Source organism: Juglans regia, chromosome 10 (assembly GCF_001411555.2).
Source record: "Juglans regia cultivar Chandler chromosome 10, Walnut 2.0, whole genome shotgun sequence".
NCBI classification, from domain to species: Eukaryota; Viridiplantae; Streptophyta; class Magnoliopsida; order Fagales; family Juglandaceae; genus Juglans; species Juglans regia.
The window spans coordinates 3,261,304-3,389,466 of NC_049910.1; the positions used below are offsets into that span (position 1 = coordinate 3,261,304).

At 36.7% G+C, this 128,163-nt stretch overlaps 8 protein-coding genes across 17 annotated transcripts; 4 read left to right on the forward strand and 4 right to left on the reverse strand.

The window, feature by feature from the left end:
• Positions 1–817: 817 nt before the first annotated feature.
• Positions 818–8,721, reverse strand: LOC108987069 (T-complex protein 1 subunit zeta 1). 2 transcript variants are annotated; one of them, XM_035694701.1, is made up of 16 exons: positions 8,472–8,720; positions 8,311–8,374; positions 7,616–7,681; positions 7,173–7,308; positions 6,246–6,397; positions 5,916–5,963; positions 5,638–5,730; positions 5,011–5,117; positions 4,416–4,530; positions 4,221–4,307; positions 3,795–3,999; positions 3,562–3,656; positions 1,938–2,006; positions 1,727–1,834; positions 1,500–1,618; positions 818–1,093 (listed from the first exon to the last, which is right to left on the reverse strand). In XM_035694701.1, exons 4-16 carry the CDS (start codon positions 7,282–7,284, stop codon positions 1,018–1,020), a joined length of 1,386 nt encoding a protein of 461 aa, XP_035550594.1. In that variant the 5' UTR covers positions 7,285–7,308; positions 7,616–7,681; positions 8,311–8,374; positions 8,472–8,720; the 3' UTR covers positions 818–1,017. The 2 variants fall into 2 exon arrangements, with proteins under 2 accessions (XP_035550594.1, XP_018815463.1); XM_018959918.2 differs by lacking the exon at positions 7,616–7,681 and having other exon boundaries at positions 8,472–8,721.
• A 9,167-nt stretch (positions 8,722–17,888) lies between these two features.
• On the forward strand, positions 17,889–19,383 carry LOC108987041 (probable carboxylesterase 17). Its single transcript, XM_018959881.2, has one exon. It carries the CDS (start codon positions 18,170–18,172, stop codon positions 19,220–19,222), a length of 1,053 nt encoding a protein of 350 aa, XP_018815426.1. The 5' UTR covers positions 17,889–18,169; the 3' UTR covers positions 19,223–19,383.
• A 7,568-nt stretch (positions 19,384–26,951) lies between these two features.
• On the forward strand, positions 26,952–80,926 carry LOC108987048 (protein SWEETIE). 3 transcript variants are annotated; one of them, XM_018959888.2, is made up of 48 exons: positions 26,952–27,261; positions 27,572–27,779; positions 30,037–30,143; positions 35,841–36,077; positions 36,193–36,282; positions 36,356–36,443; positions 37,655–37,719; positions 39,134–39,238; positions 40,767–40,856; positions 40,947–41,027; positions 41,787–41,855; positions 45,068–45,193; positions 47,658–47,761; positions 52,012–52,144; positions 52,220–52,326; positions 53,485–53,595; positions 53,687–53,854; positions 53,983–54,069; positions 54,284–54,377; positions 55,698–55,766; positions 55,868–55,990; positions 56,074–56,142; positions 56,265–56,369; positions 56,548–56,636; positions 57,026–57,182; positions 57,931–58,080; positions 58,321–58,370; positions 61,204–61,303; positions 61,391–61,447; positions 61,525–61,592; positions 62,388–62,481; positions 67,490–67,701; positions 71,452–71,596; positions 71,709–71,777; positions 72,761–72,817; positions 73,004–73,090; positions 73,183–73,311; positions 73,459–73,662; positions 73,779–74,237; positions 75,480–75,545; positions 76,093–76,190; positions 76,293–76,392; positions 76,549–76,693; positions 77,168–77,478; positions 77,618–77,752; positions 77,863–78,027; positions 78,112–78,237; positions 79,659–80,926. In XM_018959888.2, the coding sequence occupies exons 1-48, from the start codon at positions 27,097–27,099 to the stop codon at positions 80,433–80,435; spliced, it is 6,651 nt and encodes a 2,216-aa protein (XP_018815433.1). In that variant the 5' UTR covers positions 26,952–27,096; the 3' UTR covers positions 80,436–80,926. The 3 variants fall into 3 exon arrangements, with proteins under 3 accessions (XP_018815433.1, XP_018815434.1, XP_018815436.1); XM_018959889.2 differs by having other exon boundaries at positions 76,296–76,392; XM_018959891.2 differs by lacking the exon at positions 26,952–27,261 and having other exon boundaries at positions 27,743–27,805.
• A 7,706-nt stretch (positions 80,927–88,632) lies between these two features.
• On the forward strand, positions 88,633–103,885 carry LOC108987067 (NADPH-dependent diflavin oxidoreductase 1). Of its 6 annotated transcripts, none has more exons than XM_035694702.1 (13): positions 88,633–88,919; positions 90,979–91,056; positions 91,172–91,276; positions 91,615–91,706; positions 93,774–93,969; positions 95,257–95,441; positions 96,141–96,238; positions 97,646–97,720; positions 98,217–98,327; positions 100,260–100,391; positions 101,361–101,480; positions 102,654–102,870; positions 102,967–103,817. In XM_035694702.1, the coding sequence occupies exons 3-13, from the start codon at positions 91,233–91,235 to the stop codon at positions 103,494–103,496; spliced, it is 1,800 nt and encodes a 599-aa protein (XP_035550595.1). In that variant the 5' UTR covers positions 88,633–88,919; positions 90,979–91,056; positions 91,172–91,232; the 3' UTR covers positions 103,497–103,817. The 6 variants fall into 6 exon arrangements, with proteins under 6 accessions (XP_035550595.1, XP_018815456.1, XP_035550597.1 ...); XM_018959912.2 differs by lacking the exon at positions 93,774–93,969 and adding an exon at positions 89,902–90,260 and having other exon boundaries at positions 88,830–88,919; XM_018959911.2 differs by lacking the exon at positions 93,774–93,969 and having other exon boundaries at positions 102,967–103,885.
• A 3,575-nt stretch (positions 103,886–107,460) lies between these two features.
• LOC108987071 (ubiquitin receptor RAD23d-like) lies at positions 107,461–115,096 on the reverse strand. Its single transcript, XM_018959922.2, has 12 exons — positions 114,835–115,096; positions 113,346–113,507; positions 111,508–111,561; positions 111,314–111,390; positions 111,156–111,203; positions 110,820–110,997; positions 109,090–109,230; positions 108,951–109,016; positions 108,809–108,856; positions 108,603–108,709; positions 108,398–108,476; positions 107,461–107,868 (listed from the first exon to the last, which is right to left on the reverse strand). The coding sequence occupies exons 1-12, from the start codon at positions 115,081–115,083 to the stop codon at positions 107,752–107,754; spliced, it is 1,326 nt and encodes a 441-aa protein (XP_018815467.2). The 5' UTR covers positions 115,084–115,096; the 3' UTR covers positions 107,461–107,751.
• A 1,113-nt stretch (positions 115,097–116,209) lies between these two features.
• Positions 116,210–119,630, forward strand: LOC108987082 (30S ribosomal protein 3, chloroplastic-like). Of its 2 annotated transcripts, none has more exons than XM_018959938.2 (3): positions 116,210–116,566; positions 117,090–117,379; positions 119,518–119,630. In XM_018959938.2, exons 1-2 carry the CDS (start codon positions 116,282–116,284, stop codon positions 117,369–117,371), a joined length of 567 nt encoding a protein of 188 aa, XP_018815483.1. In that variant the 5' UTR covers positions 116,210–116,281; the 3' UTR covers positions 117,372–117,379; positions 119,518–119,630. The 2 variants fall into 2 exon arrangements, with proteins under 2 accessions (XP_018815483.1, XP_018815484.1); XM_018959939.2 differs by lacking the exon at positions 119,518–119,630 and adding an exon at positions 117,610–118,111.
• On the reverse strand, positions 119,301–120,700 carry LOC108987081 (IST1 homolog). The gene is made up of 5 exons (XM_018959935.2): positions 120,393–120,700; positions 120,192–120,295; positions 119,886–120,057; positions 119,682–119,804; positions 119,301–119,590 (listed from the first exon to the last, which is right to left on the reverse strand). The coding sequence occupies exons 1-5, from the start codon at positions 120,576–120,578 to the stop codon at positions 119,309–119,311; spliced, it is 867 nt and encodes a 288-aa protein (XP_018815480.2). The 5' UTR covers positions 120,579–120,700; the 3' UTR covers positions 119,301–119,308.
• Positions 120,701–122,486: 1,786 nt separating this feature from the next.
• LOC108987083 (ubiquitin receptor RAD23c-like) lies at positions 122,487–127,606 on the reverse strand. The gene is made up of 12 exons (XM_018959941.2): positions 127,418–127,606; positions 126,399–126,560; positions 126,204–126,257; positions 126,011–126,087; positions 125,849–125,896; positions 125,486–125,663; positions 124,018–124,158; positions 123,883–123,948; positions 123,742–123,789; positions 123,534–123,640; positions 123,372–123,450; positions 122,487–122,889 (listed from the first exon to the last, which is right to left on the reverse strand). The coding sequence occupies exons 1-12, from the start codon at positions 127,481–127,483 to the stop codon at positions 122,773–122,775; spliced, it is 1,143 nt and encodes a 380-aa protein (XP_018815486.1). The 5' UTR covers positions 127,484–127,606; the 3' UTR covers positions 122,487–122,772.
• Between the last annotated feature and the right edge of the window lie 557 nt (positions 127,607–128,163).

Below are 128,163 nucleotides of genomic sequence, written 5' to 3' on the forward strand. Positions count from 1 at the left end.
ATCGGAGTTCTGGGAGATCGGCATAGAGGCGTGTGTATGCGTAGGAGGCCAATAGGTGGCTGTAGTTCTAGCTCCCAAAGAATAGTCTCCCTCGCATTGGTGGTTTTTCTTTAGGACCAAGGCAATCAGATACACCAAATTAATTTTACGTCGGTAAAAACCCAGGGTTACAAACATGTCTAGAACCAACCAGAACCCTTTATGATTTATCTGCAAACATAAAGAGTGTACAACCGATTAACGTCGTATGGGGTAGCCTTTCAGAATTCCAAACGATGAGTCACACGTTCCTAGTTGCCATTTATATACCCTGAAGCATTGATTAGAGTAGAATCGGACGACAAGTTCATGCTCGGAAAGCTTAGACCGGGAAAGTGGGTCTTGCCTTGAACCAAAGACAGGTCGCTTTTCAAGGCAGAAGACCTCGTCTTTATACTCGAATGCACCAGAAACACTCCAAAGCCACAAACCCCAAGTCCTGAAATCTGCTTGTCACCGTCCTGGTAGATCCAGTGAGAGTGAACAGGAAAAAATCCGACAAAGAAAGATTTTCTGGGTACAGACATAATTAACACCTACAACATCACTTCCAGTGGCGTTGCACCTTGATTGGTGACGGGCAATCTCCCTTAACTGGCAGTTTCCCGACCATACGAAACCAGATAATACTCGTAAATTTTGAAGGGCTGCACAAGCATCCACATATATACAGATATTGGCACCATCAAATTTCCAAATGAAAGTCGAAATCAATAATGTCGGTTTGCTTTACTCGTGAGAGGGACCCATTATAACTACGAAACATGAGAAACAATGATTACAGCACAAAGTACACATTCAAGACAAAATCCCACGTCAAATGCAAATTGCAAATTGCAAATTGAGATTCGCTAACAAAGATCCCTCCCAAAAAAAAAAAAAAAAAAAAACCTCCATTCACATCAAGTAAGTTCATACAAATTCAGTTAAGAAAACCCTGCAGATGACAATAACGTGCATCCTCAAGCATATTGTGAGCTAAGTCGGCTTCCGCATATTACGACCAGCACGAATTACTTCATCCACCAATAGCAACTGAGATGCAATTACAGGCCTGCAAGCGACATCACAGTTGCTCATTTACGAAAAACCAGAAGACACAGGCAAATATTGAAAATTCACAACTTGAAAAATAAGAAAACTAAATTTTCCATATGCTTCCTTTGATATATGTAATGTTCACACTGGAGAACACTACCATTCTTAAATATCCACGTAATATACCTTGTGAGATCAAACGATGAACAAGATACTGATTAACATCCATGGAGGCAGTCATCATTTTCAGAAAACAAGACGTGGAGAGAGAGATAGCAAGATTCAGATTATCAAATTAAAGGATTGTAAGAACATTTCCTCAATCAAATTTACTGCCAAAAGCAAACTATATAATAAATAAGAAGGGGCATTGAAAGAGAATAACAACAGCTATTGAAATTCTAATAATAATTCCCACATACCCTGAATTTATGATCTGGCGCTTCACAGAGTAATTATCAAAAATACCCTCCATTTGGGGGTCAATAGGTTCTCCCGTGTGCTGGTTTAATCCCACGACATTTCCCCGGTCATGCTCTCCCTGAATATCCAATGGCGTGACAAAGCTCAAACATGCTTATTCTTCACTGTTTTTACCTTCTAATAAAAAATAAAAGAACATGGATAATAAGTTTCAAAGAAAGTATACCGTAAGAGCAATGATCACATCTTGAGTGTCAAGCCCGGAGTTCTCAGCCAATGTCTTGGGCACCACAAGAAGAGCATCAGCAAAAGCTTCAACACCAAGTTGAGCACGCTGATCCAAGTTTGTATAACCAGATAACCAGATGCGTTTAGAAAGACAAATAATGCTTCTAAATAATTTTGAGCATGGAAAATTTTGGTAGACAATTTGTTACCCCTTGAACAGTCTTCTTTACTTCGTTTACTAGGTATTGTCTGGCTGCGACTTCAAAAGCTCCAGCACCCTAAATAAAAGACAAAAAACTGCCTAATCATAAAAAATATAAATCAGCAGAATAAGAAAATCTGCTATTTCTGACAAGCACAGATGCAAGGATGGGTAAAGGTTACAAAATTGTAGACAATAAGTGATGTTCAGTGCAATCAATAGCGTGCAGCATGTCTAACCAAGCAAGACCCAACCTTGTTTTTTTTTTTTATAAGTGAGTAAGACCCAACCTTGTTATAACTCGCATAACCATACTTCTTGCAAACAAAGTGATAAGTAAAGATTCACAAGGCAAATAATCCCTTTAAACATCTGAAAGAACCTCTGCAACATGTCTATAAATCAAACCTTAGTTGAGCAAGCATAATCCCATAACTCCACGGTATTTTTCTAAATGAAAACACGCCAAATAAGTCCCATTTTTTTAGGCATTCTGATAAACCTCACTGCCCAAAGTCCTGTAGCAAGTGCTATTAAAAACATCTTCGGGCCAAATTATGTTTGACACAAAGTTGAATTAGTTAACACTAAACTGCATTCAAGCCTACACATGGGCTCATCCCGGTCGTGAAAAACTAATCTTTGTAGATCCGTAAGGTTTTAGTTATCATCTTCATTTTTGTATCAATTTCTTTTTCATTCTTAACCTATACAGTGCTATACTGGGGCACTTGTGACCATTTTCAACATTAACCTCAAGAAATATCAGGCCATTTCAAAATGTACAAAGAGGTATGTACATTTTTTTTTATTCGCTACACATGCTAGAGTTAATTCTAGGGGTGATAAACGGTCTGGTCGGACCGAACGGACCGGACCGGACCGAGACTTAGACCGGTCAGGTCCGGTCCATATTTTGGAGGACCGAAAACATTCGGTCCGGTGCACAGTCCACGGTTTTTTTGGACCGGACCGGACCAAATGAAAAATAAAAAATATATATTTTTTATATATATTTTATATATAATAATTGTACAATTAACAATATAAATTTTTAAATATATTATTAATACTTGTTAATATTCTATAAATTAACAATATTTTATATATATCTTCATCTAACCTATCACTATTAACAATATAAAATTTTAAATATGCTATTAACACTTGTTAATATTCTATGAATTAATAAATATATAATATCAATTAGTTAATTATATAGTAATTATATAAATTAATAATATAATTTTCATCTAATTTATTATCATTGACCATATAAAATATTTTTTTATTGAGTTTGTTACATAATCCACATTAATAAGTCACTTAATTTAATTTAGTATTTTAAAGAAATTTTTTTATTAATTATTTAAAATTAAAAAAAAAAAAAAGGCCGGACCGGACCGAGGTCCGGTCCCTTTAGGTGTTCGGTCCGGTCCGGTCCGGAAAAATGATGGACCGAAAATTTTCGGTCCATCGCCGGACCGGACCGTTTGCAGCCCTAGTTAATTCTAACAAGGAAATTATAATAAACATTGTTGAGGAAGTTAACAATTATTTATTAAATCAGTGTGACAGAAATTTAAAAATCTTCATGCAAGTTCTAAGAAGCTTCTACAGCGGAAACTCACTAAGACAACAGCTTCATCTTCAATAGTATTTTTGACTGCCCTCAAGCCATCACGAACAGCATCCTTTATTTGGGCTATTGTATGGTCGTTAGGCCCTGAATGTCAAAGGCGGTGATGAGGATTAAATCATGACTATTTACCAAAGGCTAAGAAATAATGCAAATCATACAAGCAGCACCAACAGATGTCACTGCAATAGCCTCTTGGCCAAGTAGCTACAAAACTAGTTTTACCTTTTATCAAGATTGTACAAGAATGAGGGTTCTTCACATTTTCGACAAAGGTATACTTTGCTTCCCCAAGGATATGCTCGTAGACCAGTCCAGCCCAGCCAAGGCAATCAGGAGTTAGATCATCAACAGAATTTACGGCCTCTCCTCCACAGGCCAAAACCAATCGTTCCATATTTCTCCTCTTTGCTCTCCGAAGTGCAATTATCTAGAAAATCAGTGGATTTAACAGATGGCAAAAATAAAATACTTTTTATTAACATAGTGGGGATTGAATATTACAACAAAAGGTAGCCATAATTAATACTAGCATTAAATCCATTTAGGCACTAACAGAGACCAATCAAAACACACTAAACAATAATACAAACATGTTATTAATGAATCGATAAATAGGAAACTAGACAACATCAATGGTCCATGACTTACCCCTGCCTTTGCAAGAAGGTCAAGTGATGGGGGATCAATTCCCTTTTGATTAATGACAACAAAGTCATTATCATTACCAGAACAAACCTGCATAGAACCATAAAAATTATAAGTATATCATACACCATAGATGCTACAAGCCTACACTTATATGCTGCATATGGTGGAAACAAAGACGCAGTCTGAAGCAACTACCTTATTTTTCAGGTCAATAATGTTTTGAACTCTTTCATCAACCTGGCGCCTTTCGGCTGAAACCATTGCCTCTCTCTGCTCTGCACTTGAGTAGAAAAAGCCTGCATTTATTTCACTGAGAGGAAACTATTATTTCAATGACGTCCACAAACAATATTGATAATGGCAGACAATATTAATGTACAAAAAAAGGTCTATAACTTTACTCGAATCACTAATTACTAAGTGATCAACAAGGAAATAAAAAGGATGAAAGCAGCTCCACACTTATAAATGTGTCAGGACAAAATATGAGATACTACAAAGATCTTTCTACTTCTCGATTATGTTATCTTATTTTTATCTTCTCCTTTTTTTGATAGGTAATCAAGAATTTTTATTCATATGAAGAGAAGGCATAGTCCAAGTACACAGTAAGTATACACGAGAAGTATACAAAGGAAGTTTATATCTTCTTGATAAACAATAGCTACATACATATTAATGTGTATAAATAATCAAGACAAATATCAATATTCAAAATATAAGAAATAGAATCCTCCATGACTTTCCACATGTTTTCTTCTTTAATTGATTTATGCTTCTCCATATTCACCTTTTCTCATACTCCAAAGAGACATTGCATGTCAAAATGTAACAATTCTCAGCTCGTCGCTTCATATCGGGATGTCTGGAGCCATGATCAAGGACAAGACCCTCAACCTACAAATTAACATAAGTTGAAACTGTATGGTAGTGAAAGGTAAACCATAGATATAAGCAAATCTATTGTTAAACTTACACCATATAAAGGAACCATTCAGAAATTAATGTGGTAAAAGTGCAATGGAATTGTTATCGTGAGTGGCAAGTATCTTTCTAAAAATACAATCAGATAAGAAGGCACCATTGAATGAAACATGCAATAACTGGCAAATAGTTCAACTGCCAAAAATAATAGATGCACTGTAACATTCTTCCCCAAGCTTTAATATTTATTTACAAAATTGGAACAACATTACCCAGAAAAAGTAAATACACAGGTAAATATGTTTTTGCACAAATTAGACAGCAGATGTATGAACAACCATCACACCCCCCCCCCAAGGGCCCCAACCCAAAAAAAATACAAAAATATAGAGTTTCAGAATAGCAGATAACCTCCAATTAATGCTGAAAACAATCACATAATGATGACTGTATTTACTAAACACTTATACACGACTGTAAAAGATGAGCATACCAAGCGTGTGTCAACATCAAATTTATGACGCATGTGCATTATCTCCACCATAAACAGATCGATGCCTTCCTCAGGCTTGCAAATGCATAGCACCTGTCACATAAAAATAGGTTACTAAACACCATATGCAAAGGTCTACCACAAACTTCTAACTGAATAATCCAGCTAACATAATAAAACATGGGAGCTGAAATAGCCTAATTTTTCTTTATGAGCTTAAATAGTCCAATTAGCAGTCTCATGAAGCCATAAATCAACTTCAACAGCATAAAACTCACCGCATTAACAACAATGTCAGTTAATTGATCTGCAAGTGTTTCGTACAACTGTAGACGGAACAAAGTGTGTCAGAATCAAATCCCGATAGGTTAATACAACTCAATAACTTGTATGGCACAATACCCATGGCCTTACCTTCCACCTTATTTGGGGAAGAGAAAGAGTGGAGGAGGTAGACACTATTTAATCAGAATACCATTTGAAAAGACAAAGGAAAATTATGTTGATAAAATTATTTCATCTAATTTTTTACTGAAAAAATTACCAAATCCCATTCCACCCCATCCTTTTAAAAGCAGAATTTAAAGAAAAGTGAAATTACATGTTACCTTAGTTCTGAGTGTTGTCCTTGCTACCATTTTCAGAACTTCTTTGTCAGGCTCATCGCCCATAATCACAGGAGTCTTGAATTTTTCAAGAAATTGAAGGGTTGCTCTTTTAGCAATCTCAAGACCATCAACCAATACACGGGGATGCATTCCTGGAACAAGCAGTCTCAAAAATATAAATTATAAAGGATAGACAAGAAAAAAATAACACGTTCCTAGCTTTTCTTTTATGAGAAAGCTCATAACCATTAGAAAAATGTTTTGATAGGACACATTTTTACAGAATGCATTCCTGGACAAAATGTTTTCATCTCTCAAGGTTATTTATTTATTTTCTGTCAGGAAAACTTGGCAACACAAACTTATTTTCCACCCTGGCTGCTAAAATACTGATTACATTTACAGAATGTGATACTAGCACAAGACAAGTTCAAAGTAAATATGGGGAGCTCAAGTAGATATTTCATCTTTTAACAAAATAGCAATTCTGGTTAGCCTTTTAAATATACTGTATAAGTTTATATTATTGATTCCTATTCATGGTATTTGTTGAATTTGGAGATTTTACACAGAGAAAGTACATTCTGGACAGCCTTCAGCGATTAAGTATGTTGATAATTCTTTTTCATAAGCATTCATTTTGTTGACAATGAAGTGAAAGGCCGTAATTCCCATGTAAGAAATGGAAAGGAAAAAAAGGTAACAGTTCCATCATGGTAAACCACAGATAGCCCCTTAGCAAAGGATTTTCACATTGCTCTATTCCTCCGATAATCCTTAACAATCAGAGCAATAAATAGAACATAAAAGAAAGCGTGAAGGAGCAGAATAAAGGGGAAAATAAGGGTGGATGAGAACCACAAATTATCTTTCACATTTTAGACGACTCAATACGACAGTGAGTTTACTCTGATTCGTATCACCGACCTTCATCAATGTAACGTTCTGATTGTTTCATAAGCTCGCCAATAAAGAGCACAGTAGAAGTTGTGCCATCTCCACTGATGTCATCTTGGGCAATAGCCGTTCTTGCAATCATAATTGCTGTAGGGTTTTGTATTTGCTGCAACCATTGATAAAACATAAGCAACGAAATACTATCTAGAAAGATACACACAGTAGCATGTTTATTACAACCACTAATTGTGCACAAATTTTAAACATGTGTTGAGCAGCTACATGCCCACGAGGAAGTTGTAATTGGCGATCACTGAGATTCAGGAAATATTTCTGTTTCTATAAAGTCCAATGTCCTCGATAAGAATTAAATAAACTAACCGTTAATCCTACTTAAATTGTGGCCAACACCAATTAATCAGAATCTGCCACGTGTACTCTGTTGTGTCCTTCTATGCAAACTAAAATCATACCTTTTATCCTCTCTCTATTTGACACATCCTTCACCGCTTCCATCCCGTGTATATAATTGTTTATACCTTTTAATAAGTTAAAAAACATATTAGTATCTATGATTGTTTGCTACGCTCGGAACTCAAAAGGAAACAAAGTGCAGAAGCCAAGCGAATCTTGGAAGTCGAGAAAACATAACCCCATCATTTTGAATCCTCTTCACATTTAGAATTTAAAATAGTTACAAATCCACTATATAAGCCAACACTTGAAACACACACAAGGCTCCAGATGCACTCCCAATCAACATTACAGGGAAAGCAAATTTGTCAGTGCAATCGCATGACACTGCAAACCCGTCGTGATTATGATACAGGTGTGATTCGAACATTTTTCAAAAATAAAACATAATATACTAATAAAAACATTTTCCTGAACAATCAACCAAGCCTTACTGGTTTAACATAAGGAATAAAGTTTGGAATTTACGTAAACGAATGAATAGAACTCTAAAATCTATATGCCAAAAAAAAAAACATAAGAACTCTAAGGAGACGTTTGGATTCGCATCTTCGAATCCAAACGTCTCCTAAAAATCCAAAAACGCGGCAGGGAAGTGTAGTACAACATGCTGAACTGATTGTACCATAACTTGAAGAATCATAAGGATCTAGGGTTTACGAGAGAGAGAGCAGAAAAGAAATAGGGAACTGACCATTTCTTTCAAGAGAGTGTTGCCGTCTTTAGTGAGCTTGATATCACCGGCCCCACCAACGAGCCTGGAAATAAAAAACCGCGAGAAAATCAGAGAAAAGATTAGGAAAAACATGTAGAGAGAAAGAGAGAGAGTGTAATATTAGAGAACAAAATACATACATCTTGATGGTGCCCTTGGGGCCGAGGTTGGTCTTGAGGACGTCCTGCAAGCCTTTAGCGGCATTGATGTTCATGTGCAGTGCCGCAGACTTGTTCAGCACCTCCGCGTTTGGATTCAGCACTCTCAGCGACATCTTCAGCGGCTTCAGTGAGATAGAGAGATGGGGAGGGAATCACAGATGCTACGCTCGTGTATGCAAAGAGAGGGAAATGTGTACAGGGACCGAGGAGGAGAAGGAAGTGAGGAGGGGTTTTGCGTTTCCTTCGTAATTGGACCTCATAGTTCATACACGTATCGGATTTGGATCATTTCAGGCCCTTATTCTAGGTCAACCCAATCCATGCATTAATTGAGCCTTGGGCCAGAAGAGCTTTTTTCTGGGCTTGGGCTTCCCAAGCCTCATTCTGTTGGGAGTCTTGGGCCCGAGCTTAGAGAGTAATAGGGGACCTAGCCTTTCGAAAACCGTAACAGCCCGATATTTATATCCAGGAGCCCTTCTGCAATATATGGGACACAAATTCTCCATCAAAGTGATGGTTGGTATAGTTGTAACTTGTAACACGATGGAAAATAAAATGGAAAAGGTGGTCAAGGATATATACTTCTGATTCTTCACATGATAGACCTCTGCTTTCTGGATATCCACGAGCAAAGTCGGCAAACCATGGCATTCGATTAATGAATAATTATATTTGAAGGTTTTTACATGTCCATCATTCACGTGTCATAATTTAATTTAAAAGATATATTTTAAAATTTAAAAATTAAATTATACTATATAGATGGTGTGTAATGTAATTCGTTATTGAAATCATGAAGACAAAATGCCATCTGGGCCATTAGGGCTTGTTTGGATTCGCAAGTCATCTCAGCTCATCTCAATTCATCTCAACTCATCTCACTACTATTCATTACTATTCAGCAACTTTAACTCACTATTATTCACAACTCGTCTCATTACTATTCACAATCCATTTCAACTCATCTCAAGTCATCTTCGAATCCAAACAATCTAATTAGTGAGAGCTAATCATCTAGAACTTAACTATCCAGAGCGCCCTCTAGCTGATCTCTCTCTCTCTCTCTCTTCTAGGGTTACTCTCCCTTCTATCTCAATGTATGGACAAAGGTGGTCAAAAAAGCATGGGAAGAAAGAAAGGGAATATTATAAAGATTGCAACATCGTGTGCAGGACCCTTGAAAGTCTGGACTCCTGGTGGGTTTGAGGGCTGGAAAGAATATATATATACTTTCACCGTCATTATGTATGTAAGTGGAATGTGCATGACACGCCGCCGGTGGTTCCCACTGAGAGATCTCTAGAATTTGAATCGTTTCGAGGTATTTGCAATCCTATCAGATTATGTCCAGGGTATAAAATCTTCAACATGGGACCTACCCAAGTAAAATTGCAATCTTTATAAAGATCAAGGTTTATCTCGACTCTTGGCTAGCTTATCTTTTAGCCACCCCAAACATATACAGTACTTATCAGCCGTACTTGCGAATATAGTTTACTGGTCATGAGCTGTATAACAATTAACAAAGACAAAAGAAAAGAAGAATTTATGCAACCCTCGTAATATGAAGGCTTGCAACTACGTGTAAGGTACATTAATTTATCCATAGTGACGAGTTTAATGACTTCAAGGAATTAAGTGGCTCCACCTGCAATTCACGTCTCGGGATACTTTATAAAGGACCCTTTTACAGGGATCGGGGATGTACGTGCACCGATGACGTCTGTTTTTTTTTTTTAATATTAAAAAAAAAAGGACACATAGACAAGATGACTTGAGATGAGTTGAGATGAGTTGAGATGGATTGTGAATAGTAATGAGATGAGTTGTGAATAGTAGTGAGATTTGTGAGTTAAAGTTGCTGAATAGTAATGAATAGTAGTGAGATGAGTTGAGATAAGTTGAGATGAGCTGAGATGACTTGCGAATCCAAACAAGCCCATAGGCATATGCCAAGATCGGCATATAGGGATCACTGCATTAGTCCCTTCCACATTTGGTAAACGTATGGCCAGATGTACGACATCAATTCTAATTAGGGCGAGTACGGTGGGAAATCTAATACCAAGAATTCAGTTCCCCATGCTCGATCATTTTCCATGACTAAATTGACTGGTTCAGTCGTTTGAAAACCTATAACTAATAATATATATATATATAAAATTAAGAGATAAGATAAATTAAAATAAATTAGTTCAGACTTCTAAAAAAAAAAATTTACAAGACAAGTTACACTCTATCACTATAAGGAAAAAAACATATCTCTATAAAATTAAGATATCTCTACAAATGAAAGATGAACTCTCGACAGGCTCGGGATGACTAGTTTTCTACGCCTAGACTAAATTTTTTCATTGTATTGAGCGATATGTGAGACTATGAGAGATTGTAAAATCATCTATCATAGTGAATTTTTCTCCAAACAACCTGTGGATATAGAATTTTATACCAAACTACGTAAATTTCTATGTCTCTCTTTATTTATTTTTATTCGCTTATTTATTATTTATTATATGGATGAACGCGAAGAGCATCGTATTGAAGCCTAAATCGCCATCGTGGGCCAGAGATAATTCTTTCATTCGTTCTGGTCTACTATGCGAATTTAGACATTAATAATTGGCGTCGTCCGTGAGATTCAACTTTTCATTATTTCCGATATCAGTAGGAGGGCAATTCTAAGGTTCACGAGATCTTCTCTGTAAAATATCAGATAAATTATCCAACTATGCACCTATTATTTTATTTCATTTAGAACATATAATATATATATACACACAGAGAAGGACACAGGAAAGAGGGGTGGTTTGTGAATGTGCACTAAGCATTGGGTACGTCTGCGACGTACGCCATGCACGAGCACATAACGTGCATGTCACAATGCACTTGCACAGCCCCCTACGAGGATCTAGATGTTGCTCGCCATCTCTATGTGTGGTGCGGAACAATACCGGCCACTAGGCAGACCATCGGGACAAAGTTGACGGGGGTTTCATAGCCAATATCTCACCATCAGGAACCTAATAACTAGCGGGAGATCACCCATCAGTCGCCCAGGGATTGTTAAGACCGTTGGTGCCCACGATTGTGGTTGTCGGCGTTGTCTGTTGCTGGAGAAGTGCTTCTCGCCTGGTGGCATGGTTGGATATGATGAACAAAGGGATGCAACACGTTGTGGCCAGCACCACCCAATGACAACTCGCTAGCAAGTGAGCCAGTCAGCAGCCACCACATGGCTTGCCCGCAGCCTCTGTCTCCAGCATAATGGTCCTCTACCTCCAACAATTCCTCACCCCCGCAGTGCGAAAGAAATCTATCAACAACCATTACTCACTGTGGACTTTACTAAGCACAGGAGCCCACCCACGACCGAGGGAAGTAGCGGGTGACCACCATCTTGCTCATCGGAGTTGTCTACAACCCACCGACGTAGCCAACGTACACCTTCACCAGTACTCCTCGTTGCCCTCGTGGCGAGCTACACCTCGCCAATCTCGTTCGAGCAGCTCACGTGACCTTTGGCAATCGACCATGGAGACTCCACCCGTTACAAACCTCCGCGCCATAGGTTGAGAAACTGAACGCCACGGGAGCTCTTCGCCACCGAAGTTCCAACACTTTCCACTAAAGTTCATCACCACCAGTGCTCGCCACTGAAATAGTTCCAGCTCCTAACTAGTGCTAGCCCATGGAAGCTCCCTCTCCCACCGAGACAATCCTGAGTAGTTCACACGGCGAGCAAAGTTGCATGACGGGCAACTACTTACGGCTCTACCCATGGCAAGCAACAACTCCAATGCAAGACCACGCAAATGGCGAGCAAAGGTGGCGAACAAAGATGGTGAGACCATGCAACTGAATATGGCGAGCAAATGTCGCAAGCAACAACACACGTATAAACACATACACTAGGGGTGAAAAACAAAACCGGTAAACTGGATCGGATTGGACCGAACCAGTGGGTTTGATCTGGTACCGAGTTTGGTCTGGTCCGGTATCGATTCCATTTTCTCAAATCTAGTCGAAATCGGTTCGGTTTTGGTTTTCTTTTTTCTAACAACGGATTGAACTAGTTCATATATATATTTTTTAATTCTTATTTATATATAATTATATATAAAATAATTTTGTATTATATGATAAATTACTAATTAATATAATTTTAAATTTTAAAATCTTATATAAATAACTATATATTATCACTGTAATATATTGTATTAGTAGTTATACTAATACTATATCACTATATATTATAATATACTATAATATATCAGTATAGTCTATAATACAATTATAATATATATTATAATATACTACAATATATTATCATTATATTATTATATACTATAATATATATACTATATAGTATACTAAAAAACTGGACCGAACTGGGCCGGAACTGAAAAAATCGAAAATACCAGTTTATAAGTGTAACCAGTGCGGTATCGATTTTTCAAATTTCAAAACGGTTCTAAAATATGTCAAAAATACGACCGAACTGAACCGGTTACACCCTTAACGTACACAGGCATATCATCACTAGCTCCGTGGCGAGCAACCAACCTTGGCGAGAAAGAGTTCAGATGCAGGATTTATTATCTGATTGAGCATGGCAAGAAATAAACGACGGACAACCATTCCATGACAAACAATTGATTATGGCGAGCAAAGATGGAGAGCAACCGACATGGTGATCAACCGATTGTGCATGGTGGAAAAAAAAAAAAAAGATCAATTAAAGTCAAGCAGTTTGATTTGGAGCTGAACTTGTTGCACCTCCAAGAGAGTGAACGAACAAAGTTATCCAAAGATGAATAATTTTCAGTACTACAAAAGTGCTCAAGAATGAACAACCCCCATTACGCAAAAATCACTCGACAACAAACAACCTCAGTTAATAAATAGGTGAACGCAACAACCAAATTATTCTAATTGGTCTTTTTCAAACTTGCTATTTTATTTTTACTAACGAAATTGATTTTTGGAAGATTTTTCTCACAAAGCTCCTTCAGGTTCTTTAGGAAACCTAGTGGTCGTATGCCCGAAGTATATACTTCGTTGGGAATCACTTGCGTGGCACGGGATACCGGTGTTCAATAACATGGGCATCCCGTGTCCTTTTTGTTGCCAACAAGCATCGCCTATGTCATCAGTCTTCACCACACTCAAGTGAGATGACTCAAGTTTGCAAATCTCAAACTTGTAATTTCGATTATTTAATCTAATATGTTTGATTTTTGTTTTGGTTCAAAGCAAGCTTTAGCTCCCGCAACAGAGTGTGGTCGTATTTTGTCTCCCACTACAACGAAGCAGTTGAGCTCAACTTTAACACCAACGCAGTCGAGGCATCCTCCCGCTACACCCATTGCCAGAGTTATGTGGTCGATGCATCATCCCGCTACACTTATATCGCCAAGGTTATGCAATCGAGGCATCCTCCTGCTACACCTATCGTCAAAGTTACCCGAACAAGACATCCTCCTGCTACACTTCTATCGCAGAGGTTACGTGATCGATGCATCCTCCCACTACACACATCGCCATAGTTACGCAATCGAAGCATTCTCTCGCTACACTCCTATTGCCTAGGTTATGCTGTTGAGACATCCTCCTGTTACACCCATCGTTAGAGTTATGCGGTCAAGAAATCCTCTTGCTACACTCATATCGCCGAGATACGCCATCCAAACATCCTCATGTTACACTCCCATCGCCGAGATTACTCGGTCGAGGCATCCTCCCACTACACTCATCGCTAGAGTTACACGGTCGATGCATCATCTTGCTACACTCTCATCACTAGAGTAATGCGGTCGAGGCATCATCTCGCTACACTCTTAACGCCAGTGTTACGTGGTCGAGACACCCTCTCACCAAACGCAAGCCGAGTATCTGGCCACAACCCTTGCTATCGGGTTACTTTTGGGAACGAGCTTATGAGTTCTACACTCACCTCACACGGGTGTCCTTCGGGAACGAGTCGACGGGCTCAACAACCGCCTAATATGGATCCAGCGGGTCGACGGGCTCCCTGACCACTTGTGGGTTACTACAAACAAACTCTTACATCTACATCAAAACGGAAACATTAAACACCAACAGAGAATCACAACATGAGGCAAAATCCACTAAAGCCACCAAAAACCAAAAACGGCCATCGAACACGAAAATATGCGCACTTTACCAACAGTCACATACAATCATCAGTATACTCAATTATCACGTAAATGTTATTACAAACAAATTTCACAGAAGCCCATCCTTGAAGGTCCTTACTACAAAGTTCATAAATTCGTCTTGAAAACCACTCATGGAGATCACCATTGCATTGCATAACAATGACAAACTATGAACCAATTCTTATGATTGCTTTTTCTGCAGTTTCTTACAAGTTGCCCCCATTATGATTGACTTAAGGTTTCTCAAGGCCTTCTTGATAAACAAATCGACCTTAAGAATCGTGAGTATATGTTAGAAACTAAATTGACTAGGTCCAGCCCTTTGAAAACCAATTACTAATAATAAGGGAAGAAACAAGACAAGGAAGAGATAAATTAAAAAAAGTTAGCTCAGACTCCTAAAAGGAAAAAGGCTTTATAAGGCAAGTTGAACTCTATCACTCTAAGAAAGAAAACAGATCTCTATAAAAGGAAGAGATCTTTACAAATGAAGGACGGACTCTTGGCAGGCTCGGGATGACTTCTTTGTGCCTAGACTAAATTCCTCCATTGTATTGAGCGATATGTGAAGCCATGAGATATTGTAAAATCACCTATCATAATGGATTGCGTCCCAAACAACCTGCGAACGTAGACTTTTATGTAAAACCACGTACATCCATATGTCTCTTTTTATTTATTTTTATTTGTTTATTTATTATTTATTATATGGATGAACATAAAGAGTATCACATCGAAATCTGAATCACCATCGTGGGTCGACCAGAATAATTCTTTCCTCTATTCCAATTTATTATGCGAATTTAGGCATTAACAATCTCCTTTCTTTGGTTCTTTGATTTTGGTCTTCAATTTACGTTTTGAAATTTTGTTTTCTTCCCCAAGGGGGCAACTAGTTATGACTTGTGCATATCCCATATTTGCTTTGGTTGATTCTTGAAGGTTGTCGGTGGCAGCCACCGTGTGTACGAGTGCTCAGTTTATATCTATTTATATATATATATATATATTTATATATCTGCCTATTACTTAAAAGCGTCTATACGTGTACTGTTCATCAACAGTAATAAATAGTAAATAGGATTTTTTTTTCTTCTTTTTCGCATGTTTTTTTTTTCCGCATATCCTATTACTATTCATCAACATTTATGAACAGTAAAAACATTTTTTATTTTTTTTCTCGCATATTTGTTTAGTTTTTCTGTTTTTTGTTTGTCCGTGTGAATGCCAATGTACGACGTAATACCATAATTGTGCGTGGGGAATAAGAGAGAGGAAGAAAGGAAAAATGGAGAAAATATTAGTTTTTGGATTTTAAATTTCAACCCTTCATCTTTAATTTTCAGATTTAATCTAACGGTAGAAGTTTAAATATTGATGTAAACTAACATAAAATAGATAATTAAAATATAAATATTCTATCATATACTTAAAATTAACTTTAATTTATATATATATCTGCCTATATCTTAAAAGAGGCTATCCTATTACTATTCATCAACAGTAATGAACAGTAAAGAGGCTGTGCGGTTTTTTTTTCGCATATCCCTATATTGTTCATGACTGTTCATCAACAGTAATGAACAGTAAATATGTTTCTTTTTTTCATGTTTGTTTGATTTTTCTGTTTCTTTTTAGGTTCGTCTGTGTGATTGCCAATGTGCGACGTAATACCACAATAGTGCGTGGGGAATGAGAGAGAGGGAGGAAAATATTGGTTTATATGTTTTAAATTACAACTCTTAATCTTTAATCTTCATATTTAATCTAACGATAGAAGTTTAAATATTGATTTAAACTAACATAAAATAGATAATTAAAATATAGATATTCTATTATACACTAAAAATTAACTTCAATTTATAAAATACTAATTTTTATCATTAAATAAAAGATAAAGTTTTACTGAATATTTTTAAGAGAATAATATTATATTATATACTAAAAATCAACTTTAATTTATAAAATATTAATTTTTCATCATTAAATAAATGATAAAATTTTACTATACATTTTTAAGAAAAAAAACTATCTAATTAATTTGAATTTTTAATATAATTTAAATTTTATAATAAATTATGAATATAAATAAATAATAATTTTATTTTTATACATTAGATTATTTTAATATTTGAAGTTACATTTTATTTTTTTCTTCGATTTAACAGATGTGGCAAACGGCTAGTATGTATATATATATATCATCGTAAACGCGGACATATGCATCCCTAAATTTGGTGAGAGCTATTGACTGTGTTGGCATCTTGTCCTCTGTTTACGAGTGTTTTGATATTGGACAATGAGTTGAGATAAAAGAAGATTAAATAAAATTTAAAAATTAAATAAAATATTATTATTATTATTTTAAAATTTTAAAAAAATAAAGTATTTAATATATTTTATATAAAAATTTAATAAAATTATAATAATCAGATAAAATTAGATATTTTTTATTCAAATCTCCCCTCAGTAGTAAAAATATTTCAAATCTCCCCTCAGTAGTAGTTCCATTTTCTGCAAGAAGAAAGAGAGAAAATCTAACTTAATCATGCAGAAACTGATCAAAATCCGTCCCCGCCCCCCAGAGGAATAATTAGAAGATGAGCAGTCAAAAAGCTATTCAAAGAAAGTGAGATATGTGCAGAATAAAGTTAACTGTGCGTTTGCATGTACGTACTTGGAATTTGAAGAATATCCTCCCCTTTTCTTTTTCTTTTTTCTTTTCAATCAGTTTCCACTCGGGATCCCCACGACCGACAAGAGTAGTCTTTGACTCTTCCATAACAAAGTTATCTTATAATAATTATTTGCATGCGTGGCTACAAAATTCCAATAAGTTGATCTTGCTATGATCGCATTTAGCTGATGAGATTTAATTATCACTATTCAGCAAAGTTGCTGTCAAAAGCCACTGATATATATACTTTGGGAAGAGGCGGTGGCGCCGCCGAGGGAAAGAGACCGTTTCTCCTCCACGAGAAACATGAAAGGAATATTCGAGAGGAAAAGCAGTCAGTCTATCATGAATTTCTTGTGTTCTCTCTGATTAATGTATATATTGCTCAACATCATTTCAGGGGAGAATTCTTACTCTAAACCCTTGCTTGAAAAAGGTAATTGGTTACCTCTTTTGCGTTCAGATGCATTGAGGGATAAGATCATTAGAACAAAATGAACTCAGGTTAATTAGTCTTGAGATGTGGATGTAATGGCCGGAAAGGTACAAAATATGCATGAAATATATTGCAAATATGAATTGCAACAGTACATGAAGGTTCCATAACTAAAGGATTGTGACCTTTTGCCTCAAATGAGAATCCTCTGGACGGCATATGGTCAGTGAAGAATCAGCTGAGGTCGACTGCGCGCCCACTTACGAGATGAATAGATTGGGAAACTTCTTTGGCCTAATCTTCTTAAATTTCTATATAAAGACCCCTCTAGGCATGCAGTAACATTCACACCACAAATTACCGATACCACTATTTGACTCATCTTATGAGAACCAGAAGAATGGCTGCCATTTCCCTTGATCCAAGGGTTAACCTCCAAGCTGGCAGGAATCCTCAACAACATGAAGGAGTTGTTGATGAGATTGAAGGTCTCATTCGAGTATACAGAGATGGACACGTCGAAAGGCCTCCGATTGTTCCTATTGTCCCTTGCACCATGGGACTAGAGCGTGGCGTGACAGCAAACGATGTTGTAGTCGACAGGTACACGAGTTTGTGGGCACGCGTGTATGTCCCGAGTTGTTCCGGAAAGCTTCCATTGCTTGTTTACTTTCATGGAGGTGGGTTTTGTGTCGGCTCCGCTTCTTGGAGCTGTTACAATGAGTTTCTGTCCAGCCTTGCTTCTAAAGCAAATTGCGTGATCATCTCTGTAAATTATCGTCTGGCCCCTGAAAATCGTCTTCCTGCTGCATATGAGGACGGTCTCACCACTCTTACGTGGGTGAAACAGCAAGCTATAAACGGTTCTAGCGAGCACAAATGGTGGTTGAAGCTTTGCAATCTTTCTAGCATCTACCTAGCTGGTGACAGTGCAGGGGCCAACATAGCTTACAATGTGGCCACACGGCTCGGTTCAAGTGGTTCATCCGAATCCACCATTTTAAGGCCGCTGTCTCTCAAAGGCACCATCTTGGTCCAACCTTTCTTTGGAGGAGAGGCACTCACTTGGTCTGAAAAGTATAGCAATCAACCACCTAATTCAGCGCTGACCCTGCCGGCGTCAGATGCATATTGGCGTTTATCCCTACCTCTAGGAGCAAACCGCGACCATCCATGGTGTAACCCTCTAGCAAATGGCGCCGCAGCCAGGTTGAGGGATTTAAGACTTCCAATCATAATGGTATGCGTATCAGAAATGGATATACTGAAGGATAGGAACTTGGAATTTTGCTCTGCTTTGATTAGCGCAGGGAAAAGGGTGGAAACAGTGATGCACAATGGCGTAGGACATGCATTTCAACTTCTGCATAACTCTCAGTTGTCTCAACCTCGAACCCGCGACATGATGTCTCGTATCAAGGCTTTCATCAAGGAGTGACTACCGAAATTAATGTCTTTCTTCCTTTTTATTCTTTTACTGCTTGTTTTGTGTCGATGTTGAAAATGTTGCCGGCTAAATTACGTCTGTTTGTTAAACAGCAAAGGTACCTGTGCTCTTGTTTTGTAGTTGTATGAATTAAAAGTTGCCTAACTAGTATCTCATCTTCTTCAAGAAAGTTGTTTACTCGTAAAATATAGAGACTTGTACGTGGAGGAACGAGGAAGATATTCTAATGGGGGCTGCTAATTATCACTGCTAATCGACCTCATGTAACTATTCTTCTAAAGGCACGTCGACATGAAAAACTACTTAAAATTGACATCTCCAAAAATGAATAATAATATATGATTTTGTTTAGAGAAAAGCTGGGGAGTGGTTGGGCTATTAATATTAGAAGAGCAGCCCTCCAAAAATATGGTGACATGTAGAAAATTAATAGTATTTACTCTGCACTAGCATATACCTAATCAACAACCCAAACCAAACACAAACGAAATTCTCACTCCTTCGTCTTCTAAGAGATCCCAACCCTAACGGAATCCCACCCCACACTCATCCCTGACGGCGCTCGACCCATATGGTGGCAAGGACGATGCTCGACCCAGACGGTGACGGATCTCGATCTAGACGGTGACGATGTCAATTCGGCAGTTCATGATGATTCGAGATACTTGAATTTTGGTGTGGACGGAGCTCGATTCGGCAGTTCATGACTGATATCGATTTATGTTTGGGGGATTTTTCTGTTAGCTTTTCATGAAAACAGAGTTAAAAAAAATATAAATTCTTATATAAAATGGAAGGTTTTACAACTAATATGCTTTTATGTTTGGAACGCTTTCATGTTTATTTTGAATGTATTGGGCAAATTATAGTTTTGCTTAAGTAAGTTGAAACTGTGGGCGTATTTTGCAACTACATTTAAGAGGAATGCATCGGTATTATTCTCTAAAAATCATAGTTAACTGGTTTTGAAAGTCCATCCTTTTTTACTGACCGAATAAACATGGGATTGTATTATTTATGAAGGTCTCTTGGCCTGTTTTTGTTTTAAGTATATATTAGATTTCTTCATTGTAACGTTGTTTGGGAAATTAGTTTAATTTTCAATTGTTCTGGAATCACGTATCTGGGTGATACACTTTGCCTCTTCTATGAAACCAAGAATTCCATCACTTTGCAAGGAGACATTGCAAAACCAAGCTAGGCAACGGAGTCGGCGTCTGACTAAGATGGTGGCGGTGGAGTTGAGCTTGGTCTTCGGCGGCGGGCTTGGTGGTGGTGCAAAGAGCCAGAAACGATGTCAACAACGTAAAAGAGTTTGGCTTGTTTGAAATAAGGAAGAGAAAACACGGGAATGAGGAAGCACTTGCATGCGGTGATTATGTGTGGTAAGGTTGCATTTCCGTATTTTTTTTTTTACCTACATGTCACCATTTCGTTGGAGGACAGCTCTTCTAATTTAAACAATCCAACCGCTCCCTAGCGCTTCTCTTTTGTTTATAAATGATTAAATATACTTATTACTGTCAACTTAAACTTCTATAATAAATTGTCATTTCTTATAGTATTAGAGCAAACATTTTAAGTTCGAATAATAACTCTAGACTCTTCCTATCAACTTAAGCAATTTTATATGCGTGTGTATATACACAAGAGCTTCACGAGAGACTTGCACAATACTCAGAACAGGCAATTCACAGAGGACATGATTGCATGATTAAGGCTTCAACATGACTTATTCTATCAATGGAAGTTGACACCGCACAAAATCTGCTAAGCATCTCATCATGATTCTGTTCAAGAAACTAATGCACATAAAATAGAGACTCACACGGCACGCACACGTGAAGTATGCCGCCGTAGATTCGATACACATATGGGATATCATTCAGCCCTTATTGTGCATGCATGGACCAGTAAAAGGATAAGGATTGTGATTGTCCAAGAGAGCTGATGCGCGAGACATCACTGCCAGTCCTAGGTAACCACTAACCAAGACGATGGAAGCTGCATGGTCCGAGTCTTGCTTTTGACCATAAAGGTCCAAATTTCTGAAGTCCCCCATTGGACCATTTGGCACCCACTGGCTAAAATGGCACACCGAAAGGGTGGTCCATCTCCTCCATAAAAAAGAAAAAAAACAAAAAAAACTCCTTTTCACACCCAATTAAGGTTTATTCATTTCCCAACCAGGAACGCCATGTACACGTTTTATTTGTTCAAATTTTGTGCATATTCTATTATTCATTGTAAAAGACTACGTGGACATGCTTGAAATTTGTACAACTCATTAATTCTTGATTATGCAGTTCAGATAAAATTAAATAAGATATTTTATTAAAAATTAAATAAAATATTATTATAATATAAATTTTTAATATTATTTTTGTTTTGAAATTTAAAAAAGTTGAATTATTTATTATATTTTGTGTGAAAATTTAAAAAAATTGTAACAATTATATGAGATGAAATGAAATGATTTGATTTTGTATAACCAAACTAGCCCTAATCTTTTTCAATGCAGAAGGACCTCACATCTAGGTTGTGATAACTTTGCCAGACCATTGTTTTTTTCTTAGGTTTTATTTGTTTTTACAAAACTTTTCAACTCATCTAATCTAATCATTATAATTTTTTCAAATTTTCACACAAAATTAAAATAAACAGTTTAATTTTTTCAAATATCAAAATAAAAATAATATTAAAATAATATATTCTAATATATTTTTTCAATTTTTAACTTTTATCTCAATTCTTGATCTCATATGTGAAAACAAACGAGACCTTAATTTTTTTTACGTTCTCTTAGCTAGGCCCCGTTTGGATTGAGAGTTGATATCAACTCATCTCATCTTATCTCATATAATCATTACAATTTTATCAAATTCTCATACAAAATATAATAAACAATTTAATTTTTTTAGATTTTAAAATAATAATAATATTAAAAAATAATATTCTAACAATATTTTATTAAACTCTCAACTTTCATCTCAATTCATTTATCTCAACACGCTATCCAAACCCCACCTTAATTTTTTTTCTCACTCTCAATCTAAATAACTTTTAAACACATTTTTTCCTTATAAAAGTAGAGCTTCGAATTATTTTTTCTCAAATCTTATAATAAACATCCACGAAAATTTAAAAAAAAAATTCAAACATATTTTCATGATCTCAACCGACTGATACAAATCTCAGAAGACATATATTTTAAAAAAATACTGATAATCCAAAATTGTTTTCTCAAAATTGGGTAATCTTACCACATTTCGGATAAAAACATGAATGATCTCAATAATTTCAAAAACTTACAATACAAATTAAGATGATCTATGTTGTGAGGTGGATTAATTAATGTGGATATTTTTGGTTATACTACTATATATCAGGATTATATATCAAAATAGTTTATGCGGTTTGGTTTTCGGATAGATTAATACTCCATAATTGTTTTTTCATCTTTGTACTATCAATTTTGATCATTTTGATTCTTCCTTATAAATTCGTTAGATCCACTAAAGGACACCTGCCACAAGAGGATTGAGACAATGAGATCTTTTATCTCTCTTCCTGTTCATTTTGGATAGTGATGTGTTATCTAGACTAATTCATAAGGAAGAAATGCAGAGTCATATAAAAGGAATTAAGCTATTCAGTAGATGTCCCTCTTTAACCCATTTGCTTTTTGTTGATGACATCATTATCTTTGGAACAATCACTACTCAAACATCAATGGCCTTTGGAAACTGCTTGGAGACCTACAATTCATGATCGGGTCAGAGAGTAAACATGGGAAAATCCTTCATACACTGCAGCAGAATACTCACACAAATTCAAGATAGGAGATGAAAGAGATCTTCAAAATGAAAGCCTCACCCCCTAATCTCAAATACCTTGGCCTTCCTTTGTTTATTGGTTCTAATAAAAAAATGTTCCTTGTTGAAATCCAAGAAAAAATTCAAACCAAACTCCAAGGTTGGAAATCAAAGCTTCTTCCCCAAGCTGTAAAAACAACACTCATTCGAGCAGTTGCAAGTGCAATCCCCTCATATGTGATAGCCTCAACTATGATCCCTATTTCCGTTTCTAATAATCTAGACTCAATATTTTAAAGATTCTGGTAGGGAATTGATAATCAAAACTCTCATAAATACATGCCCAAATCTTGGAAAAACATATGCACCCCAAAATCAATAGGAGGACTCGGGTTGAAACAAACTTCTCTTTTTAGTAGAGCCCTGGTTTCTAAACTGGCATGGGGTTTTATCAGAGATTCTAACAGTATTTGGAAACAAATACTAGCTGGAAAATACCTGAGAGATTATACTAACCCTTAAGTCTTATGATTCTTGGAATCGGAAATATTTGCTAAAGCAAAGGGATTTTTTAAAGTCATGCTCATACTTTCAAATCAACAATAGTGTGAAAGCTAGAGTTTGGATTGATCATTAGATTTCCACTCTTCCACATTTCAAACCTGTTGCAAATCAAAATAACATTCATAATGATCCAAACACCACTGTCTCATAGCTCACCCTTGAGGAACCTAGAAGACGGAATACCCTTCTCCTACAAGCTATGTTCAACTCAAAGACAGTAAAAGAGATTGAAAATATTCCACTCTCAAACTTTAGATCTCATAACACTGAGGATAAAATTGTTTGGAATCATCATACCTTTGGTATCTTTTCTGTGAAGTCTGTCTATTTAGCTCTTGTTTCCAATTAAGCACAAACTCAGATTGATGATGTCAATTGGAAGAAACTTTGGAAGATTAAAATTCAGGATAGATTATAACTTTTCCTTTTGAAGGTTGCTAATAATATTCTCCCAACTAGGTCCAACCGAAAGAGAATAATCAACTTGGAAGATGAGCAAACCCACTGTCCTTTCACCTTTGTGTGATCTAGAGGAAGAAAATCTTAGTCATCTCTTTTTAAAATGTACGTATTTTAGGATTTTATGGAAGAATTCTCCTTGGCCCTTGGATATCTTCTCATTATCTGATCTTTTAATACCAAATTGGATCCAAATCATAATAGACCCCTCACTGAGTCTTCGTCTACCTGCAAATGAACATTATTCTTTCCAAATCTATGCAACTCTTGCAATGGAAATACTTCGGTTTACTAGGAACAAAGTCATCCATAATCATGAAAAGCCTTCACCAACATATTTTCTCAATATCTTGACAAAAAGTTACACTGAGCATAAAAGTTTCTGGTCTCTAAAAAGTTAACAGATGGAAAATGAGAGTCATTTGCTCTTTAAGGATTTCTACCTCCTCTCCTTTGATGTGGCAATAAGGAACAATGGCAGTATCATTGCTGCTCTTGCCAGATCAGATTCAAGTTCTACCATTCTAGCTAAGACAAATTACATCCATAGCACCAATCCAAATGTAGGAGAAGCCTATGCAGCAAAAATGATCATACAGGAGGGAGCAACAATGAGATTCAAGAAAATAATAATAGCAGGAGACTCTAATTTGGTAGTACATGCCATCAACAATCCAAATCAATCAATGGACTGAAAAATGCAGCCGGTTATTAGTGATATCAAGCACTATCTTAGCAACTTTAAAGAATGGAAAGTTATTAAAATTCATCTATCTAAGAATCGATGCGCGCACAACTTGGCGCAATGGACAGCTTCAACACAAGCCCTTAGAAATATCCCTCTTAGTTTTATTCATCCTAATCTTCTGAACTTCTATAGTAGTAAAGACCCTCCTAATGTTTTGTAATATAAGTGAGATCTATTGTATTGCTTAAGTAAATTATATGATACGCTTGCTTTAAAAAAAAAAAGGACACCTACCACGTGGCTTGTACCAATGTTTTGAATACCGTACCGGATGGTGTACCGGTCAAGACACTAGAACGAAATATTTCGATACCGGTACCGTTTCGTGTACCGTTTCGTGTACCGTTTCGGGATAGTCGATATATGAATAAATTATATATATAAATATATATAACAATTATATTCTAAAATAATAGTTTATATATGAATAAATTATATATAAATACATACATACATATAAATTATAAATAGTCTAATCTAAATTGGAGGTTAAAAAATAAACTTGTAGTTTGAAAAAATGAAAAAAAAAAAAAAACAGGCCGAAATATCGGCCGGTACCGGTCGAAATATAGGCCGGTACAGGCCGAAATTTAGACCGAAACGGCCGGTATCGGCCGGTACGGTCGGTATTTTGGCCGGTACGGAATATATATAGTACCTGTACCGACCGGACGGCCGAAACGAAAAATTTCGACAGTACCGGCCGGTACGGTACGAAATTAAAAACATTGGCTTGTACTCCACCTCCTATAAAAATACGCCACGTGCTGCAACAAATAAAATCTAAATTTAAAGAATGCCTAGTTTGTTTTCATAACATATCTCATTTCATATGATTATTACAATTTTATTAAATTTTCATACAAAATAAAATAAACAATTCAATTTTTTTAAATCTTAAAATAATAATAATATTAAAAAAAATATTTTAAAAATATATTATTTAATTTTTAACTTTTATCTCAATTCATCTTATATATAAAAATAAACAAGACTAGGAGATGTTTAAAAATAAAAAGCAAAAAAAAAAAAAAAAAAAAAAAACAGGGGTAGCCTCCCTGCGTAACTAGTGGCATGGCCACCGGGCCGCCCCCTGATGGAGAGGGGACCTGATATGTGTTTCATTTTTTAAAATATTTTGTCTTTTTTTAAAAGCAATTTTTATTTTTTAAATTGTAAATTTTTATGTGTTGTGACACGTGGCACATTTTGATTGATGGTAATGTGGCTTATAAACGCAACGGAGGTTCTATTAGTGGGTCTAATAAATCTGTAATAAAAAGATCAAAATGACCAAAATTGAGAGTAAAACGAATATAATTTTTAAAAATTAAGAAGTTTATTTAAAGGCCAAAACATAGGAACTATTATCGTATTTAATTCATCATCTTATAGTCTCTTAAAAATAAGAAATAATTATTATAAAAAAAAGAAAGAAATAATTGATAAAAAAATGCCAGTAAATGTTTGTGCCATCATTGTCATGTGATTCTATTGCGCAATAGCAATGCGGCAAAAATTCTATACATTATACTGTTATTTTATTTTCATCTCATTATATAAGACGTAAATAATTTATTATAAAGATTATTTGACGATAATAAATATATCATATTTTATATAATAAAATAAAGAATTTGATTATATACAATCATTTTTATATATTTTTTATGTATTCCATTTAAGTGATTGGCTAAAATAATTATTTTATATTAAAAAATGATACAATCAATCAGATTAGTAGAGTGCACAAATAATACATAAAAGTGGTACACATAAATTTTTTGTAAAATAAAAGTAAAATGAGAGAGTGCACATAACAATAATATTTCTCAGTTAGTCTCATTTTTTTTCACAATTATTTTCATTTTATCTCATCTAGTTATTATAAATTTTCTAAATTTTTACACAAAATAAAATAAACAATTCAATTTTTTTAATTATAAAATAAAAATAATATTAAAAAATATATTCTAATAATAATAATATTATTATTATTTTAAAATTTAAAAAAATTAAATTATTATTATATTTTATATCAAAATTTAAAAAAATTATAATAATAAAATAAGATTTTTATGGATTAAGAGTATTTCTCTGTCCCCTAATTAATCCTTGGCAATTGTCTCGGCGGGCCTGTGCTCTCAGCTCTGTCTCACTGAGTTTCATTTTTGCTCTCACGGTTCAGTCTTCACTTATGCCAAAAAGCTCTTTCATATGATCGTGTTTTGCCTTTTGCATCTCTCTCTGAAACCTGTGTTGGCGGTTGTTGTCGTCGAATGGCGAAGAAGTACGTGAGGGAGACCATGCCGCTGTCGCGGTTCGGGGTGCTGGTGGCGCAGTTGGAGTCCATAGTGTCTTCCGCGGCCCAGCAGCCTCCGGAGCCCCTCCTCTGCTTTGATCTCCTCTCCGATCTCATATCCGCCATTGACGAAGAGCCCAAGGTCCATTTTTCTTATCTTTCTCGACCTCTCTTTATATTTTAGATCTGCGCAGTGCGCATCGCTCCGCAACGTGTTCTCTTCAAAATTTATTTCGACTTTCTCTCTTTCTGTTATCGATTTTCTCACAAATCTATAAGGGTTTCACATCTTTTTGGATTTGAACGATTTGAAATTGGAACCCAACTACATATCCTTTTGCTTTTTTTTTTTTTTTTTTTGTGAAATTTTGGTTGAGTTCTCTTGAGTTTTTGCTGCTGTGGCAAGTGAAATGTTTTTCTTCGCTCTTGAATGTTATTATTATAATTTCCAGGAGTCTATATTGTTGTGTCAAAGAAAATGTGAGGACGCGCTTTATTCTTTGCTCATTCTTGGTGCTCGACGACCTGTTCGTCATCTGGCATCCGTGGCAATGGCAAGGATTATATTCAAGGGAGATGCCATTTCGATTTACTCCAGAGCGAGCAGTCTCCAAGGGTTTCTTTCTGATGGGAAAAAGAGCGAGCCTCAGAGAGTTGCTGGTTGGTCATAAACACTAAAACTTGTGGTTAGATGGTCACTCACACATTTTTTTTTTTTTTTTTTTTTTTCTGCTTGCATTTATTCGAGCTCCATTCATATCTTGAACCTTATTACTATGAATTATTCATAAACTAGTATTTAGCTTTTATCTAGGTGTTTCTGCTTGTATACTCCGTACTTGGGCTATGCGCCTTAACAAAATCTCTTATCACTTATCAAAAACAAAAAACATAAACCATATCCTGTTGGAAATTGTTTTTGATGACAAATTTAACATAGGGAATTGATGCACTGATGCTCGTTGGGTTTAAGTTTTTTGCTGGTTAATTGAAATTTTAGTTTGTGGATACAAATGGGCCAATTAATGTATATTATGCACTGTGATGATTGATGCTTGCGTGGGATGGGATTAGGGCTTTTAAGAGCTCAAATATGATTTTTTTTTTGAGGTCGGGGAACCTCTCCAAGGCGGGGGCCTTCGGACCCACCCTTGCAAAGTAAAACCTGGTCCCATGCACTGCACGAAATTGGTTAAATTGTTGGCTTTTCTCTAGGGGGTGTGGCCCCAAAGATTGTTTGCACCTATTAGTGTTGAACCTTGAACCTTGAAGATAGTGATATCCTAAGACCAAAACCTTCACCACTTGGGCCAACCCCTTAGGGTTAGAGCTCAAACATGATATTCTTTATATATCTATGTGTGTGCACGCGTACACGAGAGGAATATATAAGAGTGGAGCACCTCGATACTTGTTGATAGAAGATCACAGTGAACTCTTTAATGGGATGCCTAAAGGGTCTTGACTTGGTCTAATTGCTTTCCTTGACCCTTATGAGTTGTGCTTCCCTTTTAGCCAGCTTAAGGGGTATCAAAGTCTCCTCTATCTAGGAGAGTAATACCCTAGATTGTGTATGAGAATGTGGTAAAAGAGATCCTACATTGCTTGGGATCAAGCCTTTTATAATGAAATACAAGGAATTCCAATTGTAACCTTTGCTTGTCTTTTTGGAGCATGTGCTTTGATGTGGCCTGGGTCTTCTTTTATGATATCAGAGCCAATTCCAACAAAAAATGTGGGACTTGAGTTGTGCCACCTATGATTGACTTGGCCCGATAAGGACGTTGGAGATTTTAAGGGGGAGGTTCTAATACCCTAGATTATGTGATTGTGTATGAAAAGGTGGTTAGTGGGATCTCACATTAATCAAGAGGGAGAAACTCCAGCATCTTATTATGAATATAAAAGGACTCCAATGGCAACCTTAACTAGTTCTTATGCAGCATGGCCCCAGATGTGGATTGGACCTTCCTTAGGGTGTTATAGAAGACATGGGATTTCTTTAGCATGTTTTTAATTCTAAAGAGTGCATTAATCCAATAGCTAGGTATTTTGTATGCCTTAGAGGCCAGTGATGCTTGTTGTCATTCATAACCCCGGATTTTCTGTACACCTGGGGCCCAAATTTGGCAGTTGGCTGCTGCGGGGCATTAATGATGAAAAATGAAGCACTAATGGCACCCTTTCTACCACTGCTATATTGAATCATTAAAACCAAGTAATTAACAATAACCTCCAGCTCCAAGTTTCACTTAGAATGTCAAGTGAGATTCCTAAAGTTTGGTTTTATCGATCCATGTATGTGTACCTATGCCAATTTGAGTTGAACTGTTACTTTAGTTGACAATTAATTGTTTAGAATGGATCATTCTGTTGAAGAAACATTATAGTGTGATGTTCCTGCTCAGGTTACCATTTGAATAAGTGGAGAAAGAAACCTAGCTAGTGAAGGAACTATCTGAATTGTTCCCAGATTTGATGTGATTGTTGTTTTTTTAATGAGGAATTAAGTTTCTTGTTGTAGCTCAACAATTGGTAGGCCAATCATCTTGTGCTTTGAGGTGGGACGTTACTCTTTGAGGGTCGTAAATTTCCATCTAGATGGCATTATTTTGATCTTAATTTTATGATTGTTTACAAGTGATATATGGCATATTTAGGTACTCTATTATATAATATTTATCGCAATGATATTTTTTTTTAATGTGGTTATTGTATGGGTATGTTTATGCGGCATGTTTCTATTGGCTGTAAAAAATAGCATTTTGTTTCTACAGAGACATTTTGTAGAAACAAAATGCTATTTGTCATATTCTTGTTGAGGCTGTCTGTTTTATGGGTTGTTGTCTATTTAGGCTTTTACCTATTCTATTTCTATTTCTAATTTATCATTTTCTAAATGCATCATTCTTTATAGGTGCTGCACAATGCTTAGGAGAATTATATAAGCATTTTGGGAGAAGAATTACCTCGGGTTTACTTGAAACGACTATTATTGCGACAAAACTTATCAAGTTTCATGAGGTATCCCATCCTATCTGTGTTCCTATCCATAGAATTTTGTTCATCCATGTCATAAGAAACAAAATCTTCATTGATAAAGGAGTAGGAATGAAATAGTGGAGAATGAACTTATACCTTCTTCAAGACTACATGAATACTCTTAGGTTGTGTTTGGATGTTGAACCAGACTCAACTCATCTCAAATCAATTATTGATGGGATCCACTATTTTTTCAACTTCCCATAAAAAAATTAAACTCATCTCAACCTAGAAAGTTAAACTCATCTCAATCTAAAAAAGTTAAACCCATCTCAATAAAATACTACTATTACAACTCATCTCAACTCAACTCTTGTTTGACATCTTCTCCTTGTTTTCATAAATTATTTTTTTTCTCTTTTCATTTCCTTCTTATTTGGTGTGACTCATGTTCATCTTTCTTTTGTAAGTCTCCATACATGCTTCGAGTAATAACTTGGATAATGCTATTGCTAATGATCCGTAAATATCAAGAATGTTTTTGTGTTATAACTTGGTAATTTTATCATATTTTCTATTTTGCTTATCTAAGTATCTTATTTAGACATGAAAATAAGATGCAAGAAAAGGGTATGCCATATGCCTTGATGCTTTTACTCTTGCATATGATAAGTGTCTTTTTATTGGTAAATAAAAATTTATTGATAATTAGAATAGACAAAAGCCCAAGTACACAGGATTGCATATTAGAAATGTTTTGTTATTTACTTTTTGTGAATTATTATATTTTAAATATATATTGTTTTTGACAAGTAAGAATCTTTATTGAATAGATTGAAACTAGGCAATGTCCAAGTACACAAGAAATATATACAAAGTGAGACACCTAATTACAATCTAGTAAGCTGGAAAGAAGAAAGAAACTCATGAACATTCCCACCCTTCAATACGATAGCAGAAAACCATTGTAAAAGAGAGAAAACAAATAAATTCCAGATTTCTCCCACTGCACGCTCCTTGTTGTTAAAGCACCTATAATTCCTTTCCGACCATAAACACCACATTAAGCACAAATGTATCATTTGCCACATTGTTGCCAGTTGAGCGCTATTATGCCTCATATTCCAGCAAGCTAGTACTTCCACCATACTCTTCGGCATTACCCAACTCAGCCCAGCTCTACTAAGAATACCAACCCATAACTCCCCAACCACCTCACAATGTAAGAGCAAATGATCTATCGATTCTCCATTCCTTTTACACATGTTGCACCACTCCGTGACCACCATACCGCGCTTCCTTAGATTATCAATCGTCAAAATCTTCTCAAGTGCAATGCAACTTTAGACGTTTGACTCTCATTAAGAGCACCCTCTCTAACTTACCTAGATATTTTTTGTCTTTGTTTTCCATACCTGCTAGAGTGGCGACTCGGATTGAAAAATTGTATCGGGATTTCTTATGGAGTGGGATGGGGGACGAATCCAAATTTCACCTGGTGAGATGGGACACGGTTTGTAGATCAATCTCATTAGGAGGTTTGGGTGTAAAAAATTTGAGAACTTTTAATCAGACTTTACTTGGGAAATGGTTATGGAGGTATAACATGGAATTAGACGCCTTATGGAAGCAGGTGGTTGATCGCAAATATGAGATCTTGTGGGGTGGATGGTGTACTGAAGAACCACATGGGGCTAATGGTGTGGGGGTTTGGAAGTATATTCGACATGGATGGGGGGCATTTTATAGCCATGCTAGAGTAGTGTTTTGGGGGGGAGAGGTCCCGAATCAAGTTTTGGAGGGACATATGGTGTGGGAATGAGGCCCTTAAGGATTCCTTTCCAGCTATTTTCCGTGTGGCTTGTAATCAAGATGCTTCAGTAGACCTCATGCTTCGTTCAGGGGACCAAGTGTAGTGGAATGTCACTTTTAGTAGAGCGGTACAAGATTGGGAAGTAGACAACTTTGAGGCTATTTTTAGCCTATTATATTCTGTGAAGCCGAACAGTCAGCAAGCTGATAGGTTGTGGTGGACTCCTGCGGGTAATGACACTTTTTTGGTCCGATCTTTCTACAAGTCCCTTTCACATCTAGAAAATACTCAGTTTCCATGGAGGAAAATCTGGAGGAATAAGGCACATTCTAAAGCGGTTTTCTTTACTTGGACAATAGTGTTGGGGAAGATTCTGACTGTTGATAATCTACGGAAGTGACAGGTAGTTAACCTCGATTGGTGTTGTATGTGTAAGAGATCCGGGGAGACAGTAGAACACCTCTTGTTACATTGTGAGATAGCTAGAGCCTTGTGGTTGTAAGTGTTTAGCCGAGTTGACTTATATTTTGTAATGCCTGCAACGATGATTGATCTATTGGCTAGTTGGACGCTTATGAGAGGAGTCTCGCAAATCAAAGCCGTATGGAAGATGATTTCAACCTGCTTTACGTGGTGCCTATGGCAAGAGCGGAATGAGTGGACTTTCGAAAACAAGGAGCGGTCACTAGAGGAACTTTTTGATAGGTGATAAGAGATTTTATTCCAAGAAAATAGGCATAGCCCAAGTACACATGAAGTATACAAGAGAATACACCTAAATACAAACTAAAGCAAAATAGAATTAAAATAAAGCATTACAAATATTCATATCCCTCATTAGATTGTTCACCCAAAAATTTAAAGTGCTAAAGAAAAAATCCCTAAATTCCCCATTGTGCATTTACAATCTTTGAAGCACCTCCCATTTCTCTCAAGCCATAGACACCAGAACAAACACGAAGGAATCATCCTCCACTCAACTTTATTGCCTCCACATCCCGCAGCACTTTGCCAACTAGCCAAGAAATCCACCACATGAAAAGGCATCACCCAAGCAATGCCTACCCTTGCAAATAACTCATTCCATAAGGCAGTCACCATTTCGCAATGAAGAAACATGTGGTTAACAGATTTGCCATCTTTTTTACACATGAAGCATCAATCCATCACATTTGAACCCATTTTCCTCAAATTATCAGTAGTTAAAACTTTCTCTAGCGACACCAACCAGCAAAAAAATGCAACTTTACTGGGCACTCTAGCTTTCCAAATGCATTTCCAGGGGTATGTTTTATTACCATGACTATTTAACCCTTGTAATAGGAATTCACAGAGAATCGGGACTTATTATCATGAACCCACTGCATCCTATCCTCCCTGATTTGATCAATCTTCGAATCATAAAGTTTTACATAGAAATCAGCAGCTTCACTCACTTCCCAGTCCTGTAAATCTCTAGTAAATTCCACATTCCAATTCAGCATGTTGTTAGAAAACAAATATGAATCAGCCACAACAGCCCCTTTGTTTTTATCAAATCCTAGAAGACTAGGAAATACTAATTTAAGAGGAAATCACCACACCAAACATCGTGCCAAAAGAAAATATTAGTCCCAATCCCCACTTTGAAATTAATATTTTTGACAAAATCCCCCCATCCCAACCGAATGGACTTCCATAGTCCCACCCCAAATACCCCTTTTAATTCATTAGAACACCAATTCCTCCACATCCTTCCATATTTAGCATCTACAATTTGTCTCTACAATGCATTTCCCTCATTGTTGTACCTCCAAAGCCACTTCCCAAGGAGAGCTTTATTAAAAAGCTTTAAATTCCGCACACCCAAACCTCCACAAGACACCGGAGTACAAACCTTATTCCAACTCACCAAGTGAGATTTACGTTCCTCCCCAATACCATCCCATAAGAAATTTCTAAAAAAATCCTCTCAATTTTTTTTACCACCCCCGCTGGAATAGGGAAAAGAGAGAGGTAATAAGTGGGTAAATTAGACAAGGTGCTTTTAATCAATGTAACTCTTCCCTCTTAGGACAAATACAACTTTTTCCAACCAGCTAGTTTCCTTTCGATCTTCTCAATCACCCCATCCCAAATAGACACAGATTTATGAGGAGCCCCCAAAGGTAACCCAAGATATTTCATGGGTAGAGAAGATACTTTACAGTCCAGAATATTAGCCAAATCATAAATATTGCTGACTGAACGCACTGGAACAATTTCAGACTTAGTTAAATTGATTCTAAGCTCGGAGACAGCTTCAAAACATAACAATAAAGCTCTTAAAGCACGAAGATAATCCTTGTTAGCATCACCTTGCCAAATAGCCACTAAAGGAACTTCACATTCGTTTTTTTCGTACTTTATTTTTATGGGCCATAGCTTTAGATTTTAATAGCCTTACTTTTCATGACTTTCTAGTTTCTAATACCGTGGCCTAGATTTGTCTTATCTCTTGTATACTATTTTGTGTACTTGGGTTTTGCCTATTCTTTATTAATAACATTATCGTTTACTTATAAAAAAAAGATTATCAACTGTCAAAATCTTCCCAAGTGCAGTTGTCCAATTAAAAAATGCAACTTTAGACGACACTAAAGCCTTCCAAATGCTCTTCCATGTAAAGAATATGGGTTGTTGAACTGTCAAGGCCTTGGAAAGAGGGCCCTCCCCACTCCAAACATAAAACCAAAAGCGAGTTCTTACTCCATCACCCACCTCAAACTTAATATGTTTTTAAAAAATGTTCCACCCCTTTCTAATAAATTTCTATAGGCTTACTCCATAAGACCCCCTACCCTCCTTAGAACACCATCCCCCCCACGCACAACCATACTTGTGATCAATAATCTCTCTCCACAACTAGTTCCCTTCCATTTCATACCTCCACAACCACTTTCCTAAAAGTGCCTTGTTAAATACGCTCAAATTTCGCACCCCTAAACCACCATTCGCAATCGGACAACTCACCCTTTGCCAACTCACAAGGTGAAATTTAATTTCCTCCCCCATGCCACCCCACAAGAAAGCTCTAAACAACTTTTTAATCTGGTTTGCCACACCTACTGGTAATGGGAGGAGCGAAAGATAGTAAGTGGGAAGGTTGGAGAGGGTGCTTTTGATAAGTGTCAATCTCCCCCCCTTTGATAGATATAACCGTTTCTACCCTGATAATTTTTTCTCAATCTTCTCTACCACACCATCCCAAATTCTCTTTGCTTTGAATGATGCTCCAATGGAAATCCAAGATATGTCATAGGAAGAGAGACAATTTTACAGCCCAACAACTCTGCTAGAGAAACAATATTACTCACATCCCCCACCGGTACCGATTCCGACTTCCCCAAGTTCGTCTTGAGTCCCGAAACAGCTCCAAAGCACAACAAAACCGCCCTTAGAGCTTGAATCTGGTCACTAACAGCATCACAAAAGATGAGCATATCATCCGCGAATAGTAAGTGAAAAATGAAATTGACACCATTACTATTGTTGCCCACCGAAAAACCAGCAAAAAATCCCCCCCTTACGGCAGCCTCCACCATGCGACTCAATGCCTCCATTACTATAACAAAAAGGAAAGGTGATAGTGGATCCCCTTGTCGCAAACTCCTCGAAGTCTGATTCTAAATATATACTTCCATATCCTTATTCTAGAGAATGATTTGTTACTTATGGGTCGATCAACTTGACAATATATTCAAGGTCTTAGTTTGTGTGTGTGAGGAAGGGAGGGAGGGAGGGAGGGAGGGAGCGAGGGAGTGGCTGGGCTGAGGGTTAGTGAGATTGTTAGAAGGGTGATATAGGTATGTTGTGTCTGATTATCATCATTGAGTCAACTTCTTGAGTTCATGTTGCTTTTCTTTTCCTTTGTTGTGTAAATTCTATTTATACTCCTCCAATCTCAGGAGTTTGTGAGACAAGAGGCTCTATATATGCTTCAAAATGCTTTGGAAGGTTCTGGTGGTAGTGCTGCTTCATCTGCATATACTGAAGCGTTCCGTCTCATCATGCGATTTGCTGTTGGGGATAAATCATTTGTTTGTAGAATTGCTGCAGCAAGATGTCTGAAGGCATTTGCTCACATTGGAGGGCCAGGTTTAGGAGTGGGGGAGCTTGACAATGCCGCTTCTTATTGTGTCAAGGCAAGTGTTGTTCTTTGTGATTGTCTCATTTCTTTTTTTATTACTCAACATCTGAATCTTTGAGATTTGTTGTCATAAATTTTAATTCACTTTTTTTTACTGATGCTCTTGGTAGGCGCTAGAGGATCCTGTTTCATCTGTTCGGGATGCATTTGCTGAAGCTTTGGGCTCCTTGCTTGCTCTTGGAATGAATCCGGATGCACAGGTTCTATTTGTCTATTCCGATTGCTTTTTTTCTCCGATCCTTTTGTAATCTCACAGTTTGTTTCTCTTACTAGGTTCAACCAAGGGGAAAAGTTCCTTCTCCTCCAGCAAAGAAATTAGAAGGTGGTTTGCAAAGGCATTTGGCTTTGCCCTTCAGGAAAGGTATAGTTTCTTTTATGATCCTAATTTCTCTTTTTTATGAGAGCTCAATTATGCAATCTCCCTTTCCAATTTTGATTTGAACTTACACAACTTTGGACCAGGATTGATCATTTCGATTGAGAAGGATACAAATAAATAATGAACATTAGTCAATTCCCTATGACAGGATGAGGCTTTACCTTTTGCAAAGTTCAAACAACAAAAGACCAAGATAAATTCACCTCATCAACTGATCCTGGATCACAGATTGTTACTAACAGCGATTGTGGGTTAAGTCCCACCGGGCGTGCATGCCCTGCCATGTAAAAACATGATGGTTTTACCTATAAAAAAAGATTGTTACTAACAGAGAACTAAGCCCTATATGTTTCCAATTTGTATGGGATGATAATGTCCTCCTATGTGATCGAGATCCTTTGCAATGTAGACAACCTTGATGTGGTCGAATATCACGACATGTTTGACCGTAATGGTGATCGAATTCATGTAGAAAAACTTGTCGGTTTTGTAGATAACCTTGAATGTATCCATATCTCCTACCCCTTGATTTTGTTTAAGCGCTTTTTAGGCTTTAAAACCAAGCATCAAGCTAGCTATATCCATTTTGTGATGCTATAGCATTGATTCAATTGTTTTATCACCTGATTGAACAAGCCTACTCTTTTGATTGAGGAATATGCTTACATTAAGGGCACCGTGATTATTTTAAAAATGGGATGATCCGATCCTTTCGATTCCTTATTAATTACTTTTGAAGGACAAGGGGTTCATAGTCGCGTAATTGGTAAGAAACTTGAAGGAAGTGCTAATTTTGCTCAATGGGAACAAAGCGATGCTCTAATATTGTCTCTCATGCTGTCTAGCATGCAACCTATTATCGGTTCTTGTTTGATGTATCTTGATATTACGGAAGAGCAAACCATTATGGGTGTACAAGTTATTTTATCTATAAGGAAAAAAAGAAGTTTTTGTTAGGTTTTATGTTATATATGTATTGGTTTTCAATTTATAACAAAGCTTGTAATGACAAACATGAAGTATATTGACAATAGAAAGGATCAGTAAAATTGTAATATTTCTTCCTTTTTATTAGTAATATATATCTATCTTGCTTAGAAAAAAAGACAACAACTTTTTAGTTGGTTCATATGTTAAATTCTTTGCGTGCCTCTTGGGATTGAGCAATCTCTCACATGTTTTGTAAATTGCAGCAAGTGGAGCTCGCTCAAAGGATGTACGAGTTGGCCTAACCTTGTCTTGGGTTTTCTTTTTACAGGTAGTTTCTGGAGACCAATCCCTGCTCCCCTTTCCTTTTTTTCCTTGTCGTGTTTTAGAAGGTTTTTGCAATTGAATTGGTTTTTCTTGTACTAATTTTGAATAGTGTGGTGCGTTTGGAGGGAAATGAATGATATAAATTTTAAAGACTGTGAGTGGACAATGGATGAAGTTAAAATTTTCTTCTTCAATACTTAGTTCCTTTGGATGATTGCTAGAGGTTTTAATGGACTAAGTTTCCTGGATTACATTATATCCGTTTCTAGTTCTAATTAGGTATTTCTCTTGTACATGTCCCGTTGACTTGGGGCCATGCCTTTTGATTTTGGCAATAATTTTTTATTTTTTGCAATAAGCATGAGAATAAGCATTCAACTTTTTAATAGCTGTTACCTGTATTTGATCAAGATTCAATAGATTGTTTTGAATTCAATCTATTGGAAAGTGAACATTTGAGATTACAACTTTCTACCAATTGGTTGGAATTGATTTTAATGGCAAGAACATTCATGAATTTCTTGTATCACTAGAACTCTACTCGTAGGCATTGCTCTTGTATATGTCCTGTGTACTCGGACTTTTGCCTATCCTTATGATCAATAGAATCTTGTTTACCAATAAAAATAAAGAACTTTCTACCAATTGGAAAGGGTAAAGTGGGTAAGGCCTTGTGTGTCTTGATTTTACCGTCTCTTCGGAATATAGTGGATTATGACCAAAGGGTGGTGTAGCTAATGGCTTCTTGGGAAGAGTAGATGGGCAGTCAACATATGTTAGTAGTTTCAGATGGCTCCTTTATGCTTCATGTGGTGTATTTGGGAGGAGCACAATGCTCGTAATTTTGAAGACTGGTACAGTATGGTGTTAGAGTTAGAAACACTATGCTCAAATCCCTCTATATCTGGATGATGACTCAACATTTGTCGCTTTTGAGTTTCTGTTTCTCTCCTCTCCCTTTATTTGGGTGCTTTTTCTTGTATACTTCATATGTACTTGTTACATCTCTGTGCTTTTAATAAAATTAACTTGTAAGAAATGGTCAAACTGTTACATTTTCATACTAGTGTGTGTTGTTAGACGGAGAAATGTGACAGTTCTTGATGTTTTCAAGGTTTCTGACTGGTAGTTACATTTTCTTGCTAGTGTGTTATTAGACAGATAGGTGACAGTTCCTGATGTTATCTAGGTTTTTTGACTAGTGATAGTTTGTGGTGATTGCCTCAACTTTGAGGATGTGCTGTCTGGTATTGCTTCTGGCTTGAACTCTAACAAATAATTTTTTTTGGTAGGGTTTGCATTTATATCTAAATTCTTTGTCTATAGAATACTCCTTTTTGGGTGGAGATCGAGATGAATAAGTTATGCCGTGTTATTGGGTAGTAATGTTTATTTGTTCTTTAAAATATATTTTGCAGGCTATTCGTCTAAAGTATCTGCAACCAGATAGTGAGCTTCAAAACTTCGCTTTGCAAGTTATGGACATGCTTTGTGCTGATACTTCTGTTGATGCCCATGCATTGGTATTTATTAAACAGACCTGTACCTTAGATCTGTTTCTAATTTTCTGCTTCGGAATTTCTTAAGATTGTGAAATATTTGACTATCATATGACTTCAAGTCTTCAACTTTGTCCTAATAAAAAGGTGATTATTTAACTTTGTTTTGCACTTGTATTGTCTAAAGGAGAAAAGAAGGAGGCAAAACTTTTTTTTGATAAGTAAACGATTGTATTAATAAGAATAGGCATAGCCCAAGTACACAAGATGGTATACAAGAATCAACACCTATCTAGGAAGAAGAAATGGAAATAAGGAAATCATGAAAATCAAGGCCATTGAAATCTATAGCTTTGGCCCAAAGAAATAAGGTTCTAACAAAAAATAGTCTAAGCTCTACTAAAGAGCGCTCCTGGTCTTTGAATGTCCGGTCATTAAGCTCCTGCCATAAGCACCACATAATAATAGAAACCATCTTCCACACAACTGTGATTTGTGGAATACCGCCTAGATTTGTCCAACTGGGCAGAAGTTCAACCACAGTAGCAGGCGTAACCCAGGCTAGCTCGAACCTTCTGAAAACATCTTCCCATAACGCTCTAGCAACCTCACAATGCAGTAGAAGATGATCCACAATCTCACCACTTTTTTTGCACATTCCTCGACTATAATCACCCTGTGTTTCCGTAGGTTATCTGTCGTCAAAATCTTTCCTAGAGAAGCTGTCCAAGCAAAGAACGTTGCTTTGGGAGGCAAAGAAGGAAGCAAAACTGGGAATGAATAAATGGAATAAAAGATGACTGACACGTGTTTACCCTTTTTTATACGAAGATTTTATTAATAAGAAAAGATGACTGACACGTGTTTATCCTTTTTTTTATAAGAAGATTTTATTAATAAGCTACGCACAACTGTTGTTCATTGTTGTTAAATTTTCCATGCGATCTAGGTGATGTGTTGTCTTTCAGTTTTAGTTCAATTATTGATAAATTTCTTTTTTAGTGGTTCATGCACTCATGTGCTGCCTTGTAGCACACCGTCTCTGGGAGATATTATTATTTAGAGAACCATGAAACTGTTTGCTGCACATTTATAAGTTACATAATCAAGATTTTGCTGATGTGCTCTGCATTGAACTTTCATATAGGATAATGTTCAATACTAATTCATCTTATAAACGTTAATCTAAGATTTAAACTCTTGTGCAAGTTGCTGGAGGTGCAGTTAATGTGTTAAACCTGACTAATTGCTTATATATTATTTGGTTTATTGGATAAATATTGTAATGGAGCATTGTCAGATCTACTAGAATTTATGGGGTTCTATAGTAGTTAACCTTATGCAGCACGTGGATAAAACTATTATTTGAAGCATTAGAAGATCAATACCTTTGAACTTATGGAAAAACAAGTTTGATACATTTGAACTGAATTTGTGTCAATTGTATAAGTGATTATAATGAATCCACTTGTTGCTATTTTATGATTAAGCACCAATGTGACGTTCAACATAATTTAGCTACTGATCAAATTCTTCTTATGGTTTGCTGAAGGCATGTGTTCTCTATATCCTTCGGGTTGGCGTAACTGATCAGATGATGGAGCCTGCTCAAAGGAGCTTTCTGGTTTTTCTTGGAAAGCAGGTTTCTAGAGTGAATCAACTGGGCTTCAATTGTTTTCTTTTACTTTTTTGGCATCTGTAATGAAAAAGAACTTCTCTTCATACTTGACAGCTTCAGTCTACTGATGCCAGTCCTTCCATGAAAATTTCTGCTTTACGTACCCTGTCCTATACACTGAAAACACTGGGAGAGGTAAGGCACAAATCTGGTCATGCATATTTTTTGAATACTTTTTCAAGTAGAGAATATAGTATGTGTTGTAACTGTTAAACATTGTGCTTGTTTTGCCTAGAGCACCATGCTTGACACGTTTGAAATAACTTTTTTTTTTTTTTTGGTAAAAAAACTACGCTCAAGATACGAGGCATTTATAAGCAATGGAGCTAAAGATCAAGTGTACCACCTTCGTCTCTTCATCTTGCCTTGCAATTTTTTTTATTTTTATTTGGAGGAGAGAAAATTTGATGAATTTAAGAGATGTTGAGAATGTGGAGATAGAGGAAAGAAGGTTCACTTCAAGAGGCAACATAACATGCTACAAACGTTATGATTGCTACCATAGAAAGCTTTTGTTTATATTTTTCACTTTTGGAATAATACAGTCTCTATGACATTATCACCTTTTGTACCCTAAAGGAGTTTGGATGAACCTTCGTATTTATATCGAGTTCTTAATGTGTTCCTTAAGCAAATGCTGGTTGGATTATAATCACTAAAGTAGTGTAGATGATATGTGAGGGATAACTTAATATATATCTAACAGTAATCTATAGCACTTATTTATAAAAAAAGTCATCTATAGCACTTATAGAAAAAGATTTAGTATGCACTTATAGCATTAGTATTTAGTTGTTGGAAAAAGTTATAGTCATTGGAGGTGGATTAAGAATATGCTTTGGCATTATGGAAAGTTACCGCTGATTTTCTGTTGCTTGATATGTCCATATGCAGGTTCCATTTGAATTCAAGGAAGTTCTTGATGACACGGTTGTGGCAGCAGTATCTCATCCCTCACAACTGGTAAGCTGCTGACTTTGGTTTTCTTAGCCATTCTGCTTTTCGTTCAAAATTATAATATTCGATGTGGACATTTAGAAGCTTATTTTTTTTATCGGCAAATAAGATTTTATTGATCGTAAGAATAGGCAAAAACCCAAGTATACAGGTCATATACAAGAACAATGCCTAGGCATGGTCATGCCATTAAAATCAATTCCAATCGACCATTGGAACAAAATGTTAAAAAAGAAAGTTCTAAGTTCATCCAACGATTGCTCATGATCTTAAAATCTTCTCTTGTTCCTTTCCCTCCAAAGACATCACCACAGGCAGATCAAAACCATCTTCCAAATTTCGGCAATCTGAAAAGTGCCTTGGAGACCTCTCCATGATGCTAAGAGGTCGATCACCCTTCTTGGCATCACCCAAACTACACCCACCTTAGCAAGAAAAAAGTCATTGCACAAAGTTGTGACAATCTCACAATGTATTAGTAGATGATTGACGGATTCTTAGCTCTTTATAGACAAACAACACCAATCCCCCCCCCCCCCCCCCCCCAAAAAAAAAAAAAAAAAAAAATAGAAACATAATAGACTAGGTTGTAAAATTATGAGATTGCTTCAACTTCCTATTCATGGATGGCTCTAGTGACATTCCATTGGGGAGTGCCGTTAGATTGGTCAAGGAGGTCCGCAACTGAGGCTTCCTTCATTCTTGCTATACCAAAGAAGTCTGGATGGGCTTCCTTAAGGTTGCGTTTGGGTAGTGAGGTGATCTCAGATATTCTGTGAATACTAGTGAAAAAATAATGATAGAATATTGAATAGTAGTGAATAATAATGAAAAGTAGGTGAAAAGTAATATAGCCCTAAGTGTGCCTTTTAAGTTTTCACCATACCATATGTCATGCCAGAATTTGATCGAGACCTATCACTGGCCTCAAAATGGGTAAGACTAGAAAATGGATGTGCTTCCAGAGCCCCACCCTATTTGATCCACTCACCTCGTTCGAGCACCAACCTTCCCATGCTCTACCATACTTTGAGTCTAAAATTATTCTCTGCAAAGCTCTATGTTCTATGGGATATCTCCATAGCCATTTACCCAACAACACCTTATTAAAAAGCTGCAAATTTCAGATACCTAGATCTCCTTCTGAAATTGGGGAACAAATGGTGGCCCATTTACTAGATGAAATTTGAGCACATCATTCATCCCTTCCCATAGGAAATCTTGCTATATTTTCTCCATACGGTAAGCCACTTTGGATGGAAGCAGAAATAAAGAGTAAGAAGCTCTTTTCTCCATGAGCACTATTTCACCCCCAAAACCGCATCTCTCGAGTATCTAGAGTAAGAAGCTCCAATTGACTCAATTATAGGCCTTTTCCATATCTAGTTTGCAAAGAAGCCTTGGCTCTCCCGACTTGAGTCTACTATCAAAGCATTTGTTGGCAATAAGCACTGCATCGAGTATTGACCTCCCCTTCACAAAGGCATTTTGGGCTTTGATATGACTTTCTCCACCACCATGCTTAACCTGTTTGTCAAGACTTTTGAGATGATTTTGTACATCCCACTTGCTAAGCTAATGGGACGATAATCTTTAACCTCAACCACACCCGGTTTTTTTGGAATGAAGGTTGCATTAAGGCTTTTTTCGAACCTTCCATTTTCATGGAATTCTTGAAAGACCCCCGCTTGATTACTTCCCAACGAGATTGAAAGAGCACCATAGTGAAGCCATCCGGACCTGGAGCTTTATCACCTGCTATTCTTTTTAACACTTTACAAACATTCATTTCTTCAAGAGGCCTCTCAAGCCATCATTTCACTTGTGAGTTGATAGTATCAAAGGTAAGTCCGTCTAATTTAGGTCGCCAAGAAAGTTGTTCCGAAATCAAATTCTCATAGTAGTTGACAGTGTGGTCTGTGACCTCAATTTGGTTAGAGATAGTCACCCCATTTGCCAACAACGTATCAATGGCGTTGTTCCCCCTATGTGAGTTAGCCAGCCGTTGAAAGAACTTGGTACATTTATCCCCCTACATCAACCATGGGGCTCTTGACTTTCGCCTCCAAGATATCTCTTCCATGAGAGAGACCCTCTCAAGTTATACAGACACTTGAGTTTTGTGAGCTCTTTCCGCTTCTGACATTTCCCTTATCTCTAATATGTTCTCCAATCCCTTAAGTTCCTCCAAGAGTAACTTCTTTTGGTCTTCCACTTTACCAAACACCTGTTCGTTCCAGCTCTTCAAGTTGTTGTTGTTGTTGTTGTTGTTGTTTTTTTTTTTTTTTTTTTTTCAGTGCCTTCAATTTACATGTCAAAATATAACTTGGAATTCCTTGGAATTTATAAGAAGTTCACCATTGTTTAACTTCGTCAATAAGGCCCTTTGATTTCAGCCACATGTTCTCGAACTTGAGGTACCTTGGACTACCCATATATTCCTCCATAGTCAAGAAGGATGGGAAAGTGGTCTGAACATAGTCAGGGAAGTCGCTTTTGAATGAGATTTGGATAATGGGTTTCCCAATCAGAGGAGACCAAGAATCTATCGATCCTCGATAGATTGGGGATTTAGAAGCATATTACGCATTGGCCTGGAGGATTTCCTCATGTAGGCATGTCAACTAAGAAATTGCAAGAAAGGAAGTGAGGGTTGGGGACTTGATCCTTCTGTAATGTTAATGACTTAATTCTATTATTTTGGAGGTAAAAAACTTATATTATTTTGGAGGTCTTGAGTTGTGTGTATTATCCTAGTATCAGTTAGCCACTTGTTTATATGTTAAGGCCAACTCTTTTGTTGAAAACCGTTATTGTTTGCTTGTGCAATGTATATCCAAGTATCCAGAATGAGGGTGCAACTTGTGAGACATCAGTTACTAGTTTGGTACAATCTATATGCCTCTGAGTGCATCTAGATGTAAATTCTGGTATACTGAGGATGAAGTTTTCCACTCTTCTCTATCTTTCTTGCCGATTTTGTCTTCTTATCTCCTTGTTTCGTTTCATCTTCTTACTTCTGGTTATTGTTTCCTCAGGTATGATGAGTTGGAAGATAATCTTATATGTACTTTTTGTGAATTGATTGCCTAGGGCATAGATGTTGAGTCCTAATTTTGTTTGATGATCATATCATATTATAGTTATACTAGTTGGCAATGCTCATCTGACTGCTCTTTGATATGAGTTTGCTACACATTATATGGATCTGTGGTTAGGTGCGCGTTGAGGCTGCTTTGACATTACGTGCATTGGCAGAGGTTGATCCTACTTGTGTTGGCGGTTTGATGTCTTTTGGGGTGACCACGCTAAATGCTCTAAGGGAGAACGTTTCTTTTGAAAAGGTAAAGTTGATAAATTATGGGATGCCGTTTTTTTTCTTTATACCTTGTGTTTGATTATTTATTTGTATGGTTATCCTTGTCTTGATTTTCTATCTTGACATATTTTTAGACCATAAAAAGTGTTTTTTTAAGGTATCTTTTAGTCATAGTGCCTTAACAAATTTATGTACATTGATGAGTTTAGTAGCATCTCACTAGGTGAAATAATAAAAGAAGCATCTAACTCTTTCATGCATGCTCCACTTGGCTTGGGGAGATTATGTATAATCCAACCATATTTATTAAACGAGGTTTCTTTGATAGTGCAAAGTTTTTGATTTGTTCCTTATCCTAAAACTATTGCTTGCTCCTATTAGTAGCTTTTCGTTGTGCTACGAGCAATCATTGTCAAAGCTTGGCTCTAGCGGATAGGCTAGTAGTAAGCTTGGCCATAGCAAAGCTCTTACCAAGTGTGAGGGAAAACGGCTTTGCCGCTTGCAAATGTGGCATTTGCCGTTCTTTGATGGCTGGTAAAAGTCATCCTATCCCAAAAATAGAGTTGTAGCCTTAGTACATGGGAGGCATAATTTCCTTATATGAATAAATTTGTGAACCATTTGGTGCTGGTTTAGTGCTCTATTGCCTTGATATTGCTCTCAGTTGTTTGTCGTAGCTGAATTCAATTAAAGCCTTGTTGCCATTTGTGCTTTCTAAAAAGGAAAACAGTCTAAATATTAGTTGAATGGTAACAATTATGGTCTTTGGGACCATGGCTGCTACGAGCTAGAAACTTCTTTTGATTAAGTAATATAGACTTTATTGAAGAACTCAAAAGGCATAGACCAAATACACAGGATGCATGCAAGTTAATTTAGGTGGTGCTTGGATATTAAGGGGATGTTTGGGGAATAAGATGAGATGAGAATTCTGTTAATTGTAGTGAAATGGTTTGAGTTAAGATATTTTATTGAGTTTTGGGAAATGAAAGAGAAAAAGTTGAAGAAAAATATTATAAAGTTAAAATATTGTTAGAATATAATGTTTATATAATTTTTGTTTTGAAATTTGAAAAAGTTGTATTCTTTTGTATTTTATTTGGAAGTTTGAGAAATTTGTAATGATTATATGAAAAAGTTGAAAATTTGAAATTGAAAAGTATTTGTGTTTGAGTGATGTTTGAGAAGGAAATTATGAGAAGTTTTGAGATTAGATGAGATGAGATGGTTTGTGTAAGGGTGAGTTTGGATCCCAAACTAATTTCAACTCATCTCAATTCATCATTACAACTTTTTCAAATCCTAATACAAAATATAATAAACAATTCAACTTTTTCAAATCTCAAAATAATAATAATATTAAAAAATAATATTCTAACAATATTTTATCATCTCAACTCAACTCAACATCCAAACACACCCTAAGCCCTTGTTTGGGAAGTGAGATGAGTTTGAGAACATATCATCTCATCTCAAAACTTCTCATAATTTCATTCCCAAAGATTACTCAAACACAAAACACTTTTCAATTTCAAATATTCAATTTTTTATCTAATCATTACAATTTTTCCAAACTTTCAAACAAAACACAAAAAACAATATAACTTTTTCAAATTTCAAAACGAAAATAATATTAAAAATTATATTCAAATAATTTTTTTTATAAGTATATTCAAACAATTTTTTAACTTTATAATATTTTTATTCAACTTTTTCTCTCTCATTTCCCAAAACCCAATAACTAATCTTAACTCAAACCATTTCACCGCCATTCACAAAATCCTCATCTCATCTCATTACCCGGACATGCTGTCTAATTCATCAGTCTTGCAAGTCAAAAAATTCCTTTCTCAAGCTGATAGCTTGGGAAATGCAATCACGAGCAGAAATGGGTTGCAATATTGGCCAAAATGACAGTGTATTCCTTGTTTATTTTGTGACTTACAATATCATACCAACTGGCTAGTTCATGCCGGAAGCTTTTTAAATTCCCTTCCACATCCTCTCAGGGCTACCCTTTTGTATTGCAGCTCTAATCTGAAACTTCTAGGGTTTTATTGTCAAAGATAATTGCTGATTGACAGAAAGCTTGAATTTAATCCTATAAGGATTAGCTGATTAAATGTCTTATGAAGGGATCATATCTTAGGTATACTGAGGGCTATCGTAAATAGTCTCTTACAAATCACTTTCTTGCTTGTGCATTATCAGTATAATGTTAGGATTCTCCCGATCTATTTTTTAGTTGTTGCCATGCCCACCTTTGGATTGTAGTATATGTGATGCATGCATGGTAAGCTTTTTATTTACTTTTTTTTTTAAATTAAACTTCTTTAGCAAGCTTCATTTGTAAACAAAGTTAGTATAAGTAATTGGCTGTTTTATATTGATGTTGTTTGTTTTTTCTGGTTCTTTTGTTGTTGATTTTATTTAGTAGTCTTCTTTTGTAGGGAACAATTTGCATTTTGACTCCTTTATGTTGTTTGTAGGGAAGCAATTTGCAATTTGAGCTTGATTCTTTGCATGGGCAAGCGACTGTGTTGGCAGCTTTGGTTTCTGTTTCACCAAAGTTACCTCTTGGTTATCCAGCTAGGTACTGGTCTTTGTTTTGTTCTGCAGTAACCTAGACTACTGTAGCCGACAATGTTGTACATGTGTGCACATACAAAGAGATATATGCTTGAAATTATATCATATTTTCTAGTCATGTATGGGTGTAACTGCATGATTTAAGTCTTATGATTCATTCATATCTTAAATTTTGAAAATATATTAGTCGTTTGTACTTGTTTTGAAATCACCATGGACAAAAGGATTCTAGCACCCATGGGATGGGGTGGTGGAAAAAATGGAGTGTAAACTGGCGAGTTGAAAAAAGACTTATTTGTCCATAGATGGTACAATTATGTTGATAAAAAAATACTCTGTCCAACCTACCCACCTACTTCTTATCATTATTTCCATTACCAGGCAAGGTGGCTCACCGGTTAGAGCTACGGTTTGTATCCCAATACGTGAAGGCGGGCTAGGAATTCGGAACTTGTTGGTTTTCAACTAGGCTTTATTGGGAAAGTGGTTGTGGAGTTACCAAGAAGAGAGGGGAGCTTTGTGGAGGGTTATCATAGATCTAAAATATGGTGGATTGTGGGGGGGATGGTGCTCGAATGAGATGAGTGGATCACATGGGGTGGGGCTTTGGAAACACATAAGAAGAGGTTGGACAAATTTCCATCGATACACATGCTATGCAGCCGGGGATGGTTCCATAATTAAATTCTGGAATGACCTATGGTGTGGAGATCAAATCCTTAAGGAAGCCTATCCAACAACATACAACATTGCACGAAGACGAGGCTTTAGTGGCAGAGCTTATGGATCTATCTAGTGGCTCTCCTCAATGGAATATCATTTTCCTAAGAGCTGCCCAAGATTGGGAATTTGACACATTTACCGATTTCCTCAATCTTGTGTATAATTGTAGAGTGAATGGAGGAGCTAATAAGCTTTTGTGGTCACTGTCCAAGAAAGGGAGATTTGCTGTACGGTCGTACCTTAAGTCCCTTATGACACACTCTACAAGTACATTCCCATGGAAGAACATATGGAAGACTAAGGCTCCTCTAAAAGCTTCTTTTTTTGTACAACTTCATTAGGGAAGATTCTCACCTTAGATAATCTAAGGAAAAGCCGAATCATTGTGTTTGGATTGGTGTTATATGTGTAAGAAAAGTGAGGAGTCGGTGGATCATCTATTATTGCATTGTGATGTAGCCATGAACTTGTGGAATGAAATCTTTGCTAGAGTGGGGCTCCATGGGGTGATGCCACGAAGGATCGTTGACTTTTTGGCCAACTGGCAAGGCATCCGGGGTAACTCTTAAATTGCAGCTGTATGGAAGATGATACCAATATGTTTATGGGGGTGCATATGGATGGAGGGGAATGGTTGGAGTTTTGAGGATCATGAATGGACAATGGACGTGATTAGAACTTTTTTTCTTAATACTTTATTCCATTGGTCGCTTGTAATAGACTTCAATGGCATGAACGTACATGATTTCCTTGTATCTTTAGACACTCATGCATAGGTGTTGCTCTTGTATATGTCCCATGTACTTGGCTTCACCTTTTTAAATAAATTCATATTTACTATTAAAAAAATAAGATTTTGTTTATTGATAAAAAAAAAGGATTCTAGCACCCTAATTGATGTATGGGATCTTACAACTATCAAATGTGAATAGTTTCATGAAATTATCTTGAAGGTAATGAAGTAAAAGAAGTACCAAAAAATGGTTTAAACATCTCTAAACTTGTATTAGCCTAATTGATGGGACTGAAATAAGGTTACATAGTTGAACTTGATACTTTTACATTGTTGATTTTTGGTTCAATCCTTTTGAAGTTCAAAGAAGAATTAGAATTTTTTTTTACCAACTTTTAGTGGTGAGTGAAGATGAATTTGGTCAAATGGAGTGACTGTATAGACTGTTGTTGCAGAAAAGAAATAATGATTACTTTGGTAGATTGGCTTCTAAAGATATCTTAATCCCCCAGATATTCCAAATTATATGGGATCTTCATTTTATGGGTATCTTTGTATAATGGTGTACAAAGAAGATCTAGAACCTATAGTTTTGACTCATCTATTTCATCCCTTCACAACTTTTTTGATCTAGTACAGTTAGTTGACTATGACTTTTTGTAAATAAAATAAAGAAGCTGGGAGTGATGTAAGATATGAAGCGGTTTCTTCTTTGCTGCCACATTAAACCAATATGGAGGGCCAAAAATAGTTGGTAATTATCAAACTTTGCTAGGATGTTTTTGAATGTTAGGTAGAGGAAGGTGGTAAGAAGGATTATAGGTTGTGTTTAAATCTATTAACCACCTAGAGAAGTTGCAGCGAGACTTCCTTAAGTGTAGGTTAGGTGAAGAGGTCAAATTTCACTTGATAAGCTGCGCGAAGATATGCTCTCCGGTCTCTGAGGGGGGGGTAGGGGTTTGGCACCTACTCGTTTAATCCTGCATTATTGGGAAGTGACTTTGGCGCCACTAGAAAATGAGAGGCATTGTGGAGAGCAATTGTAAATTCTAAATATGGATGTTTGTAGAGGTGGGTGGTGTTCTAATTAGGTCCAAGGGCCCCATGGGGTAAACCTATGGAAGGCCACAATAAGTTGGGGAAGTTTTCAATCATACCAGATTTAAGTTGGGAGATTAATTTGTGATCACATTCTGTCATGATTTGTGGTGTGTAGATAGGGCCCTCAACGAAGCTTTCTTGGATGTGTGTACAGTGTTGCCCATACTAAGGATTCTTCTATGATGGCCGATTTGGAACTATTTAGTGATTTCTCTCAGTGAAATGTAAGCTTTCTTAGAGCGGCTCTAGATTGGGAGGCGGATGCCTTTACCGTATTCTTTAATTTGTTGTATTCCACCATATTGAGATGAGGAGGCGAAGAAAGGATTATTGTGGACCCTTTTGATTCCTAGAGAGTGTTAGCTGGCAGCCCACTTTTTGATTCCTAGAGAAGGTTTGCTTTATTTCCCTTGTCTTTCTTGTACTTGGATTTCTCTCTTCTTGAATGATGGGTTGCCCTACTCTTAGTACTCTATATATAGTTTCTCCTACGAACAGATGAAAATACTCGGTATGATAGTGCTCTAACTGGACATGCATGAGCTGGTTGATATGGGTTTCTATATGTGCCATTTTTGGAGATGTTTAATTTCATATTTTTGAATATTGAAAGCTTTAGGTGCTGAGGTATAATTGGTTCTATTGCCTGTATGAAGTATGTGTCCCGGTAAATGAACTAATGATGGATATCAACCATATACTTGTAAAAAAAAATCATCTCTTGTATAACCTTATCAAACAAAAAAAAAAAGCTCTTGTATATCCATGAAGATATTCTGGTTTTTTCCTCATCTTTGCATGCTTTGCTTGTGGATAGTTTTGGAACATAATTCTTTTTGCCCATGGTTGCCTATCTTAGTTTAAAGTGAACTTCTTTAGCATTTGTTACTGGTCAGTTTTGTTTTTTTGATACCTTCCACCTGATGAACATTGCATTACTAGAGAGTTCATTTTTCATCTAGCGGGCAATGTCTTTGTTCTTTGATTTTAAATTTGAATCCAGGCACTGTCTTGGTGATCTGCTTATGATATGTTTGTTCCGTTGTAGACTAAGAAATGAGATATGGTGCGAGACTTTTTTTATTGGCACCGGGTGTCCAGGATCAGCATCCCGACTAATCTCGGGGGTGCACAAGCCCTTGGCAAGAAGTTTCCCGCAAGTGTACCTTGGGTAATTCAAGGGGATTATACCCCAGTTCGATGGCTCCTAGAGATTGTTTGCACCCAAGAGGATTTGAACCTTAGACTTGGGGGGAGCATACCCCAAGCCCAATGCCTTTATCACTTGAGCCAACCCCTAGGGGTTATGGTGCGAGACTTGGAATGCTAATAGTGTATCAGTTCTCTTGTATATTGCTTCTCACGCTTCCTTTTAGCTTCCATGCTTTTGTTGTGTTGTCTTATAATTGTAGTTTTTCTTTTTGGTTGCCTCCCTCCAAAGATCCCCTAGCCTAAATATTGTCCATATATTTTGTTACAACTCATACTCTTCTAGCTTTATTCAGCCAGTGCCCTGATTTACACAGCAGATTCATACAGGTGCAGCCATTGACAAAATTCTATTTTGTTTTCTTTCTTTCTTGTGGTCACCATGTCAAATTAGAAATGATTGGAATATTAATTTTGTTTTTACATGAAAGATCATGGTTTTCAAATGCTGGTGGTTATAAGCAGTATTATCTTGTTGATTTGTGCAGATTGCCTAGATCAGTGCTTGAGGTTTCAAAAAAGATGCTGACAGAACCTAGTCGGAACCTTGTGGCTGCTGCGGTCGAAAAAGAAGCTGGATGGTTACTTTTGTCATCTTTGTTAGCTTCTATGCCAAAGGAGGTACATAGTCATCTCTGTAATTTTTATTTTGTGTTAAGAACTATATGTATGTTGAGTCTAGGTTTATATCGGCAGGAGCTTGAAGATCAGGTTTTTGATATTCTTTCCTTATGGGCTACCATATTTGGTGGAAATCCGGAACATGAAATCAAGCAAACTGGAGATTTAACATCCCGGATACGGTAAGTCAATACATGATGTACGGTTACTCTTTTATTGCTTTTGCTGTCACATATTGTTCTTTAGTGGAAAAAACACCTGTAGTAGGTATAACTCATGCACAGAAGCTGCAATCCCTTGCTTCCTTACAAGCTTGTAAGACCAGCAGTATCCTTTTTTTTTTTTTTTTAATTATTGGCACCGGGTGTTCGAGAACAGCATCTCGACTAATCCTAGGGTTGCATAGGCCCTCGGCAAGGAGTTTCCCACAAGTGCACCTCAGGTAATTTAAGGGAAAATCCCCCAGTCCGATGGTCCCTAGAGATTGTTTACACCCAAGAGGTTTCGAGTCTTAGACCTTAGAGGGAGCATACCACCAACACCAAGGCCTTTACCACTTGAGCCAACCTCTAGGGGTTAAGACCAGCTGTATAGTTGTGACATAAGTGTGGTTATATTGCAGTAGGATTGCAATTGGAATTACAATAGTTACAACAAAGAGAAAAATGATCCGTTTTCATTTTTATACTCTTAAGTAAAGAGACAAAAGGCACTGTAATTATGATATGTTGGAGAAGATAAAACTGAAGTGTTTCCGCCAAACTCTTGGTGTTTGGTTTTTGGCCAAACAATTATATGTTTTTGTTTCATGATGGTTCCGTTTTGTCTGATGATGCTTATTTTGTATTAATTGGTGGATTTGCTGAGCATTATCACTGATGCTATTTTGGGATTGCTGCAGTAGAAAGCTTATGGCTCTTTAATTTTCGAATATTTTAGTGGTGTTCAGTTTTGTTGGAGTTATCTAGTCTTTCTATGAGTTCATTGTTTGATTCATTACATGTTCTAGGCAGCCTTCATTCTAATCGTTTTTGGAACTCCTTTTAAATTTAGACTGTACCATCTTGGAGAAGTGTTTATATCCGTGGTTTACTGGACGTATTTCTTTTCAGAAAAGAATTATAAACTATTGGTTTCCTGTGGGGAAATGACAGGATTGATTCATGATTTTGACTGGCTTTTCTTATCTTATAATTTTCTTAATCATAGTTTTTTTTTACCTTATAACTAAATTTCGCTCGAATAAAGATGCCATAATAAATTTGCCAGGTGTGGATGTGCATTAGGTTGATTGTACTTTGTCGGTGTTTAAATATCTTCAGTTCTTTTGCCTTTTGTAGTGTGTGGTCTGCTGCAGTTGATGCACTCACGGCATTTGTAAGATGCTTTGTTACTCCTAATGCTGCAAACAGTGGAATTTTACTTCAACCAGTGCTTGTATACCTCAGTAGGTATACCTGCTAATACTTCAAAATGTTAGGTCAAGACTTGCTTTTTATGTATCAATTAGTTGAAGTGTTCTAACATGTCCTATAAAAGCAGTGCTTTATCCTATATTGCGGTGGCTAGAGTTAAAGAGATGCCAAATATGAAGCCTGCACTGGACATATTTATCATCAAAACATTAATTGCTTATCAGTCACTTCCTGACCCGTTTACATATAAGAATGACCACCCCCAGATTGTTCAGTTATGCACAACTCCATATAGGTAATGATTATCTTTGTTTAAGTTGCCTCCCTTTTCTTTCAGATTTTTGTCATTCTATGTTCAGATTTCTTTGACTTGTTATGTGACTGGTTTGGTTTTCTCTTCCTTCTTATTGGGTAAAATTAAAGAGTTGCTTCTGGATGCGATGAAAGCTCATGCTTGAGGTTGCTGTTAGACAAGAGGGATGCATGGTTAGGCCCCTGGATTCCTGGAAGGTGGTTTAGCTTTTCATTTCCCATGTCCTTTGATTTTCCATGAATGTTGTTAAACCTTGTATTTCTGCCAGTTACTTCTGAACTAATTTGATTGTGAGTTTGATAATTTTTCATAATGCATTGTTTTTTAATCACTTTTGGGAAGCTCAAATGTTTTATTCTGTTCTTTTCACTTTCAAAAGCTGCTTGTTTGTTGTTAATTGTGTTTTATTAGGGATTGGTTTGAAGATGAGCTTCGGGCTTTTCAAGGCAGTAAAGATGGCCTCATGCCTTGTGTATGGGAGAGTGAGCCTTCTAGCTTTCCACAGGTAATAGTTTTTTTTTTTTTTTTTACTTGTATGATGATTTGCACTCTTGCAAATTGAAAGTTGTGATTTTGTGATACCCCATATAATGTGTAAAGGTAGGTTGTATATGGGATTCCACATTACTTAGGAAGAAAAAGTTCTTGCTATTTATAATGTTCTAATGGGAGTCGAATTGTATCATTGACTAGTCATTTTGGAGTATAGGCTACGTGGCTTGGGTTTTCAATTGAGGTGTTACAAATGGTATCAGAGCCTATCCCAACCAGAAATGTGGGACTTGAGTCGTGCCATCTACAAAGGATAGGCTCAACGAGGACGTCGGGATTTTAAAGGGGGGGAGATTGTGATACCCCATATGATGTGTAAGGGTAGATGGTATATGAGATCCCACATTGCTTGGGAAGGAAAAGTTATTGCTCTTTATAATGTTTCAATGGAGCTCCAATTGTATCATTGACTAGTCATTTTGGAGTATAGGCCACGTGACTTGGGCCTTCCAGTGAAGTTTTACAGATTTCAATCTCCTATAACATAGTGGATTTGCTGGTTGAAGGAAGCAAAATCATTAGTTTAGTTATAGGGGTTCTAAAGCACGGAAAATTGAACCCCTAGGGGCTGTCTCTAGTGGTAAATGCCTTGGTCTTGGTGGTATGCTCCCTCCAAGGCTCAAATCCCACTTGGTGCAAACAATCTCTAGGGGCCATTAGGACTGGGGGATTTTCCCTTTGAATTATCCGAGGTGCACTTGCGGGAAACTTATTGCCAAGGGCATGTGCACCCTCGGGATTAGTCAGGACGTTGTTCTTGGACACCCGTTGCCAATAAAAAAAATACAGAAAATTTATACAAAGGAGGAAAGAAAAGCTGGATAAAGTTGCACAATTTACTTATCAAAAAAGAAAAGCTGGATAAAGTAGTTAGTTGCTTTTTGTGCTGGAGTGTTTCTTCTATCTGGTGTAAGTTACAGAAGTATCCTGCGAAAGCAACAATCATAACTAACCATCAAGTGGACCTGCTTAAGCATAACATATTTGGCTTGACTTCATGTGTATTCAAATGTACACGAGAGAGAAAATTTGACTCTTAACTATGAATGATGGTTTCTTACAGAGCAACTAGAATGCATGGATGACATATGTTGTTGTAAACATTAAGTAAATTTTTTTATCTTATTAATTTTATTTAGTTATTTAAGTTCATGCCTGTTGAAGCTTTTCTCTAGCATTGTTGATTTGTATATTCTTAGATTTTGCAAATTGTACTGCTTACTTTTCATTGTTTCGCTAAGTTCAAACACTGAAGATTTAGTTTTCCATGAAGCCCGAGACAATAAGCAAGACCTTGGTGAATCAGATGCTTCTCTGCTTTGGAGTAATCTTTGCTTCTCAGGTAGAGGAATGTGGTAAATGGCTTGTTCATTGAATATTTTCTTCAATATTTAAACTAGGGATGTTGGAAAGTTGATGATGACCTGAATGTTCATATCCCAGGAGAGTAGTGGGATGCTCTCACTTCTTGGAATGATGGAGCAGTGTCTGAAAGCTGGAAAGAAGCAATCATGGCATGCAGCCAGTGTCACCAATATATGCATTGGGTTGCTGGCTGGGTTCAAGGTGCTTTTTTATCTTCTTTGATCTACTCAAAATATCTTGTGTGGAGTCTGAGCTTATGATTATGATCTCATGCGTTTGATCAGGCTTTGCTTTCTTTGCGTCCCCAACCACTAGGCCCAGAAATATTAGGTTCGGCACAAGCTATTTTTCAGGTATTAACTATATTAGCAATCAATGTGATGATGGTTATTGTGGTTATTGTTGTTTTATTTGGTGGTGTTGCTATTGGCATCATGCCATTCGTTTTCCATATAAATTTCACATTTCTTGGCAGAGTATTCTGTCAGAGGGAGACATTTGTGCATCACAGCGCAGGGCATCATCTGAGGGTCTTGGTCTTTTGGCTCGCCTTGGCAATGATATTTTTACAGCAAGAATGGTTAGTTCCAGAGTTTGCTGTCCAAGCAACAATGTCATTCTATTATTATTGAAATTGTATTAGTTGATGTAAAAAATGCAGACTCCCCCCACCTTGGTGAGTTTGCATTTTATGTTCGTCCATCTCTATCTGTCTGTCTGTCTATCTGTCTCTCTTACCATATATGGTGATGAAACAGACTAGATCACTGCTTGGTGACCTAACTGGGGCAACAGATCCAAGCTATGCTGGATCAATTGCCATTGCACTTGGCTGCCTTCATCGCAGGTGACTATTGAGCTTTTGTTTCATATTTTTTTAACCTTTTCTGTCCTATTTGTCTTTATCTATAAAAGAAAAAGAAAGATTGAGTATTGGTTTTCTGATATAACAGATGTGCATCTTTTCTTCATGTATTTCTATATCGAAATGTTTCCACACTTCTTGCTTATAAATAATCTTCAGCTTGCTTGTTGTATATATACATTTGTTTGGTTCTTTTCTTGGTTTATTATGATACTCATTAATGGTAGTTTCTATATTCTAATCGTCGATGGTTTCCTTATGCTTACTTTCTGCCATCTATAAAATTATTATGTACTGATAAAAAAAAATCATTGATGGTTTCCATACCTTTCATTTCCTCCATTTCTCTATCTTACATATCTTTCCTGCAGTGCAGGAGGAATGGCTTTGTCAACTTTGGTGCCTGCAACTGTGAGCTCAATCTCTTTGCTGGCTAAAAGTCCAATAGCTGGTTTACAAATCTGGGCTTTGCATGGACTTCTTTTGACCATTGAGGCTGCTGGCCTGTCCTTTGTGAATCATGTCCCGGTAAACCAATTCTTACCATTGCAGTGCCTTGAGAAAATGGGTTTTTTGAACTTACCAAAAAGTGAAAATGGGTTTTTTTTTTGTAAATATCATGTGGTCTCTTTTGACGTACTTTGCTGACTTATTGTTTTCTCTTGTGCTACTCTATTTTCTCTTCTCGTATTTTTGCTTTTAAAAAAAAGCTTTGGTCACAAACTGACAGATTTAGATGGGATTCAATGGCTGGAGTAGTGCACTCAGTTAAGATGGCACTCATTTTAACTTCACAATTCCGATAGATTATTTTACAAAACTCTCAGTTTCTCATCCGCTAACCATTTTATGTATGAGATGACATTGTGGTTTTAATGATGTCTTCGTGAATAAGTGCAATATTTATCCAATGCTCGAATGATGAAACTTATTTGACTCGTACTTTGATACTTTTGTTATAAGTAATAAGAAAGTACTCGTACCTTGATACTAACTATGCATGTTTTTTTTAAATTGTCAGCATAGCAATGTTTCTAGCACTATTTTTTAATAGTGCTGTAATAGTCTCAGTAGATTCTGACAGTGATGTCATTTATGAAAGAATGTGCTCAAAAAAGATTTCTCTATTTGGGTGCTGCAACACTTTTTGACTTTTTGGTTGGTGTCCTCTGGCGGTACAGCTGACAGTCATGTTGATTTTGCACCTCTGTTGTTTAAATAGTTAAATGTTCATGGGTGTGTGTGTGTGTGTACATCATGCTTCTCTCTTCATCAGGCAACACTTAGCCTTGCCATGGACATTCTTTTGTCTGAGGAGAATGGATGGGTAGAGCTTCAGCAAGGAATTGGCCGCCTGATAAATGCCATTGTTGCCGTTATTGGTCCTGAACTTGCTCCAGGCAGCATTTTTTTTACACGTTGCAAGGTATTGCTCTTCAGAGTTTTCACTATCTTAGAACTTCTTCCAGTTTAACTTCTTCTTGGAATGCTTTTGAAACCTATTCGACACACATATTGAGCAATATTCTAATTTGAACTTATCACCTCTGTCATTTCAGTTTCTTTTGTTATTATTATCATTGTTTTTTTGTTTTTTTGTTTTTTTTTATCTATATATCTTAGTTCTGATAGGTGATTACGTACTTGTGATAAATTTTGTATCCAGTCTGTTGTTGCAGAGATAAGCTCCTGCCAGGAAACAGCAACAATGCTCGAGTATGTGACCCAATTTATTTTCCCCCTTTATTCCTTTAGAAGTATGTTTTGCAACTATTGGTTTCAGTCCTTGGTGATGACTTTTCTTAAAACTTTTTTTTTTTTTTGATAAGTAATAGCTTTATTAATAACAATGTAATAGGCATAGCCCGAGTACACAGGGAGTATACACAAGAAACACCTAATACATTCTAGAACTTAGAAAAACGAAGACAAGAACGCGTTTACATCCCCTCCCTTCAGTACAATAGCAGAGAACCAGCTAATTAGAGTACTTATAAAAAACTTCCAAAATGCATCTCTATTGCGTTCCCGATCATTAAAGCACCGCTCATTTCTCTCCCACCAAATACACCACATAATACACAAAGGCAGCATTTTCCAGGCAGCTGCCACTTGGGGACAAGTATGCATTTGAAAGTTAGTCCAGCATGTTAGGAAATCCACCACTGCTTCTGGCATAACCCAGCACAGCCCAACCTTTCCAAACACACCATCCCATAGCACTTTAGCCATTTCACAATGAAGTAGAAGGTGGTTTGCTGATTCCGCTTCTTTCTTGCACATAAAGCACCAATCCACAACAATCATTCCACGCTTCCTCAGGTTGTCAATAGTCTGAATATTCCCTATTGCTGCTGTCCATACAAAAAAAGCCACCTTTGACGGAACATGAGCCTTCCAAATCCTCTTCCAAGGAAAGCCAATATGGTGCTGATTAAGTATCACTTTATAATAAGACCGAACTGAAAACTTCTTGGAGGCTGTTTGATTCCAACAAAGTTGGTCCCTGCTCTGTCTTTTTAACACCACTGAATACAACTGTCTAAAAAAATCAGTAACCTCTTCTACTTCCCAATCCTGGACAGATCTGGAGAAGCCTACATCCCAAAGCACCACTTCATTGGAAGATACCATCACGTCGGAAACTGAAGCTTGCTTATTAGTTGCCAACCTGAAAACAGCCGGAAATGCTCGAAATAATTCAATATCCCCACACCAAACATCAGACCAAAATCTGATTTTTGAGCCATCACCAACCGAGAAGTTAACTTGTTTTAGGAAGCGACCCCAACCTTTCCTAATAAACTTCCATAAACTCACTCCATACGAATCCCTACTCTCCATGGTACATCATCCTCCCCAATCACTACCATACTTGCGATCAATCACCCCCCTCCACAATGCTTCCTCTTCCCCATGATATCTCCATAGCCACTTCCCTAACAACGCCTTATTGAAGCTACAAAGACTATGAATACCCAGACCTCCATCAGCAATCGGACGGCAGATTTTTTTCCAGCTTACTAAGGGATTTTTGATCTCCTCTCCCAAGCCTCCCCAAAGGAAATCTCTATATAATTTTTCAATACGATTGGCCACACCAACAGGTAAAAGGAATAAAGAAAGGAAGTAAGTTGGAATATTAGAGAGAGTACTCTTAATAAGAGTAATCCTACCCCCTTTAGATAAGTAAATCCTTTTCCAAGCTGCCAACTTCCTCTCTATCTTCTCGATCACTCCATCCCAAATATGTTTGGCCTTAAAAGATGCCCCTAACGGTAATCCCAAGTATTTTATGGGCAGCAAAGTAACTTTACACCCCAGAAATTCAGCCAAGTGATGAATATTATGAACCTCTCCCACCGGTACCAATTCCGATTTACTTAAGTTCACTTTTAATCCCGAGATGGCTTGAAAACATAGCAGGACAGCCCTCAAAATTTGAATTTGTTCCCCAACAGCCTCACAAAAAATGAGAGTATCATCAGCGAAGAGCAAGTGTGATATAGTAGAGGGGCCACTAGGATTGGTTCCCACTGAAAATCCCGAAATAAATCCTTCTCCTACCACTGCCTCCACCATTCGACTCAAAGCTTCCATAACAATGTCAAACAAGAAGGGAGATAAGGGATCCCCCTGCCTCAAACCTCTAGAACTCGGAAAATACCCACAAGGCTGTCCATTAACAAGAATAGAAAAGCGAACTGTTGAAATACAGTGACTTATCCAGCCACACCACTTATCACCAAAACCGCATCTTCTAAGCATATACAAAAGAAAATTCTAATTTACATGATCATATGCTTTTTCCATGTCCAACTTACAAAGGACCCCCGGAGCTCCGGAGCTCCTTCCCGTATGCGGCTATCTACACATTCATTTGCAATCAACACCGAATCTATAATTTGTCGTCCTTTAACAAAAGCGTTTTGAGAATTGGAAATGATCTTCCCCATCACTTTGCTCATTCTATTTGCTAACACCTTTGAAATAATCTTATAGACACTACTTACCAAGCTAATCGGGCGAAACTCCTTCAACTCCGAAGCATCCACTTTTTTTGGAATTAATGCAATAAAAGTGGCATTCAAACTCTTCTCAAACTTCTGAAACTCATAGAATTCATGAAAAACTTTCATCACATCCTCCCGCACAAAGTCCCAACATTCCTGAAAAAATGCCATAGTAAAGCCATCCGGCCCGGGAGCTTTGTCTCTCCGCATTCCACACACCACCCGATGCACCTCAATCTCTTCGAACGGCCTTTCCAGCCAGCTTTTTGAAGAAGCATCCACCGCTGCAAAGTTCAATCCATCTATCTTAGGTCTCCAATCTTCCGTCTCACTAAGGAGGGAACTAAAATACTGCACAGCATGCTCTTGGATCTCAGCCGGTGATGTAAGGAGATTATTTTCAGCTTTTAGCATCTCGATAGCGTTGTTACGTCTATGAGAATTAGCCATTTTGTGGAAGAAACTATTCTTTATTGTTTCATTCCTTGTTTTATTACTGTTCTGAGATTATATTCTATCACCTTCTATTCTTGCAGGAGTGTCCGCTTTACACAACAACTTGTTCTGTTTGCACCACAAGCTGTTTCTGTCCACTCGCATGTGCAAACTCTTCTCCCGACGCTGTCCTCAAGACAGGTTTTTGTTCATTTGATAATGAGATAAGTTCTTGAATGCTATCTGGTTTGATTATTTTCTCTGTTACAATTTGCCTTTTTTTAACAGCCAACTTTGAGGCATCTTGCCGTCTCTACTCTGCGACATCTCATAGAAAAGGATCCGGTGCATCCCTGATCTTATGCAACCTACTAAGCCTCATCCAAATGTTCTAGATCCTTGTACTGATATTTTTGTAACAGGTTTCAATCATTGATGAGCAAATAGAAGATAACTTGTTCCATATGCTGGATGAAGAAACTGATTCTGAGTATGTCAAATTAACCGTTCTATTTTTTTGGTGCCTTAGTTTCTATTGGGCAATTGGTGATCGAATTTCTCATTATTTTCTCTTTTAGCCCCCTAGTATTTGAAACTGTGCTGTATTTCTCTCTTAATTTTCTTTGTGCTTTTTGCTGTGATTGTTGTATTGCATTATTGTACGTGTAACTATCTTTTGTTTTGAATATTTTGTGAATGGAGTCTCAGAGATTTATTGGGTCAATGAAACGACTTTCACATTGTGCTATATGTCACATAAAGCTTAAGAACTTTGGAACCCTACTTATATTGGACTGTACAAGTAATATTTTGCTGTTGATGGATCGTGAACAGACACTGGACGAGATTATAACTTTTTTTCCTCATACATTATTCCATTGGTCGATTGTAATAGACTTTAATGGCATGAATGCACAAGATTTTCTTGTATCTTTAGACAGTCATGCATAGGTGTGGTTCTTGTATATGTCCCATGTACTTGGCTTCGCGTATTTTTAATAAAATTCCTATTTACTGATAAAAAAAAATATTTTGCTGTCAAGACTTAGGAAATTGTTTTTCAATACTTTACTTCATTGGTCGGTTGCAATTGATTTCAATGGAATGAGTTTCCTTGAATTTATTGTATCGGTGAACTAGCATGCTAAGGCGATGCTCTTGTATATGTCCCGTATAATTGGGCTTTTGCCTATTCTTATTATCAATAAAATTTTGTTTACCAATAAAAAAAATATTTTGCCATCAAGAATTCTTGGGCTATAAATAATATTGTCTAATCTTGTAGGATTGGAAATTTGGCACGTACCACCATTATGCGATTGCTTTATGCATCATGTCCTTCACGTCCATCTCATTGGATATCAATATGCCGTAACATGGTAAGATCTTTTCATTATGGGAAGTGTGGGATTTCTTGCATATGTTATTCAATTCTTTAAAAACTGTATGACTGGGTTAAATGATCCAATGCTTTTAAAGAAGGGAATGTGGAAGACTTAATGCCATCTTGAAATTAGTTTTTTGTAATCTCACGATTGGAAGAAATTCTCAATTTGGTTTATTCCTCCTTTCCTTATATTACATGCTTTTGTTTTGTAATGGATGCATCCCTGGACACGTCTCTAGTTGGTGCAATTCCTCTTTTCTTGCCATCTTAGTTATGTTTCTGTCAAAATAGTCACAACTCACAAAGTTTTATCTATTTGAAATATCCAAATAATTGGGGTTGGAGGCAGAGCTTATTTTATTATTAAGTGCACATTCAAAATCCCAAATCTGGATTCTTACCTCTTATGAACACAGTATAAGGTATCAATTTTTTTTAAGGAAAAAAAAACTAGGAACCTGTTTAACTGAGAATGAAGAGGCCTGCTGGGGTTGCTCAATGATGCCTTCAATTGTGATGCTATGCATTGGTTTAAATGTTCTCTTAAGGGGACATGTTTACATGTTATCATCTTATCGTGTATATAGTTTTTCATTTATGTATTTTCTAGACCAAGGTTAAGTAATGTGTCCATGAATGATCTCATGGTGTTAGATTTGTATACCTTTGATTATTATTTTTTATAAGTAAGAATTTATTGATCCTCATAATTAGGCATGGCTCAGGTACACGGAAGTATACAAGAGATGAGCCTAATTACAAGCTAAGCACTGTGAAAATCAGCATAAAAGTCATGAAAACTAATCCCATTCATTACAATTGTCGAAGCCCAAAGTAACAATGTATGAAATAAAAAGTCCCTGAACCCTCCCATCGAATGTTCCCTATTATCAAAACAACGACCATTCCTTTCGTTCCAAGTACACCACATTAAGCATAGAGGTACCATCTTCCAAGCAGCCGCTATTTGACGATTACCCTGAATTCCTCTCCAACATGACCAGTAAGTCGACCACCCTCCTAGGCATGACCCAGGCAATACCAAGCCTGGTAAAGATTTCATCCCATAAAGCCTTAACCACCTCACAGTGAAGAAGGAGATGATCTGCTGTTTCTTCATTTCTTTTACACATAAAACACCAATCCATTATAAAAAGCTTGCGCTTTCTCAGTTTATCAATGGTCAAATTTTCCCGTGAGAGGCCAACCAGCCAAAGACAACAACTTTAAGCGGAACATTACTCCTCCAAATGCTCTTCCAAGGGAAAACAATAGTAGAATGGGGCGACATAACCTTATAAACAGATTTGACAGAGAAGTTCTTGCTCAAATGAATCCAAAGCAACTTGTCCTCCCCTTCTGCCTTTAAGTTCAGCGCATATAATGCATTGTAAAATTCTGTGATGTCTCCCACCTCCCAATTTTGGACACGTCTAATAAACCTCACAGACCATTGAAGAGAACCAGCGGTAATGTCCATGTTATTGGCCATTGAAGCATCCTTATCCAACGCAATCCTATAAAGAGAAGGGAAAGCATTCTTCAAGGCAACATCACCACACCAAATATCGTACCAGAATCTGATTCGTGTTCCCCTTCCCACCTAAAATCTGAAATTGCTGAAGATTTTTTTTTTTTATAAGTAAAATAAGTATCTATTAATCCAATCAACTGTCAATTACAAAGTCAGAATATGCCCTATTTATGTAGGAGCATTAAAAACTAAGAAGTCATGAAAATCCATCCCATTAAAGTCCACAACAATGGCCCAAGTACAAAGAGTCCTAAAAAATAACATTTTTAGCTCCGCCATAGATCTCTCTGTCTTAAAAAATCCTCTCATTGCGCTCCTGCCACAAACACCACATAATACATATAGGAATCATCTTCCAAACCGCTTTGATCTGTCGCACCTCGAATTGAGGTCCAACAAGCCAAAACATCCAACACGGTTTTCGGCATAACCCACGCTATGTCCATTCTGTTAAACACCTCATCCCATATAGTCCTAGTTACTTCGCAATGTAAAAGTAAATGATTCACCGAAATCTTCCCAACCATTCCGAATAAATTTCCAAGTTCCCACGCCATATGCCCCTCTTACTTCTTTTGAGCACCAACTCAATGTTGTGAATTTCGTTTTGTACCGGCCGGTACGGCCGAAATATGACATAGAAGACCCTTGTTTCGTACCGAGCATAATTTCGGTAGTATTGACCGGTACTGACTGATATATGGGATTTCGGCCTTTACATTTTTTTTTTTTTTTCATTTCTTCAAGTTGTAGGCTCATTTTTGGACCCCCCAATTCAGACCAGATAATTTATAATTTATATATATAATTTATTCATATATAGACTATTCTGAAACAGTCACCGAAACGGTATTCAAAACATTGCACCAACCGCCCTAAATACTCCCACATTTGACATCAATAACATTCCTCCAAAGAGCCTCCCTTTCCCGATGATACTGCCATAGCCATTTCCCTAATAATGCTTTATTGAAGGTTCTCAACTTTCTGTTTCCTAGACCACCACCAGATAAAGGGGTGTAGATCTTGTCCCACAAGGCCGCATTTTATCATTACTTTTCACTACTATTCACTGCTATTCAATATTTATCATTATTTTTTTACTACTTTTTCACTACTATTTACAAAATATCTGAAATCACCTCACTACCTAAATGCAACCTTAATCAAGTGGAATTTTTTCTCATCCTCTAGGCATCCCCATAAGAAATCACAAAAAATCTTCTCCAATTTATTTGCCACCCCTTTTTGGGAGTAACTGACTATGGTGGTGGTAGGGGGGGTTGTGGTCTCTTAGCGATCCCGGAAGGAGTGGAAGGAAATGGTTGGAAGAGCTTTTCTATGGAGTTAAAACAGAGTTTGGCTAAGAAGGCTCTAGTACTTGCACCACATATAAACAGAGAGGTAGAGAAGGGGAAGGAGAGGCAGTCCAAGTCGTATGTAGAGGTGGCGGTGGATGGTGCAGGGAAGAGGGCAGCAGCGCATGCAGTTCTGAGTCATCCTTTGGAGGTTGAACAAAAACACAAAAGGGGAGGCATGGCAGGGGAACTTTCAGCTATCCAACCTGAAATGGATAGCTGTCCAGGAGAAAAAGAGTTGCACGGGTATCTGCATAGTCTGAAAAATTACGGGCGTGAAGGAGGATTTTAAATTGTTTAGAAAGTAGATAAAGTCTTGGATTTTTAAGATAATCAAAGGTTTGGGCCTAGGCTTGGGCCAACGTATGAGGCCTCTAAAAATAGAAAAAAGGAAGGCTGCTGGGTGTAATAGTTTAAGGCCAAACAAAGGGAAGGCCAAACTTGGGCTGGGCCGCATAAGCCCTAAATGGAGGCCGAAGCTCCATTGGCCCGGGTTTGAGAAGGGCTCTTTATGGGCCAGTTTCACGGTCCAATGGAAGTCCTGGGCCAGATAAGACCCTTATCTCGAGGCCGGTAACCTTCGTTGTCGATCACGACCCCTACGCAGGCATTCCTTCGTTAGTGACAACAACTCCTATGCAGAAATGCACGCAAGCTTCTATGGAACACTTGGAGGAGGTTTTTGACTTGTCCCCAGTCATAATGGTGGAGAAGGCGACAAGTTGGGTATTTGAGAAGTCCACGATAGGAGTAGGGTCTGTGGAAGGCTTGGAGCACGGTGGGAAGACACAGATAACAACGATGTGTCCCTTGGGTTTGGTTTCGTCCTGTGATCATGGTGTAATGCCGACGTCTAAAGGGTCCGTCAAAGTTGCACACATAAGGTCGCTAGAGGTGAAGGGACTTGTTGCCAACCCAGAATCTCCAATGGAGAGTACTATTGGTTTTTTTTTTTTTTTAAGTATAGTACCATTGGTGTTGTTGAGGAGGCACATGATTTGAACAAGGGTTTATTGTTGGTACTGTTTGGATCTATGTCGGGCACTACATCGGGTGAAGACGTTGTCCCCTTGGTATCTCTTCCTCTACTAAACAATATAGATGAATCATCTTCGGATTAGGTTTTGCAAAAGGTTAATGAGATTCAGCATATTGTGGGAATCTCACATGGAGGATGTGAAGACCAGTTTAAAGCTTTAATTACTACGATTGAGGCAAGCCACTCGCTTGATACCAAATCAAGCTTCAAGAAAATCAAGGAGTTGAAACGTCTTTTTAGTGCAATCGACTATGACGCTAAGGGTGGTAGCTCAAGTCGAGGGCATAGAGGTTGATGTATGTTGGGTAGTCTTTCGCATAGAGGGTATTTTGGGAGGTGTGATTTATGTTGGGCTATGGGAAACATGGGGTTGGGGTTGGAGAGGGGTGAGTTATTCTATCTCGGGCTTGATGTATGTTGGGTAGTTTTTCGTGGGCTTTTGGGGCGATAGGAGCTCTCTTGTATGGGTTAGGGATTTTCTTGTATACATCCAATATACTTGGTTTCTCCTATTGATATATATATAATACTTTTACTTATATAAAAAAAAAAAATTATTTGCACGGCAAAGATGTAGGGCCAATTCATATCTTGAGGATGTAAGGAAGATGATTCCTCTTTGTATCATATGGTGTTTGTGGATAGAAAGGAATGATCAAACTTTTGAAGATAAGGACCGTTCTCCGGATGAGCTAAGAAGTTTCTTCTCCCATACTTTATTTTTTTGGACATCCTCTTGAGTACTTACCGGAGCTTGCTTCAATGATTTTCTTGTATCACTTTCTAGCTCCTTATTATGTAACTAGGTGTATGTTGTTTGTATACCTCCTTTGTACTTAGGCTATGCCTATTTACTACTGTCAATAAAATGTTGTTTTACTTATAAAAATAGGTTTGTATACCTTGGATGGTACACCTCATTTATTTGCACGGTAGATGTGGTCTACCAAAACTATTTTTGATTCCTTGAGGCAATGGTTAAGTTGAGTTGTCTTTTAAGATCGTAAAATATAGCTTTGCTATGGCCATATAAGCACTAATCCAATGTGCTGTTAAAACATTTCCTCAGGTTCTTGCTATGTCAACAAGGAGAACTGAAAATACCAAAATTGTAGCGAATGATCCAGAGGGTGACACCAGAACAAATTTTGGAGCAGATGACGAAAACATGGTTTCAAGCTCTGAAGGTAGGTCAGGAAAAGGTTATGGATTTGAAGCTTCTGGCATATTGCCTACTAGAGAGAAGCACCTCAGATATCGAACCAGAGTTTTTGCTGCTGAGTATGTGATGCCTTTCTTATACCTTTTTTATTTAATATATATGAAATTGACGTTTGAAACACTTACCGATAATGCATACCGTGGCTTCTTTCTAATGAACTTTCAGTTTGTGTACATCCATGCCGAGATTTGGAGGTTCATGTATCTTATCTTTATTGTCTCATAGACAAATAATTCACATTTGAAACTGATGTCTGAGAGTCTGAAGCTTCAGGAACATTAGGTCTAGCTGCATCTTTATGCTACATATGCTTCACTTTCTCTGTTCTATAGAAGTTGATTTTCCTTTAACTCATTTAATATATCTTAGACTCTTATGTACAATTTGTCTTGTTTTATCTTGCCTCTTAACAAATTAGATAAAATATTGCATTATATGATCAGCTTCATGTGTGTATGCATTGTAGTTGGAGTAGTGATGTAACACCCAGCTCCCCAATGAAGTCTTTTTTTTTTTTTTAAATCTTTCGGGAAACCGGTGTGTTACTAAACTTAATTTAATAACTTTTCTTCTTAACGAAGCGCTAGGTACAAAAGCTTCCATAAATAAATAAAGACAATCTTTATTAAATACTTAAAATCTAAAAGAGAGTCTGCGGAAACACTTATTTAAAATCAATAAGGTCTCATGTACTTAACAAAATAGCTTATTAAACTGGATTTATAAAGCTAGCATAACATAAACTATTTAGGCCTCTACCTCGCCTCCTTGGGCCAAGTCCTGTCCTATAGCTCGATCCTCGTAAAAAGCCTCACCTGGGGAGGTTAAAATATAAAAACATACAAAAATGAGTCGAATACTCAATAAGCAACACATCATACAGTAAACATAATGACATAAGATTTCTTGAAAAATATGCATACTCATAAATACATACGCAAATAACATGAACACGAACTTATGTTTCACTTGTCATAGACCGATACCCACTGTTGACCCCTGTGAGTTAGAGCTAGTGAATCTCAGTAGATTATGTTTCCGCCCGTGGTCTCTGGTTGTGGAATCCATATATAAGGAAGACACACTGGGTGCACTACCAACATGTATAACCTGGCAATGCAATATGCCCATAACATATGGTACCGTCTTCATATCATAACATGGGTCTTTACGTATCTTATCATTCATACTTCATTATAATCATACTTGCATACTTGCATACTTGTCATATCATAGATTTGAAATGAGATCGCATTCTTTCATAAAATGTCATGAAATATGTTTCTTCACATAAAATCATGATTTTTCACAAATCTTTCAATGCATAACTCCTTTCATAAAATCATGAATTTTCATTAATATTTTAATGCATAAATCTTCACATAAATCATGGATTTTCATAAAATATTTGATGCAAGTTAATCATGACTTGGGTACATAAAAAAGGGCTTCCAATGGAGGGCGTAATGCATAATACTTTTATAAAATACATGTCGTTTAACGTACATACGTTTAAGGGTATGATCATGCTACTTACCTCGCAGCGTTAATCTAATATTTCAGGCATGAAATCGATCACGTGAACTAGAATGAGAGAGGAAAAGTGAGGGATGTTGTGAGAGGAATGAGGCAGTCGACTATTGGCGTGGTGAACTTGGGACACTCACGGTGCTGGACTGGGTATCTTTGGTTTGGCCGCTGCACTTACGGAGATTTATATTTTTTTCCAAATAACACATGGGAGATATTTATAGAGAGATTTGTGAGAGGGTGCCAACGAGTTCAACTTCGAGTTGGGCTTGGTCGCGATCATTCAAGAAGAGAGTTTGAATTTAAAAGCATGATCTAGTAGTTCATTGAATGTAGGATTGACAGTGACTAAGACTGCGTAGGGGACTTCAATCAATGATGATTTTAAGTTAAAATAAATTTATAATGGCCGATCTTTAAATTCTAAAAAAAGTCTAACTCATTCAATAAATAATAAATGAGATTTAACCTAGTTATTAAGCCTAATTTAATACTCCTAATCAACCTCAATAATTTATTGCTCGTAGGCTTATATCCAATATGGCCCATTAAATATAATTTAGGCCCAATAAAATTTATCAATATTCCGACCTTAGAATTATTGGGGCAGGTCATTGCAAGTGACAATATGATTTCAGGAAATTTTGTGCAGCTTTTTGGTTGATAGCATGTCATCAATCGCCAATGTGAGTTTTGGTGCTTTCTACTGTATACGTTTAGTGTAATTGGGTTGCACCGTTTTGTGTTTCTAATAAATTTCTGTATCAAAAGAAGATGTCATTGGAAAGATGATTGTTAATGATTGACAGGACATACCACTTAGAATGTATGTAGGTGTTTTTCTGTATACTTCCTGTGTACACGGGCTATGCCTACTTCATTCATATCAATAATATTTATTTCTTATTTATAAAAAAAAAAGATTGACGGGACACATGAGTACATGTCAAAGCTAATTGCATCATGTACTTTTAAGAAATTTATGTTTATAAGCTCATTAGTTAAATTCAATTAGCATCAAATTCAAATTCAAATTCAAACAAAAATGAATCATTTTGCATGTATGTATGCCTTAAAAGGCATTCTGTATGTAGGGATAGCAGGCTTTTTCCGCTTTCTTTATTCCATGAAAATAGGAGAAAATGGGAGAGATAGAATGCTGTGGAAACATACAAGGAGCAACAAGTTTTCTGTTAAATCATTCTATTAGGTGTTGACATATCAACAACTTATTTCGTTCCCGTGGAAGTGTATTTGGAAGGTTCAGGTGCCGTCTAAAGTTGCTTTTTTTACTTGGACTGCTGTTTTTTTTTTTTTTTTAATACTTGGACTGCTGCTTTAGGAAAGATTTTGATGGTATATAATTTAAGGAAACGCGGGATGATTGTAATGTAGTGGTGTTTCATGTATAAGAAAAATGGAGAATCGATTGACCATCTACTTCTACATTGTGAGGTGGCTAGGGAGTTATGGGCTGGCAGTTTTAGTAGAGCTGGGTTGACTTGGGTTATGCCTAAGAGTGTGGTGGAGCTTCTAGCAAATTGGAATAGGCATCATAATAGCTCTCAACTGGCAGCGGCGTGAAGGATGATTCCTTTGTGCTTAATGTGGTGTTTATGGAAGGAAAGAAATGAGAGGTGCTTCAACAAGAAGGAGAGAGCTGTGGAGGAAATCTGGAATTTTTTTGTGTTTTCTTTGGTTCAGTGGTTTTCTGCTATTGTACTAAAGGGAGGGAATGTTCATTAGTTCTTGTTTTCTTTTCAGCTTTCTAGAATGTAACTAGGTATCTCTTTTGTATACTTCCTGTGCATATGGGCTTCGCCTAGAGAAGGAAGAAATGAGAAGAGAAGAGAAGAAAGAAGGGAGCACAAGAAAAAAGTGGGTGTGCGGCTGAGAGAAGGAAGAAAGGAAAAGAGAAGGGAAGAGAAGAGGGAGAAGAAGAAAAGGGTGGGTGCATGGCTGATCTGAAGAATAGATTTTTTTTTAAATTTATAGTATGGGTAAGTGGGCTGGCGGGTGGGTACCCCCACCACCACCCATCCGTTGATTATAAATTTTAACACTACCCGCCTACCTGTTGCCCACCCCAAATTGTATTGTGTCTTAATGTGCACACAACACACATAACCTTTTAAATCCCTCCCACTTTTCAAACCATCAGTCATGACTTCAATTTAAATTGTCTGTTGATTGAATATTTATATATATTATGTATGCATGGGTATATGCTTGTAGTATTCATCATGAGGTAGATAATTTTAGTTTTCTGTTGGTAATAGGTGTTTGAATCATCTACCCAGAGCTGTAGGGAAGAATCCAGCTCATTTTGACCTCTCTTTGGCAAGGAAACAATCAGCGAACAGACAGGGTTCTAGCGATTGGCTGGTAATCCATGTCCAAGAGTTAATATCGCTCGCTTATCAGGTTTGCAATATGAACTCACTAGCATGTTGTTATATTTCTTTGAAAAATCTCAGGTCCTGACTCCTGAAATGCATTTTAAAATTGATATATTTTCTTTCATTTTCGGTATCAGATAAGCACAATCCAGTTTGAAAACATGCAGCCAGTTGGTCTGGGGCTTCTGAGTACAGTTATGGATAAGGTAAATGTGTGTGAAATAGCTAGATAAAGAATGATAGTTCTGCAATTTCTTTTTTATCGTTTTGATTGGAGCTAATTTTGAAGTCTTTCAGTGATTTTTCCTCATTATTGCTGACTAAATTCTATGACCTATTGAAGAATGCATTATTGAACCAGAGATTTTATTTTAACATTATGTTGCTATGGTTGAGAACTTTTTGAACTTGAGATATCAAACAACTTGAATATTTTCAAATTATAGATGCTATGCCACATGGAAGTAAGTGTCAGAGATTTGGGTTTTAGCTGTTACCAGAAAACAGGAAGTATGCACAATACCAAATTGGGGTAACTTTTGAGAATCGACTTTATAGTCCCTTAACATTATAATTTTGATGCGAACCATAATTATGGCATGGCTTTGCTCTATTGAAATATATCTCTGGTGTCTTTTGTCATCAAATGAAGTTCACTAAGAAAGGCCCTTGAGGTGAAATTTTTTAAGGTGACATGGATCAGCAATTGCCTTTCTCCTTTACCTCCATGGTACAAGATAAACTCAAAACTTCGTTTTAGGCAGTGGTTTCAGATACTGAAAGCTTGACTTGGCATTCCAATGTTATTTCCACCCATGAAAGGAAGTAAAAGTGCTGTTATGTGTTAATCTTCCTACATTTTGCTCACTTCAACAGGATAACAAGAAAAAAAAAATTAAAAAAATATCTTTTGTAGTGGAATGATTTGTAGTTTCTGATTGGTCTTGGAGGCTGTGCTAAAATAGAAAATCAAGGATTAATATACTTGCAGGAAACTAGATTTCATCATCGTACTGCAATACTTTGCTATTTTAGTCTGTTATTATAACTTGGTGGCAATAAGTTGTGAAGATGTCTCTGGCTTTATCTTGGGCCATACTTTCCATTTTTTCTCTGCTTTATCTTTTGCCATAGTTCTTAGTGTCTATCACAAGTTAAATTTTTTCTGCCTTGTGATTTTTGTATGCAGTTTGAGAGGACACCTGATCCTGAGCTTCCAGGACATCTTCTGCTAGAGCAATATCAGGTACATTTATGGGTTTTTTTTTTCGTCTTTTTCCCTTCTTCCATATAATTCCAAAGGTCAACACCTTAAATCATTCATACATGTTAGTTGTAATTTCTTGGAGAGAATTTGGAGTGAATGTCATATTAAGTTTTAAATGTTTCACTTCTGAGATCATGAATCTCACATTATTGAGGCTTTATGTAGGCCCAACTATTATCCGCAGTTCGCACCTCCTTGGACACATCCGCAGGCCCTTTGCTATTGGAGGCGGGCTTGCAACTGGCTACGAAGGTTAAGAATATGCACATTTTTTCTTCTTTCATTACTTTCCAATTGAATGATGAAATGAGATGCAATGACACTGATATGAAAAACAAATCCAGATACTGACAAGCGGAATAATTAGTGGTGATCAAGTTGCAGTTAAACGCATATTTTCATTGATTTCACGCCCATTGAATGACTTCAAAGAACTTTACTATCCTTCATTTGCTGAATGGGTCTCATGCAAGGTATGTAATCCCATTGTTCTTCTGATTCTTTTGTGTATTAAGGGAGCAAAATATCCATTTCTTTTTTCTTTTCTAATGTGTTTTATCTGGTAGACAGCTGTTTGTTAAGTTGAAAAGTCTTTTACTAATCTCTTACTGACAAACTAGATCAAGATAAGACTTCTGGCTGCTCATGCCTCTCTCAAGTGTTATACGTATGCATTCTTGAGAAGATACCATAATAGGATTCCGGATGAATATCTAGCATTGTTGCCTTTGTTTTCAAAGAGTTCAAGTATACTGGGAAAGTACTGGATCCGGGTTTTAAAGGATTACAGTTATATCTGCCTTTGTTTGCATCTCAAGAAGAATGTAAGCTTCCTTGTTCCTCTTTCATGACCATCTTTCATCTGAGAGATATATGTTTCATATATATTCTTTGTAATGTCTTTATGGCATACTCATTCAAGTTGCATCACGTCTTACAGTGGAATCAGTTCCTTGATGGAATCCAATCACCTCTGGTTTCTTCAAAGCTGCAGCCTTGTTTGGAAGAATCCTGGCCAGTAATTTTGCAAGCACTTGCGCTGGATGCAGTTCCTTTGAATCTTGATGCGAATGAACATTCCAAAAACACTGTTGAAAATATGGCAGGAAGCTTAGTATCTGGATATAGCATGGTTGAACTGGAGTCAGTAGACTTTCAGTTTCTGTGGGGCTTTGCTCTTCTTGTTCTTTTTCAGGGACAATATCTAATTCTTGGTGAATCTAAATTGCCTTTGGTTTGTGCTAAAGCAAAACATAGTGAAGACTCACCAATTGAAGAGCTCGATTCCCCTGGCTTGAACTTGTACGAAATTGTGCTACCAGTTTTCCAGTGTCTCTCTACTGAAAGATTTTTTACTGTGGGATATCTCACTCTAGATATTAGCAGAGAATTATTGCAGGTTATGATCTCTCTCTGTTCCTTTTGTTGTTATAACTTGGGTAAAGAAGTATGGTGTGTTTTGTGGCGTTTTAATGTTTGAATCCATTATCTTTAATTAGGCTATTCTGGAATGAAATCATTGATGCACTTAGTGGTGGTTAGTGGTGGTTAGTTGAAATGGTGTTATCTCATGAAATCATAAATAGATCCCATGCCACAAATATATGTAGTTCAAGTTTTTCTTCGGTTTTCTGGCCCAATTTTTATGATGCATTTATAACATCAAATGCTTTTTATGTTCAATGGATCCATTCAATTACATTAAGAAGACAACAACGTGTTCCCTCGTCTTTTTAAATTTCTTTCTTTTAATGCATGATCATCTCTAAGATTTTTATGCTTTGAAATTTCTCAAGCAATTTAATGTGTTTCAACCCATACAAAAGAGTTTATGAATGCATAAACTTCGCTGGCAACGGTATAAGTTACAAAGTAACATATGATTTGCAAACAGGCTTTTGTATCCCATTTTAAGTATGATAATATTTTGAAACTGCTTTATTGTGATCTTGATCAGAATGGGTATCACTGCAATTGGTAGAACTCAAACTTCTTCCACTTGTTGACTTATATCGTTGACTTTTATTTTGGATAATATTTTATAAATTAAGAAAGAAAGCCACTGTTCTGGATGTCCACCTTGTCGCTTCAAGCTATCTCTGGTATGATTAATTTTTTTGTGAATTTCCGCATGCCCAACAGGGTTTATGCATAAAGAGAGAAGCCCCTCCATGGTGTACTGCTACTTGGTGCCATGTTATGAACCATGAGCAGTCCAAGAACGAAATTTGTTTCCAATGAATTATATTGACTCTTTCCTCAATGCATAATGGTGATTCATGATGGCAATAACAAATTAGCCTCCACTGGACGATCCACTAGCTACTTTTGCGACCCTAAATTTATATCCCGTGGCATAATTTCAATAATGGTTTAGAAGATATGAATATAACACTCCAAATAACAAATTACGTACAATTAAACCTCTAACATTCATTTTGTGTGTATTTTCAGCTTGCAAAGTTGCCTGCTTCTTTGGTCTCTCACTTCATCTTAGCTTGACTCATACCATACATTAATTTATATATAACCAGTATGGGTGACCGTTACCATATGTGATGCTAGAATGACTCTATTCCTTTGACATTCAAATTAAGGTGTATATTCATAAGGATGCTTAAAAAATTTTAAATGGATGCAGGTTTTCTCATATTCCACACACATGGATAATTCATTTAACAGTCTTGCGATATCAGTCCTATCACAGGTAAACAAAGCAAGTCTTGTGAGTTAATTTGAATTCATTTCTGAAGTTGATAAATAAGAAGCATTGGTTCTAAAACTAATGTTGCAATTATTTAAACATGCCAATGCATAAGAGAATAATACATGGTGTCTATGTGACCAATCAGTTCTGAGTGTTTTCTTTATGAATTGCCATTTTCATAGGTTTCAATAATGATGATATGATCATTAGCTAGTCCTCCTGTTGCATTGTCCAATTTTAAAGCATAAATCCAGTGCACCATGCCAGTGCATTATTGGCATCCATATCTACTTTCCAGACTTGGGTTTTTGTACCAATTTGTACTTGTGGATTTACAGAGTATTGGTTCCTGCTGTTTAACATGTATCAAGTCCTGTATTGCTTTGATCACATTAGTGCTCTATGTAAGCTATTTGTATAATATATGGTATAAGTTTGTCTTTCTCATATCTGAGATTTACTTCATCTCTTTGAGTCATTCTTTATATCCGCCAGCTTGATTTTCAAATGAAGATACTGAGTTGTTTGCATCAAATTCTGACAACAGATTGTGCAGAATTGTCCTGAAGATTTCCTTGAAACAGAAGATTTTGCTTGTATTGCAATGGAACTTTGTTTAGCTTACCTTTTCAAAATGTTTCAAAGGTAACCACCATGCCAGGAAGATTGGTCATTTTTAGTTTAAATTTGATGAAGAGTATTCTTAGTGATATCCTTAGCTAAATAGTCCCAACTTTTTGAGCTCAGTAGCGATGCAACTTCACCAGATCAGCCGAATTGGGATGAATTGATGTCAACATTATTTTTTACTGCAAAGACACTGTTGAAGCGATTAGAAACTAAGATGGTAGGTGTTTCAGACATTTAATCTTATATTGATTGTGGTGGGTAAGATTTCCACATGTACAGTTTCCTAACATTCAGCATATGCCTTCTCTTTCATTGTTATAAAATTGTCTTAACCGCTAAGTTCTATGTTCTCATTGAAGTGCATTGTCTTCAGTTGCAGAAGCAGTTGCAGTCAGTGATATTGGCATTTCTATTAATTGGTTACAAGTGCATTAGAGAAGCCACGACTGAATTATGCTTCTCAAAAGTCAACGATTTTGTCAAGTGCACTATTTCCTCATTGGAGAAACTTATTGGTGGTGAGCATTTTGAAGTTACAACTGGATTGGTGGATAGTCAGTTTTCTTTGTCAATTACCTATATTTGCCATTTTATCATTACCTTTCAAACATTTAACTGTATAATCATTAGTTGATATTAAGTCACTATAATTATCTGAATAAGATCTTAGATTAGAATTAGTTTACTTTGTCGCAATTAGATATATCAGTGATTATCTTTCTCCTGTATAGCTGAAAACTCATATTGCTCAGCTTCTTCCACGGAAATTGTTTAGTCCAAAATTTTGGCATCATTCTAAGTAGAATCTTTGGATTTTGTCTTTTGGGTCATAAAAAGACTCAAAAGTTCACATCTTTTGGTGTGAAGATGCCAATCAGATTGTGCTAGGATCCTACGTTCCAACACATGTAGATGCATCAAAATGTTACCTTTGCGTGTATGCATGTCACAGTGTGTCAGCCTATCTGAAGCTAATAGAATTTGTGCTGCAGAAAATTCTAAACTTGGTGATGATGGCGTTCAATATCTGAGAGCGGTTATTGGAACCTGTCTGAATGTGATAGCTAATTTGACCAAGGATTGTATTGAGGGCATCCATGTATTGGAGAATAAGAGATCAGACTTACGCAAACTACTGCAAATGAAACTCGCTTTCTCTGCGGAACAAACTATATCATTTGCCAAGCTGGTTCATGAAATTCAATGTCTTGGACAGAGCAAAGACATTCATCCCATATATTTTACTCTGTTCATGTATTGCACAGAGTGTATCCGAACGTTACTAATAGACGTAAATATACAGGTAAATAGGTATCTATCCTTCAAATATCGGGGTGAGATTATAAAATCCTTATTTACCGATAAAAAAATATATATCGAGGTGAGGTCACAGGCATTATGTTGGAACAAAATGACAACTAATGGAATTTTCTTCTGCACAGGTTCAAGCAATTGGGTTACAAGTGCTAAAAAGTATGGTACAGAAAGGCTTGAGCAATGGTTATAATGCATTTGTAACATTTTTGGTTGGAGAACATATTAGAGATATTTTCACGATAATCCAGAGGATGCTGAAGGTTTCTTTTCTTTTCAAGTTCTCTCCCGAAATTAGAGATTACAACTCTTTGACTTGCACGACTTCAGTTTTTTATATTCTAAGGGACTTGCACTCTTCTGTTGATTGTAGAAACCTCTAACCAAAGAATCAGTGACTATTGTTGGGGAGTGCTTGAGAATCTTGGTGCTTCTGCAGACACTTTCCAAAGGTAGTGAATCTCAGAGAGGTTTTATGAATTTGCTTTTTGAAGCCATTGTCATGGTTTTCTTGGCATCAGAAGATGGGTTTTCTCAGGTAATATTAAATAAGGGCCTCTAAAATTGAAATTTGACGCATTTAATTTCATCCTTTTTTCCTGAGTGTGTATCATACTTACAGGAAGTCAGTGACATAAAAAGCACCGCTGTAAATCTTGTCTCCCATTTAGCTCAAGTCCCTTCCTCAGCAGTTCACTTCAAGGATGTCTTGTTGTCAATGCCTCCAATGCACCGGCAGCAACTCCAGGTGCTGTTCTTACTATGTGGCACTGTTATATTTGATACCTGGAACTATATAAATCATAGGCAAAATTAAAATTAAAAATATCCCAGTGTTTGACCCCAATTCTAAATTCAAATCTTTCTAATTTCGTTATTTTAATCCCTACAGTTCCGTGTCTATCTTCACTATTTAGGCTTACTTACAGAGGACCCTTGTGAGTTGCACATGGAGCACTTGTATGAGCCCAAAAAATAATAGAAAAGACAATACATTGTCCCATCTGTTTCCTCTCCTCCTCCGCCTCTTGTCTTCCTTACTTACCTCCACAGCAGTCTCACATAAGCCTCAGTAGATGTCGGCCACCAAAAACACAGAACGTAATTTGTGCTTTTAGATTCAAAATATCCATCATACCCACTTCCCAAATCCCAAGCATTCACCAAAAAACTAACAAAAATCACCAGCCACATTCGATTTCTGATAATTCACCAAAAGTTTCAATCAAATCAAATCCAAGTCTTAAATTCTTAAACCTGAAAAACCAATCAATTTTTAAAAGCAAACAAATAGTATTTATTGTAACAGGTGATGGGGCCAGGTAAAATTACCATTGCAAGTTGCCGATCCTCATACAATGGCCCACACCCCTCTTCCCACAACAACAATAGAGCAACTCCAGACCTCAGCTCCAGGCACATGAACTCTGGAGGTAGGGAGGTGGGGAGTGAGAACTGAGAAGAGAGATCAATTGTGTGGCACATCTGGAGGATGCAGAGGGGTGTTAATTTATTTTCATTCTTCATCCTTTTTTATTCATAGGGCATCAGATATGTGTCTCAAATTCAACTCACCTGGTTCGACCATCAGTCTTTTTTTTATTGGCACCGGGTGTCCAGGAACAGCGTCTATACTAATCCCGGGGGAGCACAGGCCCTCTGTAAAGATTTTTCCACAAGTACACATCGGGTAATTCAAGGGGAAAATCCCCTAGTCCAATGACCCCTACAGATTGTTTGCACCCAAGGAGATTTGAACCTTTGACCTGGGGGGAGGATACCCCCAAGCCCAAGGCCTTTACCACTTGAGCCAACCCCTAGGGGTTTGGTTCAACCATCAGTCTTAATTTGTGGAGACTGGTAGGTCCAATCATGCTATCTTTTATGCAATTTACCTGATGCATATGGACATACATGACAGCCAGCTGAATATTGTTCCCCAGAAATTGAGGGAAAAAAAAATCGCAAGGTGAGCTTCATTATAATTTTCAACACTACCTAGAAGATTGCTGCCAAAAAAATTATTAGAATGAACTGCCTAGAATATTGTGACAGATACAGTTTAAGAGAAGCATTGCCATGTTGTAGGGGTAACTTGAAAATAACCGACTTGACTTGGCCAGTACTTATTGAGGAATATTTTATATGACTAGTCATCTCTGCTTTCAGGGGGTTATCCGTGCATCTGTAACTCAAGATCATCATGCAACAGAAACAAAACCATTGGCACCGTTACTGGAGATAAAATTACCGGTGCCAACAGCTGGAATTGGAGGGAAACATTCCCCATCATTAGCCTCTACTGTTCACTTAGATAACAGTGGAACAGAAGAGGATGGAGAGGATGATGACGACTGGGATGCTTTCCAGTCATTTCCGGCCTCTACAAGTGCAGCTGGAAAAAAGCCAAAATTAGAGAGTCCCGCAAAAGAACTGGGCTTGGTTGAGAACTCTTCTGTTCTGAAAATTGATTCTGGAAGTAATGACATCCAAGAATACTCAATCTCGCAACCTCAAAACATTGTGGAGGAGGAGATCAATCATTCAGAACATCAAGAGGCTGGTGAAGAAGCTATATCTGATAGCCAGGGCAGTCAGGCATCTCCACAGAATGATGCACAAAGTACCAGAAGTGGGATGCATGAATTCCACACTATTGTCATCAAGCCCTGCGATGATCAAGAATCAGCAGTTTCAAGCAAAGAGAATGAACAAAGATCGTCCGATCTCCAATCTGTTGAAGTTGAAGTTGCAGCAGGATCAGTCGAAGTAAATGATACGGAGGATAATGAAGTGATAAAGGAGAACCCAGATAACAAAGATGATCTGATATCGTCAGATTCTCTTCTTCCTCGTGAAGAATTATCTTATGAAACTCATGGAGAAGGAATTCTTGAGACTCAGAGGGAACCACAAGAAGCCGATGAAGAAGCCCAAAAGAAATGACTGCTGAAATTCATAGCAGTGACCAGCCGGAGAGTGTTGACTATTCGGGAACACCAGTTAAGTGAAGAAGATAATGCTAGACTATGATCATTCTCCGTGACAAATAGCATACGATGTGTATGAAATGATTAGTTCACAAAATTTTCATAGCTTAACTATAACTCCAAGCCAGGGAATCAGATTTTGTAAGGTCCAAGTAGAAGATTATTTGTCTGATGTCAACGTGGTCTCTTTATAATCCTGCCGTTACATCAGTTTCGGTTCTCCATTTATCTTCTCATGCTGGTCTTCAGCTTGACTTGATGCTTTAGGAGGGTTCGCATTTCCATATTGTAAGGTCTTGATATTTGACTGATCTACAGTATAAAATACTGAGAGACGCGAATTATCCAAATGACTTGTACAGATTAAGATCTCTTGATGAACTTAAAGGATCTTAATCCCATTTCTTATTTATAAATACCAATGTCGATGGAATTGGCACAAAAGCACCAAACGCATATTCTTATTCATCATTTTCACTATCCTATCCACCCTTGAACAAACTGAACACGCTGTCATGGTTGGAAGACAATCACAACACACAGCAACGGCACGAGGCTCAATTGATGACACGACGCCAATTTCGACCGATACGCACGTCACATAATTTCTTCCCACAGTAAAAGAGTTTGACAATAAGGTAGATTATTAAACAGTAATGACAACATTAGGCAAAGAAGTTATAGTATTGATAGTACAATAAATTCAAATCTTTCCTTGATATATGGTTTCTTTAATAAACTTGAGTTTTGTGTTATGTGTCCATATATGGCTCAAGGATTCACATCCTAGAAAACCAGCTTGTTAGGTGGAGGTTTCCCCCAAGCTTATATGCACACGTATCATTTGACTCCTAATCAATGTGAGACCATAACATACCCCCACCCTTCAAGACCAACGCCCCACATTGGTTAAGCACTATGGAAGGCTTTCACCAGGTTGGGGTTAGGGGTGTAAATTTACACCGTACGGATCGATTTTTCCGGTTTTGAATGGGTCCGATACGGGACTGGTTCGTGTATTAGGGGAACCAGTCCGGTTCCGGTTTTGGTTTTACACTTTCCCGAACCGGACCGGTTGGGGAAATATATATATATATATATAAATTAATATTTTATATATAAATTTTATTATTTTATACAAAATTAATAATATACAAAATATTTTTTATATATAAGTTTTATATATAATATATAATTATATGTGAAAGTTGTATATATAATTATATATAATATATGAAATAATTTCATATTATAATTTACAAATTATAAGTTATAACATAAAATGTTAATATTAAATATGAATATTTGTAATTTATTTGATCATATGTTATTAATATAATTATATATAAGATAATGTTATATAATTTATAAAATAAAAGTGTAATCTTAAAGATAAAAATTTAATTTATCATAAGCTTTAAACATCAAAATATATATTAAATTATATTATATATAGTCTAATATATAATATATTATATAGTTATACACTTATGCTAATATATAAGTTTATAACTAATACTAATATATAATTATACTAATAGTATAATATTAATATTATAACTATACTAATAAACCCTAAAGAATAAAGTCTCCTCACTCTCTCGTCTCTTCCTCACTCTGCCGCCTCACTCTCTCGCGTCTGTCTCTCTACAATCTGCCCCGCCTCTCGCCTCTCATCTCTCGTCTCTCTTCCTCAGCTTTACTCTCTCTTCCTCTGCCTCACTCTATCTCCTCAGTCCTCACTCTCTCGCGGTCTCGTCTCACTCTTTGTCTTTGCAATCAGCATCTCGCCTCTCGTCTCTGATTTCTCTTCCTCAGCCTCACTCTCTTGTCCCTCAGTCCCACTCTCCGTCGCACATAACTTAGCCGCATCCTACCATTTTTACCACGCACAAACCCTCAACCTCACCTCACTCTCTCTATCTTCGATTCCTCACGATAAGTTGTTTTTGTGTTTTTGTTTCCTATTTATAACTTTAATGTATTTGTTTTATTTGGATTTTTTAATCCGAACTTTAGGGATTTTTGTGATTGTGTTTGTGTTATTAGGATTTTATGATTGGGTTTATAACTTTAAGAAAATGGGATAATTGCATCTGGTTTGCCTCACGTTTTCTGCTTCTCCAAGAACAAAACTATTAAAGATTTGTTCTGGAATGGACCGAATGGTGGCTAGTGTGAATATGTGATCATCAATAAAACATGTAATAATTCATCATTATCTTGCTTCATCACAAAATACTGATTGGCAATGGGCCAATGGAAACTCAATCATTTAACTGATCAAGTGCTTACAGCTTACCCCATAAATATATATATAGTTATAGTTGCTTTTATTAATTTTATTTTTGTTACTACAGATGGATCCTTCAAATGAAACACCCGGTGATGTTCAACTTATAATGGAAATGAGTCAAAGGACTATGAAATCAGCAGCGACTAATAATCCGCTTTCTCCCAAATCTAATGTGAGTAAGTCATCTACTGGTCCTGAGAGTGGTAGGAAAAGATATATAGCTTGGGATTATTTTACAAAGATTAATACTGAGGATAAGTCGAAACCTAGGACTGCATGTAACTTTTGTGGGATGACTTATGCTTGTAATGCTAATATAAATGGCGCAAAATAAATGTTGAGGCACTTAGAAAAAATATGTAAGAAGTCTCAACTTAGGAAAGTAGATAAAAACCAATCTGTATTGAGTTTCCAGTCTGGATCAAGCAGTGGGGGGCTTGTACTTATTGCTTTTAGCGTTGAGGCTTGTAGAGAAGCCTTCGCAAAAATGTTGGTTAATGATGAGCTTCCTTTTAGACATGTGGAAGGGGAGGGGTTTAAGAAATTTATGTTTGTTTGTGCAACCTAGATGGAATGAGATTCCATCACGTATAACGGTTGCAAAAGATATTTATAAACTTCATTTGAGAGAGAAAAATAAGTTGAAAAGTGCTCTTAAGGGGTAGCACTGTAGCACATTTGTCTAACCACAAATACATGGACATTCGTGCAAAATTTTAACTACATGTGTCTCACCGCACATTTTATTGATAAAAATTGGAAAATGCACAAAAAAAAAATCAAATTTTGTAAGGTTGAAAGCCATAAGGGTGAGACGCTAGGTAAAAAAATTGAAGCATGATTGTTTGAATAGGGGAGGCCCAAAATATTGACGATGACACTCAATAATGCAAGTTTAAATAATAGGACAATTTCGTATATCAAAAGAAAGACAAGGAATAGAAATGATATGATTTTGGAATATGAGTTATTGCATATGAGATGTTGTGCTCATATCTTGAATTTGATTGTTCGGGATGGGTTGAAAGAATATGATTAATCAATTGCAAGAATCAGAGGGGCTGTAAAGTATGTGAAATCATCTCCACAAAGGTTGAATACATTTAAGCAATGCTGTGATAGTGAGGATATCACTTGTAAAAGTAGTGTATGCTTGCATTTAACAACTCGTTGGAACTCCACTTATATGATGTTGAACAGAGCTGAAAATTTTCACAAAGCATTTCAACGGCTAGAGGATGAAGATTCGGGATATGTTAAGAACGTTGGGGAGGATGATAGTGAAGATGATGATGGTGTAAGTGAGTTGGGTAAATGAGGGGCATCCAAATTAGGGTTTCCAACCATAGATGATTGGGATAAGAGTAGGTTGTTTGTAAAATTTTTAAAATTTTTTTATGATGCAAACTTGCATTTCTCGGGGACCAATTATGTCACTTGCAATAGTTTTGTATTTGAGCTAGCGACAATTCAAGCTGCAATTAATTTGGAGTGTGTGGAAGGACCTCATAATTTGAGGACAATGACATTTAATATGAAGTCTAAATGTGATAAGTATTGGAGAAATTTTGAAAAAATAAATCTTTTGTTGTATGTTGGGTTGGTTCTTAATCCTCAATATAAAATGCGTTGTCTAACAGTTATTTTTGAAGGAATATATGAGGATAATAGTTCAAAAGTTCTTATGTTGGTGGATCAGGTTCAAGATGCCTTGACTCATTTATATGATGATTATTATGAAAATGATGGAAGTGATGTTGAGGCACAATATCAAATTATGAGCCAATCAAGTGAGGGAAGGGCTAATAGTACAAGTTCAACTACTGGGTAGGTCGAGGTAATTTCAGATCATTTATCCATGGACAAATTAAAAAGCATTTGAAGTCGGAGAACTCTTTAGAGAGTAAATTTGATTGGAGAGATATTTATGTAAAAAATGTGAAGAAGATAATGTGAAATTCGACTTCTTGACTTTGTGGAAGGTCAACTCCATTAGATACCGCGTGCTTTCAAGAGTTGAACGGGATGTTCTTGCAGTTTCGATATCTACAGTGGCCTCTGAGTCGGCTTTTAGCACAGCAGGTCAAATACTTGATCATTTCCGCAGTAGTCTATCTCCACTTATGATAGAAGCTCTTATTTGTACACAAAATTGGCTCCGTTCTTCTGCCCCGATTAACATTCGCAATTTAATGGATGATATTGAGGAGTTTGAGAAAATTGATATAGGTATATAACATCATTCACCTTTTCTTTCACTATCTATAAAGTGTAAATCATATTAGTAATTTGTTTTAATTATGATATTTTTTTTCCCTTTTGTGTAGAGCTCATGGAAGACCTAGGGAGTTCTTCAATACCTACTTCTTTGGCTGGAGATAATTAGATTTAAGGTAGGTCAACTTGTATAACATATTTCCTTAAATTTTTTTTTTATTTAATGTAATTACTAAATTTTTATTGGAATTAATTGCTTGATTTATTTTCGTACAATTGCAAGGATTGTTGAAGCCTTCAAGTTTTTTGTTGGAGTTGGTGGCTTGGTACATAGCTATTGGTTCTAGTTGAAGTTTTTTGTTGGATGTTCTAAGTTATTGTAATTTGGACTTTTAATTTGGACAGTTGGACTTGTAATATGTTGGACTTTTTTTAGACTTGTAATTCAAATTTTCAAGTGTTTGGATTTGTAATTTTTTGGACTTCAAGGACTTGTAATTTAGACTTTTGGACTTGTAATTTGTTGAACTTTTAGACTTCTAATTTAGACTTTTAAACTTATTTTATTCCATAGGCTCATAGGCTTGACAACTTGTTGATGTATATTAGAGTTTCTGGTGAGTTTTCTAATTTATAAAAGGAAATTGATCTTCATTTTCTCTAGTTTTCTTGTAACTGATCTAAAAAATATATGTGTAAGTTATTTCTTTTAACATGCAAGAACTTGTTGCAGATTTGCAGTGCTTTGTTTAATGTATGATGTGTTAATTTTATAAGTTGTATCCATTACTATTAGTCATAGCAGATTTTTCTTTTTATTGCATATTTTTTTTCCAGTTTTTGTAGTAGTTATATTTATAAGCTTGTAGTATATTTTTTTTAGTAAAACAGTTTTTTGGAAACGCTCTTTTTAGTAAAACATATTTTAGTTAATCAAATTTTTTGTAGTAAACCAGATTTTTTATTTAAGTAGTTTTTAATAAAGCAGATTTTATAGTAAAACATATTTTTTTAAATCAGTTTTTTTTTTTATAAACAAATTTTTAATGACAAACTGTCAAACTAACATTTAAAAAAAAATGAAAAATCGGACCGGACCGGACCGAAAACTGGTAAAATCGAAAGTACCGGTTTAGGAGGGATACTGGTGTGTAATTAGTTTTGAAAAATGCAAAATCGATCATACCAGTTCGGTTCTAGATTTTGTCCAAAACCGGACCAAACCCTTAGCTAGGGCAACATGGCCCGTCCCATTGGATCCATAGCCAGCCACTCTACAAGCCCAGCCCGTTAGGCGAGGAAGCATAAGAGCCCACAACAAGCTCTGATACCATTTGTTATGTGTCTATATGGCCTAAGGATTTACATCCTAAAAAACCAGCTTGCTAGGTGGAGGTTCCCCTAAGTTTATATGAATACATACCATTTGATTCCTAATCAATGTGGGACCATAACATTTTGTCTTGTAATAAAATAAGAAAAAAGCTATAGGCGGCCTGATGCAAGCTTGGGGCAAACGCGTTTGATGTGAAAAAATTAAAAACGCACCGTTTCAATATTTGACCATTCGACTCTCCCTCCTTCCATCCCCCCCTCTCTGTGTTTTGCTGAGTTCTCAACTGTTTGTCTTTTTCTTCATTCTTCTTTGATTGCTTGCTCTGAATGTGGTATTGTTCATCTTCTTCTTTTTAGTACTATTCATCTTCTTCTTTTTTTCATTACATACAGTGGTTTGAATATGATCGAAACTTATTTAAATACAGATCATTTTATATATTCTTCTCATCCCAACAGTTACATTTTCAAATATTTAACTGAGTCTTATGAGTTGGAATTATACTCTCTCTCTCTCTCTCTATATATATATATATATATATATATATATATATATACACGACTAGTTATGGGTTTGGAAATGATCGTTTACGCTGATTTAGTTTTGTACATTGCTATCATTCATGCGGCTCCTCCTCTGGCATATAAAATAATGTTTTGTATGGCGGAATGAGTGGGGTGGGTCATACTAATGATGAATCGGTGGCCTTTTCCGCTGTTTTTATGTTTGTTTTATAGTTCTTGATTCTAATATTCTCTAATTGTAGTATGTAATCGTGTTATGTTTCATAAACATAGATGCATTGTGATTGATCGAACCCGCTAAGGACTGCGTCGGCATTTTTCAATCATAATGGTGCTCGGGCTAAGATCAAGGAGTCGAAAAAGTGTTTCAGTTCAGGTTCATTACCTTATCCATGTACAGGAGGTAAAGCCATGGCCCCCAAAAGTCTTTGAAATCTTCTCGATCATTGCTTATTAAGTAGAAAAATGGTGATCAAAATTCTGGGTCCCTTACTTGTGGGGTTAGGGACGAAATAATTGGAATCGGCGAGTCCTTTAAGCTTCCGATTACTTTATGTAGGGAAGCGTCCAGAAAAGGCACAACCTATGAAAGGTTTCAGAAGAACATCTTATATTTTCTTGTATGAACCTCGAAAGGTATTCGCAATTGACCAATGACGAGAATGATGAGGATGTTGAGATTGGGGCATTTACCGATGATGACGACGACGGTCTTTCATCACAGTACATGACCTCTTCTACTTTTGAGACTGGAAGATATTTGCCACAGCAAAGAGATCAGGTGTTCAATATCATTCATTTCTTATTGTTCTCACTAAATGCTCACGAAAATGGAGACCCATGGTCCCAGACGAACATGACGATTCAGAAGTAATGTGGGTAGCTCAATCTCCCATATTAGATGTGCAGGAAGTCGACGACTGGGCAACCATTACACATGAAGACGATGACTACAAAACCATTACATGCAACCAAAAGGAAACCTAGACGCCATACAAGCTGGAAGACGAAGACCTAGACGATGCGGAGCTCTATTTCAGTGAGTTTTTCGTTTCTTTCTTTACAATTTCGGTTTCTAGCGGGCTCCTTTTCATCTTCTGCTTCTTCGATTTTTTTTTAATTGACGTGGTAATTAAAAAATATTATTTTAAGCGCCGATTGTGCACCATTTGCAAGTGCTGACTGTCCATAGAAGAATTGATAAAATAAATAAGTTAATAAAATCATGATGGGTTCAATAAAATAATGCGAACATAGTCTTTTATAATCTTTATTCGAATTTTAATTAAATTTGGATAGATATAGGCCAAAATTTAATCTCAAGTAAAACCTATTTATAAATTCACTTGTTCAAACATTCACCTTCCACATAAAAAAGTAATTAACTACGATCGTAAGTTATGTTTTATGAAAAAAATTTGGTCGAAGTTTACAAATTGATATAATTTAATATGATATAATAGATTAGAAAACATTTTTTATTATAAAATAAATTTGAGGTATCACATGTACTCACATCAATTTATAATATTATTTTATAAATTCTATATGTAAATCTATAATTTTTCTAGGTATTTTCTTTTATCTGAGAAATATTTTATACATAAAAAATTATATAAAAGTTAACTTACAAATTAATATAGTTTGATGTGATACGTCATATTATAAAATTATTTTTATTATAAATAGATCAAACAAATCTTATAAATTTATTTTTATATAATATTTTTAGATAATAGCAGTTCTCTTTTTATAATAAATAAAAACTGACATTGAAAAAGCTTTAGATTTGGGCGCAGATGCAGGCTTTCCCTCTTCCTCCCTCTCCGCGGCTCAGGCTCTTAAATTCCATAGAGCAGTAGGTAGCTTCGAGGTTTGGCCAAGTTAAACCCTAATATCTTCGTATACATAAAAAAGGAACTAAGCAGTATGGAAGATAGGCCCAAGCTGCTGATACTATACGCTACTCAAACCGGTAATGCGTTGGACGCGGCGGAGCGTGTGGGCCGAGAAGCCGAGCGCCGGGGATGCTCCGTCAAGCTTCTTTCTATGGACGAATACGACGTTGTAAGTTTTCCTTTTTTCATTTTTCCTTATCTTTTCTTTCCTTTCTTGGGTTTGTTGAGTTTTTAAGCAAATAAAAAGAGGAGAAAAACGTTGGGATCAAGATGTTGTTTTCTTCTAAAAAAAAAAAGGTGGTCGGATTTGGTACTAGGATCCGAAACTGTTATCTGAGACAATTCAACAGCGTTATGTGTCATGTTGGAATATGATTATCTCAAATAGTTTTTTTTTTATAAGTAATCTCAAATAGTATAAAGGTGGGGCTTATCTATGGCTCTTGGGTGTGGATTTTGGTATCAGAATCACCCCCTGATGAGTTTGAGTCTTAGAGTGTGACCTGCCCTTGTAAGCAACCTATGTCGGAGCCTAAATTGTTGGTGGGAGTGGATAATTGGAAGAGCTGTACAGAAGGAAAGCTCAGCTTTCTCTAAAAAGAGCTTAATTCAATCTCAGTGAGGTACTGCTATACAGATTATGCTTGATCAAGAGTACTCTTTCCAATTTGTCTACATATTTCTTGTCCCTGTTTCTACCTCCCTCTAGTGGGGCCAATCAAATTAGAGAAGCTATAGTGAGACTTTCAGGGAGGGAGCAAGGTGAAGAGCTCAAATCTCACTTCGTAAACTGGGAGAATGTGTGCTCTCCAATCTATGAGGGATGATTGGGAGTTTGAAACTTTCTCATATTCAATCAGGCCCTTCTATACAAGTGGCTTTGCCATTTCCAACATGTGTGGGAGGCCTTATGAAAAGCTATAGTGGAGTCTAAATTTGGTAGTGCCTGGGGTGAGTGGTGTTGTGATGAGATACATGGGCCACATGGGGTGGGATTGTGGAAAAATATTAGAAGAGGATGAGGTTTCTTCTAGTCATACTAGATTTGAATAGAGTGATGGCTTAAGATCAGAATCTGGAATGACTTATGGTATGGAGGCAGAGCCCTTTTGGAAGCTTACCCAGAGGTGTTCAATGTTCCATGAGTGCAGGAAACTTCAGTGGCTGCCCTATTGGAGTTCTTGGGGGGGGCTTCCTCAATGGAATGTTAGCTTTGCTTATACCCTACCTGATTAAGACATGGAGATGCAGATAAGATTCTTTGGAACCTTTCCAAGAAAGGGAAGTTCACTGTTCTATATTTGCCTTGTGTACTCTTTTTCTTGGAGGAGTATTTGGCAGACTAAGGTACCTCTAATGGTAGATTTTTTCCTTGGACAGCCTCTTTACATGCCTGATGGCTGCAATCGTGATTTGTAATATTCCAACTCTGAGTGGTATTAGCAAGCTGGGTGCTATGCTTGGAGTTGCCTTTTCTTTTCTACTTGGAACAGAACCTGGTATACAGAAAGTAAGTTAACAAACTTCCATTTCATCTGCCAGAAAGTAAGAATTTCTCATGAAGAATAGCTACTTGCCGAGGGGGATGAAATGTGAACAACATTCCTATCAGCTAAAGGACCCTCTCTAGATCAAGGATCCAATCCCCTGTTATCTTATCAATGAATTCTAGAAAGGCTCGAAATAGTGTAAAAACCCATAATGAATTGGCCTTGAGGATATTGTCTTAATAGAGAAGCATTATTCTCTGCTACGTACACTTTTTTGTTGTGTGCGGACGTATGGTTCACTTTTTTAGTATACGAGGGGTTAATGTTCATTGCTTGTTTGCACGTGTCACAACCATAGCTCTCATTTTTTGGGCCGCCCTGGGCATGGGAAGAGGGGGATGATTGGATAGATGAGATTGTAGCGTTCTTGGTTGGAAATAGAGAAGTGGATGGAGATGAAATGCATTGCAAGTGTGTTGCAACGCATTGGTGGAGGTCCAATGGGGTCTTATTCCTCTCCTTTTTTTTTCCTTTGAATTTTATTGTCCTCTAGTGCAGAGTCAGTTCTATCTTTCCTAATTCCTATATTGTCAGTGGTGATTGTAATAATAGATCTGTATAATTTCCTACTGCTAAGTGATAAGAAAGCTGTGCCTTCTGTTACTAAAACTTTCATGGCACCTGCTATCATGTCTTGAAAGCATTGCTTATTAGAATGTTACTTGTTTATTGTCTCAGAGTTCCTTACCTCATGAAGACACTGTAATTTTTGTTGCTTCTACCACAGGCCAGGGAGATACACCAGATTCCATGAAGGTTGTATGGAATTACTATGAACATTATTATTTCTGTTTTGTGAGTGGGCTAGATGTCTATATTTGGGCTAACCCCTCTCCTTCTCCGTTGTCTCATTTTGCTTGTATCTATGTAGGTCTTTTGGAGGTTTCTTCTGCAGAGAAATTTAAGTAAGCATTGGTTGGAAGGTGTACACTATGCTGTGTTTGGCTTGGGAGATTCTGGTTACCAGAAATATAATGTAACACTTTCTGGAGTTTTACTATATGTAGAAACTAGATAAATGTTGACCCACAATATTTCAATAATTGCTGTTCCATAAAATGTGGGAAGTTTGTTAACCTCCTCCATTTTGCAGTATGTTGCTAATAGAGCTATATGTGTGTAAATATGTACTATATTGGTTAGATCATCTTAATTGACTTGTTTAGATGTCTATCAAGTGGAATTTTCATCTTGGATTTCTTTTCTCAAATAATCTCCCTGTCGCATGCTTGTAAGTGTCATTTCAATCTTAACTTGGTAACTTTTTGTGTTTGAAGAAGTAAAATTTGTTTTTGTCTATGCTGATGGCTGCAGTTTGTTGCGAAGAAGCTTGACAAAAGACTGGCAGATCTTGGGGCTGTGGCCGTTGTTGAAAAAGGTTTGGGAGATGATCAGCACCCTTCAGGGTATGATTATAGTGAAATAACTGATGGAAAGATTTATGATTCTCTTCATCGAATTTTCACTTTGCATGTTCTTTTAGTTTTTCTTTGTTGTAAAAACATTGATTGATTTAGACCAGCGAGCACCTGCTAATGAAATCTGTTAACATATGTTGTGGTGGGCTTTAAAGGGTAAAAAGGACTATTTCTTAAAGTAAAACAGCAAGCAGATTTGAGATTTTTTAGGTTGTTTTAAGGTTTTTCTTATGGAAAATTTTAGGGGCTTGGGACTCAAAAGATCTATGCTAATTTTGAGAATTTTAAGATCAAAGGATTTGAATGAAGAAGCTTCTTAGTGTGAACAGATAGTTACATGAACAGTGAGATGGAGAAAGAGCAGAAAGAAATCAGGCATACAAGCCTCTTCCAAAAGCGTAGTCACTCTTACTTTTTCTGATGACATGGAATCTCACCAAGGCAAAGCCCTTCGAACTAACTCCTACAAAGTAAACCCCACATACACGAACCCACCTGCATTATTCAAATTTGAGCTTTTGATTTCAATGACAGTTATATAGGCTTCAGATTTTACTAATAAAAAAAAGATATATTTATATATATAGGCTTCAGATTTTACTAATAAAAAAAAGATATATTTATATATATAGGCTTCAGATTTTAGCATCTCTTAATAGGATTAGAACTCCTATTTCAATTAGCAAACTAAAGGCCTCATAGAACCCTATGAAAAATTGTAATGCTAGCCAAACATAATTAAGAAAACAACTTTTCTAAATAAAATGATGCCTGGGAATTTTATGAAATCCTAGATCTGCCACTGCTCATAGAAGTTTCCCTAACTTGTAATGACTCAATTTAAAAAAACTTTTTATCCTCAAGACACAACCTAAGCTTCTAGAGCATATAGGTCTTGCTTCAGTCAGATGTGTTGCATGAAGGCCCCACATGTAAAAAGCTCTTAGGCTGCCAAAATTGAAAAATTGAATCACTTTTGAGATAGCAATATGAATTATTCTCTCTTTTTGTACAAGTAATATTTTTCATTAAAAAGGCGCAATAAGGTCTACAACCCTTTGTACACAGAATGTAGACAAGATCCTCATTACACTCTTAGGGCTGGTTTGGATTCAGAAATGAGATGAGATAGTTTTAGATGAAAGATGAAAAAAATATTGTTAGAATATTATTTTTTTTAAATTATTATTGTTTTGGAATTTAAAAAATTTGAATTGGGATTTGAAAATTTTGAATTGTTTATTATATTTTGTGTGGAAATTTGAAAAAATTGTAATGATGAGATGAGATAAGACGGGGCCTTAATTTCAATTTTAACATACCCTGCATCACAAGTAGATTCTTACAACATTGAACTGTAAGTGATAAAATCTTAACCAATTGAATTTTTTTTTTTTTTTTTATATAAGTAAACAATTGTATTAAAAAGAATATGCATAACCCAAGTGCACAATATGGTATACAAGAGGTGACACCTATCTAGGAAGGAGAAATAAAAACAAGAAAATCATGAAAATCAAGTGCCGTTGAAATCAACAGCTTTGACCCATAAAAATAAGGTTCTAACAAAAAGTAATCTAAGCTCTTTCAATGAGCGCTCCTTGTCTTCAAATGTCCGATCATTACGCTCCTGCCATACGCACCACATAATACATATAAGAACTATCTTCTACACAGCTGTGATTTGTGGAATACCGCCTAGATTTGTCCAACTGGTTAGAAGTTCAACCACAGTGGCAGGCATAACCCCTAGGCTAGCTCTAATCGCCTGAATATATCTTCCTATAACACTCTAGCAACCTCACAATGCAACAGAAGATGATCCACAGTCTCCCCATTTTTTATACACATATAGCACTAGTCCACTATAATCACCCTACGTTTCTGTAAATTATCCATCGTCAAAATCTTACCCAGATAAGTTATCCAAGCAAAGAATGTCACTTTAGGGGGCGCCTTGTTTCTTCAGATCTTTCTCCATGGGAAGTGATTTCAATGCAATTGTGTGAGTGACTTATAGAAAGAGTGAAACGAGAATATACATTTTTCCTGCAGGTACCCACCACAATGTATCTGATCCTTGGGGGCTTGGTTTCATGGAGTTCAAGAGTCTAAAGAGATCTTCAAAGCTGTCAATTTCCCAATCTTTGGCCACCCTGGTAAAGCTCACATTCCATTGGACTAGATCACCAACTACCTTCATGGGATCGGCCACTGAAGCCCTTGATGCTGCCCCCAAAGGAAGTCCGAGGTAACCATAGGAAGAGAAGAAACTTTATGTCCAAGAGAGCTAGCCAACCACTGGATGTTGCAAGTGTTACCAACTGGACCCAATTTTTGACTTGGCTAAGTTCACTTTCAAGCCGGATACAGCTTCAAAACAGAGTAAAACTGCCCTCAATGCCTGAATCTAGTTGTGTTCTGCCTCACAAAAAATTAGAGTATCATCTGCGAACAAAAAATGGGAAGTGTTAAGAGTACCCCTATTAATGTCACCAACAGAAAAACCAGCCACAAAACCACCATTAACCAAGGCAGAAATAATTCTACTAAGCGCCTCCATGACTATGACGAAAAAGAGTGGAGACTGAGGATCCCCTTGTCTTAAGACAAGTTTGGGGAGTGAGATGAGATGAGAATTTTATGAATAGTCATAAGATAGTTTGTGAATAGTAGTGAGATAGTTTGAGTTAATATTTTATGTGGTTTTGAGAAAGGAGAGAGAATAAGTTGAATGAATATTATAAAGTTAAAATATTGTTAGAATATAGTTTTTTAGTATTATTTTTGTTTGATGATTTGAAAAAGTTGAATTGTTTTTTATTTTTTGTTTGAAAATTTGAAAAAATTGTAATGATTAGTTTGAAAAGGTTGTAATGATTAATTTGAAAGTAATTTGTGTTTGCGTGATGTTTGGGAAGGAGATGGGATGAGATGAGAATTTTGGGATGAAAACTTTTTCCAAACAAGCCCTTAGATCTCGAGAGCTATTAAAAAAACCATATGGACTGCCATTCACCAGAACTGAGAACTTCACTGTGGATATGCACCACCGGACCCATGAGCACCATCTCTCTCCAAAACCACACCTCTCCAGCAAGTAAAGTAGGAAATTCCAATTGACGTGATCATAGGCCTTCTCCATACATCATGGATTTGCTTGAGACCCAATCTGGCCATCCTTTCTAAGCCTTCAGCACCCAACTAGGTGGGATATAGTCAAAGATGAATTTGATACATTACATTTTTTTCCTTATATGTTTTGTAACGGTTAGCTCATTCTCTTCCCAAGTGCAATAAAATTTCAGTTATGATGCACCTACTACACTTTTACAACTAATTTTATAATCTACCAATGCAATCATGCCACTTCATTAAAATATATTTCAATTTTATAAGAACTACTCTCCATTTCATATAGAGTTGTAAAAGAGTTGTAAGTTCATCATTTTCCATAAAATTCTGTCTGTGTGCAAGTTAACTATGATGTGCTCCTTGGGATAATATCAAGTTTGCTCAAGATAGATTCTGATGAAAGGTATGAAGCTGCACTGGATCCATGGATGTCATCTCTATGGAGTATCTTGAATAAAATCAATCCTAAATTCTTCCCACAAGGTTCATATTTGGCGATTCCAGATATGAAATTGATTGATCAACCAAAAGTTCAGATCACGTATCATGGTGATGACAATGTGGATTCACAATTGCCAACTAACCCTGGTAATGTGATAGATTTCTTCTCATGGTAAATGCTCAATAAAAACTAAAAAGCCAATATTTTGCCTTCCTAAACAGTTTTTTCTTAGTTGCCATTTGTTACTGTTCTACCATGCATTCATAGAGAATGAATAACCTAACATCTCATATTACTAGAATCGGGTTTCATGTGCCTATCCCGTGAAAGGTTGAATTCAGATAGAGATATACAGGGAAACATGATACATGTCTAGTGTTTTTATATATTCATTGATCTATTCGGCTGTGAATTATATATTTTCATCACTGTGAATGCTAGGTATGTCACTAGAACATCCGTGTTTAATTCTAGTCTATATATAGTTTACTAGAAACTGCTTTATTACCAAAAATTGGCTAGTCCCTAGATTTTTTCCTTATATTTTTCTCCTATACCTATTTATTAATCAGAAAAGCAATGCTAGGATACAGAGAATAAATTTTCAATGATTGAAGTGGTGAGTTGAGTTTTTCATGTGTTCTCTTTTGTTTATCTGTGATATCTATTTTTCATAGAAAAAGTGGATTGACTTGAAGATAAAACTGAGATATTACTTTGTTATGTCAAATCAGTTTATTTATAGCAAATATCCTCGTTTACTTTTCAAATTATACTGGTAACAATTAATTTTCAGGTAATGGGGTTTTTACTGACATACTAAATATTTCGTTGTGATGTCTCAGATTTAAAATGGATTGAGATGCAGATTGGGTGGGCTCGCTCAATGTCTCCTGGAAAATTTACTCATGACAAGACTAGGCCTGGCTGCTTTCTGAAAATGGTATTGATATCAGGCTCCATTAATGTACAGAAAAAAAAAAATTATTGTTGTAGTTCCGCAATGCATTATTTAACTGTTTACTGATCTTGGTCAATATATAGTGCGCAAGGCATTGCATTACCTGTGGTATTTTAAGTTCCAAACTTTTTGGTTCCTCAGTTGAAATGGGAGAAGATGATGATACTCGGCCCTCTCTACTTGTTCAAATTAGTTAGGAGAGCTTAGTACCTTATCAATTTCGCAAGTCCCTATCCTCATAAATGACACACAAAACTTGTTGGAAAACCAAATAATTTAATATATGAAATTGATGCTAAGATATCCATTTGAAACAAATTTATTGACCAAAAGATACATATTATTTATTCTTACATTGGTGTAGTTGTTTGGACCTGCAATTTTTCTATAATATTTGATAGGTTCTATTTTAGTTTTTGTGGCAGCCCCTGCAAGAGCATACTTACAAGTAAAAGCCCTTTCTCCATTGATTGCATTTGCAATGGGGACAATGGTTTGAACTGGGATCGCACTTCTATTAAATTAAATACACGCTAAAAATTCTGACAATTTCTATTCTATAAATTTACTATCTCCTTCTTTGTCTTGTGTTTTTTTTTTCATCCGAGTAGATTTAATTAAATAAAAATAAACCGTTAAGCTTCTTCCTGCACGGAAGGATATAGAGAGAAGAAAAAATGTAATATAAAAAAGAAAAATGCACGAATAAACTAATGTCATTTTGGTGATGTCGGATGATTATTTCATACAATTTCTCCAAGTGTGAACTGAGGTTAGGAGCTTTTTTGTGCTCCATAATGGCTGTCCAAGGACTCCCTTATCCTGCTTCCTGGAAGAAATTATAAGAAGAAAGAAAATGTTTAGCTCATAAATGTCCATTTAAGACCATGCAGTAGTCTAAAATTCAGATCGTTTCCAGAGATTTGAAGATCGTGAGCGGTCAATAGATGAGCTTAGAATTTTCTTTCTCAATGCTTTATTACATTGGTCTATTGTAATTGATTTTAATCGCTTGAACTTTCATGAATTTCTTAAATCACTAGACTAGCAGACTATGCCATTGCATATGTTCCACGCACTTGGGCTCTTGCCCATTCTTATGATCGATAAAAAACTTTTTACCAATAAAAGAAATGAGATCCTTCATATTTTAATGTGGTTAGTCTATGCATCTTGCATTAACCCTGAGAATATTAAGGTCTTTCTTAATCCTAAATGTCTTGGATTGCTGTTGCCTATTTGACATTTATGTTGTGCTGGTTTTTACTTCTAAAAAATTGGTTGTGAAATATGTATTTTTTATCGTTTTATTTGGTCATGGCTACTTGGTCTCTCTCTCTACCACCACTTTCTCTTGAATTCCTCCTTTGTTGGGATTTTCTTGTGTAGATTAAAAATCAACCGCTGACTAGAGCAGGATGTGGCAAGGATGTGCGCCACTTTGAGTTTGAATTTGTTTCTTCTGTAAGTTGTGTACTTTATGTTCTTCTCTGGTGAAAATATAATGGTCTCTGTGTATTCTATCTTTACCCAGTGTTACTCCCACTTAAGTGGAGTCCTAGGGGGAGTGGCTTGCATGCAGTGACCACTCTCTAGACTTTAGCCTTTGCACTTGCACTTGGCAGCCTGAGATTTTTACCACCACACAAGATGATTGCCTGTCATCACTTTTTTTTTTTATAAGAGTAAATTTATTGATAAGAATGAAATAGGCATAGCCCATGTATACAAGAAGTATACAAAAGAACACCTAAATACATTCTAAGATCAAGAGATTAAAGACAAGAAGTCATGTGCATCGTTTCCATTAAGTACAATGGCTGAAAACCAAAGCATTAAAGTGTGTACAAAAAAATGCTGAAGCTCCGCCATTGCCCCTCATCACTTTGTATTCCGAGTCCATATACTATCTTGTAATATTAAGAAAAATTCATCATTTTCACTTTATTTGAATATTCAGGTCATTGAATATGTGGCTGGTGGCGTCCTCGAGGTTCTCCCCAGTCAGGATTCTGCTGCAGTGGATGCTTTCATACAGCGTTGTAGTTTGGACCCCGATGCTTTGATTACTGTAAGCAGTTTTCTTGTTTGCTGACTGAACCTGAGTGATTTCTCTTTTGAATTGTACATTCGCATAAATTGATTTTGAGTCATAGCATGTGATCACATAAATGAATACAGATAATTACATGGCCTTGCTCCTAGGTATCTGGGGTTTCAAGAACGAGTCCTGATCTCCCAATCCTTCATTTTTTAATTATTCTTAAGGGGTTTCAAGTTCTTAATACTACCAATTAAGATTTTATTTCTTTGAGTAAAGAAAACTATGAATATCTGCTTTGTGGTTGTTTATTAATTTGCATCTAGTTATATTTCTTGGGACCCACTGACTGCCTATAATCACACACACCTCTTCCATCATTAAATGAACTGGTATATGTCCCGCATGCTTGGGCTCTTGCCTACTCTTTTGATCAATATAAACTTGTTTACCGATCAAAAAAAAATTAAATGAACTGATGTGCAAACCATTTGTCAAAACCTCTTCCGAACTGTACAAGCTTTTTCCACATATGCAACTGTGGTTGTATGAACTTCAAATGTGGACGGAACGAAACGAGAGATGCTTCAACAAGAAGGAGAGAAATGTGGGGGAATTATGGAATTTTTTTGTGTTTTCTTTAGTCCAATGGTTGGCTGCTATTGTACTAAAGGGAGGGAATGTTCACGAGTTCTTGTTTTCTTTTCAGCTTTCTAGAATGTGATTAGGAGTCTCTTTTGTATACTTCCTGTGTACATAGGCGTTGCCTAGTTTCATTCAATCAATAAAATTTCTTACTTATAAAAACAAAACTTCATATGTGCCTGTCAAGTACGTAAAATGGATATTTATGTATGGGCTGAATACCCCTTAGGTAAGGGAATTGATTTCCCTGTATTGCTCCTGTCTGGGATCATATTTTACCACGTTTCATACTAGGCATGTGGAACAAAATGGGCCCGAAGTATAGAATATAAATTATTTGTTACCACTGAAAAGGGTTGACCAAGATCTGCAACGGACGCCTCCTTGCAACAAGCAATTGTCAACAGAGGGAAGACTTCCTTTTGGGGTTGATCTTTGTGCCAACTAGCATGCTAGATCTGATCTTGGGTCCATCATATACCACCTCATATGCAATAGATCTTGAGAATTCTTCCCATCCTCAAAATGTTTTTGTACACCCCAACTCTGAAAGGCCCATTGACTGCACTGGAACACCACCCGCCCCAAATGCTATCATACTTAATTTCCACTGCTGATTGCCACAAACCCTCCCTTAGGTTTTTGCCTCACAAACCACCTGAGGAGACCCCGATTTAAATCTTTGGCCAACTAACCATGTGACTCTCCACATACCCTTCTCCACAAGAAACCCTTTAAAGGCTTCTCAATATGCTTAGCAACGCCTACCTATTTGGTAAAGAGTGCTAGGAAATAAGTCTGCAAGTGAAAAAGAGTGCTTTTGACTGTCTAGAAGTATGCACGGTGGATGAAAGTTGCTAAAATGAAATGTTGAGTTAGGAAGATAGATTTACATTTAGAATTAATGCACTAGAGTTGCATTATTGGGCAATAAAGGGAGCACCAGGCTGACGTGGTTTGTTTATATGTGTGTATTTATTTGTGAGTGCATGTCAATATAGTCTGCCCATTTGCAATTAAAGTTCAATTACTGATCATTATGGCTTGATTGTAGTAGACCAAGATGATTGCACCACATGGACATCAGGAAGCTTATAAGGATATGAGTGGAGAGATGTGTGAGAGCTGATTTTCTTGGGCCCAAACCCAAAATTTTAGGCCAATGACATACGTAAATATGAGATGTTTAGCTCTTTAAGATGCCCTGCACTTTTTCTTTCTTTGATGCATTTTCGTTGATACATCATGCATACACATACTTCTTAGCATATCTGTCTACTAGCCAAACTTAATAAACTTAATTTTATTTGATTGCAGGTTCATCCTAGAGAGAAGGACAATCACTTTCTTCATACTTGTACAATTGCCAAGGTCCCGATAAAATTAAAAACTTTCGTGGAATTGACAATGGATGTTGCATCAGCTTCTCCTCGTCGCTATTTTTTCGAGGCAAGGACCCCATATGCTTTAGCTCTTCTGTTTTTCCCCTTCTATGGGGGTTTTCGTGAGAAAATTGCCACTGCCAGTTTGTATTACATGTCATTTTCTTGCTTCCTAGTTTTTTTCTTCATTCTATTGGGTAATGGATTTCGATCTTTACTGCTCATCTATTTATGGCTTTTAGATTACACCAGGGTGCAGACTAGTGGTCAAAGCGCCAGCGTGGGATGAGCTTTAGACTTTAGACATCCCTGGCTCGATTCCACATTAGGTGTTCCCCTAAATTACCCGATACATGATTCTGAGGAGTGGGGTCGTATATATGGAGTTTACTCCCCTTGGGTGGATCCTAAGGATCCTGTTTGGTCAGGTTTCACATCATCAAAAATAAAGATAAGTAATACTAGATACAGTTGTGAAGTGTGCAAGCGTTGTGCAATCCTTTTGAAAGAGTGGGGTCTACTATTAAAAAATTAGTTTTTTTTTCATGTGATTCTTGTATTTATTCACTTTTTTCAAAGGAATTGCGTGGCGCTTGCGCACTCCACGACTACAAATATCATTTCTCAATAAATAAATTGGTTTTGGATGTATTGCTAGATCCATACTCTAAGAATATGAACTGGAATTTTGTATGTGAAGTTGCGTCCACAATTTGGTTGATTTTCATTATTAGAAGGCCACCCAATGGGACAAAAAAAGAAAAAAACAAACATACAAAATCAAAAAAGTCAACTAAAAACAAAAGAGAAGAATCTCGTTTTGCACACAATCAGATTGCAAGTCTAACAATGATATGAATTCAGACTTATTATTGATAAGTTGTCCAACTCTGTCCATTGTTTAGGGGAAAGAAATCAAGTGAGTAGTGTTTCATCCTAAGCATGGTTTCTCAATGTTACCAAATTCTACTGGTTATGCATCTTGATACGTTTGTACTCTTATAGTTATCTTCCATTCTGTTAAAATATTTTGCAGGTCATTAGTTATTATGCAACAGCTCCACATGAAAAGGAAAGACTTCAATATTTTGCTTCACCTGAAGGAAGAGATGATCTGTACCAATACAACCAGAAGGAACGAAGAACTGTTCTTGAGGTGATTTCAAGTGAATATAATTGATTCATTGCACTTAGGACTGATGTACAACTCAAGTTCGGTTTGTTTATCAAACAAACTAAGGTTGAAGAAAGATGTAGAATTGTTTATTAATTGATTAATTCAGCCCGTCTAACTATGCATAACTTCAACTTTTTAATTTCTATAATATTATTTTTGAGCTTGTTTTTACTTGTCAAAAAAAAATATTTGAGTTTGTAATAAGATCATTGTAAATATTTAAAAAGATGAGAGAGAATCCCCCTCCTAATGGATAGATATAGCTTGAATCCCTAATTATTGTAAGTCGAGCTGTGTATATAGAAAATACGTTACATTTATATGATGAGTAAACTATAAAGTATATTTATGTGAACTCGATATTGGATTTTCTAAGCTTTAAATAAGGAAATAAGGTCATAAAATATAATATAACTAGGACTTTGGAAGAGAAAATATTATATGATTTTGTTGCAAATGCAAGATTGGTAAATTTACTAGTATAAGTTGATAAAAGAAATTAGCTTATCTTATTAACTTGAATGATATAATCATAACAGTAATTAAACAATAATAATTAGTACCAGTTAATGAAATGTTTAGACTCTAATGGTAGTACTTATTTTATGTGGAAAGAATAAATTAATCAAATCATGCGTGAACAGAGGGGAAAAAAAGAACTAAACCTAAGCATTTAATCTTAGCTCAGTAATGAAGCTTGAACTTTCAATACTCGGTTGGGCTGCCCAGGATTACAGCTTTATGCACTGTTCTGTCCTTTATCAACATTTCTGTCATATGAGGGTAATTTGTGTTACTAATTGTTTATTGAATCTGCTAAATGCTGCATGAGATGCAAATTGCGTTTCCTAAATGCGGTAAATGGTTGCATGATAAAACCTTGATTTGCAGATGATTTAGAGCGCTTATATATTTTTGGCATTCTCATGCGGACGGGTGTTGTTGTGTTGATGCTCTCTCTTTCACAATTGAAGTAAAATTGCCACTGTTTTTCCTTTTAGTGGGCTGTAGAGGATTTCAGGTGTCAAGTAGCTTATTAAAATTATCTGAAAAATCCAAACAATCTTTTATTATTTACTCTTTTCTTCTCTAGCATGCTCCAGTTGTGATTAGTCTCATTTTGTTTAATGAAATGATTTTCTTTGTAAACAGGTATTAGAGGACTTCCCATCTGTCAAAATGCCATTTGAATGGCTAGTGCAGTTGGTTCCTCCATTAAAAACCAGAGCTTTCTCCATATCTTCGTCCCCTTCAGCTCACCCCAATCAAGTGCACTTAACTGTCGATGTAGTGTCATGGACAACACCTTTTAAAAGAAAGCGAAGTGGTCTGTGCTCAATGTGGCTAGCCAAACTTCATCCTGAACAAAGTATGCCATAAATGTACCTATCAGAGCACATTATAAAATAAGCTACCACGCATATTACCTGTTAATATACTTAAACATTCATTCTGTCATGAACAGGCATTTATGTTCCAGCATGGTTTCGGAAAGGTACCCTTCCTCTGCCACCACCATCACTTCCCCTCATTCTTATTGGACCTGGAACTGGTTGTGCACCTTTCCGTGGATTTGTGGAGGAAAGAGCTATACAAAGTGAATCCAATGCAACCGCTCCAGTTATTTTCTTTTTTGGTTGCCGAAACGAGGAGAATGACTTCCTATACCGAGACTTTTGGTTGTCGCATTCACAAGAGGGTGGAGTACTTTCGGAAGCTAAGGGTGGAGGTTTTTTTGTTGCTTTCTCAAGGGATCAGCCGCAGAAGGTTTATGTGCAGCATAAGATGCGGGAAAATAGTCGGGCAATATGGAAATTGCTGAGCAAGGGAGCTGCTGTCTATGTTGCAGGTTCATCCACCAAAATGCCTTCTGACGTGTTGTCTGCCTTTGAGGATATTGTATCCACGGAAGGTGGGCTTTCAAAGGAATCTGCTGTGAGGTGGCTTAGGGCACTGGAAAAGGCTGGCAGCTACCATGTTGAAGCTTGGTCTTGAGCCTGCTTTATTCGTTATGTCATGGAAAAGTGAAAACACCTGTTTTGCAGTGGATTTTATGGATTGAGGTTCAGTGAAATTTCTAACCGATGTCTTTTGGCCAAGTATACACCAGAAGCGATTTGGGTAGAGGAGATTGGTCCTCGAGAAAGCATCTGTAATAGTTGCAGAATATTGTACGATAAGCTTATAGATAATTTCTGAATGTTTGAATCACGCTACTTTTTTTTTGTTCTGTTTTTTTTAAGTCGGGGAGGGGGTCAAATCCAACACCTCCATTTTAGAGGTTTAGATATTATGCCTTCAGGCCATATACCTTGACGAATCACACTTTGACGAATCGCGTTACTTTTGACTGAGGTTCTAATTGTCAAAAAAAAAAAAAAAAACAGACAGACAAGTCGGAAGATTACTTTATTTTACTGCCGTGGACCGTTCTTATCGTATTTTTTATTTTTTCGGTTAAGTATGGACGGTATTTTGTCATGTTAACCTTGAATAAAGTGTAGGATTTGGTAGGGGTAGTAATATGAAACATGATTCGTTAATCCAATACGAATACGACACGATGATAACGGGTTTGAGTTTAGTTTTAACCGATTTTGGTCAAAACGGATTAATAACGGGTCAACCTGTTTTGAACTGTTATGGTCTATTAAGAAAATTAAAATTACAATTTCACCTTTATACATAAAAATAAAATTATTGAGATTTTAATTTCGATATTTTTATTATTTGGATTGTAATTTTAGACTTATAGTTAGTTTTATATTTTTTATAGATATTATGATTTTAACATTTATATAAAATTATGCTAAACTTAACTAGGTCAAATGGGTTAATTTCGAGTCGAATTAATTTCGGGTCTGTTCAACCCATTTACATAAATGGATTAAAACGGGTTGAGTTGTGTTAACTTATTTTGTAGTATTTACTAACAGGTCAAAACGGGTTGATACAATACAACCCGTTATGTTAATAGATCATGTTAAAATTTAAGATTTTGACACAATAAATTTAACAGACCAGGTTAGGATTGACTCATATAGTATAATATATATGTCTTGACATAATATGACCCATTAACACGATTTGATACCCCTAAAGTTTGGACATACTTTTCACCTAGAAAAATTTTAGTATTTAGATTTTGCACCTTAACTGTCAAAACTGACGTATTAAAGCTTCAAACTATCCAAAATTGGTCATAATAACATCTATCCATATGTGGACCTTTTCAGGTATTTTTTTTTTCTAAGCAACCTTGCATATATTATAAGATAATAATAATAATTATAAAGTTAAGTGTGGATAATTTTCACTATCAAGAAACAACAAACATCTAGATAATAGGTCAGAACGGTATACAACTAAAAACAAGGTCGGTTGCTGTCCATTGCGCCACAGAATGCGCACATCTATTTACGAGTCAATGAATTTTGGCAAAGTTCCAAAGCCTGTGAGACAGTGAGAGGCTGAGATATGCTTAATGTCTTCAATGATGAGGTCAATGTGCCAGTGAGGGGTTGCTTTATTGACTATGGCTTCTATCATAAGCTGCGAATCACCTTCCAAGATTGTCATTTCTTGTTGCCTTTGGGAGGCCATTTACGTGGCTAGGAGAGTTGCTTTTGCTTCGGCTACTAAGGGATTAGAAGTGAAAAGCTTTTCTGTTTGGATTTCCAAAATTTTCCACTATGATCCCTACATACTGTTGAAGCCACTGAGAAGGAATCTCTGACTGCTGCATCGAATGAAAAACTCAAGAAGTTATCAGGAGGGGTCTTCCAACTATCTGCCTGGCTTTGCTTTTTTGTTTTACATGCTTCCTTGTATTCCTGGTATATTTTGTTTAGTTGAGCTTTTGTTAATTCAAGAGAGAAGGAAGTGTGATTATGTAGCATTTCATTTCTTTGCTTCCAGATGAAATCCAAGATTATCATAGCAAACAATTGAAAGTGATGTGCTTCTTCCTCTCGCAAACCCAATTGTATGGTCGGAGAAATGATCATATATATCCAATCCATTATAAACTGAATTGGCAGGGTTTCCAGCTCCAGTGACCATGAGCTTTGATACCACAAAATCCTGACAATTGGGCATTTTAGGAAGAGATGGAGTGATGTTTCTTCTTCTTGGTTACATAGAAGACATTCTTCTGATGGAGTTTCATGAATAACTTTTTGGATTCTTGATCTGGTAAGCAATATTTTCCATTGAAGTTTCCAAAGCGATAATTTATGTTGATCATGGAGTTTCAGTTTCCATATGCTTTTGTAGATATTCAGAGTGGCGGACTATTGAATTGTCTCCTATTTGTTGATTACCACTTGGTAAGCTGTTTTAACTGAAAATTCTCCTGTATTGCTTGGAGTCCAGATTATTTTGTCTTGACTCTGTGAAAAGGATGACAATGATATTTTCTGTATTTCAATTATACGTTCTTCATCAAACAGCTCTTACATTTTGTGAATATTTCATGATCTGGGGATATCAGTGAGGAGATCTTAAACTTTTAAGTGGGGATAAACCTCTTCCATTCTTTGTCGTGACTTAGGCTTGAAATTGCTAGTAGTTGGGATCCATGGTTGCGACCATATATTAATTGAACTTCCATTGCTAATCTGGTAGCATCTTCCTTTTTTGAGTTTCTCTTGTTTGTAATATCCCTTTCCATAGGCTTGAGTCCATCTACTTCGGATTTGTTTGACAGAAATTTGTGTTATTGTGATATTTTGCAAATAAAATTGCATGCCAAAGTCTATCTTGTCCTTTGCTTATTTCTCACCTCGTTTTTGCTAGCATTGCTTTATTCATGTCTGCCATCTGTCTAATTCTAAGACCTCCAAGAGCTTTTGGTTGGCATATGAATTTCTAAGATTTGAGAGTTAAGTTGTGGCCATTGTTTAAAATATTGTACCGTACCGGCCAGTATTTGCCTTGCCGGCCACTGGTCCGGTACATGTATTACATATATTTTGTACTGGCCCAAATATCGGCCGATATTTCGGCCTTTAATTTTGTTCTTCTTTTTTTTTTTCATTTTTTCAAACTACAAGCTCATTTTTTGACCCACAATTCAGATTAGACTATTTATAATTTATATATATGTATTTATATATAATTTATTCATATATATACTATTATTTTATAATATAATTTTTATATATAATTTATTCATATATCGACTATCTCGAAACGGTATTGATACCGAAATATTTTATTTCAATGTCTTGACCGGTATGGCGTCTGGCTCGGTATTCAAAACATTGGTTGTGACGCTTATCTTTAGAGAAATCTCACCAAAAATTTTTAAAGCTTGTATCAAGTGCCTTACATACTGATTTGGGGATTTAATATGAAGCCATGAAGCATGTTGGGATGGTGCTTAGCAATTGTTCTTATCAATGTTGTTCTTCCCGCTTGAGAGAGCAACTTAAGTTTCCATCCTTCCAGTTTCTTGTCCACTTTGCTTAGCATCTCTTAAATCTTGATAGTCTTCCTTTTTCTTTCTGCTAAATAAGGTTACCAAATATTTCATTTTTGCCGAAGATGTTTTGTATGGTAGCCACTAATTAATTGTCGTTTTTGCTTCTTAGCCTAGCATTTCTTGTGACAAAAATGAAGGATTTTTGCATGTTAAATTTTTGTCCTAACCACTGCTGATATTTATCAAGACTCTGATATTGTTTCACATTTTTTTCTATTACTTTTGTAAAAATAATCGTATCATCGGCAAAAAGAATGATGAAAGACTGGAGGACTATTCCTACCGATTTTGACTCTTCCATTGCACCTTGTATTTCTGCTTTTAATGAGAATCCGAGATAATGCTTCCGTTACCAGTACCATTTCAGGTTAAATTATTAGTGTTTACTAATTATGTGCCAGACGGTCGGTATGGGAATGCATTGTATACAGAGTAATGATATGTCCTTCAGCTACACAACATTAAGCAAATCTGGGCAGGAAAAATAAATCATTATTCCCATGTCCCATCACAAAATTATGTATAAGTTTTGCGATTTAATATTTAGAAAATAAATTTGGAAATGCCAGGGATGGACTGCAAAGGATGAAAAGGCGGGGCATAGATATCTTGACAGCATCTCTGTTTAAAAAGACTACACAGGACAAATGAGTGGATAAAGACACTAAAGACAAACCAAATTGACAGCCGAGGCAGAGAAGTCCGACATAACCGAAAGAAAAGAGCCCAAAAAAAAAGTAAAATAAGGAAAGATGACCACTTCGATCAGTCCTCAAACTCATGCATGTGATCTAAAAGATAGTTGGCTGCAAGCTCCTCGTTCTTGTTGCATGCAAAGAAAACTTCCAATACTAAGGCCCGGTCAAAGCCCATCGCTTCAAGCTGCAAGAGATTCCAAGTTGGTAAAGAGTACATGAATAGTTTTCACATAACTTGCCTCACTTCATAATACAAGGTCTTATTCCAAGAAAAACAAAAGAAAAGACAAGATTCTAAGACATGCAATTATAAACGACAATGGTGATGGTGAATAGGCCTAATCATGTACTTGAAACATTGCAGACCGCACAATTAAGTTTTAACTTTTCCCGAATGCATATGAATAGGCCTAATTGCTCACAAATAATCTAGGCACATATTTTCAGAGAATTCAAAGCTACGGGTGGGTACTATAGAGTAAAGAAATAAGACCATGTCAGTTCATCTAAGTAAAGTATTTAAAGGATGAATTGACAAAAATAAACAGAGTAAACAGGACGTGAGCTAGCATTACATTTTGAGGAGGAACAGATATAATACAACTTGATAGAATTACTCGGCATGGAGGCCTATATTCCCTTGCAGAGTCTCACTCTTTGCAGAAAAAACTGATAACTACTGAAAGGCTAGAAATAAGGGCCAGCAAACTTACACGTTCAATGGCCTGACGCTCCTCAGGGGTGACAGTCACAGCCTGTGGCACTGCTGAAGCCTCCTGACCCAGTAGGTTCCTGATTATATATTAATATGCAAATAAGCATCCATTCGTTCCCCATATATATAAAAAAACAACTAATATCGCATCATATTCATCTCACCCTTCACCTATGATAAGAATAAATAAGTATTCATCTTACCCTTCTCCTTCAACTGGTTCATTTATCAGGCGTAAGAAATCAGCCTGATGCTCTTGAATCAGACGCATTAGCTGCGGATTTTGCTTCCCTAGCTCCTGGAGCATAGGCTGCAATGGAAGAGGAAGTTAGAAGAAACCATGTTCAACTACAAGTTAAAAATGACCAGGGTGACCACAACAAGAACCTGACATGTGACATTAGAGTACCTGCAATATTTGGGGGTTTGCTTGCACCATAAGTCGCAAGGCTTGGAACTGAAATAAAGAAAAAATGCTCAAGGAACCTCAAGCAAGTTTGTAGACAATAAGCCAACACCCAGGTTGGGAAAAGTCATAGGTAAGATGATACCTGTTGACTGTTTCGCAAGAAGTCCAAGGTTCCTGCACCGGCATTTGTACCCATAGCGGGAAGACCCTGATTAAAACAGATTTAAAGTCCTTTAGTTGATTCAACAATGTTTATAAGTAATTGATCAAAAGGTATCTACCTGTGGGAACAGATCTAGGGGGTTTGCATTGGGCCCACTAGTAGGTGCTGCCGGTTGTGGAGCCTGGGCAGGAGGGTTTACTGCCTGACCACTTGCCGGAACTCGAGCAACCGGGGGAACATCTGCTTGCTCAGGAATTCCCTGAAATTGTATTAACTCTCATCTTATCTGATGATATGACTAACAGAGAGACATGCTTAAATCCAAATTAATATATATCGACATGAGTGAATAAAATGAGCAACATGTTTAATGCTCATCACAGAATTTCCACAAGAGCAACACAGTCAGCATGTAGGATCAACGCAACTCCACACAAGACAAGGTCCTAGCATGGTTGGCTATAAATAGGATGTACTACCCTGCATATTCTGTATTAATGGCTCAAACACGTGAATGTAAAACAAGCTTCTTAATTTATGTGGCATGATATTAAGAAAAGAGAGGGGTGTAAGCCAAAAAAATGCAACGATTAGGACCTTGGGTTATTAAAATAAACTTTGAGGCAATCATGAGAATGCACTATTAGTCATTTAGCATTTGTCGTTCAGTATGACAAGTTACAAGCCTTTCTCAATTATCAACCCAGGCCCACACCAGCTCTCATTACCATCCCACCATAAACTAGGTCAACGCCACTTACATCCATGTCCCTCTTCAACTACCCAACACAGATGCTGGGGAGAAGTGTTACAAAAATTTATACTGTCTGCTAGTACAGTTAACAATCAATGCAAGCCTTAATCGAAGTCGAGTAAAATATTGTAGTTGTTGGTGGATCCCAAAAGATGGCTGGATAATACCTCTATGGTTTCGCATATAACACCCGATACGAAACGATGAGAGAGAGAGCCCCTAATTATAGCTAGGGTCTTGGGATTGATCAAAAGAAGAAAGATTACAACTTGTAATCTATTTGCATGGCCAACTGCATTTTTTGAATGGCAGCATCTCTAACCTTGTCCAGTTTTAGCCTTTCATATCTTTTCGTAACTTTTTACTTTTTCAAACTAGGTGCTTCTAATGTTCACGCTCACTGTACTTTGGTAGCGCCTCACTTTTTAATAAAATCGTCTCATAAAAAAATCAGGTTTTCGTGTCAGCTTTGGAAAACATGCAACAGTGAATTGAAACTTTAATAGTTTTTCAGCCCTAGTTAGATCTGCAAAATGATGGGCAAAACGAATTCTTCCCAATTAGAGAGGGACAATCATTCCCTGCAACCATACGTTGATCTTAAACCTAAAATTACCCTTTCGAAGCCCATTATTTGCAAGTGACGCAGCTAAAACTGCATTGTACTAAGACCCAAATTGACCGATCTCAAAAGTTGTGTTCTAATATTTTTTTATGATGAGGAATCCTGGAGACCGAGCAAACACAACATGCCTTTTACCTGGTTAAACTACAGCCCCGTGTAACGCGTCCCCCACACATGGATCAGATAAATCATTAGCCTTTCATTGAGGGGACATGGCCCCTAGAAATTGTTTGTACCCAAGGGTTCAAACCTAGGACCTATAAGGAGTATACCACCAAGACCAAGACTCTTACCACTTGAGCCAACCCCTAGGAGTTAAAGTTGTGTTCTAACATTTATGTCAGCTGATCATTATATGAGTTAAAACATGAATTGCTTGAAAGAAAAACGAGTCTACAACTTACAAGCTAGATCCAGTCACATGGTGAAATACAAACAGACAATGAACACAGACTGGAAAAAGACTTACAGAATATAGGTATTCAACAGCTCTTTCAGGGTTGTTAAAAGCAGCACGTAAAGCACGGACAACGGTGTCCCGATCCCAACTTCCCCCACCCATATCCAGAATCTGCTGAACAGTAGCCTCCAAATTATTTCCTGCAACAAGATTTGATGCTGCTAGGCCATAAACATCTGATTCTGAACTGCATAACCCAAAATGAGAATAATCAATAAAACAATACAGTAAAAGAAATAAAACATTATTCAACATCGCTTGAAGTTCTAAACCGAAGGTTAAAACACAAGGTCTTAACCATCACGCATGAGACTCATATCCAAAACAATAACTATCACTACTCACGAAGCAGGAGGGACAACAACAGGAGTGGTTTCGGGAGCAGTCTGTGCTCTGCAGAATTTGATAAAAAGCAGCAGAAATGTCAGCCAAGTAAGAAGCGAACTGCAGCTATATAGAGCTCCAAACTCATACTAAGCTTTGAAGAAGAGGTTTTAACTCACGGTGCTGGAGTTGAGGGAGGAGGTTGAGATGGTGGTGCTGGTTGTGTCGAGGTAGGAGGTGAACTCACAGGTTGGGCCTACACAGGTAAGTGGCTCTATTGGAGCAACTTCAAATGGAAATAATGACTGCAATGCTGGTGATAACAACAACAGAAATCAGTAGAATAGATTGAAACAGCCTCATCTGTACTTACTTGGCTTGTGGGTGCAGTTGTTGTACTTGAGGCTCCACTTGATGAGACTTTATTCTGCAATAGTTCCAACATGCACACGTTAGTCAAACATTAAAGCAACTAGCTTAAGGGACTCTAAAAAAAATAGATTTTAAAACAAAAGTTTAAGAACCAGTAAGACACCTGAACAGCTATTTTTAATTACATGATATCTTGTGATGCAATGAGAAAACCAACACAGTGAAGTTTAAAAAGGAAAAAAAAAATAAAAAAAAAGGTAAAAAGTAGTAGTAAGTTATTTATTTTTTATTTTTATAAGTAAAAAGAGTACTAAGTTATAAAATAAGAATTTTCGACTTTCCACAGAAGTTGAATTTCCAGTTTCTTTTCAAGTGGTTAGAACATAGTAATTGAAATTTGTAAACCTAGGGATTTTTTCTTTTTGAATGACGCTAGGTGTCCGGGAAGAGCGTCCCTACTAATCCCAAGGGTGCACAGGCCCTCGACAATAAGTTTCCCACAAGTGCACCTCGGATAATTCAAGGGAAACATCCCCCAATCCGATGGCCCCTAGAGATTGTTTGCACCCAGTGGGATTCAAACCTTAGACCTAAAAGGAGCATACCCCCAAGACCAAAGCCTTTACCACTTGAGCCAACCCCTAGGGTTGTAAACCTAGGGATATGAATGGCTATCAAGTGCAGATGAAGGAGTTCAAGTTCTGAGAACAGCCACCTCATGCAAAATCATGTTGAAGTATATGACCATATGGAAGCCACCCCTCCCAACACCTCACTTCACTATGAAAATCCTTGCACAATGAACCTTAATCAAGGGACATAAACTATGCCTAGGTTGAATATGATCTTTTGCAGAATCCTTCACAGCATTGGTGACCAACATAATACCAAAAATTAAAAATTGTAGGCCCAATAACCTAAACTCAGCATGGATAATAAATAATATCTTATTTTTTACAGCACCAGCCAACCAGAAGAGGAAACAAGGTTGTAATAATGTAGGCTGCCAAAATCAGACTTATCGTCACTCTTTGGGGATACAGAAAACACACGACAGCCAAAGATTTAACAAAACACACGGATCTAGCATGAAACAGCTCCAACCATAAGTAGTCCTTTTCTTTTCCCTTTTTTCTACACAAATTGAATCCAAAGAGATACCCAGACTGCACCCTACAATCAGAATCTAATATACAAGGTACTGTTGAGTTTATAAGTTCTACAATGGATTGACGACTATACATAGCCTAGAAAATACTCGCTTAGAACACAAAACAGATGCATAGATAGCCCCTACAGGTCGGTCAATTGATATGCAAATAAATAGAAGATATATGAAAGAGACTTTCACGGCATAATGGCAATCAAATCACCTGCCTTTAGTTGATCTTAAATGGAAACAACTATCTTCAATTTTCTACTTTTTTTACTTATTGTTTTATACTTATATCTGTCATATCTAAATAGACATCATTCCTCTTGAATTACCCGAGGTGCACTTGCGGGAAACTCCTTGCCGAGGGCCACCCCCGGGATTACTCAGGATGCTATTCCTAGACACCCAGTGCTAATAAAAACAGAAAAAATAGACATCATTGCAATTTTCCCCTTATTTTTTTTATCAATGTAGCATGAGTTCTAGTTCTCAGGGCAGGAGAAAAAAAAAAAAACATAAGAGAGAAAAGAGAAAGTAGACAATAGAGGTTTTTGTTGTAAGGTTTCTTATCATGAACTGTTGTACAACCTTCTTTTCTCAGAGGTAAAACTATGTCCCACGTGCATTTCTTAACCTTCCTTTTTCAAGTAAGAAACATACTCCAGATGAGATAACATATTCACCTTGGTTAACATGATGACAACAAAACTATTCTCCGCAACTTTATTTTCCTCAAGTGTTGTGGCATCCTTAAGAACTTTCCCCTGATGAATAAGCATCTGTTGTGCAGCAGGGTAAACAACAGAACCCTGTAGAGCCTCTATATTTTGCTTGACATCAGCAACCTGAAAATATTATTTGGAAAAAAAATTGTAAAAATGGGCTGAAACTCTTTTTTTTTTTTTTTTTCTTTTTATCGGTAAAGAAAATATTAGCAATCATAAGAATACGCAAGAGCCAAGTATACAGAACAAAAAGAAAGTCGCAGAGGAACCACAGGATTGAATTGCACAAGAAGAAACTAACAAGTGGTACCTTCGTAGAAGCTGGAAAGACTTATTTATTTCTTTTTTTACAAGTCAAGTTAGTGAGAATTATAACAAATTGAAATGTGTGATATAAAGGGCATAGAAGTAATGTATCATTTGATAACTTTACAATGGTTTCGATGATGCTTTAAAGTGTAAGAAATACATGCTTATGGAAAACTTGGAGATAAAATGCAGCAAAGATATGATTCCAGCAACTCCCTCCTGCTTGAGAGGGAGAAGAAGAAACAACCACCATCTATCTCACAATTGTATCTCCTATACAGTAAATTTTAAAAAGCTTGTCCTTGATTTGCTTGTATACTTAAGAAGCTCTTCTATTTATCAAAATATTTAACAAGCTCTTCAGAATGTACAGACTCCATCTATCCTATAGCACTACATTGCATTCAATCCTTGACGGTACGTAAGCATAAGCCATCTCATAGAGGAGATGAAAAATCCCAACAAAGTCACCACTCGGCAGTCTTCTTACGGTACAAAGAAGCTCAGAGCTATCACCAGACAAACACTTAACAATACAGACGGCATTGCATACCGTTAAGAAAACACTTTTTTGCAAGTAAGAAAGCGCAAAAACCCAAAGCACACGGGGAAGTAAACTACTGTTAAGAAACGCATAAAATTGGTAAAGTTAAAATCTTCCCTTCAGAGCTAAATGCAAATCAATATGGGTCCGCCACGCCGCAGACTCAAAAGTGCAAAAAGTCTCCCAAAAATTAAAATACTGGAATTTCACTAGTTACGTACAAGATATCAGAAACTGAAATAAGTTAAACTACACCGTTTACCTACGCCAAGGTCACATTATTGCGAAATTCAGGCATAATTCACAAAAAAATAATCAAATTATACGACCATGCGAAATCAATCGCTGGAGAAATACAAAACCCTAACCTTCGTCTGCCAAGAAAAAAAAGGAAAGAAAACATAAATCAAAATTAGTTCCAATAGCAATACAAATAAAACACTAATCCCACATAATTAACCGACTGTCAGGAATCAGGATAAAAAAAAAATCAAAATTAAGAGATCAAAAAAAGCATCGATACCGGAATCGCACATAATCAACTGACGATAGGAAAAACTTACAAAATTAAGAGATCAAGAAAAGCATGGGTACCGTGTCTTCGGGTTTCACTTCGACCTCGAAGTGAGTACCCTTGAGAGTCTTCACGAAGATCTTCATTTTCCTCTGCGACGCCCGTCTGTCCAATCCCCGATTATCCGGAGAGTCTTTGACGTCGCCGGTAGCGATACCTTTCAAACGCACAGGAACAGAGCAAGAGAAGGTGAACGACAGAGAAAGCCAAAGAAGAAAGTCACTGCAAGAACGAAAAAGCCAGACCCTCTCGGCTTTGCTTGTATGCATACCTAACCGATGGGAAATAATCGAGTACCGTCAATGACTATGGTAATTATCCTCACACTCAATAGATTAGCGATACGGGGAAATAAAGGTACTTTGTGACAGGTGTCGTGCTGTTAGTGGTGAGAGTTAGATGGGGATATGGCAATGTTACGTGAAGAGGTTAGCTTAGAACAGGAAAGAGCTAGATTTTCTGCCTTCGTAGAATTACCACGTAAGACGAATCTTTGGGTTTATCTGATCACATGCGGCACGGCAAGTGTATACCGGTTTTTTAAAATAAAACAAATTATATTGTTGTGCAAAATATGTCAATATTTGATTTATAAAATAATTTTTTTTTATAAATAGAAGAAAAATACTCTTTTGAATATTTTATTTTTATTTAATAGCTAAAAAAATAACTATTAATGAAATTATATATATTTTTTAATCTTTCTTAGTAATCAAAGATGTTAAATTGTGTCTCCTCGGTATTGTGGAGAGTGCGTTCTCCATATCAACTTAATGATTTTTTTTTCCCAACGTTATGATTTGGGTTATATATTCTTTTAAAAGATACGAGATAAAAAAAAAAAAATGAATTAGAAATAATTATATTCATATAAACTTGATTAATGATAGATTGGTGTCGAGTCAATATGTGGATTCATAAGTTGACTCGATTAGTAAAATAAAATTACTCAATCAAACAAATCACGAGTCATTCTTATCAATCTCTTATCAAAATGATTTGTTATATGATTGTATGTTATAAATTTAACTTTTTATTAATAAATGACATTGATTTTAATTTTTTAAAATTATAGTTTATATATATAGCCTTTGCCTCTTTACCCGATGGTAAGAATAATAAAATGTTTAGAAATATTTGTTCTTTCTTTTCGTTTTCCATCTAAATGGGTCATATTGAGTTAACTCATAAAATATGTGTCGAGTTGGATCAAAGTAATTGATTCATTTAATTATACAGGTTAAGTTCAAATAGTCACTCCATGACTATTTCTAATATTTCACCTAAATAATATATATTTAAAAAAATAAATCAGGATGGTTCGGCTGATCCGAGAATTAAGTCGGGTTGGAATTGGCCCGTATCCTATTGCCCGATCTTCCTTATCCAGTTATCCTCAACACAAAAATGGCTCTCTGTGTCCCTCTTTCTCTCACTCTCTCTCTCGGTCCGTGAAAGAAGGGAAAGATGCTACCAATGGCGATTCAACCCAACCTCAGTCCTTCTCTGAAGCCCTTAGCGTTCCCTTTACAGAGCTTCTTCCTTAAACCCTTTGAGAAAGCCCCAATCTTTGCAAGGCCACATTCACTCTCGCACTCCGTGTTAAAACAACCGAGTCGCCACAGTCACAGTCAAAGGACGAGAATCTTCAAACTATCTGCATCAGCGTCAGCTGAAGCAGCTGAAGCAGCAGTAGCTGAAGATACTCTCTCAGATGATGATTCCCCTTCCGAATCCCCTCCGGATAAAGAGGTCCCTTCACTCGCTTTCTCTTCCACTGTCTGCGTGTGGTATATGTTTCTTTTATTTTTGCGCTATGTTTGGTTCTTGAGAAAATGGAAGAAAAGAAAATAGGAAGTTCTGTTTTCGTGGAAAGGGGAATTTTCAACTTTGTGTTTTATGAGAGCAATTGTGTGAATTCAAAGTGAGGATTTTTAGTTGACTTGTGAGACGTAAAAACCTTTGAAGGTGTTTTGCTGATTTGATTAATAAATAGAAAGCTAGGGAGATAACATCTTTTTCCTCATACTGGAAAAGATACTTCTTGCTTTTCAAACACTGTGATTTAGGAAAATGTAGTGGAAAGCCCAACAAGACAATGAAAAAGAACTTGTACGTAATTGAGAGCCTAATACAGCTAACTATTTGGCAGGGGCATAAAATTAAAGAAATCGATCAAAACTTGCCCTTTTGTTACTTTCATCTTTTCTTCACATCCCGAACAAGGAATCAGTCATTGTCTGATTGAAGTGCTTCGTTTCTTTGATATTTGTAGAAACTTGGGGTGGTTGTGAAGTCATTGGAGAAGCCGCGGTTAGTGTTGAAGTTTATTTGGATGGAGAAGAACATTGGCATTGCACTTGACCAGATGATACCGGGACATGGCACCATACCATTGAGTCCATACTACTTTTGGCCGAGGAAAGATGCTTGGGAGGAGCTAAAACTGTTACTTGATAGCAAGCCCTGGATATCTCAAAAGCAGATCATCATTCTTCTCAATCAGGCTACGGATATCATTAATTTGTGGCAGCAGAGCGGGGGTAATCTAGCATAAGATTTGATGTAAGAGATTTTTTAATCTGCAGCATATTAGGTTATATAGGTTGATCTTGCATGAATGTTAGGCTATTGCTGTTGTAACCTGTTGTTCAAATTTTTTTTTAAGGAGGTAAATGGAAATACAAGTTTCATTTGGTCATTTTTTTGGCTACACAATTGGGGGGGGGGGGGGTTGGGGTGTTGTTGGACTTTCTAAGCCGTATGAAGTTATATTTTCCAAAATTGCATTGCAGGGTTCCTTGATGTTGTAATTTTACTTGTATTCTACTGGGACTTACCATGGCGGGTGAATTCATAGGCATACATGCCAATAGAGAGTTGATGTAAATAGCTAATCTTTTGTAGTGAGAAGAGTGTTCTTAGAGGTAGAGCTTTCCAGTTTAACAACCAGAACCCAGAAAGATGTGAATCTGTTTACCATCTTTTTCTTCATTGTGAGTTGGCCAAGACTTTGTGGGATGAGATTTTTGGTAGGACGGGTATTGCTTGGGTGATGCCTAAGCAAGTGGTGGATCTTTTAGCATGTTGGCAAGGTTTTAAGGGGAGTAATCGCATTGTTTCCATATGGAAGATGATTTATTCCTTCATGTTTGATGTGATGCTTATGGTTGGAAAGGAATGGACGGTATTTTGAAGATAAAGAACATTTGATGGGAGCACTTAGGGAGTTTTTCTTTAGTACTTTGCGTATTTGGGCGAAAGCTCTTGTATTGAATGGAGTTAATCTTCATGATTTGCGTTTAGCCTATTCTAGTTCTTAGCTCGTATTTAGGTATTTTCTCTTGTATACTTCTTGTGTACTTGGATTATGCCTATTTACTCATATTCTCTTATTACTTATAAAAAAAACAACCAGAACCCAGAATCTTTAACATATCTGCCACTATGACGACCATCATTTGTTTGCAGCACATTTGCCTCAATCTCATGCTGCAACTTGATCTCCTCTTACAAATTTCCAATCTCTGCAACTCAGCTCTATTCATGTTTTGGCTTGAGACAGTGGTCCAAAAACCTTCAGCTATGCTTTCATTACTTCATCCTCTGGACATGCCTAGTAAAATCTTAAAGGACTTCAATTTTTTGTTCCTTGCACATTGCTTCTGCGTCCCAACTGCTATGCTGCACCGTGCCACCAACTGATTTGAAAGGGAAGTAAAAAAATAAATGCTTTTATTGCCAGATAGACACACCATAAGTTGTCCTCTATACAGAAAAAAAAAAGGGGGTATGGGAATGGAGTTTTACAGTACAAGGAACCAGAAACTGAAGTATATAATTGAGAAAAAATCTATGTAATAAAGTAACCATACACTATGACAGCTTTTAACTTTAGAACTGTAAGAATGAAAACTTTTCTCCTCTCTATGTACTCATTTAGTCATCACTTATAACATCTTCTCCATGTTTGGGGGAAGTCATTTAAGTGCTCTACAAAATTTGAGAAATGGGTCATTTTTTGCCGTCCATGGGATTCACGATGGGATCAGCTTGAGATTTCTGCAGAGCACTTTGTAGATACCCTTTGTCAGACGGGTCTCATATACTATTGCACTGTATTTTCTGATATGTTGCTGCTATGCTATGGTTTATTGCAATCCAAGTCGCGATGCGTGTTGCCCATTTTCTTGCTATCTATGCTTTCATATCTATCAAAAATTGTCTCATTACCCAAAGGCTCATTCCGGTACATGATTTGAAGGGAATTTCCTGTGTGTCAAATTGTCATCTCCTGAATCTGAACTTTATATTCCCACTTTATTTTTTTCTTCTCATTTCAAATTCTTTGAGATCTCTGTTATGGTTTTCTTTGGCCACTTCTTTGCGTTCTGATTCTGAACTGTAATTGTTAATGAAATGGATATTGTAAAAGCTTAATGGATACTTCGAGTTCTAATCTACTTTTAAGCTGCATATCGTTCAGTTCAGAACTTAGGTCTCATCAACCGATCGGAGTCCGTTATGATCATCTGGATCATTGTCTCGTGATTCAGACCTGGATAGTGCAACAGCTGCTTTTGCAGCTGCTGCTGCATATGCAGCTGATTCAAAAGCCTCTTGAGCAGCGGCAGCTACATCTCTGTACTTCTTCCTTGCTCTTATGGATTCAGGGAACTCATTCTCCATTCTCTCTTCTCCAGGTGATCGAAGGTGAGGACCATCTAAGTTAGCTGATTTGTGAGTTTCCAGCTGCCTCTGCTTCTGGGAGTCATCCTGCATTTACCAAACATGGACTCATTCAAGATTTAGAACCAAAATCTTACTTGATGCAAATTCTTAATTTATGATGTACAACTTTCCTTACCTCAACAACCAAAGGAGCATCTTCCTCTAAATGCAAAGTGACTCCAATCTCAGAAGCAATTTCTTTTAGCACTTTCAATCTGGTTTCCAAGCTTTGCTGTCGGACCGAAAGCTTTTGTATCATCTAGATAAACCCAATACAGAATTAACTTAAGAGACATTACGAGTCTTTGACAATGCATCCTTGAACTATCCAACTAGTTACCTTAGGATTAACATCGCAGTTATTGCGCGACTCAACTGCACGATCAGCAAAATCTTTCCCAAATATTGAAGTGAGAATCTGACGGAGTTTTTGTAGTTCTGGGAATTCTCCACATCTTGCAGCTGCAAAGATCAGGCTTGATATCCCCTCCTTGAGCTCGCCATGACACCCACTGTAAAAACATATGCATATATGGGTGAATCAGTACTAGGAAGCTTAACGGAATTAGATTTCCAATTACCTTATAGCCACCATCACCACAAAACTATTGAAAACTTGAAATTCAAAGGACTCGCAAAAACTAACCTGTTCTTTTGAAGTAACTCAACCCTTTCTATCAAGACATCACAGTAGTTTGCGATCATGGCAAACACATCTAACATGTTCTGCTCCTTTATCACATGCTCAACCTATTAAGAGATCCATTAGAATTCCGCATATATGCATGTGAGGAGGAGGAGGAGGAGGAGGAGAAGAAGAAGAAGAAGAAGAAAGAAGAGAAATTACTCGGAGAAGAGCTCGCTCTTGATGACCAAGTTTAAGGAGTTCGATGACATCAGAATGTGCATGAGAGCACCGGACTTGGCGCTGGTTCTTGAGGATGGTAATCCTGGAAATGGTCAGTTTAGCAAGGGTTTTGAATTTGGAGGTCTTGGAATTCCTTCCGAGCAAAGCATCCAGTTTCCGTCCCATCCTTCCTTTGCCCTTGCTGATGCCTGATGCTCTATGAAACACAAAGACCTCCTGCCGCAGTAAGAACTTCAATAAAGGGTGGGTAGTACCAAAAGAACTTATATACTTTGAAATGTGACCATGCTGCCTGATACGTCTCATGATTTGTCATCGTAGACACCTTCAACCTGGATCCAAATAGAAAAAGACGTTGCAATCTTCGCATGCCAACTGATTAAAAATTAGCCACCGCCATATATTTTTTGCTGAAACGATAAACGGTCAATTCTAGGCAGCTTCTTTTCTAGAAGAAACCCAAAAACCTGACCGCTTCTCAGCCTACAGGTCCAAGACTTGGCCCTGTTTGGATATGCAGTTGTTCGTATCTAGTCTCGTCTCGTCTCATCTCAATATTTAAATATTACTTAAATATAAATATTTTTTAATTTTTCTTCCATACTTTTTCATCTATTTATTATTAATCATTATAGTTTTTTCAAAATTTCATGTAAAATATAAAAATAATAATTCAACTTTTTCAATTTAAAAACAAAAATTATATTATAATAATATTTTAACTTTATAATATTTTTATTCAACTTTTTTCTTTCTCTTTTTTCAAAATTCAATAAAAATTTTAACTCATTTATTTCATTATTATTCACAAACTATTTCATTAACTATTTATATATTTTTCATCTGATATTATCCTGTATGACTATCCAAACAAGGCCTTATATTTACAGTTAGCATAAAAAGAGTATTTTCGCACAAAACAAATAAGACTTTTCTCTACTCGGAGACGGAGACGGAGAAAGATTTGAAAGAGTCCGTCGACTCGGAGGAGTACATGCTTAACGACCCAATAAAAATAAAGTGTTTTTCTTTTAGCCTTGTTTTGATTGAGAGATAAAATGAGATGATTTTAAATTAGTTAAATAAAATATTATTTATTATTATAATTATTTTAAATTTTAAAAATATTGAATTATTTATTATATTTTATGTTAAAATTTTAAAAAAAATTATAATAATGAAACGAAATGAATTGAAATCATTTCTTAATCTAAACGAACTTTTGAAATTAGAACACATGGCACGGGCTGTTTTTCTGAGTGTTTGCACCGATCAGTGCAAATTTTTTTATCGTTCGCTTACGTGAGGCTGGATCACTACCCTATCATCAAAGTGCATCAATTTTTGGACTTACTAAATTTCAAAACACTTTTAAGGCAATGAAAACGGCAATGCAAAAATCAAAGAAAAAGGTTCATCATGGTCAAATTAGAAAAAGGCACAGGTCAGGAAGTGACCGGTACCGTGGGCTAGTGGGTTATTCAGCAAACGCCATCTGTCTGTATCAGAAATTCCAGAAGAATTTTCAAGCCTAACGTGGAAGGAAGAATATGTGACACAAAAGAAGAAAATTGAAACAAATGTACTTGTGCTCCAAGTCTTGGCTCTACGGTAGGTACTTTGGGCTGTTGCAATGACCTCGGCCGGCCTTTAAGGTTTCATACACGCAAGGTGATATCAAAGGAGGACTATCACGGTTCGAGTATTCTTCCCTCCATGATTCAGTTTCCAATAGAGTAAGTAGTCTTCAAATTGTCTGTCCTAGGAAAGTGCCTAATTAATCTGGGCTTTTTTTTTCCTAATTATTTTCCTTGTTGCTAAGGGAAATATGCGAATTACCAACATACCCACGACATAAGCCCGACATAGTTTTCATGTATTCAATTAAAGCTCTCTCTCAACAACAAAGATAAATCTAAAAACATAGTGACGATCCAAATTCGTTAAGAACATAATTCATGATAAAAGGACAGCAAAATTAGCATTTACTATTTATGGGCTGGCGTCAGCATGGTAATGCCCCAAGTTAGCATAAATATGCCTTGCAGCCACCTAAAAGATTAAACAAGTCTGGACAGGGAAAGAAGACACTATTTCCATGTGACAGCACAAAATTAATAATTATGTGTATAAGGTATGTAACCAATATTTAGAACAGAAATTTGGAAATGCTAGGGAATACAAAGGATGAATTGGGGAGGTAGAATAAACATCCTGACAGCATCTCTGTTCCAAAGACTCCACAGGACAAATGAGTGGATAAAGACACTAATGCCAAACCAAAATGACCAACAAGGCAGAGAAGTCTGACATAAACAGAAAAAAGAGCAAAATAAGTAAGAAATGATGACCACTTCGATCAGTCCTCAAACTCATGCATATGATCTAAAAGATAGTTGGCCGCCAGCTCCTCATTCTTGTTGCATGCAAAGAAAACCTCCAATACTAGGGCCCGGTCAAATCCCATAGCTTCAAGCTGCAAAAGATCCTATGTCAGTAAAGAGCGCATGAATAGTCCTTACATAACTTGCCTCATAAGACAAGGTTTTACTATATTTAAAAAAAAAAAAAGTACGTGTGATGGTGATAATTAAACACTTCAAGCATTGCAGACCACACATTTGGGTTGAACTTTTCCCAAATGCATATGAATAGGCCTAATTGCACGCGAATAACATATACCAAAGAAATGAGACCATGTCAGTTTATCCAACTGAAGTCCTTTTTTTTTTAAAAAAAAAAAAGGACGAATTGAACAAAAAAAAAGATTAAACAGGATGTTTAGCAGAATTATAAAAGATATTTATTCAAGAAGACAGGAATACATAGGATACAACTTGAAGCTTCAAGGCATGGAGGCCTGTGTCCCCCTTACGGGGGTTTCGCTCCTTAAGTGCAGAAACAACTGACAATCAAACTGAAAGGCTAGAAATAAGAAATAAGGGCCAACATACTTACACGTTCAATGGCCTGACGCTCCTCAGGGGTGACAGTCACAGCCTGTGGCATTGCTGAAGCCCCCTGAGCCAGTAGGTTCCTGACCATACAATAACATGCAAATAAGGATACCTTCAAATATATAAATAGCAGACAACTAAAAACGCATCATATTCATCTCACCCTTCTCCTTCAACTGGTTCATTTATCAAGCGTAAGAAATCAGCCTGATGCTCTTGAATCAGGCGCATTAGTTGCGGATTTTGCTTTCCAAGTTCCTGGAGCATAGGCTGCAATGGAAAAAAAGTTAGCAGAAACCAATGTTAAACCGTAAGTTACTAAAATGACCAAAGTGACAACAAAAAGAATCTGACGCATGACATTAGAGTACCTGCAATATTTGGGGGTTTGCTTGCACCATAAGTCGCAAGGCTTGGAACTGAAATAAAGAAAAAATGCTCAAGGAACCTCAGGCAAGTTTGTAGACAATAAGCCAACACCCAGGTTAGGAAAAGAGTCATAGGTAATATACCTGTTGACTGTTTCGCAAGAAGTCCAAGGTTCCTGCACCGGCATTTGTACCCATAGTGGGAAGACCCTGATTAAGGAAGATTAAACTCATTCATTTCCAGTAAAGTCCATAAATTATTGATCAATAGGAATCTACCTGTGGGAACAGATCTAGGGGGTTTGCATTGGGCCCACTCGTAGGTGCTGCCGGTTGTGGAGCCTGGGCAGGAGGGTTTACTGCCTGCCCGCTTGAAGGAACTTGAGCAACTGCAGGAACATCAGCTTGCTCAGGAATTCCCTGAAAAGTATTAAGTTTCAACTTAATCCGATGATATGACCAACAGAGAGACATGCTTACATCCAACTCAAAAGGAGTGATAACAAAATGAGCAACATGTTACATGCTCATCACAGTGCATTCCACATGAACAACACAGTTAGTATTTAGGTTGAACACAACACAACACAAGATCCTAGTATGGTTGGCCATAAACAGGATGTAATACCCATATTCTGTACTAATGGCGCAAATATGTGAATGTAAACAAGTGTGTTTATATGGAATTTTCACATCAATTTATGTGGCATGAGGTTAAGAAATGGGTGTAAGTGAATAAATTCCAATGATTAGCACCTTATCGTTATTAAAGTAAACTTTGAGGCCTTCATGAGTATGCACTTCAGTTTTAGAATGTGTTGTGCAGCATCACAAGTCTACAAGCCTTTCTCAACCTTCAACAATGTCCCACAACAGCTCACATTACCATCCGGCCACAAACTAGGCCAACAACACTTATATCCATGTCTCATTCAACTGACCCCAACACAGATGCTGGGAGAAAAGTGTTGCCAAATTTATACTGTCTGCAAATACACTTAAAATCCAATTAAAGCCTTAATCGAAGTCAAGGAGAATTTTGTAGAATCTTAGGAGGATCCCAAAAGATGGCTGGATAAAACCTTCACGGCTTTACGATATTATATAAAACACCCAAAACAAAAGGTTGAGAGAGAGAGAGAGAGAGCCTGAGTATGGCTTGGGTTTTGGGATTAATTATGTTTTTCTATTTGCATGATCAATTATGGTTTTTGAATGGAAGCATCTCTAAACTTGTCCAGTTCTATTCTTTCTTATTATTTTAACCTTTTGCCTTTTCAAAGTAGGTGTTTCTAATGTACACTCCTGGTGTACTTTGGTAGCACCTCTTGCTTTTTAATACAATCATCTTACTTGTTAAAAGAACCGGGTTTTCAAGCAAGCTTTTAAATATTCGCAATACTGAATTGAAAACTTGAATAGTTTTCAACCTCATTAGATATGCAAAATGATGGGCACAACAAATACTGCCCAATTCGAGAAGGAAAAAAGAACTTGTCATCCTTAAGGCCAACATGCATTCCCTGCAACCCATTATTTGCAAGTTCCATTGTTAAAACTGTAAAACTGCATTGTACTGAGATGTTGAACAGATTTAGAACTTGTGTGCTCCATGACTTGAGCCCATTCTTAAATGAGTTGAAACGTGAATACGAAAAGAAATATGAATCTACAACTTACAAGCTAGATACAATCATAGGCTGAACTATGAACAGACAATGAACCCAAAGACTGGGAAAAGACTTACAGAATATAGATATTCAACAGCTCTTTCAGGGTTGTTAAAAGCAGCACGTAAAGCACGGACAACAGTGTCCCGATCCCAACTTCCTCCACCCATATCCAGAATCTGCTGAACAGTGGCCTCTAAATTATTTCCAGCAACAAGATTTGATGCTGCTTGTCCATAGACATCTGATTCGGAACTGCATGACCCAAAATGAGAATAATAAATAAAATAATAGAGTCAAAGAAATATCGTATATATTCAGCATCGTTTGAAGTCCCCAACATTATACAATTCTAGAGAAAACCGAAGGTCAAAATGCAAGGTCTTAAATATCAATATCACATGAGACTTGTATCCAAAAGAATGACTATCAATACTTACGAAGCAGGCGGGACAACAAGAGGAGTGTTTTCAGGGGCAGTCTGCATTCTGCACGATTCAAAAAAGAGAAGCAGAAAAGTCAGTCAAGTAAGAAGCAAACTTAAGGTTTACTATATAGTGCTCCAAACTCATACTAAGCATTCAAGAAGAGGTTTAACTCACGGTGCTGGAGTTGAGGGAGGAGGTTGAGATGGTGACGCTGGTTGTATCGAGGTGGGAGGCAAACTAACAGGTTGCGCCTACACAGGTAAGTGGCTCTATTGGGGCAACTTCAAATGGCAATAATGACTACAATGAAGAGTTAACAATAAAAGAACTCAGTAGAATAGATTGAAACAGCCTCATCTGTACTTACTTGGCTCGTGGGCACACTTGTTGTACTTGAGGCTCCACTTGACGAGACCTTACTCTGCAATTGTTCCAACACACATGCATTGGTACAAACATTAAAGCAACTAGCTTAAGGACACAAAAAGGAACTAAATTCTAAGAGCCAGTACGACACCAGAACAGCTATACTTAAAATTACATCAGTGATAAACATATTCACCTTGGTTAACATGATGACAACAAAACTATTCTCCGCAACTTTATTTTCCTCAAGTGTTGTGGCGTCCTTGAGAACTTTCCCCTGATGAATAAGCATCTGTTGTGACGCCGGGTAAACCACAGAGCCCTGTAGAGCCTCTATATTTTGCTTGACATCAGCAATCTGAAGATTTTGAAAAAGAATTGGAAGAATGGGCTTAAACTCATGACATTAAACTAAAAGAAAGTGGCAGAGGAAACATAGGATAGAATTGCACAAGAATAAACTCACAGCCGGTCCCTTTGTAAAAGTCGGAGTGCTAATTATTATTATTATTTGTTTACACGTCAAGTTAGTGAGAGACTTCGACAAATTAAAATGTGTAATACAAAGGGCACAGGAGGAAAGTAATACTTGATAACTTTACAATGTGTTCGATGATGATTTAAAGGCACAGAACGAAAGTACCATTGATATCTTTTTCAGGTACAGAGAAGCTTAGACTTGGACATGTCATACTGTTAAGAATACTTTTTTTTTTTTGCCAGTAAGATATGTTCATTAATAACCGGGAAAACCCAAGCACACAAGTATACTACAGCCAAAAACCGCTCAAAATTGGTGAAGTTGAAGTTTTCCCTTCAGAACTAAATGAAAATTACGGAGACTTAAAAGTGCACTAAAAAGTCGCCCAATCATTATAATACAATAATCTCACTAATTGCGTACAAAATATCCGAAATTGAACTAGGTTAAACTAAACCAATTATCTGCAATTCACGCAAGGTTTTCGGTGTTGCAAAATTCAGGCATTATTCACCAAAAAAGCTAACCAGATTACACGATCATAAAAAAATCAACCGCTAAAAAAATAAAAAACCCTAACCTTCGTCTGCCAAAAATAAAAAATAAAAGAGGAAAGAAAACATAAATCACAAAAAATCCCAAGAGCAATGCAAATAAAACACCAGTAAAAAATAATCAAACGACCCTCAGGGAAAGAAGCTTGCAAATTAAGAGATCAAGAAAAGCGCCGGTACCGTGTCATCGGGTTTCACTTCAACCTCGAAGTGAGTACCCTTGAGAGTCTTCACAAAGATCTTCATCTTCCTCAAGGAAGCCCACCTGTACAGTATGCAATTCTCCGGAGAGTCTCCGACGTCGCCGGTGGCTATGTGACGGTTGAAGAGAAAGTGAAAAAAGAGAGAACCAAAGAAGAAAGTCACTATAACAAAAAAAAACTGGACCCTCGGCTTTGCTTATATACGTAAACGATGGGAAATAATCGAATACGGGCAACGACTATGGTAATTCTTCTTTCATCCAATAGAATACCGAAAGGTGGGAAAAGAGGGTCTTTTGACAGGTGTCATGTTGTGACTGAGCCGTGAGAGTTAGATGCGTATAGGGCAATGTTAAATGAAGAGGTTAGCATAGAACAGGAACGAGCTAGATCTTCTGTGTCCATAAAAATTAAAATTACTACCTCCTAAGAAATCTTTTTTGGTTACGATCACAAAACTTCTATTTATTATCTTCTTAGAATCATAATTTGTATTTATTTACGTGAAATTAAATAACTAAATAATATATAATATATTAATATATGATAAATAATAGTTACACCCTCCGGGTTTTCAAAGATACATATATATAGAAAGTTTTTAATATTTATTTGAATGCTTAATAGACACGTTAAAGGCATAATAAATATTAAATGAGTAAAGAAACATACAGTCGTATGGTTCGTAAGCCCCTCGCAATTATTTTAAAAAAAAGTTGAGTC

Bases quoted from the DNA above. Each gene is read 5' to 3' on its own strand.
- LOC108987069 (XM_018959918.2), bottom strand. From the start codon at position 8,605: ATGTCGCTGAGAGTGCTGAATCCAAACGCGGAGGTGCTGAACAAGTCT. The intron at 4,308-4,415 runs GTAGTTGCTTCA...GGTTCTATGCAG, and splicing joins TTATTGACCTGAAAAATAAG to GTTTGTTCTGGTAATGATAA. The intron at 1,619-1,726 runs GTATACTTTCTT...TTGGATATTCAG, and splicing joins ATGTGATCATTGCTCTTACG to GGAGAGCATGACCGGGGAAA.
- LOC108987041 (XM_018959881.2), top strand. From the start codon at position 18,170: ATGAGAACCAGAAGAATGGCTGCCATTTCCCTTGATCCAAGGGTTAAC.
- LOC108987048 (XM_018959888.2), top strand. From the start codon at position 27,097: ATGGCGAAGAAGTACGTGAGGGAGACCATGCCGCTGTCGCGGTTCGGG. The intron at 40,857-40,946 runs GTTTCTAGAGTG...CATACTTGACAG, and splicing joins TGGTTTTTCTTGGAAAGCAG to CTTCAGTCTACTGATGCCAG. The intron at 78,028-78,111 runs GTAATATTAAAT...TCATACTTACAG, and splicing joins CAGAAGATGGGTTTTCTCAG to GAAGTCAGTGACATAAAAAG.
- LOC108987067 (XM_018959911.2), top strand. From the start codon at position 88,782: ATGGAAGATAGGCCCAAGCTGCTGATACTATACGCTACTCAAACCGGT. The intron at 91,057-91,171 runs GTTGTATGGAAT...GTATCTATGTAG, and splicing joins ATACACCAGATTCCATGAAG to GTCTTTTGGAGGTTTCTTCT. The intron at 97,721-98,216 runs GTAAGTTGTGTA...TTGAATATTCAG, and splicing joins AGTTTGAATTTGTTTCTTCT to GTCATTGAATATGTGGCTGG.
- LOC108987071 (XM_018959922.2), bottom strand. From the start codon at position 115,083: ATGCATACAAGCAAAGCCGAGAGGGTCTGGCTTTTTCGTTCTTGCAGT. The intron at 111,391-111,507 runs GTAAGTACAGAT...TTACCTGTGTAG, and splicing joins CAACTGCACCCACAAGCCAA to GCCCAACCTGTGAGTTCACC. The intron at 107,869-108,397 runs GTAAGTTTGCTG...AATCTCTTGCAG, and splicing joins AGCGTCAGGCCATTGAACGT to CTTGAAGCGATGGGCTTTGA.
- LOC108987082 (XM_018959938.2), top strand. From the start codon at position 116,282: ATGCTACCAATGGCGATTCAACCCAACCTCAGTCCTTCTCTGAAGCCC. The intron at 116,567-117,089 runs GTCCCTTCACTC...TGATATTTGTAG, and splicing joins AATCCCCTCCGGATAAAGAG to AAACTTGGGGTGGTTGTGAA.
- LOC108987081 (XM_018959935.2), bottom strand. From the start codon at position 120,578: ATGGGACGGAAACTGGATGCTTTGCTCGGAAGGAATTCCAAGACCTCC. The intron at 119,805-119,885 runs GTAACTAGTTGG...GGGTTTATCTAG, and splicing joins ACTGCGATGTTAATCCTAAG to ATGATACAAAAGCTTTCGGT. The intron at 119,591-119,681 runs GTAAGGAAAGTT...TGGTAAATGCAG, and splicing joins ATGCTCCTTTGGTTGTTGAG to GATGACTCCCAGAAGCAGAG.
- LOC108987083 (XM_018959941.2), bottom strand. From the start codon at position 127,483: ATGAAGATCTTTGTGAAGACTCTCAAGGGTACTCACTTCGAGGTTGAA. The intron at 123,790-123,882 runs GTATATTACCTA...TCTTTATTTCAG, and splicing joins TCTTGCGAAACAGTCAACAG to TTCCAAGCCTTGCGACTTAT. The intron at 122,890-123,371 runs GTAAGTATGTTG...GATCTTTTGCAG, and splicing joins AGCGTCAGGCCATTGAACGT to CTTGAAGCTATGGGATTTGA.